This window comes from Scomber scombrus, chromosome 13, assembly GCF_963691925.1.
Source record: "Scomber scombrus chromosome 13, fScoSco1.1, whole genome shotgun sequence".
Lineage (NCBI taxonomy): Eukaryota > Metazoa > Chordata > Actinopteri > Scombriformes > Scombridae > Scomber > Scomber scombrus.
Window position 1 is genome coordinate 9,331,188 of NC_084982.1, and position 144,179 is coordinate 9,475,366.

Here is a 144,179-nt window from a genome sequence, read left to right on the forward strand (position 1 = left end):
AAAACACACTCAAGAGTTATGAGTAAGCAAGCACTGATGGACACGAGGAGACATTCAAGGAGGGGAGTGCCTCGCATGTTTTACTCTGAAAATAAGACAAGACAAAAGAAAAGAGACCAAAATAGTTTGGATTAGCTGACAAAGTAAAGCTCCTGAGCTTAAGGGTAGCTAGAAAAGTAACAACTGCCAGCACCATATTATGTCCATGCCATAGCTATCCATTACCTAGATCATTTTACTTAGTGGCTAGACCTAAGATGGGGCCTATGACACAAGCCTACACATGAAATACTTGACTCACTTCTGTATGCATGGAAAGTGCTTCAACAAACACTGTGGTGGCATCAATCGCAGCATCTTTACCTAAGCCAGTGAAGACGATGAGAATATTGATGTTTTGGTTTGGTTGAGCTCTACTTTCTAGAAGATACAATGATTGGTGGCTGAGAGATTGGCCTCCTCACATAGCAATGGAGACACCTGAATTGTATGGCAGCATTGAAGCAATTATCCACTGCCACTCCTCCAAATCCCGCCGCAGTTGTCAAGCCTGTCATCAACACTGGTGTTTGTGTGTGTTTGTGTGAAGCAGAGTCTGATCAGCCACCAAATCCGTCACTGTTGCACTTTTGTTGCTCTTTTCCCAACCAGCAACCCTTTGGTTTTGTGGCGGAGAGACCTCGTGTTGTTCCCCTTTGGCAGCTCGACCCCTCCCAGACCCTCCCTCCTTCACCTCCTTCCTCCCTCACCTCCTTCTCCCTCCCCTCTCCTCCCTCCCAGGCGTTGGGTAGAGAGGGAACAGCCAGTGCTCTCCAAACACAAGGACAGAAGCTGCCAGCAGGTAGTCATGGCAACAGCTTCTCTCTCACCCGCCACTTCCCCGCTCGGTAAAAGGGAGTGTGGAGAATTGCAGGGCCCCTCTCTCCTCTCTCCTCTCTCACGCAGCCCAAATTAGACGGGTCACAGTGTTTTTCTGGCACCCGTTTAAATAATCATAGAGATGGATATGCGTAGAGAGGGAAGAGGAGGAAGAAAGAGAGGTGAGGCGGGGGCACGCCAAGGAACTAGAATGGGGGTGTTAATCAAAAAGACACAGATTGCTGCACAACAAATGATTTTTTTGTCCAGACATAAGACTGTGGTGGGTGGAGACAAGGATGCTTGAGATATTTGCAAGCCACGGAGCAGAACTTATCTCGCTAATGCAAGTGCAGGAGGGAAGGCTCAAGTCGTAATAATTTCAATTGCAGCATCTCAGTGAGAGGATGTGAATATCTGGCAGACAAATCAATTCCTTGTTCTAAGCTCACTGTTAATGTGATTTTGAAGGTTCATTTCCAGATCCATCTCTGTAAGTTGTAGTATAGTGTCTGAAACATCGGCACAAAGTACACGAACAGCAGTGCTTATCCAGACCTCTTCAACTCTCATACGTTGCTGCTGGCAGATATATACTGCCTACAGCAGGGGTCTTGCACACTTTTTATGGCACACATGTTTTCACACACTTCTTCAGCAGACTGATGTAAAGCGCTGTCCTTCTGTGTAGGTATCAAGAGGTGATGATATTAAGAACAAGAAATTATATGATGGAAAACCCTGAAATGTTTTCTTTTCATGAGCTGCTGCCACAGACCCGCTCTGGCTTAATAGCACGCTGGCTTTTTAAAATAATTCAACCCTGCTTATTTTCTACTTGATTTACTCTGTGCAAGCCTTCCCTCATCAGGCCAGGGTTTTGATATTAAGCCAAAATAAACGAGTTTCCCATTTCAGCAATATGTTGAGCCTGTACCAGCAGTAAAAAGAAAACTTTAGAATATGGCCACAGGATTACATCACAGTGAAACAATGTCTATTTTTACCCTGGCTAAAGTTTTTCTTACTTTCAGGAATTTCCAAAACAGGAGAAATCTAAAAGATTGAGCACAGTTCTACAGAAATTGAATCAAACTGTAGTCATAAGAGTAAGGTCAAAACAGGGGCTAAATATTGTCCAGGGGTATTTGGAATTCCAATCTATGGGGGGTTAGGAGTCGTTGTAAAGGTAACTAGTTCCAGGTTTCTGTCTGAGCAGAGGGATTTTTTGTTGAAAACGCTGTAATACACCTACACAGATATTGGAATTGTAATAACAATAATCTAACTTTGAATATAATTGCATTGGTTGCGAGGGGGTTAAATTACTGTTTAGTTTGGTCCTTTACAATATGTAAAACTATTAAACTTTCATCAAATGCTCTCTCTCTTTAACACTGTTAGTTTGTTTTATGGTTTCATCAAGAAGATTGTTCGTTAATAATTAACAAGGACATGCAAAAATGCAGGAGTGAACCCATTACATCATTACAAGTTGTTACAAGATGTTTTCATCCAGTGGACAATATGTTTGCATTAGCCATTCAGACAGCTGAATGTGTAGTGAATCTGTCCAAGTTGAATGGTGTGAAACGTGGCAATGTGTTTCACAACAGGGAGGCGAGGATTGTATTAAAGACACTGAATGAGAGGTTAGGGTTAGGGTTAGGGGTTGGGTTATGGGTTAGGTTCAGGTGCTGCTATCACTTCAGGATTAAACAAAATCATGTCTGCTGTGTGTCTGGTTGTGTGTGTGTGTGTGTGTGTGTGTGTGTGTGTGTGTGTGTGTGTGTGTGTGTGTGTGTGTGTGTGTGTGTGTGTGTGTGTGTGTGTGTGCGAATGTGTGCACACTCACAAGCTTGCTTGACTTCCCCACATTGATACCAGATGGCCCTTCCCATCATGGCCAATGGAGGAATTCAGCTGGCAGGACCCCTTCTTGTTCATGGTCAATGTGTGTGTGTGTGTGTGTGTGTGTGTGTGTGTGTGTGTGTGTGTGTGTGTGTGTGTGTGTGTGTGTGTGTGTGTGTGTGTGTGTGTGTGTGTGTGTCCCTCCCTGTGCCCCTCCTCTCCCACCACACACTGACCTATTTGTATTCTGGGCAGAGCAGATGAGGCTCCAGGCCCGCTGCCCTGCTCCCCTCTAGCCTGTCCCCTGGGAGGGCATCTGTGGGTCTGCACTGGGCAGATAGGGCAGACCCATCATGGCAGCACTTTAAAGACCACCTCACTGGTCCATTGAGAGGGGATGTGTTTGGATTTAGGTGTGTGGGCCTCTGAGATGTCTCTCCTACCATTTCTTTGTCTCAAGCTGTGTTGTTTCTTTTTCCAACCACAATTGTGGTGACAAAAGAAACCTTTTGACTCCAGTATGAATCTGAAAACTCGTGGTCAAGTGGTAGCTCCCTCCTATCAAGAAATCATTATAATAATTATTGGTACAGTATGGTAACTCATCTATGGTAACTCTGATCTTTCTTGCGATAAAGGATGATTAAAAAATGAGCTGGTAATTAAAAGCCAGTGAGAGTTTCTGAGACTCTCCAGTTCACACTAGTTAGTCACCAAGAGGGGGCACGTCTCCATCTTCTCTGTGGTCAGCCCATGTGTGTGTGTGTGTGTGTGCGTGCGTGTGTGTGTGTTTCAATTCAAACTTAGATGGGCTTATTTGAAATCAACCAAGCATCTCTGATAGACCACTATGTTCACCCCCACCTGCCTCTCCATATCCATTCACCACACCAAACATTATTTGTTGATTTGGAGTTGCACACATACACTCAGAAACACACCCACTGCGCCACAAACTGTGTATATTCCTAAGTATACGAATTCACAAACAAGCGTGCTGGCTTACACACACACACATACACACACACACACATACAAATACACACACACACACATACACACACACACACACACACACACACACACACACACACACACACACACACACACACACACACGTCTGAGAGCCATAAAGGAATGCAGAGCAGTATAATCACAGCATCATCAGCTCTGTCCTCTGAGAGAGCGGGCCAATAATGCCCCTCTAATTGAATAACTTATCCACAGCTATTTCCCAGGGGGCCGAGCTGCAAGGCACAGTCTCCCAGAGAGGGGGGGCAGATGGCGCTGAACAGAGCAGATCAGCATCCTCCAAGTACCACAATGAAAGGTGGAGTTAGACAAACACACATAATCACTCACTATACTGTAGTCATGTATTCTCACCTCAAAGGCAGCAACTTCTTTCTTTCCTTTTAATTTCATATTTCTAACAACTGACAAATACATATAAATTGCCACACATAAAGGATATGCATGCACTTCAAATCAGAACTTTTGTACCTGATAAAGCGCTGAAACTCTTATTTCTATTTAAGCACAGGTCGGTAGCTCGGTCTTTGTTTCTTTTTTTCTCTCCGCGTTGTTGAATCTCTCTGTGTATGTCGATGTGAGCCGGGCTCCTCTCTTATGTGAGGCTGAAAAGCCCACTATATCCCCAAGCCTGAGGGTGAGGATAATTCCCCTTAAGACCCCCACAAAATTCTGGCTCCTTGTTCAGCCACCCTTGGGTTCTCTACAGGGGGTAACTATACATTCTGTTTCCTTTTCTCCCACCAGACATCATACGCCCTGGGAGAGAACACACACACACACACAATTTCTTGCTGTGTTTCAATCATTGCATCCCCTTTGACAGACAAAGAAAACTGTATCTCCAAACCAGTGGGGTATGTATTGTCTGATCACACAACCCTGCTTTCACTACAGTATGTACAGTGAAGCTGAGCTTTCAGGAACAATGCCACATACCAGCACCTCTGACTGAACAGAGATCTTGGGTCTGATGATTCAGTTGTTTCTTTTCTTTTTTTCTTTCTAGCTAACTAGCTGAACTCCTCTGTGGTGAGCTGTACCTTATCAGTACACATTATATCTACCCAGGTCGATACCTTTGTGCCCACAAGCATAGTTGAAGTCAATGGAATTTTTATTAGGAACAATAATGGGGGGTTGGGGGGGGTGGGAGGGGGACCATGAGGTGGAGAAAGAGGGAAAGCGAGGTGTAGGGAGAGGTAGTACATTGATTTACCCTTCATAGTTCGTTGCACTACATTTACCCAGCAGAGTGCTCAAATTAGTGCCCTCCAGCTCTCTCCCAATTAGTTTCCACAGAGACGAGGTGTAAAGCCAGTCACTGGCCTCATTACCTCTCCTCTCTCCTCTCTCTCCCCCTCTCCTTTTCTCTCTCTCTCTATCTCTCTCTGTGTAAACCAGCCTCCAACTATCACTCTGTTTTTTAGTTCCCCTCTCTCTCGCCACTTCAGCCTCTCTCATCTCATCCACTTTTTTTTTTTTTTTTCCATTTCAGTCCTCCCCAGCCTTTATTTGTGCTCTCTCTGTCTCTCCATTTCAACATTTGTGTATTTCCCCTCTGTTTAAAGTGTGCAGCAGACAGAGGAGAGTACATTCATCTCTCCGGGAACATGTAGTGGGGTGGGCTGCCAGAGACTCAACTACCTGATGAAGAATAGATGATGTTTCTCTTTTGTTGCAGCACAGTCAAGGATAGTGTGAGAAGCCTCCCATGATACAAGGACTAATCATTTTAGCAATCCTTTTAATCATATTCAGACCTTGACTTGCAGATGCATTAACTATGTGTAATGTGTGTTCAACAATGAAGCGTGTGAATGGTATCATAAAGTTTACCATCTGTGTTGGTCACGGCATCTCTATCCTTAATAGTGCAATCCTCTGTCATCCAATTACAGTTACAGTAGTAGTTATGCTCTGACAGTGTCTTACTCATCAATCAATCATCAATCAAACAGTACACTCTTTACTGTGAGTTTACTTTTGATTTTGAATATCTACAGGTGGCCATGTGTTGGTACAAATTTGACTGATTTCACATTTGTCTGGAAATATACACTCAGCAAGCACTTTATTAGGAACACCTGTGCAATTATTATACATTTGCTTACCTATACATTTCTTAGTTTTTGTTGATATTGTCATAAAGGTGATAATTCTACTTTATGTTTATTATTGAAGTCAAAGTGAGTGCATTAAGTGTGCATTGAATTGAAAAGTGTTCCCATAGTTTACCACCTTGGGCTGGACAAAATATAAGCTTTGTAAAAGTAGAATTTATGGTGGAGCTGTTGTATTGGATGCATTACATTGCTTCCTAGTGAAGTGCTCAGTGAGTGTAGGTAGCACTAAAGCATAAAATAAAATGACTTGTGGCTGCTTCTGTATGTTTATGTAGAGGTTCCTGTGTCAAAATGTAGGTTTATTACATTTATCATGTCAGTTTATGATGTGCTTTGTCTGAAATCACTCCCAAGTTCACCCTTTTACCACTGCCTCTATAATATACACCCAATAGTTCACTCTTGAGCAGCAAATGGAGATTTTAGACACATATGACTCATCTGACATGTATGCATTCACAGTATAGTCATTTTTGTATCTACCAAGTGTGACATGCATCGTGCAATTGTAAGCACAAAGTAGTGCTGTGGCAGTAGGACATGCCATGGACTTTTCAAGGCACTATTGTTCATACATCTCATACATCGAGTAAAATGACAGAGGGTTAATTAGGTGTACTATATATTAAATAGGGTGTTATTTTGGACAGAGCCACACAAGGGCATAGGTTTGGTTTTAACTTTGATAGGGACATTTTTTGCCAAGATACATTTATCTTATGAATAACTTTCATGTCTTAATGACACATATGTACTAATGACTATGCTCCTGATCCACTCATTGAACAGGGGAGCGATGGGATTTAATAGCAAGCATTTCGCACATTAATTTCAAAGATGAATATTTGGATTAATTACAGAACATTCTTATTAACTGAGCTCAGCTGTTACTGACACTTTGGTGTCTTAATTTTCTTTAGGTAAAATGTTTTTACCCACACTAATAAAGTTCTTTAATTAAATGACATGTCTGATCAACAATCACAGATTAGCCAGCAACACCTAATTTGAAATTTGAAATATGTTTCATATGTTTCATATGTTTCATATTGTTCATATTTTTCATATTTTTCATTCATTGTACATCACTGAAATGTTTTTAGCCACATTAACAGCATGGCTCTGGGGATGGCACTCACTGTCTGACAGTCCAATACTTTGATCAAGGCTGGATGGATTACGACGAAATCTGTTCATGTAACCTCAAGATGAATTTTAATATCATGAGCTGGCTCAGGGTTCAGACAAAGACTGAGGGAGAACACAAAAAAGGTCGGAAGTCAGAAATTAAATAATTCATCAACTGAAAACAACAAACAAGTCAATGAGGTGTGAAAAAATGTGTGAAATCAGTTATTGTACATGTGTGCATGGGTAAAGGGAGAAGTATGCATAAATATGTAAGATGCCGAAAGAAATGAGAAAACAAACAAACATAACAGACCATGTGGGAGCTGAGAGAGAGAAGCAGACTTTAAATCTTTAAAGGCTTTCCAAACCTGCAGCCCAGGTGAACCTCCTCCCACTCATGGCCTCCACTCTGCTGGCTACCTCCTTTAAGGGGTGGAGACAACACAGGCGGGCCAAGCAGAGTAGAGGGGTTGTTAGATCTGTGATCTCTTGACTTAACACTATGGTAAACTTTTTACTTGCTAAACATCGGCATGGTAACGTTGTCAGTGTGAGCATGCTAGTATAGCCTCATAGATCTGCTAGCGTGGCCAAAAATGTTTGTTTTTTTATATGTTATGAAGAAACACAATTATTTTGTACAAGGTGAAAATGAAACTAAGACAGGATATCCAGTGCTTAAAAATGCTAGCTGCTTTGCGCAATTTGCATTTTGACTTCCCGTTTAGCAATCCATTGTGACAGACATCAATTAGACAATTCGACATCTGACATGACATATCTAAAATTATTTCACATATTGATTAAAGGATTGTTTGACAGATCACCAACCAAGCAAGACACAGGTGTTCAGAATCTGAATCCCTGAGACATTCTACTGTATTAGTTGAGAATAGAGAATAACAACATTTTAAATGAAAATATAGCAAGTTATTTCTGTCTAAAATTAGAATACATTTTCTCACAAATACTTTGTTATGAGCACTATTGGGTAATATATCCTTGGCCTTGGAACAGACAAATTTTGCCTGCATAAAAGCAAACACCTATCACTTCCCTACCACCCCCCCAGCTCTTACTCCTCCCTCCCTCCCTCCCTCCCTCCCTCCCTCCCTCCCTCCCTCCCTCCCTCCCCCCATGCAGAAACCCAGAGAGAATCTGGGTGAGGTGTCAGGCCAATGTACTGCCTGCAAACAAAAGCCGCCCTGTCCACCCCAGACCCAGATGTTCCTTATTGATCCCCCTGTGGATTTGGCTGAATGTAACCGCTCCAAAATGTTTCTCTCTCTGTGTGTGTGTGTGTGTGTGTGTGTGTGTGTGTGTGTGTGTGTGTGTGTGTGTGTGTGTGTGTGTGTGTGTGTGTGTGTGTGTGTGTGTGTGTGTGAGTGACTGTCTTACATGCTCACACTGTGTGCAAATGTGTTACTCTGTGCTTATGTGTATGATCATGAATGTCAAGTCTAAGTTGGAAGTGCTTTTTCCCCTGTGAAAGTTACACTGCAGCAACCTCCAGTTTGGGACCACTACCCCCCTAGTTGTCTTTCTCTTACTGCACCTCTCTCTCCCTCCTGTCCTCAACAGCCCCTCTTGGCTGTTTCTGGTTAATAATGTAGCATGCCTCACTGTCTGATGTTGCATTGGGTTGCTGTGGCACCACAGAGAGGCTGTCTACCTTTCTGGGAGACGCTTCAACTGGTTGCCAAGGAGTTGGTTTCAGGGTGGGAGGCGAGGGAGGAGGGGGAGTGTAAAGTAGAGGTCTGGCAGAGGCAGAGCAAGAGAAAATGGCAAAGACAAAGAGAGTGAGAGGAAACAGACCAGGAGTGGGAGCAGGAGAAAGAGTAAAAGAGAGAAAGCATATGAGCTCTGGGGGGGTGAGGGGGGGCCAGACTGAGCAAGACAAGCCAGCCCAGTCCTTGCTCATACTCAACTATTACTCATCACACTGTGCACGATTCAAAATCGTGTTCATAAACATAAAAAACCAGATAAGCAAGACAGGTGGAATACAAATGATGGCAGGTTTTGTACAAGAAACAATCACAGGAATATGGTGATGTGTGTCTTATGTCTTTTAAGTGGAGTTGTTAGACTCGAGGTGTGGATTACACAGACACCACACCATGCACCATTCAAAATCACGTTCATAATCATAAAAAAACAGACAAGCAAGACAGGTGGAATATGTATGATGGCTGGTCTAGCATAAGAGACAATCATAGAAATGTGGTGACGTTTGTCTTGTGTCTTTTGTGTGGAGTTGTCAGGCTCAGTGTGTGGATTACACAGACAATATCAAAAATTTGACCGCACTAATCGGGTAGGTTATAATGTTGCTTGAATTCCCAAAAGAGATATTCAGGTTTACAAGTTTAACTTTCTTTATAAATTCTCATGTTTTCATATCAGAAAAGCAATACCATGTTGTGCTAAAATGTGTAGTTGTAGACTGAATTCTGGGTGGAACATGTCATTCACAGCGCATATTTATGTCATTACAAGCATAGACATGATTCCCGGAGGAATTGATGGTTTGAGGTGTTTGTTTCAATGTTTCAGTTAAAGGTATTTCCCCACAACCACAAGGTTTATGGCCATGTACACATAAATTCACATATACAGATGCACCATAACTGTTTGATATGTATGTAAAAGCTGACTCTGACGCCTTCAAGCCCAAGCACAATATTTTTGCGGTAGTTAATCTAATTCAGTAGCAAGGGTAATGCAGGCAGAGTTGTGTCAGAGATGTCTCTTTTTTACCAGCGAGCTGCTCCTACATCAATGAGATTGTCTTTATCTGCCTGCTTGCAGCTTGGGCTCAGATTCTGCCCTCTATATACGGGCGCTGGGTCGTGGGAGGCATGTGGGCGAAGGTGCGTGGCATCCGGCCTACTGCACAGCCTGGAGAGAAATACTAACACTTCATATTCACTGTGACTTCAACACCGCCACAGTTGAGGCTCTCACATTTGAATAGAGATTTTCAGTGAATGAGTCACAGGTTTGAAAGATATTCCATGGGACATGGTCTTCTAATCTAGCTGCGGTGTGAAATGAAAAGAGTAAAATGAAAAAGCGATTGCAGGGATCCATGTTGCGTTGTCAGCCACACAAGAGAACGGTGTACGTTGGGTGTCATCAATCTTAATATAAAAATTTATTTTTTCAAAAGCCTTGCCACAAAGTGCTCCTCCTCAGACCCCAGGAATGCCTTGTGTTTGACTCAGGATATTCCCCGCTGTACCACATTCCACTGTTGTTCCGTTATTCTGGACCGGGTCCCTGCCTCTTCCTGCCAAAACGCTCCCATAAACACACATCCAACCCTGAAGTCTTCACTCTGCAGGGGGCATTCCAGAAGTGTTAGTTTTCTGAGCCTTCCTCCATATTCACACACACATACACACACACACACACACACACACACACACACACACACACACACACACACACACACACACACACACACACACACACACACATACTGTACAGTTCATGCAGACACACTGTGCTGTTACCCTTGCCCTAAAAATACAAAAAAAAAACTCACTTGTGCTTTCAAGACTATAACAGACACGCAACAGGAGTCCTATTCTATTGTAACTCAATTGTGTTTTCTTTTACACTTTTCAATCAATACCTAATACTGTCATTGCTTAATACTCACTATTCCTGTTCTGGAATACAAGTATCACAATCGGTGAGTCCATGTTCTTGTTAGTCTTCTATTGGTCAGAAAACTGACCAATAGAAGACTCCGCTAACATCACATTTACCAACAGCTGCTGCTTCACCTCTTACTTGACTTCATAAATTAAGCATGTTTCTTTGACTCAGTTCAATTTCAGACTCAGAACTTTTATTGAGAACATTTGTGAGACTTTTTTGAGCTATTGTATCGAAACTTTTCTTCACTTCAAGGGACTGCCTCATGTTTCTTGGCTGTTTTACTTTGTCAACTCCCATTACCCATCAGGTAATAGGAGGTGCCCCAGCACTTGTTGCTTGGCTCTGTGAGTAGTAAACATCAGTCCAGGCCACAGGAATGGTTTTACTGCTTAAATATTGTTTACATGCTTTTATATTTTCTTTTGATGCTAGTGTTGATGTGTTATGCAGTAATTAGGGACTTTTTTTGAGTGACAGGCAAACCTCCTTGTTCCAGTTTAAGTTGGGAAATAGTACAGCAATTCTGCAAAATTCTTGCTGCACAAATATTTTTACCCATACACCATCTTAGCATTTTCTCCCTCAAATCTGTACAGAAGCAGGAGTACATATGGTGGTCAGTGTGTGTGTGTTCAGACAAACTCTTGAAATGTTCCTAAGTGAACTCCACACATCAATTATTCAGTTCGATCACCTAGCCTCCTCGCTGTCTCCATCTTAACCTTCCTTCGTGCTGTAGAAGGAACCTGCCGCACACAGGCAGGCGTAGTCAGGGATGGGGGGGGTGGGGGGGTAGCCCTGTAAGATAGCCTGACTGGAGCCAGAAGAGGGCTGGAAGAGGAGTATTCATTAAAGTTGCCCCAAGAGCACAGGCAGAGGAGAGGATAACAAGACCCAAGGGTGGCTAGTGTGGGCCCTCACTCCTCAAAAACCATAAATGTATTCCCCTTCATCCAGACTAATCCAGTCTACTGTGTCAGCAAAAATATACACACACACATACACACCTTTGCTGGAACACGGACTCCTCACTTTTTGTTTTAGCTCATACTTTGTCACAGCTTGAAATATGGAATACAGAATATTTTGCTAGTTTTGGCCACGTCTGAGAGGTGATGATACAGTAACATTTTATTGCAACAATTTTACTGAGAATCTATGGGGAAATCGCAACAGTGACATACATTGGATTTCACAGGAAACGCTTTAAAAAGTTCACAAAGTCACTCTAAAGAGCAACCAACACCAGCTGAAAATCTTGTTTTTGGTGACCTCTGGTGATTTGACATATCACCTCCCTGCAGTGATATCAGTACACTGTGATGTCCACTGTTAGGGGCATTGTAAGCGTTACAAGTGCACACACCCAGCCATACTATCCTCAGACATGAAACAATTTTCAAATTTTCAAAACAGGGTAGTGAAATGTTGCCTTTCAGTTTGCTTATAAGCAATGTTTAAATTTTTCATTGTGATCAAGTTTTTACATGAACCTACTTCCTGTTTAATCTGTACTACTTAATCCCAGTACTTTCCGACTTTTTGTGTGACAACAGAGTTTCACAATGCAGCAGAAGTTTACGACATTTACGACATGCGTGTTCGCTTTCATGTTTGCTTTCAGATAAGTGGTTTAGATTATTTGGTTAAAATTGGGATTTGTTTAAAACCTGTCTGACTCTCTAAACACTTGTTCACATGCTCTAATGGACGTTGTGTAGCTGTGGCCAAATATGTCGCTACATCCCCATGTCCATGCAATAAAATCCAGTCTCTAAATTATCATCATAAACAATAGTAATGATTGGTATAGCTTTTAAGTTAGTTAAGTCATTTTAGCTGACTGCAACACCACAGGACAAGGCAATCAAAAATTGTTATGTGAAAAAATACAGCTGGCAATACACTCAACATGCTCAAAAGATGTCGAATCTTTAGTGGGGTTTTTTATCCAGCTGTTGACTATAGCCTGTCCAATAACACTTACCTCCATGTATCGAGCAGAGGTGGAAAAAGAAGCATTTAAAAGAGCCATAACTAACTGAATGACTCCTGAGGGAGGCTGCTCTGACTGACGTATGTGTCTCTTGGGTCTTGGAGCTCTAACTGCGCAAGACTGTTGTTCTCCCTTGTCTGCCTGCCTGGCCTGTTGGGCCCCATACCACGGCTTTCCAGAAAGACCCCCAAGCGATGCTACATTCAGCCAGGCTGGGCAGTAAGCTGAAATTAAAGCTGTTTCACTGCGGTAAGTTAAATAGTTGGACAGTGAGAGCATGGGGTGGCCCCGAGTCAAGGCTAAGGCTGTCTGGGCTAGAGAGTGGAAATCTGAAAAAAGGCTAAGGTTTGGGGAGGGGACGGGAGGGGAACATGCAAAATAAAGGATTAGAGGAAACTCACAAAAAGTGACCTGGTTAGAAGGTTTCAGCAATTTTGATGAAGGAAAGCTAAGACATGGATGTGGTTGTATTCTGTAGTACTGGAAATCTATGAAGTGTACTGTCACTGCTCTTTAGCTTGCTGAAATAGCAACACAGTGGGAAGGAATGCATTACATAACATGATAAGATATTTACTGAACAGGACATACACAGAGGCAGTTTTAGCATGTTCAGTGGTCAAATAAAGGTGAATGGGGAAGAAAGACTTAAAGATATTTGTCCATGTTTCACAAATTAAATACCTTTACTCATTCATTCTGCAGCTGCAATATAAAAACACATCAGTCACAATCAGCCAAAATATGTCGTATTTGCTTAATTTTTTTTCCAATAGCTCTATCATTAGTTGGTAGTAATACAACTGAAAATGCTGATCATGTGGTTGTCTGGGGGCCTGTGGCTGCACTTCAGCAACAGAGTTGAAGTGTTTATTGAATTATATAACTGTTTGGCATAAATCTGGGCTAAGGAGCAGGGGTGGATCGACACGGTCCTTCTACCCCCCATGACTTGCTGGGTTTGACCACAAGTCCGGCCCACATTCTTCAGCCTCTGGTCACAGAGATTTCAGGAGATCTGTGTGCTTTTCAGACTGGAGTTCGATACAGAATGGATCAAACCACACCGATCTTGTCAGCAGCAAGTTTCCTGATAGATGATTTCATCCCTCGTCCCTGGTCTGTCATCCAGAACACACACATTGAAAGTATCATGCATGATCATAATCATAATATTGCCTTTGCTTTTATTTTCTATTTTTATGCATTTTGGATGCTGTACAATAGAAACATTTTCCCTAATGTTTCCAGGCTACAGTGAATTGGCCATACATAATGACTGGAATGGAGGAGAGTAAATTCCTACGCCAAGTTCCTTTAAATCCACAGGGGTTCATGCAGCATATGGATCAGTCTTCCAAGAGGAACAGGAGCCAAGACATCTGTGTGACTATCAGGGACTGATCCCTTCTACCAGAACACTGGGAATAGGAAAACCAGGATTATCTGGTCACATTGCATATCATGGGCATAGATTCTCTGCACAACAAGCCCTGCCTCTCTGCTATGAAGTGCTCTGTGTCAAATTCATAATGCAATTTGAATAATACATTCCAATTAGCATGTGCTGTTAGATGTGCACACATATTTGTGAGGTGGAACTCTTTTGTGGACAAGCATTTATAATCTGAAATTCTGTCACAAAGATCGGCAAAGGAAACACAGAGAGAGAATGTGTCTCTCCCCTACACTAATCTACGGTTTTCATTATCCACTATCCACTGTGTTCCTGTTCAGTGGGGTCTCTGTGCCCAGTTAAGAGTCCCACTAGCCTGAGGGTAAAGGGATGGGGATGGGGATGACGGGAGAGCAGGGCTTAACTATTTCACTGCATTATGGTTTACACTTGCAATAATGCTGTAAAAGTAGAAGATTATTTCATCACCACATGATTATGATATCCACCATGCTTGTAATTTGACTCTGTAGGCTGAGTAAATGAAAAAATCTTTTGCAATGGTGCATGGATTTAAACTATGACATCAAACTAGTACTGTACTATAGATATATTTCAGTGGATGTGTAGGTTTAATTTGTATGCAGATCAAACCTCCACCATTTTTCTGTGCAGAATGTCTGCTATATAGTGTGAAGTACATGAGGTAAGTCTGTGTTTGCACACGCAGGGGCGTACAGGAATGGAGGCTTGTATCCTGACATATATGACCTCCTGTGTCCGAAAATGTTGCCTCCACCCAACCACACCCCCCTGGTACACACACACACTCACATGCACGCACACCGCACACACAAACACACACACACGTATTCCACCCTAGACAGGCCAGGTTGCCAGAGCTACACAAACTCCCACCCATTAGCGGCAGGATTCCAGGATAACCATGGCAACCAGTCTCTCACCCCCGGGGAGACGAGCAGTAGAACTGAAAGGCTCCATTCAATTTCCACATCCCAGTACAGCACACACAAAAGGACACACATGCACACTTTTTCACACACTAACACACACTCACTGACAAGCACACACACGCGTAGATTCACACAGACACACACACACAGACATGGACACGTCCAACGCAACCCACTTGCTCTAACAGCCTCGCAGTCACTCCAGCCCTCCCTGCCTGCCTCCACTGGGGTGAGTGGGAGCTTGTTAGAGAGGCCGCACACTACATCCTCTCACCCACGATCCTCGACTGCACATACACAGCACACCAGTGAAACATTAATTACACCTCACTCATTGTGATTAGACACCCTTCAAGAGGAAGTCGACAGACTCTTTATTGTATGTACAAAAATGATCTTTCTCCCACCCCAGAGGCATCTTATCAACGACAAAGCACTCTATTGGGTCATATCATCTGACTAAAGAATGCATTCACAGTGACTTTATGGCATGTGCATCCTTGTCTACCACTGGTGTCATATCCGAGGCAGATACAGAGAGGTGAGATGGGTATCCTGTAGAGTCATTTTCACCTCGACAGCATCTCTTCTGTGCACAGACGATACACTTAAAGTATGAGAGAATTAATGTAACATCCAGACAGGAGGAAATATTGGTATACGATAAGAGAAGTTCCGTTACAGTATCAATTCAGAGGCTAATAATGATGTAGTTATTATCGCTGCTGAAACCCCCATCTCACTTGAGCGAGCGCAGCATGTTCCCCAAGCCTCCTCAGTCTCAAACAGCAGAATGTACTTGCTGGGTTTAAGCAAGAGGACAGGGAAAAGGTTAATGATGCACAGTGGGAAATCAACCTCTAAGTATCACAGATAGTATCACAGGAAATGGAATAGAGAGGTGGAGAAGAGAACGGATAGAAATGGGCTATGTGAGAAGAAGCAGATGATGAGATCCTGTGAGAAAAATGAAGGAAGGCGATGAGGAGGTATGGGGAGAGAGAAAAATTCATGACTGACAAACAGACCTCAGAAGTGCAGGGTGTTGATTATCCCCTTTTCACATTAGACCCCATATAGGCCATTTAGATGTGAGCCCAGCTTGAATCAATTTGGAAATGATCTATTCAAGAAAATCTTGAGTCACAAGTGCACAGCACTCAGCTTTTTTGCCAACACAACACAGTTTGTTTTTGGGTTTTTTGGTGGCAGATAGAGGGGAGGTGAAGATGTGCCAGGGTGCAGCGTCTTTCTTAGATAGATGGACAAGCGGGAGGACTGGCAAAAATTAGGTCAGTGCATATTATAAAAGGGTGTGGTGTTGTTTTGGAAACAATGGAGGAGAGAGGGAGGGAGTGAGTGAATGAGTGAGGGAGGGAGATCTGGAACAAGGGAGGGATGGAGGAAGAGTGGAGTCAGGCTGGCACTAATGACGGGTGCACCCAGGGCCACACAAGTACAGCTGTCTCCCCTCCCAACTTCAGCAATGTCAGATCAGCATAATAAAACCCAGTGTGTTGGTGTGTGCTCACAGGAACAGCTGGGTGGCTTGACAAAAAAAAAAGAAAGAGGAAAAAAAGTAAGTAAGTAAAGTAAACAAGAGAGAAGAGAACTGTGAATCACCGATCATCTGTACCTCAAGCTTATAGAGTTTTTGAACAAACTCCAGATGGTTAAGAAAGAAGCTTGTAGTTATGGACACTTAAATCTCTGGTTGCGGCCTCTTCTCGGACAAATCACTTTGTATCATCGAGTTTCCAGAGGCTGACATCAGAGTGTCCAGAGCACACTGAGTCATACATATGAAGGCTCTGCCCACCACCTCGTCTTTGTGTGTGTGTGCCCTTGTGGCCTTGTGAAAAGGATGCACGTACACACATTGCATGATGTAATAAGAACTTCTCCAACCTCACCTCACACCCAGTGAGTCCCTTATCGCTGATCTCATACACCCAAAGTCATACAGGGCTTAACCCTGATCACACAAACAGACAAAAACTGCTAAACGACTCTCTGGACTGGGCTTGATCTTTACATATTGTTTGCACTTGTATTGGATGGACCTACTTGTAGGAGGATATCTGCCTGTCTGACTCACTCCTTGTCTGTCTGACCACCCCCTCCTTCTGGCCTGCCAGCACTCTCATTGTGTCTCTCAGCATCTCTTTCTCCTCATCTCTTGCCTGTGTTTATCTTAATCATTGCTAAGGTGATGTGGGCCAGGCAGAGCCAGTGGATAATGTGATTAGAAAGGGCTCAAGCGCAAACTCTCTGCTCTGATCATTCCAATCGCCTGGGATTTCAGTCACATTTGTCTAGGATCTCCAGGTGGAAAATGGCCCCAATAATATTGTCAGACTTGTTACTTACAGTGTGTGAGCCTCACCTCTGTTTAACCTTGTTTTTAAACATGTCAGTTTATGTGCACCAGCTCTGCCCAAGATGTCAGACATGCAGTATATAGCCAATAGGGAATAAGTGCATGTGTGTGTAGATACATGTATATTTCCTTGTGTGCGCTTGCGTGTTTGTGTGTGTGTGTGTGTGTGTGTGTGTGTGTCTGAGGATACTGCATGTGTTTTTCAGGTCTCCAGAGGCTCCACAGATGAATGAAGCACTGGATCAGGTGAGCCGGCATGATACTCCCCAGCATGTGCTGCAGCTGGCCCCGGGGGATTGTGGATACTGTGTTTGCCAGACCTTTGGGGTGTGGGGGGGTGGGGGGGTTCGGAGGAGGAAGAGTGGCTTTCGTCAGGAAAAAGATGAAGAGGATTTTCGACATGACAGGCGTGTCATTAATCACAAGATTCTCCAGGCAGTGTTCCTGGATTTACCTGTTCTCGATGGAAGGGACCAAAGCAATGGACCGGACTAGTCATGGGAATAGAAATAGTGTGTGTATGTGTGTTTTAGTTCTGTGTTTCTTCTGTGGCTTCATTACTGCCATATTCTCTGTTCCTTCTGTGATTGTTGGCTCTGGCCTTGTACCATCAGCCCCTCTGGCACATACATCCATGACAGGTACAGAGAGAGAAAAGCACTCGCAGGAAGCAAATCTGTCACCGCACTAACTAAAACATGTCAGTGGTAGTGCTGTGTGTCTAGGTACACGAGTGTGTGAGCCTGCGCAGTGTGGATAGCTGATTGGAATCCAAGGTTGCTGTACTGAGGAGTTTATTTCTTAGAAAGAGCTGGAACAGCCGACGTATCTAGAAAATACAGGGTAAGGGGGGAAAGATGTGGAGAGGAATCAAGGCATAGCTAAACTATGAGACGCAGTGAAATGTGTCTGTGTGTGTTCCTGGCCTCAGGGGAGCCAAATTCTCTCTCTGGACTAGACTAAGCCCACCTGAGTCTCTCACCCACCCCTCCAGCTGTTTCCCCCAGCACTTCCAAGCCTTCCCCCACTTCCACGGTTATCTCCATCCTCCCAAATCCATCTGCAACTTCGAGCTGGGTGCCACTTACAGGAGCCAATTTATGGCTGCAGTTTATTTCTGCAGTTGTGTAATGTTTGTTTTTGCCTGCGAACCGCATTATTGATTGGAATTGCAGATAACCATACTGCAAAGTAAAAGTTGAGCTGCTGGTGCTGCATAGATATTCTGTGACCTGTAATACTTTGTACTGTGTACTACTGAAATGACTCCAGTTTTTAGACTGCGCCACAAGCGGAGCAGCATGAATTCCCATATAAGGCAGGAGGACCCTTTCTAACCTCCTCCTCCTCCACTCTCTTCTTCCCCTTCACTCCTTCATTGCAACTAGCTCACACTGTCAACTCACTTCTTCCCTTTCTGCTGGTGTAATGCCCTTAAGACACATACACGCATATATGCAAATACCTTACAGTGGGCTGCCTGATAACAACAGTCCTGTGTCAAACACCAGTGGTTCTCCGAGTTTGAGTCATTCCCCGAAATACCTGTCTGAACATCTGCATTGCTGTATTTTCTTCTGTATGTTCCCTGATACAGTAAATATTGTACCAACGCTTAAGATCAAGCCTCACAATTCCAATGGGAGGATGAGGAGAGCGGGAAACAGAGTGGGAGGTAGAGATGATTGAGGGATGAAGATAGTGAAGACGGAGAAGGGGAAAAAAACACAAACAAAGCTGATAAGACCCTCGGCAGAGGAAGTGTCGTTCTCAGCCAATCCCCAGTGGACTCCCAGTGTCCCACTCTTCCCCCTGCTGCAGGATGTGTTCTCGTGTGGGAATACGCAAGGAATGTGGCCCCTTTTGTTTAGCGTGTGATAGGGCTCCTGGTTGGCGGTCATTTGTGTGTCTTATGTGTGACGAGCTCCAGGCTTGGCAGAGGCTGATCAGAGCTGCACTCAACAGTCCTTTCTGGGTAAGACCCTCCCAGGAAAACAATGGTCTTATGGCTGCTATCTCTCAAAACCCCTCCTTGGCTGATGGAGCTCTTGCTGGATTCTCAGTATGATTTATATCCAGACTACAGAGCCAACAAAAGGCCAAGGAGGCATTTGTATCAAAGCGTTTTCATCAAACCCTTAGCGATATACGACAGGGATGTCTTGATTTTATTCAATGAATCAGAACTGCACTTTTCCTTGCATTTCCTACATCTGAAGTCAAAATTCAGCTCAATATCTAAATCATTCACTATATTTTTTGCAAATTCAGGGATGTACTCTAGGTTGAATGTTTCAGATACTTTGCAAAGAGAATTTCACAGTTTTTTCCCCCACTGGAGACCTGTATATCTCTTTGCCCCAGGCATTCACAAAAGTACAACTCTTGAAAGGCCTTTAAATAGAGTCTGTCGAAACTGTTCGAAGCCTACCTTGGCCTTTTATGCAATAATACATCTGCACACAGAGACCCTTCTACCTTGAGGCTATGTCCTACACTTGGAATGCTAAATTATAGAACAGTAAAGCGAAATGATTTCTTTATGAGATCTTACTGGGCAGGAAAGACAATCGGACATGAGTGGACAGAAAACAAGGCAAGGTGAGGTTTATTGAAGAATCTGTGACAGTTTCTTAGCTCTGTGTAGCCCTCATGTTGACAGAAAAAACTGTTTATTACATGTATTTCCTTAAAACACAGTGATGCAAGAATTATTTAGTAGTCAGCACCCGATGTAAAATAAACACCCTCTGCTCACAATGAGGATGTGGTTCACATAAGATATTGACAAAATGGTCTTCTATCTCCGATTAATGGAGAATAAAGGCCATCTTAAACATTTGGCACAAATTAATAAGATGAGAATGATATATTGTGTGTGTGTGTTTTGACAGCCAATATTTGGTATCCTTTCAAGTTGTTGTCTTAGTGCAAACAGAGGTGTAGTTACAAACAGGTTATCAGGTCGAACATTCTTCATTCATGTTTCATTCATTCATTTTTGAAAACAAACAACCAACTTTGGTTCAATGGTCAATTTCTATGAACACTGTAGATAAGCAAAATACAAGCAAAAAGAAGCAGGAAAGCTCTGTAGGACTGTGTGGTGCAAACTTGTACAATGTCACCTCCATTACCTCAAGATTTTATCCTGAAATTTATCAGGCTGGATTTATCAACTCATCAAACATTATGTGAATTAGCTGCTGTAGGCAAGTGCACTGGGTACATGCAAATACACAGAAACATCTTGCTTGGTTTAACAAAGGATATGTCTGCTCGGACTAGTTTAATAAAAACTTTACACTGAAACAGAAATGAATGTGTCAACACAACCTATCACCAAGGACAGCAAGACTGATAGACGCAGTATGTAAGTACTTTTTTCATGACAGACATCACCTTGGTTCTAATATGAGGGTCTTTTGTGAAAGCAGAGTCCAGAACTGCTTTCCTTTCAATCAGAACTGGAATTGGTGAGTCAGACATGGAGGTGGGATTTGAACAAAACAGAGGAGAACCAGGGACAATCTTTAAACTCATTTGAACTGACTGCCTATACAGTCATCCAGTTCACTGCACAGCTTGTGTTTGTGTGTGTACGTACAGTGCATTCAGAAAGTATTCCAACCCCTCCACTTTTTCACATTTGGTTATGTTGCAGCCCTATGCTGAAATCCACCCCCCCCCCCCATGAATCTAAACTCAGTACCTCATAGCAACAAAGCAAAAACAGAATTTTAGAATGTTTTGCAAATTAATTAAAAGGGGAAAAAAAGAAATATCTCATTGACATCAGTATTTTGACTGAAATTTAGCTCATGTCATCTCTGAGATGTTTCTACACCTTGATTAGTGTCCACCTGAGGTACATTTAATTGATTAGACCTGATTTAAAAAGGCACAGACCTGTCCATATAATGTCTCACAGCTGACGATGCATATCAGAGCAAAAACCATGAGCCATGAGGTTGAATGAACTCCCTACAGAGCTCAGAGACAGGATTGTGTCGAAACAGATCCTGGGAAGCCTACAAAAATGTTCTGCTGCATTGAAGGTTCCCAAGAGCACAGTGGTCTCCATAATTCTTAAATTGGAAGAAGTTTGGAACAATCTGGACACTTCTTAGAGCTGAGCAATACGGGGAGAATAAGAGGCTTGGTAAGAGAGGTGGCGAAGAACTCAGTGGTCTCTCTGGCTAAGCCCCAGAGATCCTGTGTGAAGATGGGAGAAACCTCCAGAAGGAAAACCATCACGCAACACTGATCTGAAAACGGCTGACCATCGACTGTCCCCATCCGAAAATCTCCAAATCCATGTGTGCAAAGCTTGTCGCATCACACCAAAGAAGACTTGAGGCTGTAACCGCTGCCAAAGGTGCTTCAACTAAGTACTAAGTAAAGGGTTTGTATACTTATGTCAATGAGATATTTCACTTTCCTTTTTGATACATTTGCAAAAAAAATTTTTCACTGTGTCATTATGGGGTACTAAATGTTAATAAGAGGGGGGGGGGGGAATTGAAATGATTTTAACATAAGACTGAGACATAAAATGTTAAAAGAAAAAAATTGAAAGGGTTGACAGGGTATACTTTCTGAATGAAACTGTATGTGTATTACCACAAATCAAGACAGATTTAGCTTCACTCAAAGAGGAAACTGAAGTGTCTTTTAAGTTCTAACAGTGTTTCCTTTGCACGGTCTGCACAGAGTGAAACACTCACGGTTCACTGCAAACATAAAAATTGACTGACAGCAATGCAGCTGCAGATATGTCATGTGTATGTTGTCATGAAATCTGGAGCCATACAACCCTAGCTGCTCATAGTCCCACTTTCAGGAACTACAGGATGAGGAAAGAATTCTACTTTTGTCAAACCTCAGCATTACAGATTAGGTTGACAAAAACAGAAGCATGTGATATACATTCAGATTGCTGCTCCATCTTCATCTTTTGGGGAGCATGAGCTCTGCCTTTGTATCACGGTGCTAAAACGAGGCGACACCACGGTCAGTCACACAGGAAACCGAGAAGGCAGACGACCTCACATCCTGCTTGAGCTTTGGAAGAAACACTTCCTCCTTCAAAGCAGCAGCGAGTGCAAGCACTAAAGATCTTTCACATGAAGGCAGTGGTGCGGCGCTGAGACATGTTCAGCAAGACACTATACTGTATGCTGAAAGTCTAACATGGCAGACGTCTCTGTTCTGACAAACAATGCTATCACAATGATCTTTGGAGGGAGGTTACATTCACAAAATCTTCAAGTGAATTAAAAGGAAATTACAAAGCGATGTGATTAGCCTGAGGCCAAGTTTCCATCACAGACACAGTTCATCGACAATAAAAAGGTATCAACTCAAGAATTGGTACACTGGTAATGGCTATAAGTTGACCCTGAGGTCCAAAGGATGGTTTGCCAACTGGCATCTTCTGTTCACTGCTAATGTGGTGCTACTGAGGGAGGTTGTAAATACATCAAGGCAGTGCTCAAAAAGATTTGAAGCGGCGGACACATTTCACATGTGTCACTTTTAAAAATTCCCCTGTGATTACCAAAAGAGCTGAAAAAGGAAGGATGTTGTGCATCTTGATCTCACCTTCAAACTGGCAGTCTAACAGATGAGACAGAGCAGTGGCTTTGATGTCTGGTGCTAATATACATGAAACCATCCTCCCACCACTCCATCATCTGCTGACAAACATCACGTAGATATTTCCCATACAGTCTGCAAGTCCAGACATCACACATTTACAAAACCCTGCCACTTTTGTGCAGCAGTACAACAATAGCAGCCTCTCACTAAGACAGACCGCATTTGCTCACTTCAGTCTCTGCCTGTGCGGCTGCCCAGAGCAGCCAGCCCCCTTGGTTGCCATCAGGGCTTCTTGGCTGCAGTTTTGGCTTTCCCGTTGGGTCCTGTTTTGATCTGGGTCATCTCCACATCTGTCAGGGCGTCAGGGGGAAGGCACGAGCGCATGCGTTCAATGGTCTTCTGGTAAGCTGCCCTCTCTTGCTCCAGAGAGCGAATCATGTGCTTCATTTTGCTCTCCCGAGAAAGGAAGTTCTCCACGCTTGTCTCCAGCGTCTGAATCTTCTGCCGTGCAGCCTGGAGGACGCAGATATCTTACTTCAGTATAAACAGCCCATGATAAAGAGACATTTTGACAGAAGGCATTCAAAAAACGACAAACTAGAAGTCAACACTTGTATGACTTTGTGTTGAGATCCTTATGCTAAATCTTGCGCAGTTAACTGTGATTGTAGTTCATACAGAATCTGTGTCTTGTGTAAATTGCTTTATTAAACGTTGTGGTAACTGTGATCCAAAACAAAGAGTCCTCTAAATTTTTCTTTGTCACATTATAGACGAGAGCAGCTCAATACTTCTTTGATCTTCAATAATGTAAAGGACCACCAGTTAAGACTTTACCTGTCTTGCTGTGTGTATGTTCACATAGTACTGAGCAAAATGATAAAGAATGTGGAGAACATGCAGCTTTTCAATCCCTTTGTTTCTCTATCGCTGCCATTGTTTTTAAAGTTATGTTTCAGTGCCATCTACAGGTAGTCTGATGCATTACCAATGGGAACTACTGTAGTGTGGGTGTCACTCAACAATACGACACAGCCCTTTACCAGACTGTCAAAGGAGAGGATTATAAACGGACTAATTATTGAAATGCTTCCCACAGTGACACTTGCACCTTCATTAGAAAATCTCTCAAGGTCCCACACAATTATAACGATGAACATTTATGCAAATAACAAACTAATGACTTGCTTTTGTTTCCCACAATCGCTCCCACTGATGTGAATGAAAGGTTATAAATACAAAATTGGCCTTGTTGCAGAATAAAATCTAAGTGTGATTCTTTACCTGAAGTTTTTCCAACAGGTCCATATTCTGTTTCTTCAACTGTGCGTTTGTCTTCTCTAGTTTATCCAGCCGGTCAGAGTCATCAGGCAGAGGCCCAGCATCTAGCATCTCATCCTGCAGGACATGGTACTCCACTTCGTACGCATGCAGCTGCTTGGAGATGTCCATCTCCATTACCTGGCAACCCACAGAATACAGAGACATATCATCAATCAACAAGTTACTGTAGTATATTTAGATATGCATGTTCCAGCAGCTAACAGTAGCTCCTACCAAATTAGAGAATAGATAAGTCTGGTGATATCATATGTCATATTGTCCTAAAATGTTCTGCTGCCATTAATACTCACTAGCGCACCACATTTGCTGCACAAAAAGTGGTTGTTTTAGTGTGTTTAGGGAAATTATGTAGCTTTTTTTAACAATGAAAGCATTTATTGGTCACCAGTTTTTATATTCAGCAGGGGTAAATGGGCTTGTGGGGAGCCACAGACACCACAAAAAATGTTTTATTATTGTGGCTAAACACATATTGCAACAGCTCTTCTGCCAGGAGGTACAGTAATATAGAATAGCAAGCAAATATCCCCACATATGAAATCAAAATGGCATTATTAGAGTTGTTGATTTTGCCTTTCCCGACCAGGCCGATGTGGACTAACTGACAGCCACAGTAGAGCCTTGACCAAGTTAGCTTAGTCTTACAAGAAGAATATGTGTCTTGTCTCACATTATTACAAAATACCTACGAACACATTTGTAACCATCACAAATAGAGAAGCCTTTAAAATTACATTTACATGCTTCATTCTCCTTGATTATCTGGAGACCTGGAAGTGTATTTCATATCATTTTCCACTCTGTACCTTTGACATGGTCTGCTCCATCTGTGTCTGACTAAGGTTGGGAAGTGTAGTTTTAAGATAGTCCACAATGCTCTCAAAGGTGTCACACTCCACTATCTCTCCCTCATGGCTGCTCAGCAGACAGAGGGCCACTTTGAAGATTACTTCAGTCCCCTGGACAAATATAAAGTCTGGCAAAAGAAAAGAAAAGAAAACACATGCACAGCTATGAGAACACAAATGCTTTACACACTTTTAAGCTGTAGTCATTAGGAGACCATTCAAAAGTTTTTAAAATAGTATTGCACAAGACAAACAAATGGCATTTATTGTTTAAATATACCAAAGATACGCGACACAAAGCTGAGGGGGAACTGAGAGGCGAAGAGAGTGAGGAACCACGGTGCAGCATAGAGGCTCGGGCAGATCTCGTGTTCCTCGAAGTGATTGTACAACTCTCGGTGGTAGTCGTGTAACAGCCTAGAGAGCTGGTACATCTGAACCTAATAACAGAAAGTATGTACAACACACATACACAAACAGATATACACACACAGGTCAAAACATGTAGTTGTAAAAGAGAAAACTGGCACATCTGGATTTGTCCCAAAACAATCTAACTATTATAGTTGGCAAATGATCCTTTACCCACGCAGCCAGTTACTTAAATACTAAACAGTGACATTTTAGAGACTCGCTCAGACATGCATCATGTCCAAGTATTTGATGAGCTGTGCTAACTCTTAACAGCCCCAACAATATATTACAATCATCTGACAAGCGCTAGAGTGAAATGCAGAGCAGGCTGAAAAGAGAAGCAGAAGTTAGCTCATGCTAAAATTAGGCTGTTATCACTCTTACAATTTCCTGATGGTTACAAAGAAAACAAGTAATACCTTTACCTCCTCGTACTGAAACGCTGCAAAGGGAAAACAGTACAGATTCCTCCCGTCTTTGTAAACTTTTCATAACAGAACTGCAATGTAGAAAGGCCCAGCGGGCTGCTGCTTGGCTAAATTGTTACCTGCTGTAGATTAAACATTACCACACATGCTGATGCTACAGCCCCAATGAGGTCAGCTGATATTTAACTGGAGCTAACAGAATGAGCACACAGGTGTGGTTTGAATAAGAGGTGGAGACACTTGACTACTGTTTGCAACTGTTTGCTGTTCCTAACCTGACCCACATAAGGCCATACTGAAGTATCCACAGTGGTGCCTGTTACTTACAGCACTTCTGATACAGTAGATTCAATACTTTAAAGATAACATTTAAATTTAAAGCTACTATTTGTATATTTTTTATGTGGTAATAGCCCTTTCAAATGATTCTGGCATAATGTCCCTATTCGGGCACAAACCTTGTATGTCCAAAACTGTACCTTGGATGAGCAAGATTTAGTCACAAGCTCTTTTTAATACTTTTAATTGCTTTTCATTTGTAAAACCCACAGACAGACGTAAAGGGTGACCAATAGCATTGATTCATAAAACCCAAATATGGAAATACAAGGTTTCTGCCCGACAACAAAAATCTATTTTTTTAAGAATGAGGCAATCTTGGTGAATAATGGTTTTAATGGGGCTCTGTAGATATTGCGTAAACAAACAAAAGTTGTTTACATAAGCGTTTTACTCACCACAATGCATTCTGTATGTATCCTACGGGTCTAACAAAAGCGTGGAAAGCATTTCTTTCTTCATAAAACATTCATAAAGCCTTTTTTTTTTTTATTATAAATCCTGCATTGTTTACATCTATGTTTACTAGCCTGCAGTCTTCTGCTTCTCTGCCTTTATGCACGCCCACCCTCATTTCAGTGCACAAGACAAACAAATGGAGACCCCATGTAAAAAAAATACCCTGCTCCATTTCACTACCGAGGTCAGAAACCCCACAGGGAGCCTTAATGTTCAGAGCATTATCTTTCTTGCTGTATCACATGTAAAGTGATATCAGTCTGCCATAACCTGCAACTGAATGGAGCTCGTACAAAAATGAGATCCCTCATAAAGTGAAAATATGTTGTAGTGTATGTTGTCGTGATCCATCGACTAACCTGCAGGGAGACCATGTCTGGTCTGTACTGGCGTCTGATGCCGAGGTCATACATGAAGAACTTCAGCATGTCAAAGGCCTGATCTTCGCTCATGTGGAGCAGCAGCACGCCAGCCACAAAGCTGATACCCTGGCAGTAGCCGACCTGCGTGCACAAAATCAGAGCGAACACATTATGAAACGCAAATCTGATGATGATGACCATCGCTATGGCTTTGCAGCTGTGCGTTACGGAGACAGGAAATGTATCAGGAAACAGCTTTAAGAGTACCTCTGTATCCAGCAGAGAGTAGGCTTTCAGGAGGTTGTAGAGGGAAAGCTGCCCGGCGCCCAGCTGAGCTGAGAAGTACTGGTGGGTGGGGAAGGTCCGGCCTGAGTGGGAGATTTACATCGGAATATTTACTAAATGTTCAAAGCTTCTGCGAAATTTCAACCTAACTAGAAAAAGGTGAAGAGACGTTGACAGAAGGAAGTTTCAACATCTTCTATTCTATACTTATTAACTAATTTATAAAATCAAACAGTCAACTTTGCTCTCTGTGACTTGGATGAAAGTGTGCCCACCTAGATCCACCAGAATAGCATGCTGCTGTGCGGTGAGCTGCTTGAGCAGATCTTGGTAGGGGGTGTCCGGGGCGTGCTGGCGGGGGGGCAATCTGTGACACAGCCGGTGCTGATGGGAAAGCAGCAACCAGACCTCCCCACGCCTGCTTTTGGGAATACCTGCATAGAAAGAGCAAGAGAACAAGAGCTCACTCTAAACACCACACACATATATGGCTACATGAACATGATATACATGAGCATATATTCTCTACAGCTTTGTCTCACTCTCTTAAAACATAATAGCACACATACACACACACAAACATACTCTCTCTCACCTTGGCAGAGTGCACGGTACATCTCCTCCTGGTCTTGTGGGACTGTCGTTCTGCCTGGGGCTGTCAGTTTTCTCTCCCACAATGCCTGCGCATCTTTGGAGCACTGGCCCACTTCCTGGTAGTTCAGCTTCATCTTGCGAATGTGCAGCTCATCTCGGCTCGCTGCAACACAAACGACGGAATAAAAAGAGATTAGAGAACGCATTCAATCTTAAAGACTTTTTTTTTTTATGTGTGTGTGGTATCGTTTTTTACATGTCAATTACGATTCTCTGGTGCGCCAGAAAATCGAGACCAGAGGCAAGCACAAGAGAGCTGTACTTAGGAAGAATACAAAAGCCCTTCTGTTTTCACTGTTGTAAAACAGAACGTAACCGATCAAAAGATGTCAGATTTCAGAGCAAGTGTGTATATCATCCCTTATGCCTTTTTGTCACCAGTTACCATGGAAAGCCTACCGCATAAACACAAGACACAATAACCACATTTAACACCATAGATCCATTATGCCGGAGGCCTGGAGAGGCTAAATCAAGACAGCAGGGAGAGGTAGAAACACAGGACAAAAGAAACACAAACACCATAAAGTATGACCCCCCCCCCCCCCAAGCATGCAAACAAAAAGAAGCTGAATTGAATGAATATAATAACCAACATCCCAAATCATGCAAAACATCCTCCTTTAGCCCAGGTGCTCCTTTTGTTGTACTTACCTTCTATTGAAAATAGTTATTCACTGTTAGGTCCTCAGACCAGCATTGGCGTCATAATAACAAACAAAGGGAAAGAAATGTGTTGGTGGTCTGAATAGAAGATATAAAAGATACACATAGCAAGTGCATCCTGAGGCTATAGCCCAAATGAAAAAAAGGTCCCCTAGTTTTATACACCATTTCCTCCTTATCCCTGGAAGCTAGACATTAATGCTGACTCTGTTATGCTACTTACTGTTTAAAAAAAAAATGTTTGCAGGTGTACAGAATTGTTTGTACCGTAATCATTTCCACTAATCTTATAATGGATCATAACAGTTCACGCAACTTTGAGTAAACAGCTGGATGTCAGTGCAAGTAAAATGAGGTTTGTGTGCATGCATAAAAAAGACTCACATTATAGGCTTTGGAATTGATCATTTATAGAGTGCTGTTTTGTTTCGTGCCCCTATCTATTTTTGATTATAAAAGTAACTCATTAACTATTCCACCTGACCTCAACTTCCTCTTCTCTGCCACATTCCTCATCAGTTAACTTCCTGGTAGGAGACAAGTGGTAGTGAGGAAGGAGAGGAAAGGATGCACCATAAATAACCCCAGCCAGTAGAGGGCGATATATTTCCAAAAGTTAAAAAAAATTCCTGTTATTTTACTGAACTCTGAACTTACATAGCTATTATTGATGGCTTTTCATGAAAAAAGTATTAGTTCTGGGCACTTTAACCTACTGAGTGTCTGCTTGAGTGTGTCTGTGTGTGTGCTGATCTGTTTATGAACATGCAACACCCTGCTCTAAATATAGCTGTGCTCCAGAATCTCAAACCAAGACGGCAACATTTGACTTCTCAAAATAAACAGAAACAGCAGCTTAAAGACTCTTTGGCATCTAACCATGCTGACAAAGCCTCAGTGAGGAACAAGACTATAAATGTTACGGTGTGTAGTGACGGCAGAGTATGAAACTTTCATGATACTTGAGAAAAAAAAGAAGCCACTGTAATAAATATTTTCAACGGCAGACTAACATTAACAATAAGACCCAGTGTTCTGAGGACAACAGCCTCATGACAACTTATAAATATCACCAGCGTCTGCAGACAAACAAATACACGTAACACTGAAAGTCACTGAGAGATCTAGCTGCAACAAGAGTACGGACATAGAGTTCTTCAAATGACTAATTCATGTGACCAAAGGAGGGATATGTTCTACAGCAATTATCATAGTTTACAAAGCAATTAGTAACTGCCACTCACCCTCCAGCCTCTGGTTCTCCTTTTCCATGCGCAGCAGGAGGATCTGCTGACGGATGGCATTTTTCCAGAGCGCCCGGTACTCAGTCGCCGTCCTCTTGGGCCTCTCCCCAGACAGGTGGTCACCTGTCCTGGGCAGCAGATGCCCCAACACATCCAGACTTGCACGAGGAGAGAGAGGCAACAGCTCCCGGACATCAGAGTGCTCTAAAACATTAACGGAAAGCACTTTTTAACTTATACAATTCAAGCCATGCTTATCACTCCTTTTCGTATTAACAATGAATCTGTAGAGTAAGTATGAAGTGTAGTGAGAGGAGTGGCTCACAGTGATGAACTCACAGAGAATTATCACTTGACTGTGCAGCTGTGCAGTCATAAACAGAGCTTTTTAGCCTCTTTTAGCTTTGTTTTTTGGCTCTACAGCGTATTTATTATTTTTGGTTCACTCTCTCTTCTCTTATTAACCTGCTTTCCAGCACCAAGAGACAATTGTTTTCAGCAACAAAACGGTAATAAATCCACTGTAACGTGACACAAAACAGTAGAAGGACAAAGTAAGTGACTAATGATTGAAAAAAGTTGACCTTCTAACAGCTGAAGAGCCACATTTATCAGGTGTTGTTATAGAGCAAAGTCAAAACAAAAGGAGAGTGATGTTGAGCTTAGATTCATCATATGGCCAGAGACATATCTTTAAACAAATGTGATGTGGCTTCAAGTGTGCTAAATGTCTAATAAATAGTTTTCTAATAAAGTAACTATAACAGCTTTATAGGCCAATAAGGCTGGTTTTAGATAAGGTCAAAACTGTATCATTGTATGCTACTGTAAAGTAAGACAATTGTAAAAACTGTATTTGTGATTGATGCATAAAGGCATGTGCTTTACAAAAATGGTTAGGCAATAGTGTTGTTGTTACTATTTACATTCTGAAATCACTGCACTGCACCACTGTATATAATTAGCTTGCTACATAGTTTTAAATCCCTAAACTACACTGAGAGAGACTATGCAAAAAGAAAGAAAACTTGCCTTGAGAACAAGTAGGAGGATAAAGCTCCTTTATCAGTGTTTATCTGACAAGCATGAAGATTTCACATTCCTTGAACTTACTGCAAGTCCCATGTACAGTATGCATCATGCATTTTGAAAATCATACGTTTTAGAGTAGTAACTGACCACGAGAAGCAAGTGTTCCCCCCGTCTTGTTCTCATATTGTATGCACTTGTGGATTATTCAGAGCTGATTCATTGTGCATCATGTTGTGCCTTGCGTGAACTGTCAGAGTGATTGTGTTACCAGACCTGGGTGCTGCATGGATGCAGAAGGCTTGTTCATGGGCGAAGCGACCCTCAGGAAGATCTTCTGTCTCCAGGAGACCCTGCGTGGGGTTGGGGGTAGACCTCCACTCACAGAGTCACTGCTGCAGGTAGACAGTGTCCTTTTCCTGCCTTCCCCATTGCTACAAAAGAAGACCACAGCGTCACAGACACCCGATAAATGAGTCAAGTGTCATGTTACACCAACACGCTTTCAGCACCCTTTCACACACATATCCTTCAGTACTTCCGCACATGCATCAATCCTCTCCACTCAGGAACAACACAGGAAACCTTATACAAGCTTATATAACAACAGACTCTCTGAGTTGATGAAAAACAGTCAAGATGAATCATAAACATACTGTCGATAAAAAGATGTGCCAGCCATTAAATTTCCATGTTAATGAAGCAGAAGAGAATGTGCCAATCAGCCAAGGCGAGTGCATGTTTGTTCATTCTCTGGAGAATAAAAAACAAAACAAAACAAAACAAAAAAAACACTTTTCCGAGTAGAGAAAAAGACTTGATTACAGAGCTGCCAGAGCACCAAAAAAATAATGTTCACTGCCCCAAGCCAGACAGTGTAGCAAAGTTGGCAGGTGCTGAGCCGAGTCCTAATGGTTAGATTTTAATGGTGCAATTACAACACCACAATGCTGTGTTTGGTCATATGTGTAAAAAAAACCCACTGAGGCTCTATGAAGCGCACCCGCTATTTTTGGTAATAAACAGTATTTGTACAGTATGTGAAAGAGGGTGAAATGGAGAGCAGAGTGAAGATCAGATCCATCGTTCACCTTTTACATTCATAATGATGCACCATGCAATTAGCGACTCTGTAGCTTATTAGTGCAATAGCATAGCAACACTGTTTTGCAGGTTTGCTTGTTTTACTTAAGTGATGAGTGAGGTATAACATCATAATGTAGCCATCTGAAATGTTACAGTAGATGAACCATAAGCAATGTTCCTTGTTCTTTGTCTATCACTTTCTGTTATTCATAGATTTATATTACATTGGTACATTTGAATGAATGGATTGCAGTTTATGAGCACCAGTGAAATGAGATATTATACATTCATTATAGTAAGTAATGGGGAGCAGTTGATAGATATCACAGCAGGAGCAAACGCCTTTCTGCCCATGTGTTACTGAGATGATGGTTTAGTACTTAGAGCTGTTCTGCACATTTAACATAGCTTCTTCAACGGATTAAAATTCTTCACTCAACATATAGCCTCTTACTGTATTATGCTCATTATAAAAATAAAAAAACTCACAGAAAAGGCAGTGGAGTAAAGTTCTCTCACATTGCAAACAGATAATGCAAACTAAGCTGTAAACATGTTGACATATTCGTATTTAAATACCCAGCAGGTCAAGGCTTTTTCAACACGTCGTCCTCTAAACCCACTCTTGCTCATCATCAGGAGCAACGAGTGCTGAAAAAGCTTTTCTTGCTCCTCTCGCTGCTGCATTATCAATACAAGCACTTAGAGGATTGGACTGCTGTCAGAGAAGAAAAAAAACATCCTATGGAAATGAAATTTTACAACGGTCTGCTCCACTGGATCTCCTTCATAATGGAAATGTTAACCTTTAGTTTCTGCCATAAAGACACCTATGTGTTGTCAATGCAGTGCTGCCAGAGAGAATCTAGAGTCTCTCAGTCACTCCGTGGTATTTTGTTTTATTGATCATACTATATTAGCCCATTAATTAATGCAACTCAACATTAACAGAAACCTTTTAAAATAAATATATCCCTGAGTTGAATCAGTGTCATGCTTAGTGTAATAGTACAATTCCAACTTTTTCAGTGCCGAGTACAGATCCGATGCCAGTATAATGAAGCCCCTTTCGCAAACGCAGTCTACTCCTGAAATGTTCAGGAACATCTCCTGCGTGGGGTCATGTGTGGAAAGCAGTGGGGACGCTTTCGCATGGAGCAAGCAAACCAATCACAAGACTCCACTGATGATGTATTTGAATCCATAACTTGTTTACAGTTGCCTTGCCAATGTATGCTGAATATGAAATACACTAAAAGAATATTATTACCGGACGAAAACAGCTCGTTGCCCGCCAAGTTCCTGAAAATAATAAGAGACGTATTCTACCACATACAGTATATGTAGATCAAGCCTTGCCCCATGTTCATCTTCTTCAGTTGACCTCTCCGTAAGTGTTGCGCTGTCCGTTGCCCTATCTACTCCAGCATTGCCATGGCATATGTGAAAAGGCGCAACATGTTCCTGAATAAACCTGCATGTGAGAACGGTAAAAATCACTAGCAGTGCCTGAGTGGTTATTCCAGTAATTTGACGGGAACTATGTGTGAAAGAGGCTTTAATAAGCTGTAAGCGTCACTGTGCGGATGAGACTGGGATCATTCTTTAACATGTAAGGCAAAATTAGGCTCGACATAAATGTTGCTTTTCTAATTTTTGTAAAACAAACCGCAACAAATAAACACATAGGTATACACTTACTGAATTGTTATTTATTCACCAATACCCAAGCCAGCTATCAGACCGATATCTGATACCAGTATTGGTGCCATGCAGTTAATAAAGGCTATAAATGTTAGGTTAAATGTAGTTCTGCCATGCCAAAAAAGCTTCATATCCATCATGCAAACACAACAAGAGAGGGGTGTATCAGCGTCCCCTTCTACTTCTGAGCGAAACAGGAAGAGGGCAGGTCCAGCTGCACAGACGATGAAAACGGGAAAAATAGAAAATTGCTGGAAAGTATTCTAACTTGTAAAAAGTTGTTGTTGATAGACAGGAAAAAGCTGGGTGTTAAAAAGGTTTGGACAGCCAACACGTATATGGCTACTGACACCCAGCAAAACACTGACTCCCTCCCACCCCGCTCATCCACTTTGTCTCGTCCCTGGAAACTGTTTGGGTCTAAGCAGGGGGGGTTCAGCTGCGCAACCCCTCTCACCTCTTGAGGCTCCCACTGTCTGCCAGGGAGCTCAGGGAACCCAGTGAGCCCTGGTAAAAGGTTTTCAGGAAACTTGGGGCAGAGAAGGAGGAGGGGAGGCTGAAGGAGGACTCGCTCTCCGAAACACTGCGCGTTCTCGAGACAGCCACAGGACTTGGCGAGCCAAACATGAAATGCCCACAAAATAAAAAAAAAATAAACACATTACACAAAAGAAAGGGCTGCCGGTCGGTGCACAAAGGATCTCATGAGGGATCAAAACAGTGGCAGGAAACTTGTGATGCTATTGTTCAAGGATAGTAGGATTGGAGGTTGGTGAGATTTAGGACTGATCAAAGTGCTGCAAATAGATTACATTGTCTGTGTGCGCGTCAAAAGGTCAGCTAAATATTTAGTTAGTGTAAAACCGATTACAAGAAAAGCAACAGGTTATGATTGTCTTAGCAATGTTAGCTTTAGCCGTATCTAAAACAAACAAGTTTTCTCCTATGAACACATGTCAGTATAATTCACTCTGCACAAAACATCTTCTACTGCAAGTTTCCTATAAAAAAAAAGTGCATTGATCACTCCTTGCAACCTCATATTCAGAGATTAATATGTGAAGTGTGTGTTGAGTTACCTGCTCCCCAGCAGTTCTGGGTTAACAGACTGTTGTCTGCGCAGAGGAGCCTGTTTGGCAGGCTGACCCTCGAAGGAGATGCGTTTCTTCACAGGTGGATGGCTGAAGGTGTGAGCACGCCGACGGAACTGTGGGCCAGCTTCCGGGTCGTCGTCACTAAAAGCGGGAGGGGAACTTGGAGGGGAGTGATTGGGAGATTCCTCATCCTGCTGAGTAAGAGAGAGAGTAAGATGTCAGTGCACAAGTAATTCTTTTCATTTTTTTAAGGTATTTTCAAGTACGGTTGTTTTTTATGCTTTACTGATTGTACAACTAACAGTGACAGTAGGTTGAAACAGGGACAGAATGGTGACTAATGACAAGCTGAACACATGATACAGTAACTAAATCTCTGAAAATATTGTGTACAGCTACACAGGTCAATAACCTGGGTCCAAGCAGGCAAAATTCAAAGTGTATTAATCACACTAAATGTCACTGGAGTCAAACCACAAACAGCTTGTAATTCCATATTCCAGAGAATATGCACAGGCCAAAGCCAAATAAAACACCAGCTCAGTTACTCAAGTTACAGGTCTGCACTCACCTAGCCAATGCAACCCCACAGCAGGACTCAGTCCAGGTTTAACTTTCCACTCAACACTTTTAGACTCAGTGCTGCCTCATGCCTGGCGGTAGAGTACAACTCCCTCATCCATTGTATTCTAATGGACAGTGTCCTGTGACTCACGGTATCACACACAATTGGCGGGGAGGACCTCAGTGGACGCACTCCACATGAAAACCCTCCAATCTCCTGCTTTCATGCTTTTAGAGACCTCCCTCGCCAAGATCTGACATGACGGGAAATGCAGCAATAGTTGTGCAGCCTTTTTTGATGCGCATAGAGAAAAATCACTGAAGTAGTATCACGATCTCAAACAATTCAATTTGATGAATCACTCAAACTGCTTAACACATGTTAATATTGTTAGATACTGATGCCAGCAAATTGGTTTAATTATGATTTGTACATTTAGGAAATGCTGATAAGATGAAGTGGCTCAGATCAGACACTTGTGCGGTATGTTGTTTGGTTTAACGAGACTAAGAAGAGGAAGCCTGGACAGGCCTGGCTCAGCAAAGGCACATACTGGACATCCTGACTTGGATTTCCTGCTTGCCAGGACATCTGCGGCATCCTGAAACAATCCCCAGATGTCTACTTAATCACTCACACAGGGCAAACAACTTTTTGCCCTGTATGTACTACGACCATCAGAAATGTAACAAAGAGGAGCATAAATGAGCGACACTAAACACACAAGATTCTCCTTATACACATATACCCACATGTAACTATGTCACTTAATTCTGAGTATGATAACAACATGATGACATCTTTATGTTAAACATGGTTTTTGCTTATAGTATAAAAGTCACATCATGACTTGCTCTTTAAAAGTAGATCACTGAGACTATGACTAATTGATTTGATTTTTCTTATCTGCAGCAGACAGTGTTGATGGATTTTATGAAAAGTGGGAGACATAGCAGCTTATAAAAATCCTCACACACCCCACTTGGAGCAGCCTCTTGGCAGTTCATATTCCCATTAATCTGACATGACATGAATGCAACGCACCAGGCAAAGTAAAAGTCATGTGACAGCCAGAAACATCCAGGGCCATGGGAGGGTCTACTTCGTGTGTGTTTAATAATATAATAACTTGCACATTTCTGCTTTAACTCCATCATGACTGATGAGGAGTCAGAGGGACTTAATCACACATTCTCCCCACATTCTGCACAGCAGTGACACAGCAGAGCCAATAACCCCATATGGTTCACTGACTGCTCTGAAAACACACTTCCTGCTGTATTTTACTGTACCATCTTTGGCTGCTGCAGTGTCACCATTTAACTATATGGGAATAATGCACATGTGAGACGAGCACTGTTATCCGCCTGGATCTACCAACACTGACATTTTCATCTAAAAGCCAATGCCAGTTTATCACATGCTTTTAAAAGCCACTAAGTAAGAAGTGAGAACTCAGATCCTCCAGAGTGGAGCTCTGGGAATTCTCATGTCTCGTGTCAGTCCACATGGACACTTACTCTTTCAAAACTGCTCATGCTTCCCATGCTTCCTAAGCGGCCCCGCATCCGGCTGGCCCCCTGGTGACAGAAGAAACAAGAAAATATGAAACAAACAGATTTTTTAAAAAGGGACAATTTTACACAAACCTTTTTCAAAACTGTAACTACTGCCTTTGACAAAACGAGCACTTGGTATTATAGTAAAACCTCAGCAAGCAATAAAAAAACATAACTATAAACGGTAAGATGTTAAAAAATGACATATTTCCTGACTTGATAACATTTACATTGTGATTGTTCAGCTAAGTCTCTGAGACGATAACAGATGGCAGAGGTCTCAGATTGCCTGCATCCTTTTACCAAGGAATTATTCTGCTGTCTCACTGGCAGATATGGGTCAATCCAAATCCCCTGGATGATAATGACACAGAAACAGCAACTGATACAAAGGAACTGGAGAGACACATAAAGGTACGCAGCACAGTGGCTTTATTCTGTCTGCTAAGGAAAAATATGAGACAGAGATAGGAATAAACTTACACAATGAGAAAAATCTGGAATAATAACAGGAAATTTAATTCCAAAATGGAGCTGGGGCAGGAAAAAAAATGTGTTGAGAAAAAAAAAAAAGCCTTTCTGCTCAGACCCACCCTTGCAAAGATGTTCTCCAGAGAGCTGGTGAGGGAGGTGCGAGCTTTATTCTTGAGAATATCAAGTTTGAAGCGACTGCTGGTGGCTGCACCGTCTGCTGGTGCTGGGCTGGTGGCTGCATTCTGTCAGACGACAACAATAAACACACAAATGATGACAAATCATCACAGAAATAATAGATCAAATGTAACTGCATTGACTTCCATTGTAAAATAGATCTGTGTACTCTTACAGTAGCAAACCACGTGTCCAAGATGGCTAAGATGGGTCCACAGCTGTTTGGAGCTTTAATAATATTAGAATTGTTTTTGGGGTCTAGCCATCTGAATGACAATATTTAACATACAATCCCTCAGGCTAGATCATGCTTGAGTAATAATCCCCCACCCATTCATATTTCAAATGCTGTTTTGCTCCCCAGCAAGCAAGAAATGTAACAATAATTGAATTTATAACCAGAATTTGAAACTATGTGTGCTGCTGTGCAAAGCATGAGGTTAGGTATGTTCCAGGAGCAATATTAATATTTCCCCCACACCAGTGATGAATTTTACATTTGAGATTACAGCAGAGAGCTGAGCATTTATTATTGATAGATTCTTAAACAGATTTGTTGTTTCTGATTTGTTGTACACACTATATAACCTTACCATGACTCAGAAAAGCTCAATCACCAAGACAAAAAAACAGCATGACTGGATATTTCTTTTTGGAACTCAGGGACTCAAATCGTCTTGTTTTGGAGTTAATAACTATATCATCATCAGTATTTTAAAAACTCATTCTTTTACATAGCCTCGTCTATTTAAAACTGCTGCTTTATCAACAAAAGAACGTACCAAACCTTAGGATAGGAAGTCTTTTATAGTCTAAATTGACTTTTTAAAATTAAGTTAAAGTGATCGTTTTCATGAAATTAAACCCCATTTTTTTATGGTCTGGTAGGAGTATTATCCTATTATCACAACTTTTGCAGTTAATTGGGACCACTATAGCATTGCATTGACATTTCCATCGTCTACAAGGTTCAGTCTACCTGAGGGACCTCTCCAATGTGGAGGTGGGACTTCTGTTTGGTTTCACACAGCTGTCTAAGATGGAGAATCACCAGCTCATTCTCTTCTTGGTCTGAAGCTGGTTTCAATTTCTGTAGACATGGACACACAAATACTCAAATCACAAGATGGAAAAAAAACACTGCTTTGATGCAGGTGCAGCATCATCAAAAATAAACTCTTTCTATACATTTCTCATCAAATACTGTTAACGTGTTACTAATTTTCCATGGGAAAAAGCATGCTTTTTCTGAGTGGAGCCAAACCTCACCTGAACTCGCTCAAAAGTCTCCACCTGCTCATTGTCAGTCAGCTGGGAGAGATATTTTTGGATGGCTAGCTTTGCTCTGGGTGGGTAGAGACCTGGAAACAAGTGAGGAAACAAGTAATGCGCTTTTATCTCGCTTTAACTCTGAGAAACAGCCCGTGCATCAATATATTCATGAGTCAAGCCGGAGAGAAATACTGGATGCGTGTCTGAGTTCACATGGCACACCTTCAATCCGCTCGCAGAGCTTGTGCAGGTCATGCATAGGGCATGCTTCACATAGCTGGATCGGGGTCTTGTTGCTTTGTAAGGCTGCTGCTGTAGTGAAGGCCTGCTTCAGGGTCAGCATCACCTCATCCACCTGACACATTAAGTCAAACATGGGGTCAGGACAGGCGTGCACACAAGTACACACACACACACACAAACAGACAATATGGAGGCGTTTGTAGAGTTATAAGCAAAAGCTGAAATAATTGTCTTTAGTATCTTCTACATGACTCACCAAAGACTCACTGGCACATTGGAAAACGAAGCACACATACTGATTGGAACCAGACTCTGATGGGTCCCGACAGATGAATCCAAAATGGTCAGTCTGCTTGATACCCTTAATCCAGACAAAGGAAACCAGAATCAATCACAGCAGGTACAGGCAATACCTTTAGATCTTTGTATTCAGTCCAGCAATACAAATGATTCAACTCAATTCAAAACACAATACAGGACATAGAAGAGAACGCATTACTACGATACTGACGACGACGTGATTTGCCACTTAATTAAAGATAGAACATAAAAAGCCTGCTGTACTATAAAGATGGGCACTAATGCATTGGATATCTAGAAAATAACACTGCAAACATCCGTCTGAGCTTAATCTCTGGCTAGACCTGCACCCAAGACATGAGAGAGGGGCTTTTAGTGAAAACACAGAAAGTAAAAATAAACCAACCTGACAGCAAGATGAGATATCTTTGAAGTTCTTCTCCAGCACCACTGTTTTACTGTCTGGGCTTATGAGGTTTATTTCAAAACGCCCAACCTGTGAAACACAAGAGTATTTGGTCAAATACATTCATGCAAGAACATACGCATATACATAAAAGTGTTACTTTATGTAGATCATGGACATCACTTAAGACAAAGAAGATCTCACTGTTAAGTATCTCACGACAAGGACTTTGACTATTCTGAGGTTTGTTTGATGAGAGACATAAACACACGAGCACAGGCTCAAAATCAAGGTCAACAAGTCTGCACAAACGATTTTTCCCATAATTGACTGCTATGTTGAGTATCGTATTGAGCGTTGTGCTCCAGTTGTTAAAATTAGCGCCATGAGGAAATGGGCATGGCGTGTGAAGAATGGCAGCTGGCTCACTGTACAGTCTGTGCATGCTTTACATAAAGCAGCGGCCTTTTGTTTTCACAGGAGTAACACCGCAGTCACAAATTCTAGGAGTTACAGTCTCTTTAACTGAAGCAGTAACATGGGCTGAGCTAGTCTAGCGCATTATAACCGCCAGGCATGTGCACATAAAAATGATTTGCGGTAGGGGAGAACCTCAGACGTTAGACTAAATGTAGAAGCGGTTTCGGTGACAAACAGCACTGGAGAAAGCTAGCGTTTGCTTTTCTGGTGTGACAGATAAAAAAAGTGGTTAAAGCCAAATTATGATTTGTTGGTAGTGAGTGACTTAAAAAAACATCCATACATTTTGTTGACAAAAGGGAGCGTACTTAGAGCTCTGCCCATAAATCTAACATCAACTATAATTTTGGAGTAAATCAAATATCAACATATCACTACAACTGCACATAATATGTTCTCCATCAATACTGTAATCACACATAGCACTCATTCCTTTTGAGTCTGCTGCAAATGTCTGTAATTCAAATACAATTGATCCCTCAGTCTTGGAAAAGCACTTAAGTGTGTCCTAAGCTGCAGGTCTTAATGAGAGAGCACTGCTGTCATGATAACGATCCTCAGTGCTCTACCAACGGACTGAGTGCCCACAGTCAGCTGGACTCCAAGATAAGAGACCTCTGAGCTACTAGACTCAAACTGAAACTAGGACAGCAGCAGAAGTACAGTCCATTTCACAGAAAAGTGGAACTGCCCTTTTTTTTCTCTTTTCTCCTCTACCTGGAAGAGCATGGTGCGGTTCTTGTCTGTATCAGATGGCTGGACGTTGTTTGGCGCACTAGAGTGTCTGCGGCGTGTGGGAGCCATCATGACACCTTCCCCAGGCTTCCTCTGAAGACTACCCGCCAGGCTGCTGCAGCGGGTACGAAACTCCTGCGGCTCCTCAAATCCAGAATCCTCCAGGATGCACTCTGGGAACGTTCCTCTCAAGCTGCTCTGACTGGCACTGCTGGAGAGGTCTTTACCTGCAGGACATACAGCAAAGACATGCTCCACTGTTTATTTAAATTAACGTACCTGGGGCTTATTGAATTCTTTTATAGCTTTAGCTGTTATTCTGATCGGTGCATGACCAGACAAACAGGTTTCACAGTTTTATCTTGACCACATCATATTAAACATCAAAGTTCAACTGTGTTTTAAACACTGCCTACAGGCACATGCTGGAACAGCTTTGATCCTTTGTTCTTACTGTAGCTGTGCGTACAGTACATGCATCATTTCAATATATCAGTTCATCCTAATCCTATATCTGCAACTGGCTCCTACCTCCACCTCCGCTCAGGTCCTCCACTCCAGGGCTTTCCGGGTCTTCTAAACTCTCACTCAGAACAGAGGAGAGTGGATCGCTGTCTCCTCCAACGATGAACTCCACAGAGGCATTTTCTGTGGACCCCCGCTGGCCGTTGAGCAGGCGCAGGCGCTTACGCTCGATCTCATGCTGGCGAAACTTATCGATACAGTCATCGATGAGGGTGGACGAAGCCTTTTTATGCCCGACAGTCACCTGGAAGTGTATTATTTCTTTTATATCAACAGCATTATTTCACACACAGAGTCTAATAAACATTTCCTATCTGAGACACGCAACCGCTCATTACTACCTTGCCACAATAAAGCACTTCAAACTTCTGGGAGTTGTAGAAGGCCTCGTCAGCTTCCTGTTTAGGCTTGGTGTCTTCCTTTAGGGCGGATTTGGACGCTTGGCGAATACTGCTGATCACCTCAGGAACCTACAAGAAAGGGATAATAACAAAGTGCTTTGTTATTAAGAAAGGAGAAAGGGAAGTGAACTGGAAACAAACAGTAGAAGATGTTTTCTCTGCAGCTCTGAACTGAACAACATGAGACTAACATAACTCAATGTAAGTGAGATAGAATAAATGCCATCAATAATAGGGCCTGACAGATACTGGACTTTTGGTGTCGATGATTTTAGGGAGTAAAACATCCGATATATCCAATAATCATGTACAGTACCAGTCAAATGTTTGGACACACGTTCTCATTCAAATGAATGGGAAAGTGTGTCCAAATTTTTGACTGGTACTGTATATACAGAAAATATACATAAACGCGCTAATCGCAATAGCAATAACCTAATTACGGTACCTAGAATGACACAGATTGTGACTTTATTCAAGTTTTTATAATACTATAATATACTATGATGATCAAAATACGCCATATATAATATCAAAAATCAAATTTTCATCTTAAATAAATAATAACCCATAAAATGATAAAGGCTCAAATAAAATAAGTTCAAGGCTTTTTTTTTTTTTAAAAGGGGTTCATGTTTGAACTAACAAAGGCTGGTCAACAACAGATAAACTAAATACTACAGTACAATGATAACCACAAGTAAGCCAGGAGCACAGGAAAACCCAGGCTCTATAGGACAGAAGACAAAACAGAGTGCAGGAGGAAATCAGAAACTCAAAAGGTCACCGAGCCTGTTTCTGCTCCACTGTGTTAGAGACCTGCACCTTGTTCAACACCTGCAGGAGCAGCCGGTGCAGGAAATATGTTTTGATAACGTCCGCGAAACTAACCAAATAGTACAAGTCAAGACACAAAAGTAAATCTTGAGCAATACTTGAGAATGTGAAGTCGATCCATTCCTCAGTCTTGAGACACTTCTGAACTTAGAGAGCACTCGGTGATTGCAGCATCAATACTTTTTGGCAGACACAACAAGACTGACGGCCTCTGAGTTCCAGTTCTCTAAACTGTAAGAGCGCCTAGAACCAGAGCGGCCACCAAGGTCAGCCAAAAAAATAACAATGAGCGCAAAAACAAACAGTGGCTCCGCACACTGCACACATCTCCTATCGCAACTGAAGTTGTGTGTACTGACTGTTGAGCAAATATATTTATAATGCAGAGAAAGGAAAGTTATGTAACAGAAAGACATCAGTGTTACTTCAGGGGTGTGACCAAAAGAACAACCGGATAGAAATGGGAAAGGAATGATTGTGTATAAAGCCTATCCCTGCTTTTCATAAATGCTGCTTCACCTATGAGACACACATCAGATACTTTCTTTGATGTCTGCCATGTTGCTACCGTGAACACATGAGCTATTTTAAAGTCCCATTTTCCAAGTGCCTGCCTTCCCCTGGGTTGAGCTGTGCGTGGCTGGTGACAGAGATCTGTATTGAGATGAGAAAGAGGGCAGGTGGTGTATGTGTGTGTGTGTGTGTGTGTGTGTGTGTGTGTGTGTGTGTGTGTGTGTGTGTGTGTGTGTGTGTGTGTGTGTGTGTGTGGTTGGTCGTACATACACAGCCATGTCTTCAAAACTCTCATCTGTGAAATTATTGATTGTTAGCCAGTTTATTCTCCAAAAATCCTTATAGAATCACCAACCAAAGGGATAAAACATGTTTCCATAATTTACCAAGAGCGAGAAAAACAAACAGCACATAAAATCAAACTGGCCTCCGTTGCACAAGGGAAAAAAAGCAGTTCTTCGTTGGCAGAGGCAGTGTTGACACTAGAAGGTCGAGGTAATTCAGAGAGCTCAGTGTCTGAGAATTCCAGCTATACCGTCTCCTCTGTCGTGCAATTAGGCTGATTTCTTACACCACTTTGACACTGAGGGGAAAAAATGACAACATTGTCTTAACATTTAAAGGAGCTGCTGGATTATACATGAGTAAGATGACGCCACAGCACCATTTGATCTGATTAATTATTTGTAGTCAACCTTATACAAAGCCAGTAACGGTGCTCATTCCTTGGGTGGAGACAGGCACAGACAGGCAGTGCTGTTAGGGAACAGAAGGAAACCATGTGGTTTTCACTGGTAATCTATTCAAACATATCCACCCACTCCAGTTGTTCTTCTAGCTGTTTTTCTTATATATCTGACCTTCACCCATCACGGCCAGCGCTCAATCAGACAATATCAGTGACACCAGTTGTGATTCAAAGCCTGTCTACATAAACACCTGCAGCTGAGTGCAGCTTTAGAGCTTAGGAGAAAACAAACACAGGGATTGTGCCCTCTGAGCTGGTAGAGTCCTGAGCACTGGCCCATGTCATGTCAAACCTTCCTACAATAGGCCCTTATATCTGATCAAACAGTAGATGGCACATAGTTCAGTTGTCCTTATCGGCATCATTAAGGCAAACCACTGGGAAACAGTGAGGGCCCCACACACTCGCCCACAGCATCCGTGATTAGGTCTAATTAGACTTCTTTTAGAGACACGCAGGTTATCATTGTGTCAATACAAGATAAGGATGGAACACACACTACTAGGGCATGGGAGATAATTCTCTATTTCAATACATGCAAGATTGCATACTCCAAAGATAAAAGTGATGATAGGATGTTGTTTGCAAAGTTACTCAAAATAAATTAGACAATAAACACAGTAAAAAGAAAAGTAATGGCTTATGAAATGTAACCATGTGGTCGAATTCTATAGCTTAATAAAGTCCTGAGGAAATGACATTTCAAGAGTATCCAACTTTCACATTATGATGTATTTTCGAGGGAAACAGTACAGACATGCGGGATATGTCGGGAGGAATTTGATTTGAATGGTGAAAAGTGGGCGCGTCATAATGGAACTTAGCTAAGCGCTGCTAAAAGTTGAAGATTGATTGATGGAAGGAAGTCATGATATTATTGGTTAAAACTGGTTGGTTCAAGCCCATGTACGCACGCGCCATATTTTGCTTTACAGGAAGAAAAATAACTCATTAAAAATAAACATCAGAAAAATTCGCACTTTGACAAACATCAGCGTGTTAAGAACGACCTAAAATGACAGCAACCATTTTTGGAAAAAAATTATTTCGCCTGTACTTTGATATTTTTAAGTTTAGCTGATGTCTCATCCGCTATCATGAGGGCTGTGGGCTTTATGACCTATACTGCAGCTAGTCGCCAGGGGGCGATCAAGATGTTTTGGCTTCACTTTTGGGATCTTTATATACAGTTAATAGATTGGATTTTGGAATACAAAGTTTGTTTGTTTGTTTTTTTTGCATATTGTTAAATAGGTGCACAATATAAATGGGGATGTGCTCTTAAAGGGCTAAACAAGGCATTTTTTAAATTTCATCTCAACTTTAGCATAACTTCAACCATAAACTGGACAAATTCTGTTGCTTCAGAGTACGTGTCTGTATCTCAGCTGGAGGAACAATTTTCAAAAGGATTGTTCCTTAAGAGCACTTTACTGTCTGTAGCTGCACCTCACTACAGTTGTGATGTCGTCCCAGTGCTTTTCCATCTGCCTGAGGACAAACTAGGCACCGCAGTTTGACAAAGTTCATGTCCAAACTCAAAACAAAGCAAGACAAGTCATGTTACCTTAACACTGAGCAGGACTATAAGTGAAAGTCACAATGTGCAGGGTGGTATTGAAAGAAAGTGGTTAGACTTCCTTTCCTTCTCAGGCTTACATACACTTACTTACAGTACACACTAGACAAAGTTGTACATCTTTCTTATTACATTACAATACAATGTCAGATGATGACCAATTATATTTCAGCTTTAAAATGTTCAAGAACTAAGTCAATTTTTTTATGAATGCACTGTTAAAAAGGAGGCACTTAATCATCTCTCGTGACAACTAGGTAAGAACATACTGTCTTAGTTTCAAGTTTTGCAAGACATGTGATCGTGTTAACAGATAGTGATTTGGCCAGCTCACCTGTCCTGCCTGGCAAACCAGTGCTATAGCTCAGGTGTGACTCAACACGCATAGACACTTTACAGTAGCAGAGTTTTCGAAAATGTCTCCAGTTTGTGTGTCTAATAATACTCCATAACATTGTGGGGAATGCCAAATGTTTTTAAATAAGACTAGTATAAACCTGACAAGCAGACAATAATAACTTTTTATCCCTAACTGGGACTTTAACAGCCCAGTCAAGCATGTCACTCTTGTCCCAACTTGGCTCATGACTGTGTCCTACAGGTCACTGAATGATGAACAGGACCCACTAGACAGCTGAGGGTCATTGAGTGATTCCACTGTGGTCCAGTTCCAAGTCAGAGCAGAGGTGGAAAATACACAGGCCTACAGTTTGTATTATGCAGGCTCCCGTTGTTTATTGCAGGCTTGATGATGGCACAATGTACTTGAGTCAGTGGTAAATTTGGGCCTGCTGTCTTGAGGACATAAATACGTTTCCCAAACTGGGAGCTGGGTGAAAGGTTATAATTAAACTCTAAACACAGTGTTTGTTTAACTTGTATTTACTGTAACTCAGCCATTGATATATTAGTCTGTCAAAATATTCTCTATTGTCTGTTGTAATAAATGCAAGATTGGCTACAATTTACATATAGCTTAACACAGCTGGATCAATATATTTTACAATATACATGTATAAGGATTGAAGTTGTATTTCAAGTTGAAGAAGTCTAACTAGATTTTAGTCTCCAACCATTTAAACAAAGGAACACACACAATGAGGCATCCCACATTTATGCATATCTGCACTATCTGTGTTAGCATTTCTTGTTGAACTTCTTTCTCCTCCCATGCATGCACCATCTAATGGGCTGCACGTGAGCAGACTAAGCCTCTTGCTCTGCAAGACACCATCAGCGCCACTTCAATTTATCATATTGATAGCATCTATTGATATGATATGAAAGGTCTGAGGTCTCACGCTTTACACACTGTTCCCCCTGTCACATCTGCAGCTAAGATTTAAGCAGATTTGAAAGCATGAATGTGCCCATGAAAATAAAGCAACTATCCTATCTTCAAACTCATTTAGGACCAAGAGAGAATGCCTATAAACAGGAAATACTTTACACATAATCAAATCATTAGCACTGACTGCAGCGGGGTGTTACACACAGCACAAGTACTGTATACTGGTAGAGTGAGCCATACATTCCACATGGTCCACCTTGCACATGTTGCTAGCTGCTGGCTGCCAAACCAGTTTCTGTTGCGTAATAATGCTGAGTGAGGTATGTTCAGGCTGCCTCTCTGACTGTTGCAAACACTTCCATGATCCCAGCAGAGGCCAGACACCTCGAAAGTGCATCTGCCTCAAACTTGTTGCTTCTTCTGCTCTCAGCTTTCAACAGCAGACAAACAGCCCGCTCAAGTCGGGCCTTGCGCGTAACACAGGAAACATGATACCATGCATGCACGTTTGAGATGAACGCAAAACGTGGGCATAAGTGCATATGTGTTTGTGAGCAATGTGTGCGAGGGGTTTCCTGGTTCAACAGGGACAAGGGAATAACATCAACAACTCTAAAATGCTACAGCTTGCCTTACAGGATGTGAACACTCACTTTTGCCACATGGTTGCATGATTCATGTACAGTATAAACACAAAAAATATGGATTAAGCACTCACTCTTTTTCACTACCGCAAAATTGACACGCAAGCAAACACACACATATCAGTTCCACTGGGGTGAGCTCTTGAGCACAGTGTCTTAGGCATACAGTATGACCACTGCATGTCAGCTGAGACCAAAAAGCATGACTGCACATTGATTTTCAAACACTGACTCCAACCTTCCTGATTTTTTTTGTTTTGTTAACATTTCAGGTTATTACTCAAGAGTGGCATGCTGATCAGCATGTAAATGTGCTGACTCGATATTGTCACATCACAGGCACCAGAGATGTCTGATCTCCTAAAGAGGGAAACATAGAGATGGATTAACTTTGCCAAAAATCCAGGGTGCTCTGTTTATCATCCCCTCCGACCAGTGGCCTAAATACATAATACCAAAGCAAACATGTTTTGGACCATTCGCTAATCTACTGTGTAAGATTAAATGACATAGTTGTCACCTCAAGGAGATTTCAGTTTACGGTTTGCTGGACGTTTCTTTGTTTTGTATTCAGGCAAGGCAAATTTATTTATGAGATGCATTTCAGCAAGAAAGGAATTCACAGTGATTTAGCTACAAAAAACATTAAATGCATCAAGACCGAGTAAAAAAGAAACACACCATAAAAAGGACATTTAAATACAATCAAAAACAGTCATAAGAGAGCTATGAGAATAAAGTAAACCTAAAGCTAAAATCAGTTTATTAAAAATGTAGATGTGTGGGCCTCACTGTAAAGCCTGACATCATAGTAGATTTATAGTTAAGGACCCTGGGGACTTTTAACTTGAACCACCATCATATGCAAACGTTATAATAAAAGACTGATATTGTTTTCACTGGATTTTTGAGCATATGAGGTCAATGCAAGCTCACTTTGGGTTTTACTAATGTCTCTACTGTAGCAATATTCCTGAAATAACATTATTGTTTTTGGAGTGGATTACACTGATGCCTATTTTATAGCCTGCTGGTTGTATTTTCTCAGTCTATTGTTCTTTACACATCTGTAAGGTGTGCATCTCTGTTGCCTCTCTGGGTCATGTCATGTTTGGGGGTAGGCTATTTGAGATGCTTGACAGTCCTACCTGGTTGGGGTCATTAGCCTTAAAGACGTGACAGGACATCTCAGACTCGGGGTTGTCTGGCTGGCCCTTCAGGAGATAGGCAAAATAGGTGAGGTCATTGCTGTTGTGCAGGAAACGAGAGATGAGCTGTGCTTTGTGCTCGAATATGAAGACGGAGCAGTTGTTGCTGTTGGAGGGGACGCATCGGACGAAGGGGGCGTTGAGGACCAGCTGAACTTCTCTCGGTTGCACCGCGGGGCCACAGTCGCCCTTCTCGCTTCTCCTCCGGATCTCAGCCACCAGCCACGGCAGCATGGGTAACGTGGTCCTCCTGTCCAGCGAGGACCAACCGATGTAAGTCAGCGCGAACCTCCTGTCTGACTTCGGAGGGCTGATCTCCCTCTCGGACTGACACTCCATGTCGACACACTTTGGACAAGGAGCTCTTTGACAGGCAGCAATGGGAGACTAATAAAAGACCACTTTTTAAAAAATAAAAAATAAATGATGCCGATGCTCCAACCAAGGACAGGCGCAGTGTCGTTGTGGCTACTTTGCAACAGTTTCCATGTCCAGTGAAAGTTCATACAGTGCAACGAGAGCGATTAATATACATGCACAACATGCATTGGTCAGCTCTAACAGTCCATGGCATCCAGATCTCTCAAAAAAACATCTACTCATAAAGCATGGGCAGTGAGTCAAACGCTAAACAGTCCTGTACTGTACTGTCCCAACCAACCTTGCTTGCTAAAACGTGGCTTTGGGATGGCTCCTGTGTAAACACAAGTCGCCCAGATTTCTTTGACGTGCTTCTTGAGCGTAGAACAGGGCGGCGCATTAATACAGTCCCGGCCCTTAAAAGCCAGTCTATAGCTGCCGCGATCGCGTCTTCATTCCCGGAGATTTTTAGAGAGTACATCCATTAATGCTTGTTTATCGCTTTTTAGTGCAGCCTCCCTCCGACTATGATCCTTTCTTCCAAAGCGTCTTGGAGGCGGAGCGGCCGTGTGCCCAACCATCCCATGTGCTGCTGGAGGAGTGGGCTGGGCAGAGCGACTCTGTGTGAAACGTGACAGGACAAGGCTCCACCTTTCCAACTCGTCTGCGTAATAACTGGAAAGCTTCTTCCATGGTATTGTGCAAAGTGTTTGGGGGCACCTATGTCAGGAGTTCCCCCAGGCATACATACCTGCAAACTACCTACAGCAGAAGTCGTGAGGACCTGGCGTTTCCAAATTGTCAACAAAATAAATCATATGCAATTAGTTTAAAATAAGCTCTTCATGTGGCAGTGTGAGTGTATAAAGTAGGTGTGCTGAATCATAGTTTTGGGTGGCTTGGGTCACATCTGATATGCTTTGTGCACTAGAGGAGTTCCCACATACCAAATGCCATAATTCCAAGAAGTCAACCACTGCTAAAAATAGTAATTGTGCCATATAGGCCTCCAACCTCGAAGTAGGAGTCACTGCTGCTGTTGCTTCTGGAGTCCTCATGTTTCCATTCTACAGGATAAACCACCAAATAGACACACCATTTGATAAAATCATGTTTTGTTTTTTTCTTTGATATCATATTGAATTATCACTGGGTGAAAACAGAAATCAGTGACATCTATGGTTTTCATAGGCAATCATGCATCTCATGTTACTGTGGACCCACTGGTCTACCCACTAAAATGCTTAGAGTACTTGACCTTGGGAACAGAGGGTTATAAAATTACACAAAAGTAGGGAAGGTTCATTTCTGTATGGATTCTACATTAACAGAGTAATTTACAGAGTAATTCAATAGAAAACAGTGAAACTCATTTACCAGATTAAATCAGTGAATAACTGTTAACTTACACTTACAACACACCTAAACTCTGAAGTGGGGATCAAATAACCAAGCTATGAAGATTTACATTTAATATTTCTTTTATGCATCTCTGTTGCATGACATTCAGGTAAATATGGACCAAAGTAAAATAAAGGCACCGGCATACAAACATATAGTATTCATAACACAAACAGCATTGAGTCTTCATAATGTAGACTTCATAAGGAAGCATGAAGTATAAAGCAGTTAATGTGGTTAATTTAACTTCATATACATTCATAGTAAACACATTTTATTTCAAAGTAGATATGAAATCTAGCCACAAACTGAGACTATATTGTAAACAGGAAGAACATTTTACAGTAAGCTAGTTGCAATTTCTTACTATTGATTAAATTACATGATAACATGTTTGCGTTCACTGTTAAAAAATATATTTTCTTTCTGTACTATATAAAAGTACACATTTAAAGGCTGGAGGTCCTATAAGGAAAACATGTAGGAGCTCGTGATCAAAACAGAAGTGCAGAGCCAGCAACTGACAACTGGAGTCATTTGTATCCACATTGTGATACAGCCAGCAGACAAACAGCTTGGTTGAGCTGTTCTTCCTTTGGCTTTGAGCAATAGCGAGAGGAGTGCTTGCAACTGTCATACAGTCTCCATAACAGCTGCCATCTCCTTGACCTGCTTGTGAAAGTTCTGCAAAGAACAAACAAATAACATGAAAATCCAGCAAGTAATAAATTATGACTAATGCACTAAATTATACTACATTCACATAAAAACACATACAGACCTGAAACTGAGGAATGGTCATCTCAAAACACCTCTGACTGATCTGTCCAGAGGGCTCAGCAATCTTCAGCATTAGAGACACAAAAGGGGAGTTGAGAGACCGACAAGTGTCAGAGCTCATTGCCAGGCCGAGTTTCCACTGCATGTCCACTAACTAGGCAGCAAAACAACAATTTCAGTCTCGTCAGTGTACTTGGAGATGGCCAAATTATGTGTTCATGCTGACAGAAATGATGAGTGAGGCTGCCTTACTGCATTACGTGGACATACCTGGCCTATGCTGAGCATATCCTGCATCTCTTGTTGAGCATGGACTAATGCACCATGTTCACTCCACAACTTGTGCACCACCTGAAGGGAAGCTTTGGGCCACTTGTTACTGCCTTCTTCCAGCTTCGACACGAGTTCATCCCCAGAGAGGTTGCTCTTCCCAGCTGACCTGGCAATACAAATCTCTGCTATCATTACACTTGTCAGCACAACAATGTTCTTCTTTATGTATGATTTGGCCTTTTGACAGTCTGAGTAAGGAGATATCAAATAGTTAAAAAAAATTTAAAAAAGACACTTCAGAGACAAAAAAAAAATGGATGAAAGATACCTGAATGTTAACAAGAGAAATCTGATCATGCCCTGTTGTGCTTCATGGTCAAGTGTGACGCCAGCTCTCTGAAGTCTCTGCCCAGGACAAAATAAAAACAAGTCATGAAAGAGGAACTTGATGGGTTGCTGTAAGTTACCAAAATTCCAATGAAATACTGACTCACATCATGAATTTTAGCTGAATCTACTCCTCCGGTCTGCCCTTGAAGATAAGTCAGAATGTGCTGACACTGTGGAGATTATAAGATTAGTTATCAGAACTACAGTATTGCGTCTAGGCCAACAGCTTCACATCCTGTGCAAACTGTGGCAGCTAAAAGCCCTATGATGAACATTATGATAATGTATTTACATTCAGGATAGTTCTCACAATATCTTCATCATGCAGTAAATCTTCAAAGTAGTGTGATTGTTCCAGTTTTCTTATGCTTACTTTGTTGTTTCATGCTGTTCCCATGACAAACAAATATCTGATTCAACAACACTAAGTTTGACTTCTGTGGTGCTTTTTAACTAGATACGTTTATATGATCTGCTTTTCATAAAGGCCTAGCTTGTAAATATGACTTATTTTTTTGTTTTTGGATTGTTTGGTGGAAAAAAACAAAACAACATCTTAAGATAAAATATACTCACTGATTCAGTAAACAGATCTGAAGAAAGCCTGGAGATGCTGTCCACAACTCTGTTGACACCTAAAATACAGAAGCGATGCAATCCATTAATAATAGGCTTCTATATCCTTCCCTGGACTCATGATCACGTTACAGGTCTTAAGATGCTTACTTTGTCACAATGTCATGTGAGTCTGACTATGGGAATCATGGTATACACCGCAGACTGTACACCACTTAGTCCGATCTATAAAGAGCATGCAGGCAGACCCGATTTGAGTTCATATCATTTGTAATATATTTACAATCGATTTTCAAAGCTTGAAACTATTACAAATACTAGTAAATATCAGTCTAACGCTATCAATCTCTTCTGACTAGAAAATAAATCTCTGCAGAGATCATTGAGAATGTCCAGACTGCTCCATATAGGGTCCCTATTAGCCCGATAATTAATATTCCAATCAAGTGGGTAGCTATTCATAGTAGTATACGAATAAATCCGATGACACCAATGCAGAGAAACTCTCAGTCTTTCGTTGTTACTTTGTTTTACCTTACCAACTCAACCAGTCATCCATTACTTGTGTGTATACGCTGACAACTAAACACTCCTACTACATGAAGTTAGCCATGCAGCTAGTTTGTAGTCCTGGCTAGCTGCTGTGTCAAGCTAAGGCTAACGAGGATGTTACCGTATAATGTCCCGGAAACTGAGCATTGTGCGGTGCAATAAAAAGCCACACTTATCCTTAGACAAGGTATTTGCAGTGTAAGTATAGCACTTTTTAAACAAAGGCGCTGTAGTGCAAGTTAAAACCCTACCATGAGATTCCTCTGCTGCTGCTGCTGGCATCTTGTTCCTCCGTCAGAATGCAGGTTTGATGGAGAAATCCGGCTGAGCAGCGCCCCCAACCGACGGCTGTACGTCAATACACGTCTTCTTTCTTTGAAGTTTATTGGAGTTTGACAAACACAGTGAATTGGCTCATTACTGCCATTAAATGGTATGGAGTATTTACAATGTTGTTTTTTGTTTGTTTGTTTGTTTGTTTGTTTGTTTGTTTTTTTTTTTTTTGGGGGGGGGGGGGGGGGTTGACTCAGACTAAGATACTGGAATAAAATTCAACAACACCCGTTTCTTGATTTATTTTGTGGAATATCCCATATCCATTAGATCAAAATGTACATCTATTTAGGTTATGAATCAGATGCCTTCTTCCTGCCTCTGTTTCTACTTGCCTGTAGTAGTCACATCTGCCTGTATTGTGTTTATCTATGTTGAATGGTGTACGGTTTAGCTTAGGATGTCCAAATCTAAGTCATCTCATCTCTCCTTTTTCTTGTTGCATAATTCATATCTCACACTATCCTTTGAACTCTATAAAACCATCATCCTTTTTTCTCTTCCTCCCATTGCTTTTACCACCTATCCTTCAATCTCTGCTTAATAATGCTTTTTATTTCTGTCCCAATCAATGTGGTTATTTTAGGGGGGGTCTCCTTTGCAACCTTATTCGCCATTTAATTTTCTTAGATACCATTAAGTGGTCAGTGACTCACTCAGCCAAATGAATCCGTCTGCAGTCAGCAAGACACCAATTAGTTACTCTCCTTCCGTCTTCAATGTGTATGACCTTTGAGGGCATTCTGGCTTTCATCTGTTTCTGGCTGTGGCATTCTTGTTTTATTTCATGTGATCAAATCTTTTTTTAATTAGCTAGTATGAAGAAAGATACTTTGAAGTAAAATGAGTTATTAGTAATCCGTTTTCTGCGCTGATCCAACATTTAAATCTGCAGATTTTTTTTTCTTTGCTTGTAATTTGATAGACAATATTCATTTAAGATAAAATAAGCACACACAAAATACATAAAAACAACCTTACCTTGAGGTAATTTTAAATGTTTGGCATGTGGCCACTAAAATGCAAGGTTCAAAGTGGAGCAGAGAGAGCAAATATTAATTTGCAAAGACATTAACCATTAATAATGCCCCAACAATTACCACTTCAACACATAAACAAATACATAAATGAGTGGTAAGGTGCTTAACCTCAACTTCACCAAATATCTTTCAACAGCAAAGGCAAAAACATAACATACATAGAACATAAAATATAATCTATTTAATCAGATAATTTATCTGCTTCAAATTTAACATGATTGATTGGGTGAAAGGGTTCTGTCATTGTTTGTTTGAGGCTGGATGTATGGCAAAAGAAAAGTTGTGCATGTCCCAGAATAAAATGTAAGAGTTGTATGTTCGTTGTACAGAGCACCATGAGTTCAAACCAGGGGATTAGCTTCTTGCACTTTTGCCTGTTATTTGGTTGCCCCGGGTGGGCTCAAACCACTAACCTTTTGGTTAACTACACAACACTCTAACCTATTGCACAACAGAAACATCTTTGGCCTGTATTGAGTTTGTATGCCCCTATATTTTGAATCCCCAATCAGGTGCATTACTGAAAAATACTAAAAGGGCTATAATGGCAGAAATGGGAACTCACTATGCCCCTGGGCGATCTCAAACCACCAACCAATTGTTTAACAACACAACGTGCTAATGTATTGCGCCATGCAAGCATCTCTGGCCTGTATTGAGTTGGTGTGCCCTGTATTTTTAATCTCCAGTCATGTTCATATGACTGTTCAGATGGAGCAACAAGTCTGATTTCTTAAAGAGGCCAGATAAATTATCCATTATGTTTATTATCAACGAAATTTTTGGATTCGAATCTGATATATTTTTGAAGAAAAATCTGGCAGTCTGGATTATTACATTCAGTATTTATGTAATATTATATATCATATTAAATGCATGTCATGAACTGTGCAGTGCCAATAGTGGTGTTGATTGTATGCCAATAGACATAAAATTATGCCCCGCCGGGGTAGGGCAACATTTTAAAATTTTATGTGAATCCTTTTCATATTCACATACATTTTTTAATGAATTTAGCAAATCAAAATTATGTCTCTAAAGCTGCTGCCAGTTGGGGGTCCTCATGGTGTGATTGAAAACAGATATTTGTGTGTGTGCGTCTGTGTGTGTGTGTGTGTGTGTGTGTGTGTGTGTGTGTGTGTGTGTGTGTGTGTGTGTGTGTGTGTGTGTGTGTGTGTGTGTGTGTGTGTGTGTGTGTGTGTGTGTGTGTGAGAGAGAGAGAGAGAGAGAGAGAGAGAGAGAGAGAGAGAGAGAGAGAGAGAGAGAGAGAGAGAGAGAGAGAGAGAGAGAGAGAGAGAGAGAGAGAGAGGGAGAGAGAGAGATGGGTGGTGGTCGGGGTCCCCTTTTAGAAGTATTTGTTAAAGCATGTGATTGGAGACTGCATATAAATAGATCAGGCCAGCTCAATACAGGCCAGTGTCTCCATGGCACAATAGGTAGCGTGTTGTGTTTTTAAACAAATGCTGGTGGTACAAGCCCAGCCAGCATCATAGAGAGTTACAGTTTCTGCCATATTGCCCTTTTTGAAGTTTCTGGTAATGCCTGTGATTGAGGATTAAAAATATACAGTACCAGTCAAAAGTCTGGACACACTTTCCCATTTACATCAATGAGAAAGTGTGTACAAACTTTTGACTGGTACTGTAGGTCACACCAAGTTCATTTCGTTGTTAAACACATAGTTGGTGGTTCAAGCCCAGCCAGGGTAGCATTAAGGTCCAATTTCTGCTCAAAATTAAAAAAGTATTAAGAAATTAACACTCCAGTATGACATGGGACATCATGCATTATCACAGTCACTTTTATTCATTTTTACTAAGGCATTTATTTCTTATTGACCTATGAAAATGGTACAGTGACATTGTAGACCACTTATTGTTGTTATTATTATTATTATTATTATTATTATTATTATTATTATTATTAGATAAATAATAATAATGTATTATTATTATTTGCTACGGTTCTACATGCTCAGTATTTAAAAAGTCTCAAGAATAAATACTCCATTATGGGGACGTCTCAGAGTATCTCAATCAAAACTTTCATTCATTTATACGGTTGCATTTTGTCAATTAACAAAATTCACTAAAATCCCCCAGAATGTGTCTCTAAAACACGCCCATGACCCTGGAATAGTCCACTGTTAGGCTGCTGGTGTATTGTGTTGTATTAAAATACTTGGCAGAAAAATAATTATGTCGCAACTATCTGGAGCATTAACATGCTATTTTTAACTGAGCAATATATATGTATGATGTGTCTGTTAGTAATGTAAATAGCTGGATGTGGTGTGCTATTTTATGTTAAAGAAGCAAACACCCCTACGTATTACCTAAACGTTGAGCTCACTTTCCAGACGCGGAAGCAACTCGCAGCTGTCAAACCTCAAACAGATTTCGTGAAAATCACTCTCAGCTCCACGTTGAAAGAAAAACAACTATCTGACTTGACCTCAACATGGACTGTCCACGCTGGTTGCCTCTGGAATCAAATCCAGAAGTAAGTATTGTTGGTTTTTACTCAAACCCGTCTCTTTTTTACCGAAGTCATTCATTCCCCAACATGTGAGGGCTAGCTAGCTGAAGTTAGCAGTGAGAACAAAAGCTGAGACCGGTGTGGCGGCTTTCATCACCTTTAACATATTTGACTAATATATTTCTTTGTGTCTTTTCATTTCAGGTGATGACAAAGGTGAGTATTTCCTTTTGGATTGAGTTTAACACATTATTATGCGACTAAGCAATGTGCAGAGGCCTAACCAGCAGCGATGCTACATCCAGTGTGTCATTAAATAATAAACAGCCGGCTGGTCAACATAATTAAAATAAACGAGGCAGTGGAGGGTTTGACAAACAACACAATATGGAGGTAGTAGTGTGCTGAAAGTGTGGCCTAATGAGCCGAATACATTAAGCAAATTTCACGTTTATTTTACACATTTCATGTTGCTGCTAATGACATTTCCTCCATCTGTCTGACACTGTAGCCTCTTATCTGCAATGAAGACCTCCAAACTATAAAAGCTTACCTAATGTAACTGTAGATTACCAGATTCATTGCTGTCCCATCTAAGCATTGTCAATACATTGGATGTTAAAACTGTCTCAGTCTATAAACAAGACCGGTGTATCTGTTGAATGTCACCCTAGAGGAGAGACAGTGGATCATTTAGTAATGCGTAATTGTGCAGGCCCATAGAAGTTATATTAAAGAGTATTCAATTGGCACACTTGCAATTAATTATTTCCAACCAATTGTTAATTTAACCTTTGAGTCAATACACAGCATCTAAGCATGTAAAATGTTCTTCAGGTAAATATACAGTTCCACATACACAAAATAAAGTTTTCAATGATAAATTTAAAAAAAAATCTGCTTTAATTGGTCATTTCTTTTCATTAAATTCCTCTAGAAACAATGAAGGCATTATGGACCTGAGAAAAAAAGTGTTATAGATCATTTTGTTTTGTTATGAGTATGTTATATATCCTGGTGAATAGTCACGTTTCTCAGTGAAAAAGAATAGGTATCGGAGAGTAACTGAATTACATTTACTGTTCAGTTGTAGTTTTTTATGTCACATGCAAACCTTCTAGGCTTTCTAGGGTGAGGAAGGACTCAGTGTTTTCTGAGGGTAATCAGGAACTAACTATTACATACTGTTCGAATAGTTGTATGTGTTTGCATGCATAAAATGTACTCTCCGCTTTTGTGTAGTTCGTAAATTGTCTGGGTATGAAACCTACCTGGCAATTTGGAGATGTGTATGGACTGGATCCAGAGCTGCTCAGCATGGTACCAAGACCTGTGTGTGCAGTGCTTCTCCTCTTTCCCGTGACCGAGAAGGTACTTATTATTCTTTTCATCTTCTTTAGCGCAAAATCATGAATCGGTCTATGCAACATGGTGCATGATTCAACTTCAGAAGTCTTTACATGTTGTACATGCACATAACCATTAGATAAACAGTGTTGCTCTATTTTTGTCTTACTTTTGTCCAGTATGAAGCATTTAAGCAAGAGGAGGAAGAGAAACTCAAGGGTCAGCAACAGGTCTCTCCTGACATCTATTTCATTAAGCAAACTATTGGAAACGCCTGTGGAACAATAGGATTAATTCATGCAGTGGCCAACAACCAGTCACACCTGGAATTTGGTGAGTAGTAAATCTGCTTGCGCCATGTACATTATGTGATGGTAGACATGGGAAGGATTCCCTTTTTATGCCTTGAGAGTGATAGATTAAGACAGTTATATGATTGCAGAGTAAGAATACTGCTTTTCTACATGTTTATGCTTGATAAAGTCCTTATTGATCTTTTACTCGCAAAGCTTAGTGTGTTAAGTGTGTTAAGTGTTATTTTTCACTTCACTTGGTTCACTGTGTCCACCTCTCTGCTACTTTCCACTATGAGAGCAGAGCTAAGGACAGAGAGGAGAGGCTGCTTCTAGACCTTGAGTTAAAATACATACAGTAAATAACATAAAAGAACTGACCTTAAAAATACCACGGGTTCTTCAAAGTTTAGGACAGGTTCCAATTCAGAACCATGTTTCGGGGGGCAGTAACACATGATATTTTTTTATTTTTACATTTTGAAAACTAACTATTAGTAGTGTTGATAGGATGGAATCACAGCTGCAAACATTCACTGCTCATTTTACTCAGGTTAAACAGATTGTATAACTTACATTTTACACCAGGAAGAAATTACATTCATTATAATCATTATAACACATAATCTCACATCACAATATGTACTTGACATGTTATCCAGCTCTATGTGCAATCATATTTTTTTCTAACAAATTTATATAAATTATATATTTTGTGCTTTGTTCTTCAGAGTCTGATTCTCCTCTGAAGAAGTTTATTGAACAAACCGTTAAAATGACCCCAGAGGAAAGGGCCACCTTCCTGGAAAAAGACGAGGTAGGAAAAAAAAAAGAGCAAAATTTTACTCAAGGATGGGGTGATACAATTGGTCAGATAGACACATGAACAGAGGCAAAAAAGAATTAAAGTGACATAAACTTCATCAGTATCTTGTTGGCATCTTTTTTTAAAACTCCTTTCTGTTTCAGAGTATACGTGTTACACATGAATCCAGCGCACAGGAGGGACAGAGTGAGGTTTGTATTGAGTTTTGGATAATCTGTGTCTCTGAGGTTGCTTCTGACAGAGATTACACCACAAGTCACACAACTGAATGCCATGTATTGAACTATGTTTTTTGTCTTTTTTTTAGGCCCCAAGCTTAGACGAGAAAGTGAATCTTCATTTTATAGCGTTTGTGAACGTCGGAGGACAGTTATATGAACTGGGTGAGATAACCATTACTTATATAGACTTGTACTTATTTACATTATTTATATAGAAAATATAGATTTGTCACTGACAGCAATTCCTTCATGTCTATATTTAGTGGTAATAGAATTAAAACACCTTTGTATAGTAAATATTAAAACCTATGAATTGTGTTTCACGTTTCCAGATGGCCGGAAGCCTTTCCCTGTTGTCCACGGAAAAACCTCAGAAGACACCTTCCTTGAGGTGAGACATCCATGGGTGTAGCAGCCATTATGTACACTTTTAAAAGTATTAGTTTAGCCTGTCACACACACTTTTACCATGTTGATAATCAGTGCATCAATCTATCCACTCAATGCTGTTTTCAGTGAGCTATGCCAGTGCTTCATTATCAAATCCATTCCGCTTGCTTATTTAGAGAATACCCAAATCAATGAAACTCCACTGCACATTTTCATTGGACCTTTATTGCATGCCCCTCTCCCTCCCGAAAGATTGTCCCACTCAGATTGGATGGAGACTTCATAGGATAAAACAGACATGTTACCATAGAAATAACTTTTAAAGCTGAACTGCAATTTTATAATTTTTCTGCTTTGTTCGATTGCACTGCAGGATGCGGTAGAGGTTTGTAAGATCTTCATGGCTCGGGACCCGCAGGAAGTCCGCTTCACAATCATCGCTCTCTCCAAAGATTCATATTGAGGACCCTTGTGACCAGTGAAAACAAAGAACACATTACTGCCAAACATTCTCAAGTGCTGAATTTATTGGATTTCTTTTTTTTTCAAAACAGTTTAGCAAATGATTCAGAGAAGAAGAAAACAAATAATGTCAGGGATATCTAACTTCTGGTATAAATTAGTTGTTGTGAGTTGGAAGAAATTCTAGGGGAATTGGAGTGCTGCTGTGCTATTAATATAAGCTAGTGTTGAGATCAGAATATTCCCACTGCTGGAAAATCTCAGTAACTGTACACAGATATCAGTTGTACTACCTTGATACTACACTAACATTTGTTTACATGGTGGGTTTGGCTTTCAATTAAGAAAGAAATGTAACACATTTTCATGTCACTGAGGGAACTCAACTTCCTTTTTTAGAATGGGTTTAAATGATACCTACGTAGTGATTTGTTTTGAGCACATGGTCAAAACCAGCTGAAGAAACATGTTTTGCAAGGCTTTAATTTCAGTCATAGCTTTGAAAACAGACAGGCCTAATGCTGATGTGTGCAGTAATGGTGTTATGAAAAGCTTATCAATAAAGCATGTCTCCTATAAGTGAGGCTAAATGAAAACTGCAAGTCAGACTGTATATCCTTGTGGAAGGTGCCTACATTTTTGTAATAAGAATTAGAAAATATGTCAAATAAAAGGCAAATTTATTAAGCATTTCTCTTGTGGATCTTCTATGTGACCTAAACTTGGTTATTTTAAAATATGCAATATTTTGGCACACAGTTATAGAGTCTGTAGCTAAAGGAAATATTTAAAAATCAGGAGAGGTTTAAGTGTGAAACAGACCTCTCCACATAGGATGCAAAAATCTGTTGATTTGGATAATTCATGAACCTGCTGTCATAGTTGCAAAACTTAATGATCCTAATTTTACTTGATTCCAGAGGAAACTTTCATTATGATGCTTCTACATAAATTCGTACAGAAAATGATTTTAAAAAGGGCAATATTAGAAGTATCTTTACTTCTTGTTTCTCAAATTCTTAAAAAGTTTGTATTAACTTGTCTATTGTATATGTAAAGTAAGCCATATCTACTCTTGTTTTTTTTTGTTTTTTTTTAAAAAGACTGGATTATTATTCATAAAGCTGTATTACTATATGGCCTGTAAAGGTGGGGGAACCCCAAAGCACCTTTTAGCTTATTTTTCATTTTCAAGCTAATTCCCTCATGAAGGTTTACAGGGACTGCACATCAGAGTTAATTCTTGTGTATGTTAAGTCAAAGCCAAACATTTGTGTCCTGCACTAGAGACAGACTGCTCATGAGGCTACTCTGGTCAAAGTGGTGCAAATGTTAACCACCTTATATCTTGCTGACTAGTTAGATCTATAACAGTGCATCACATTTTATATGTTTTGTCAGTAACATCTAAATCTACAAAGCAACAAGTTACTGCATTTGTCAAGTAAATGTAGAGGAACAACAGTATTTCCCTTTGATATGTAGTGAAGTAGAAGTATCTTTTAATGAAAATAGTCAAGTGAGGTATAAGTATCTAAAAAATTGCCTACCTAAGCGAATGTACTTTTCACCAGTGTTTTGCACCACAGGACAGTTTTTCACACTCTGCAACGCACCTTAAATGAAAAGTAAACAAATACATAAATAGATTGTAAAAATATATACAGAAATAAATGGACAAATTAATGTGAAAATATATGAAAATGCTTATAATTATTCTTTTATATTTTATTGGTGTTTCCATATTTATTCATTCCATTATTTATAACTCTTATTCATATTTCCACCTTTATTTTCCTATATATATATTTTACATATATCATATATCATTCTTATTCTTATTTTTATTATTAGTAGTATTAGTATTATATTTCATTTGATTTTTTATTTTATTTTATGGCACCCTTATGACTCCATGTCTAACTACCGCTGGGTGGCGTTGCAGGAAGAGGTATGTTTGAAAAGAAGCGGACTGAACTCCTGTAAATTGAAGCATTGTCCAGAGAGTCGAACATTTCAGATATTTGTTATGAAGGCCCGCTTGGTGCACATCAGTTCACAGGCAATGAGGAGCAGTAGTGTGAGAGCTGAGCATTTGTTGCTGGTTATGAATCGGTGTAAAATTACTGTATTACTGTAAGGGGAGCAGTGAACTCCTGATGAATAATCCTTCACAAAAGCTTCTGTTCACCTGAAAGCCGCTCGGAGGCCAGTGGACGGTCCCCGGACCCCGCTTTGGGAACCCTTCCACCTCCTTCAACCACGACCTCCAGCTCCTTAAACTTTGTGAAAGAGTACCAGTCCCTGCGTAGGTGAGCACAGGTCGACTTTAAAGACTCGTTTGTATGTGGAGTGAGAAAATAAGAAACCGATAGAGAGCGCAGGTGTGACGGGTGAAAGAACAGGTAAGCAGCAGCAGCAGCATGATGCGAGGGGAATCCGTCACACACCTTACATCCATGCTGTGATGAGGTGGTGGAAATAAGGAACAATAGGAGACATATTTCACCAATGAGCAGTGTTTTATACGTTTCTGCTTGACCAGTCTTGAGTGCGTTCACTGTGTGTGCTTGTTTGGATTGGCCCACATTGATGTCACTGGAGTTTAATTGCGGCCCACCGGTGCAGCTCAGATCGCGCTTTGGATCATTTGTGATGGAGTGGCGTCAGCAGTCCACTGTCAGCTGCGACGAAGCCTTCTCAGAGGCGCAGAGGTGGATTGAGGTGAGTGCCAACATTAACTATCTAAGCACGTTTATCTCATTTGTTAACATTTTTGTTCCTGGGTGTTATTTTTATTCAATGAAAATGTGAGGCTTTTAATTAATGTCTTGCATTGCACCTTCTACTATTCCTTTTTAACAGTCTTATTCTATTTTAGCTTATTTATTTTACATTTCCAGTTTAACACTTTTAATTGCATTTAAATACATTTTTGTATTGCCTTGCTCTGCTTTTACATTCTGTCTTGAAGCCTTGTATGTTTTTAAGTAAAGCACCTCGAATTGTCTTGTTGATTAAATGTGCTGTAGCCTTTAAGTAAACTTGCCTTGCTTTATTTCCTAATTGCTTATGCCTAAAAGTATAGAAAATGGCCATTATTGCTTCCAAACGTTGTTTTTTGTGATCTAGACAATGATATATTCAAAATGTACTCGTTTGTAATAAGGAAACGGGAGAATATAAATTATACTTAAGTTATACAAAACTGACCATAAAAGATTAAGAAGTGAGTCGTTTTTTAAAAGATATACAATTATACTGTAAAACACTTTTTAATGAGTCAGACCCCATCATTGTATCTGGTGATTCATGTTGTTTTTCTGACTTCATGTGAATGAAAATGTGCACATTCTTACATTTTCCCATTGGAAATAGGTCAGTTTCAAAATATCATTGGCCTGGTTACAAAAGCAAAGTTTGGAGAGAATAATATCCATTTTCTATACTTACTCTAGACATAAGCTATTATGAAATAACACAATCTACCCAGGAACAAAAGTGTGTTTTCACTTCCTGACTTCAGCACTGGAGAAAAAAAGGTAAAATAAACTTGGCGACTGCTGGTGATCATCATGTGGCAATTCAAAAATGTAGTGGGGTTTTGTTTTGTTGTTGTTTTGGGGAACTTTGTTTAATTCATCCCTATGGTATTAAGCTGAATTTACATTAACATGACTTATATAAGCCTATACATGAGTAAAGCTAAGTTTTACTTACATATATCCCTGACTGAGAAGTACAGTATGCTGCTTAAGTTTATGGCTATAAACTGATCAGCTGCCTCATTGCCCCGAAGGTATAAATGCATGGAGGCATGTCACCTTTGACCTCATGCCTCAGGGAATTGGTGAGATAGAATCAATGTTTTCTTTTAGGCACTAGAAGTCACTTGGCTTTCACCAAGCACTAGTCATGCCCCTATCTTCTCCATCTTCTCATCAGAATACAGCTACATCGCTCTGCTCTAATTCATCATCATTGTTTGCTTGCTGCTTAGTTTATCTGATCTTGCCTAGACTGCAATACTCCAATTACAAACAGGTGGTGAGAAAAATCAGCAGACCAATTTATATGAATTTATTTCCATCTTCATAGCTATTGTGCCACACACTTACTCTACAAGCACAGAGCAACACAGATGCATGCACTTATTGGGGTTTTGGCTAGTACTGTATATGGTGCTTGCTATTAAAAGTTACACCATTAACTCATACATAGAATATTGGGAATATTATTTTAAGTATCAGTAATGAATGAAAATCAGCTAGTGCTTTCAATAACAGTGCCTTTTCATTTCTAAAATGTCAAATGATCTAAGAAGTTTCCATGTAGCCTGCAGCCAGATTCTCATTCTTTCTTTTCTCTTTACAAGCGGGTGACATTATGTTCCCTCATCTCCCAAATTCTCTTCCCAGCAGGGTGGCATGGAGCTGGTGCACGGCTGTAACTAAACAAATATTGTTCTAATTTCATGAGGGGTGAATCTGAATGCTTTCGATGTGACATCAGTGTCTCTCACACTTGCACACTGGCCCATTGTAGTGGCTTAGCTCGTTGACTGTGGTGGGGCATGATCTCAGGCAGGGGCAGGAAGATTAGAGGGGGTGAGCCTGAAACTGAACAATTTGGATAGGTAAAGATTATAATTAACAGTATAGGTATGAGAGGTTTGGTGTTGGAAAATGCAATGGCATGTTCTGGCATGGGGCAAACTGTTTCCCTTCAAAGAGAAAGTTTTGTGGCTGTTGGATTCTGCCACTGAATGATTAACAAGCTGCTTGGCTTCACAGCACTTTAAACAGAGGCATGTGTGCATGGCAAAGTTGGTGGTGTTGTTAAAAACTAGACTAAATGGTCTGGAGCCTGTCACATGGACACATTCCTGCATTAGCTGCCATGGCTGTGAACATGAGCCCCCTCAGAGCTGGCCGGCTGTCAGCACAGGGTGCTACGTCTTAGAGCCACAGAGCCTGGCAGAATAATAGAGGTCCTTGTTAAGTAATAGAAGGGCTTCAAGTGTAACTGTTATGACAATCAAGAGCAAGTGTTTAATGCAACTTACAGGTCAAGATTATGCACACAGTAGTCTCTGATGAATAAGGACAAGGTTAGTTAGAAGATCTAATGAAGGTTTATTGGTTAGATTTTGATATATCTGTGTCTTACTGCTACTCTGCTGATGTGTTAACAACTGTAGGTTGTCATATTAATATCTGACAGGCACACTGTAGGTAACGTTATAAAAACATGCCTTTTTTTCTGTCACTTCTTTTGTTTGGATTGCGATGAGCATGAATTTTCTCTTTCAAAGAGGCTCCAGTTAATAAGGTGTTACCAGAATACTTAGAATACCTCTTTAAGCCGATTTTAGATAGAGTTTCACTACAGAAATTGATCTGGTTGAAGGTTGAAGGTAACAACACAGGGCCTAATCTGTATAATATTTCAGCTCTAGTTTTTATTTTATTCCCCTGTGTTTGTGCCTGTCTGGTGAAAAAGGTCCATATTGTCCTCCTGGTGTACTATGGAACAAAGGTAATATAATGCTGTGGATTTCTTTATTGCTTATGCTGTTTTTGCTGTCATGTAAGTGAACCAAATCCAAGCATACTTATGGTTTTGGTTTATATTGTTTAGGAGACAATGTAACATGACTCTGCATTTTTGGCAATGTACATGCTTTAAAGGTGTGGTGTGTAGAATTGAGTTGCATTTAGTGAAACATAATTGGCAGAAACTGAATATAACATTCCAATATTATCTTTCAATTAGTGTATAATCACCTGAAAATAAGAAACATTGTCTTTTTGTTACCTTAGAATGAGCCCTTTTTGTCTACAGAGGGAGCAGGTCCTCTTCCACAGAGACTGCCATCTTTCTACGGTAGCCCAGAACAGACAAACTGGACACTGGCTCTTGCAAGGGCCCTTCTCATTTTTTGCATGTTTCGCAGCCACCATAGGTTCTCCTACATGCTTGGAGGGGGTTTAATTCAGTTGGTTGCAATCTGCAACCTCACCACTAGATGTCACTCAATCTTACACACTGGTCCTTCAACGTTACTAAAGATTATTTTCATTATCAATTAATCAGCTGATTATTTTCTCGAAATAGACTTATCATTCTTGTCCAGAAAATGTCAAGAAAACAATGACACCTTCATATTGTTTATGCCTGACCTACAGTCCAAAACCCAAATATTCAATGTACAATAAATATATAATAGAGAAAAGCAGTGTTTAATGGAATTAAATTCATCTCCATTGCGGAGCTGCATAGTGGCAGAAATCTCTGTGGTGAATATCTCCAACGAAAACTATTTGTATGGCCATCAGTGTTAAGTGTTAGATATGTTTTTTGTTATTTGGGTCAATAAAATAAAAATTAAAAAATGCGATCAGAATTTAATTTTTTGATATTTCTTTCCATAACCTTTGTTTTTACATAACTCTTCCATTCAGTAATTTGTGGTATTCTTGCCGCCAACACTCATGAATGGCCTTCCGTGACCTGTGCTGCTGTGTTGTTTTTCATACAAGGAGCCATGTATCTGATCATTAGTCATCTCAATGTAGTAGCATCGTGTTCTTTTGACTGTTTTGATGGAGAGCAATTAGAAACTAGGACGCCTGCATTCAGATGTACTCACGTGAAGCAGGACCTCTCACATGAAGCCATTCGCATGCAGTTACATGTTGATGTACTTCTGATAGGCCAATGGTGTTGATACTATAGGGATTTTTTTTCTTAACGCAGACCCCTGAAATATTTGGATAATGTCCCAGTTTCCCTCTGATTGGCCAGCATGCCCCTGTCCTCTGCAGAAAGAACAAAGAATTTTTGGAACAATCGGTGGGGGGAGATGACTGCATCCACACAAACCTTGAATACTGATTTGCCTCAATGCCTTGCATGAATAAACAATAGCTGTGGCCACGGACCCAGAGACTCCTCCACTTCTCAGATTATTTGTGCTCTACCAAGACACCATTATTGGTACCTTGCAACAATAACAACTAATTCTACACGTTTACTAGGGCACCATAGAAAACCAGTTTCTATCTTTTAAAAGGGCTGATGGGAGAAAGTCATCATGAGTTCACGTTCAACACGTTCAGCTGCACATTCTTGAGGGGAGCTGGGGTGGGTTTGCAGGAAGGCAAGCTGTTTTTGAAATCCTTGCTCCTGCCTTAAATCTCCCTGTTGAATCAGAGCAGCAGTATGTTGTTGCAGATTAAAGTTATTATCCCTCATGGTGGGTTCAGCAGAGAGAGAGGGCACAGTAGGGCTGGATCTAAGGGGGGTTAATACCTCTAATGATGACAATAGAAAGAAGAAAAGTACGTTGTAAAAGACAGCTTAGTGCTAGTGCCAGAGTGGGTCCTGCCTTCTGCGCCAGAGCTTGGAGATAATATCTTAATTAACCCATTCACAATTCTTTAGACAAGAACATGTGAGGAAAACAAACATCAATGTTACAAGGGCCATGGAAAAACTGAGTTACAATCATTGTCCTGTTCCTTTTCCACCTGTATTGTTTGTTTGCCTGTGAATCCCAGCTGCTGCCCCCATTTACTAAGAACAGCAGGGGTCAGGATTTCATATGCCAACCGCAGCGCCTGACTGATTATACACTGTACTGTAGAGTTTGTTTGTGCTATGTGTCTGTTAAGATTCTCAGTCATCCAGGTTACAATTATCCAAGGAGAGTTGAATTGAGGGCAGTTTGACTTGGATGAAGATACTTGAAGATGTTTCAGGGTGGATGAGAGTCAAAACATCTTCAGGTATCTTCAACCAAGTCCAGTTTCCATCGATTCAAACTTCCCTGGAAATGCCCCATGTGGGAATATGTGGGTGCATCTGTGTGTTTTCAGCATTGCATGTGTGAGCCCCTGTTTTGTATTGTCTGTGTCTGGATATGATTGTATTTTTATCAAGAATGGAGAAGTAGACCAAGATTGCAATATGATATGTAAACACTTCCTGACAATAGCTTGATCACATTATGCAAACACAGAGAGACAAAACTCACATTCATCAATTATAACATGGTCTAATTCTATTGGAATGATGGGTATTTGAAGGCATCTCAAGTTACCCAGGGTGTGTTCTGAGGTGTAACACAGCTTTGTTTGGAAGTAATGATAGTGTCTTCCAGTAAGTCTGTCTAATTGCTCTGCTGTCTCCTGCCCTTTACTTTGCTATGCCAGTAATTGTCCCATCTTGTGTGTTTTTCCCTGAAAGGAAAAGGACAAAAGCGCTGACTTGTTGTTGACTAGGTTGATGCAACCCGTTTGACTTGTTTTGCTTTGTGTGTGAATGTGTGTGTGCATATATGTGTGCTTTTGTCAATGCCAGCTGTCCTATTTCACTTTACTATTACGATATATGTAGTCATCTGCCCTATTGTTGATGTAAATTCATCAATTCCCATCCAAACCTCAATACTAAACATAATATGTGAGCTTAGTGGAGCTACATCAAATGTTTTTATATTTCTTAACAATGTCTGCTGCATATCCTCCATAAATAAACTATAATAAAACGACTGAAATAAAATAACCCCCCACCTTCTGCAGCAGCTATAATAGAACTCACTCTGTCACTAAATATGACTTAGTGTGGTTGCCACTGTAATCATAAGCTCTGCCAAGGTGGTTCAGTTTCAGCCCTGTTTGTTTGTTTGTCTTTTCAGGGGTGATTTAACAGGAAATCCTGAAAACTGATTTCAAATATGTTGGAAGCTCAGGGCATCAGGCCGAGGACCAAGTGATTAGTGTTTGGTGTGGATCCAGATCCAGGATGTTTAAGACTCCTAAGCATTTTTTTTTACATTTTACATGCTACTTACTTGTGAATTCCTGCGTTGCCCCACCATTCATGTGCATGTTTTCATGCATGAATGTATTTTGATGTATATTGATGCACATCCATATTTTCTTCAAATAGCCAAATACAGTGGATCATGCTGCCTTAGTAGAATTATACACTATTTCAATGCTTTCTAGTTGAATTGTTTTATGTTGGATTGAATAGCCCGGGTACCAACTGGTCAAGTAGTTGAAGGTGGAAACATTCCAACAAACAGAACAGGAAGCTCTGTTAAGGAGTGGCCATGGACATGCATTTTATATCCCATAACAAACAAAGAAAGTGAACATGAAAACATAAAAAACATAATAGTATTGCATTTAAAAGGGAAAACAATATATGAAATGGTACACATTTTGCACAAAATAGATGGGTGCTATGTTTTAAATTAAAGATGTTTTGTTTCTTTGTATTTTTTTTGTTTCTTTGTATTTTTGCATGTGTGTATGCATGCAGTGTGTGTATGTTTGCCTGCATAATGGGTCTTGGTGTTCCTGCAGTAGTGGTTTGAGATCATGGGAAAGGCATGAGGCTATAACACAGCGCTGTGTTCCTCCAGCGCTCCAGATGCTCCCATAGCCCTGCGGCTTGGGCAGCCTGGCTCCAGCACAGTTTTAGCACAGTTCTCCTGTTTACCAGAAGCTTTTAGTGTTAAAGTGAGAAAAACCGAGCCACTCGAGAGCACCCGAGGAATACCTGAGGAACTGTGCTCAACACTTTCCCAGAGACACTGTAGGAACTCAGGAGGAAATACCTCAGACTTCCTCTCCCACTGTTCTCAACATCCTACCTTTCTTCTCCAACTACCCCACCCCACACGCACATACCCATGCCTCCTCTCCTCACCCAACCCCTCTCGCTGTTTTGCTCACTGTTTTTGTATCCTTTTTTTCCAGGCAGTAACCAAGAAAAGATTTGGGAGTAACGACTTTCGATCAGCACTGGAGAATGGCGTTCTGCTGTGTGAGTAAGTACTCTGCTTTTCCCACCTCACCTCCCACCTCTTTTAAGCCCCTCATTCACATCTCTCACAACTCTCTCCTCTCCTCCAGGTCTGCACCCCGACGTAAGTGTTACTGATATTTCCCAGGCAGACCCCCTGCCGGGTCACTGTTTGTTTGTCAGCCACATAAAGTGAGTCTGTGTTTCAAGACAGCACAACAGAGGTTGTATTGTAGTCATTTGATGTTTCCAATGTCACATTTGCCCTCTGTGGTTTTGTTTGAGAATCTGAAGTGTAATCTATTTCAAGAGGAGTTGCACTGTTTGTTGGACAGATGTTACAGATCTGTGGATGGGCAGATCTGTGGATGGGCAGAGTGCCATCCTCACTTTAATGAGAGCTGTGAGAGGCTGTGTAGTGAATGGAAAACTTCCAGCTTAAACCACACTTGAGAGCCAGGACACCCTGCTTTCTCATTAGCCTGGGTGCATCAAGAGTTTTGATGAGTTGGAGGAAGAAATCTATTCACCATTGAATCTAACTAAGAGTTGTGGAATTGTGGCTTTTCTGAGATGAGGGATGCATGTGTGTGTATGTGAGGGTTTGCATCATGTCCCTTCATGCATGTGTATGTGGGCATAGTAGTTAGATGGACACAGCAGTGTGATTTGCACGAATCAGCAGGATGCTGTAATTACCAGCAGTCCAAGCAGACTCATCCAAACATCTATTGGCATCAGTTCAAAAAAGAAGCCCCTCATTCTGCTGATTGGAGCCTGACTCCACTGTTTGCTCGCTCTCAGAGAACAAGAGAGACGTTTTCACTCAGAGGGCTGTCCATGTTTTCTCAGCGTGAGGAAAAGGAAGACAGAGATTAAATCACTTTCACGTAGAAACTCAGCCTCCTTCCCATTGTGTTATGGTTATCACAACTGCTTGGAGAGGAATGTTTAGTGTGGGTAACACACATGATTATATCCTCCTTAGCTTACAACGTGTTATCTGGTGAAATCATAACAGCTTTCTATTGTTTCACTTCTGCATGACAGACTTAGACCCAAATTCCATTTGCATTCTGCCTTCACATGTGCTTTCAGCCAATGCAAAGTCTAATACACCCTGGCCCACCCACTCATGCCTGCCTGCTGAGAGAGCAGAAGATACATTGCGCCCACCTTAACAAGTCGTTTAGGCTCATGCTGAGCTTTCAATTTGTTTTTGTCTCAAAACAAAAAAGGGTGACATATTTGCACTCATGTTTTTACTTTGTTAGATTTTTTATGCAAAACATATGATCAACTAAAAAAATGTTTCATTATTGTAATATACTGTAAATAAATTGTAAATGCAGCTTACACATTTATTATGGATTTGTGTATCAGCAATAGCAGTCCAGTAATATGCAATTTATAATGCAGTAATTTAACATTACGAAAGGAGCCATCCTAGATATCCATACTGATACTTGAAGTAAATGTTTTTGCTAATACTTACATTTTTAATGCACTTTTACCTGTAAAAAGTATTTTTTTTTATTTTACACTGCAGTATCACTACTTTTACTTTAAGACTCTGTTTTGAATTACTGGTGTCTGGCATGGTTTTTTTCCCCACAAAAAATGTTTCTTCAAATGACATGTACTCCTTTTCCCTCAACTGAAAAATCCAGAAAGCATGAATATGCAAATATTTTTCATTTCAAAAATGTAACTTTTGGATGCAAGATGTCTCAGTGTATGAGCACTGGAAGCTTCAACTTTCCACATCACACTTGTGATTTTTCCATATCACAAATATTTTGGAGCCAGTCGTGGTCCAGTTTGCAACTTAGCAAACTGGACCACGACTGGCTCCAAAATATTTGTAATGTAACAAATCATGCTCACAGGTATATATCTTAACAAAGATTTAAGGTGAGCACAGAATAACTTTCTTTCTTCAGCAGATGAAAGTGAATGGGCTTCAAGTGTCAAACTGTACAAGCATCATTCTGCACAATGAAGCTTAAACATCCAACTGTAGAAACAGGAATGGTTGTATTGCTTTTTCTTTAATATTGTGGTTTTTTTAATGCTCTTAGACTTAAGAATAATTTCAAAACCCTTTAGATTATAATGTATTATTTCCAATCTAAAACCATTACTTTCTTTTAGAGCCATATTTAGTGATGAAGGTTTGTATGGGGTTGTGTCAGTAGTTGAGGTTATGTTTTAGGAGCCGAGGGCCCATCGTGTTTACATCGTGGTGCAGCACTGGCCATTTACTAAAGTGAAGCCAGGTGGTCACCATTAAACAAAGTCGTAAACACACAACACCAAGACTTTGCCACGGTTTTTGTTCATTCCTTGCTATTTAGACCAGTCTAGCCAATGACCAAGTGCTTTAACTTACTGTCTCCCTTCCCTTGATGTTCTCTGTCTCTCTTTTGCTCATAGTCTGATCAACAAGATCAAGCCTGGAATTGTCAAGAGGGTTAACAGGCTTCCCACACCTATTGCTGGACTGGTAAGTCTTTTTTCATTCAGCCTAAATATAAGCCATACTGTAGGACTTACTGTTTTCTTCTTTACATTTATAACACGTGATGTCAGCAGCTCATGCTAATTGTCTTCACACCCACTTGGTCATTACCTTTTTTGGTCACGTTCAGGTTATGTCTGTCGTAAAGAGTGCGTGATAAGATGTCAGAGGAAGCAGAGTGAGGTGTGGCATTTGAGCCAGCTGGTGACAGGTCTGAGGCACAGTTTCCAATAAGAGAGGAGTGTTTGCCTCAATGACTTGTCGCTCCTCATATCCATCCACGCTAATAAGTTCAGTGAACGTGGAGCTGCTTGAAAGGCCACTAGCTGCATTTGATTGCACCCTAAATATGATGTCTACCCTGCTTAAGGCTGTGTTCAATCAAAAACTTCAAACAAGACAAGAAGTCTTTGAGTGAATGGAGGTCAGAGGGGCCAGAGATTGCTTTATGCAGTAACTGGTTATTGAGTCAGTGTTTCTCAATATTTTGTTCAGAGGCTCCTTGAGAATGCACCTTTTCAGGTCTGGCACTGTCTTCAAATTTCAGCAGCTTGTGGAAGAGGTCTTTTGGGCCACAGTGGCTCAGCTGAAATAAATGTTTTGGGAGTGTCTGCATACAAGTGTTCGGGAAGTAGAGGGTTGAAAACCCTACCTTAAACCCATCCCTCACAAAGCTCTCTTGTGGGAGTAATTGAGTCCAGCTGCCCAGAAGAATTATAGAGAACCCCAACTCTAACCCATAGAGTCTGAGTGTGTGACAGTGGGCTCAATGTGTTTGGCTAGACAATGACAAGTTAGCAGTAGAAGAAACAGACTAGCATTCAGACTAGATGTTATCAGTAAATATAGTGTTTGCCATACCAAACATTGTACCATTGTATCTGTGTTTTGACTTCAATCAGATTGCCTTCCACTTTGTTTTGGACTGTTTCATGCAACTAGCTGGGCACCTGCTGAGGTAATGAGGTGAAGTTACTCCTCTATCAGTAGCGCTGCTGTGGTATTTCCGAGACTTGGACACAAACCTGAAACCACCTGATCATAAATTCTCCAGTAAATATGAGAGCTCCTAGTTGGCCCACAGTTATCAGTTGCTGCCCACCACATGGAGAAAAGTGGAGAGCTCTCCAAACAAACATTACTCACTCTCACTGTGCTGTGAGAATAGCTTCTTTCTCAAAGTAGTCAAGTACTGTTCTTAAGATTCCTCTATCGCTCATCTCTACAAATAGAAACCCTTCTGTTCTTTAAGCATTAAATGTGTATGTTTTGGCATTTTTCTCCTCATGGTGAAGATTGTTGCATAAGGTTTATCTTAATGTAGGCTATTCATCTCCACTGAGTGTTGTAAGAGAAGAGGTGACTAGAAGACTTTAGCTTTTCTAATATGCTCAAGACATTTGGAAGTAAAATACAGAGAATGGACAGAGAACAAGAGGAATGTTGTTGGTGCCTTGTCTGTTTGCTTGAAATGCAGATACGACTTTCATCGTTGCGGAATAAAAGGCTCCTTCCAAACACGCCTCATTAACGCTCAAATATGAAAATGCTCTGCCATTATGGTTACAACTGTTGTTTTAGTTTTGCTATCAGACATTTCAGCACTCTAAATTGATACCAGGCTCCAGCTAAGGCGGAATAAAAAACCCATAGAGGGAAAATGGGGGGGGGGGTTGAGAAAGATCTGGTTTGTGAAATATTTAGCAACATTGGCTCCAGACCCAGGCCTATTCTTTGGTTTTACTTGTGTCCAAGGAAATGTTTCCTATGTCAGCACACTTCTCTGCCTGTTGGTGAGCACTCAGGGTACTGTGGGTTTGGGTCATGGCACCCTGGTTCAGGCCCGCTTCTGCTTTCACCACTGCTAGTGGTTGTGGGGTGGGGCAGCAGCGGGGGCACACTGGGCTGAGGCCAGAGGGAGTCAAAGATGACTGCACAGTAAATACGCTGTAATTAGCATGGTGCTGGATGTTCCCACACACACTAACTCCTTGGTGAATTGAGGTAGCTGTAGGAGGAGATAAACATACTTTTGTAATGGCCCCTAGGGTGTCTTTACTTATCTAAATGTCTGTGTAACCATCTGTGCAATGACAGGCATTTGACCATGTTGTGTTACTGTGTTTGTCTTGTATGGGTGCAAGTTATGACTGGAACTGACTGTAGAGTACCGGAGGGTCTTTTATTGGGCCCGTTTCAGGAGAGACAACATTTCAAATATCCTGTCTCCTCTCGGTTTATTGTCACAGGATTTGAAAAAGTGTAGCCTGATATTTTAACCATAGCTTTGCACTGCCAGAGGTCAGCTGACGGTAATTGCAGAGTGTGCCCATCTAAAACAAATACTACTGTGAAAGAAAAAGAATGACCACAATGTGAACAGCATAGCTGAAAGTCATGTTATAACAAATCAGACACCTTATGAGTCCCATCTTTTAGTTTCTTGGTGTGAAGCGCTTAAATCAGGGGGTCCTCAAATCGGCGTGAGAGGATTAGAGGCTGCTGGATGGATACAGCATATTTAGTGGGATTATGTGCAGGCACAAGTCAGAATAACATTCCTTTAACATCATTATCTCTGCATGTTCTGGGACTGACTGGCTGTCGGGTTGCTTTTGTGTGTCGGTAATGCTCTTTGAGGTTAAGTGACATTCATACATACCTAAGAGACGTTAAGTATACTTTTATATTTGTACACACTCATATACATTCATTACATTGAGAACAGTGGCTCAACATGAGCTTTTGATTCACGATCTACATTACAGCAATAAAGGATGGGTTCACATTTTTTCAAACCTTTCTGAAAACAATAGCCAGGTGCCCAAATGAACACTGAGACAATGTGTTTCTTGCCACAATCATTCCTCCTGTTCATACTGGCCATTAAGAGACTTTATAATGTACTTTAAATGTAGGTGACAAGGGACAAAATCCACAAACTTCCTGCTGTTCAGAAATGTATTTAAAAGCTCATTTGAAGATAACATTAGGCATCTAAAGTAATACATTAAAATGAATGTCTTTCAGTTAAAGTCATAACAAAAGAGGACTGAATTTTTTCTCCTGTCGCTTACATTGTAAGTGCATTTGTAGGAGAATCTAATGGTCTGAACAGGAGGAATGATTACAGTGAGCCAAACCTGTTTCATATGAGCTTCACTTGAGCACCTTATTGTTGTTCCTGTCCTTTACTTGTATTTTATGGCCTAGATGCTGTCAGAATCTAGATACGATACCAAACAGGTGACTTACTTTTACTTCAAAGTTACTGCTGTCAGTGCTGTCTTGTCAGTCAACATCCAGAGGTGACAGAAGCCAGGCATTATGTCATGTATCCTTTTGTTGCCTCTAACTGTACAGTGTGTTCGCAAACAAGGTCATAAATTAAAGTGTCACTTAAAAATTCTCATGTAAATTCTGTTACATGAGAGAGAGAGGAATGTCTTACACATGAGATAAAGCTTACTATTCGAAACCTTATACTCCTATGTATACATCTGGAAAATGTCATTATCATATCTATTACAAAGACAAAGTAGGACAGGAAAAATCTCTACTATGGTACAATGAATTACCACTGACCACAGTGCGTCCACATGAAGGACGGGGGCCTTTGGTCCTTGACCTGCAGGGGCCCACAGTGACCTGTAGGACCCGACAAAGTGTTGTTAAGGGACAAGCAAAGCTGTTAGCAAGGGGTGCCTGCACTGAGAGGTCAGCTTTCTGTCCTACCATTTGCTAATAAGCATGTTTGCCATTTAAATATAGAACTAGCAATCCCATAATTATTCCTGCCCATGTTGAAACCATGTGTTATTACATGAAACCCTCTTAAGCAGCACTGCCTCAATGGGAAGTGCAGACTTACAAACAAGACACTTGGGATCACAAATGGAAACGTCATACCCACAGAAACGAAGTGGTACTTTTGTGGTTAGGATTTGTTTGAAATGCATGAGATGTGTGTATATTTATAGAGAAATGTATTTTCACTGCCTTGCATCACACTGACGCATCTGCGCATACACATAAACTTTATGCAATATAAAATGATTGACAGACTATAGGAGGAGAAACCGTCATTCCACTCCCATGTCCTCTTGATTTGCTTCAGGGAAATATTTGTTAGTTTCTGTCACCCAACCTCATGTTTCATAGCAACCAAATGTCTCCAAAATACGCCACCGCCCCACAGATTCCACAGGTATTCTCGAGTTGAAGGGCTTGGCAGAGAAGGGAGGGGACAGTTTCAGGGTGTGAGGAGAAGGGCAACGCAGCAGGCAGTGTGCTCCTGTGTGTGTCAGCTTTGCACTCGCATGGCCGGTTGGTTGGGTGGGACTTGTGCAAAGCTCTGATGTCATCCTTCCTGGTTTTGGCTTTTGTCTCCACCCTAACCCGGCCCACAGGTAGCTCTGCTGCTGTCACTCAGTTCCTGTCACGCAGCCTCTTCCCCCTGCATGTGTGTTTGTGTGTGTTCTGCTCTGGGCCACTTCTTATTTGCTACACACATGCTCCTCCCCGTCCGTCTCTGCTCTCTGGTGATATGAACTTTGGAAGCTATGAGTTGTAGTCTGTGTCCCTGCCAGAGAATTCTTGAGTGATTATTCTTTGCCTCTGAAGGTGGACAACCCTCATCCCTGCTTTGTTCTTTGTCCAGGACAACCTTAACGTCTTCCTCAAGGCCTGCGGGAAGCTCGGACTAAAGGAAGCCCAGCTCTTTCACCCAGGAGACCTTCAGGACCTATCCACTAGAGTTACAGTCAAGTAAGTTCGAATCTTATGAGCATTGTAAAATCTTAGGACTGCTCTAACATTTTGATACCCATCCTTGTCATTCATAGAGTTCCCCTGTAAACCGTAGACCAGCTTGTGTGTGTCTCTTCCAAAATTGAGCCAATTCTCATTTATGACTCCTTTTAATATGCACAATAAGGATGAACCTTTGATTGTAACTTTACACTATTACACTAAACTAAGTATTTCAGAGCACATGTTCCTTCATGTGAGGCATGATTCGAGTTAACTGCAGAGGTGTTAAAAAGTGTCAGCGCTATTTTCAGTGTCCATGTATTCTTGTATTGGTAAGCACCTGTTGAAGCGCTGCATTATGTTTACGTTTCTTTAAAATATGATGGAAGAAATTATTGATGAAACCACACAAGGCAGTGGATCAAATAAGGTGCTCATCAGCGTATTTGGAGTTCTGATCTGATTACAAAATGAAATGAAATCCACTTCCTTCTTGTTTAAGTATAGCAAAACCCCAGTAAAACAAAGAGTAGTAAAAACACTTGATAACAGTCAGGTGCAAGTTGTAGATAAAGAAGGGTTTTTCTGATCATTTGAAGCGGTTCACCTAAGGTTTTGAAAAAGTTGGTGAGCAGGACCACAATTTCCTGATGCTGCCTCAGTGTTTATTATTTTTAAGTTTTAGACAGTTGGTCTTCTGTCAGTTGCTTGCTGGGCAGAGATGCACGTGGTATGTTGAACAACCTGTTCAGGTTTGACACAGGTGTGCCTTCAGGAGGGAGCGAGGTGAGGTGAGGCACAGCTCACAGCACAGCATGTTCACAGTGACACATTCTGCTGTGCTAGCACGAAGAAAAGTGCCTCAGCAGCAACCTGCAGATTGTTAAAATAGAAGTAGGAATGCACTCAATAGTAAATACGTCATTTCAGGTGGCGAAATAATGCAAGTGTTTACCACTTTGTGTTGTCACTTAGTTGTGTATTTAAGCTCCGTTTGGATGTTCCTTGGAGATGTTGCCACAAGCACAAACATTTTTCCCACGATCCACCCAAGACTCCGTCAGTCATTCTTTATTAACACTGACAACAATGTTGAAACCACAGTTACCACGAAGACACATATAGCTACAGATGTGCTATCTGTACACTGGAGTATGAAGTCTAAATAAACAAATCTGCTTGTGTATTATCGAGCCTCTCCCCACAGCAAAAGATATTCTGTCCTAAGATACAGCAATATCAGTCGCCCAATGTTTGAGTCAGTGTCATAAATACAGTCACAATTTCTTTATGGACCATATTACCCCTGCATTATCAGTTATTTCCCCCCTGACATAATTATTTCCCATTGTGCTGAAAATACTTATTTCAAAATGAGATGCACAATGCAGAACAATTGTACCCAACTTAATGTATTTAAACTTGACATTTCACTAAAACTAACTCCTATATTATCAACTGGACCTTGTATATTAAAAAATGGCATTTTCAACGCAACATTCACTGCATTTTGAAACCAAACATTTTTTGCATGTGATCTCTTTAAATGTGCAGTTGGAGTATAGCTCAGCTTTTTGCCACCATGTCTGCCTGTGTGGGGGTTAGGACGGGGAGGGGGAAGAGCACACTATCCTATTTTTAGGACCCTTGGGGTCACTTTTACAAGCAGGACTGATTGGAATGGTATCAGGACTCAGAAGAAGAGCTTTTAATAGTGTGTTGTCCCCTTACACTGCATTCTCCGCTGTATGTTCGTCAGAGTACACCTGTGTTTGTGTTTATGTGTGTGCTTGTGTGCATGCACGTGAAAGTTTGAGTGCAGTTGGCAGTTGAGATTGTGGTTTTATCACTATCTGTAGCTGGTATGTGGAACAATAATTTAAACAGACATTTGTCAGCTGTCAATAATTTATATGAGCTTTTAAAAAAAATGCTAAAATGATGTTGCTCAAACAGAGAGAGAGAGGAATGGATGGCACACAGAGAGTTACGTGAGAAGATCATCCCAAACAAGGCTACAGACAAGCAGCCAATGGATTTATTTCACACTAAGCCATGCAAATGAGCCAGAGAGAGAGCGAGAAAGAGAGAGGGAGAGAGAGAAAGTTGTCTCTATCAGCTGTCTTTGCCCCTGGTGTGCGTCCAACCTCCACTCCCTTAAACCCAGTCTGACAGGTGCTATGTTCAGCTTCCCTGTTCTCTGTTTTAACAGCACTATCTTTGTGGTCCTTATAAAGCAAACGCCTGTCTTTTGTGTATGCCCTCTGTTTCTTTGTTTTTTTTCTGTGTTTCAATGGTTTAATGTATTTTATCAGTATCATTTTATTCAGTTTTAATCTTATGATTAAGGTGCAACACATAAAGCATATGTCAAATAGAGCTGAAATGATTCATCTATTGAAAGGAGATTAACCAGAAACTATTTGGTAACCAGTTAATCATTTAAGTAAGGCAAACATGCCAAATAAAGTAATTGGTTTCAGCCTCTCAAATTTAAATATTTGCTGGTTTTTTTTTGTTTTTTTATAGTTTTCTGTGACATTAAACTAAATATTTTGGGGTTTTGGACTGTGGTTGGACAAAACTGGCAATTTGAAAATGGAAACGTGGACTTTTGCTAATGGCCTTTTTTTCTTTTTTTCCTTTTTTTCTTTTTCTTTTTTACTGCTTTTTATGGACCAAATAGGAATCATTAAATGGAGAAAATTATTAACCAATAAATTGATAATGAAAGTAATTGCACCCCTAAAAGCTGATTTAACACTATTGTACTGAAAACAGTGATCTTTTGCTGACTCATGATTGTGGGGTCTTGTTGACCTACACCTGCATTGGAAATGGTAAATTTCACACATTGATACTTTGTGCTTGAAATCTATAAAAAAAATATTTACAGGGCCAGTATCTTTCTTTAGGCGGGAAGTTGGTGTCAGAGTTGGCTGATGCAGCGTCTGCCGAGAACAGTTTAATATTATGCTAGTCTGTGTTGTCATGACACCCATAAAAGATTATTGAATATGTTTTAACCTTTGAGCTGTGCAGTTGTTGTAGTATTGGCCTCAGCACCATCTGGAGTGTTATTGCCTTATGTTGTGAAACCTGCTTTCTGATAAAAGCTGTTATCTGTTACAAATATATTCAGTATCAAAATTGTCATATAATATGACAAACTGTTGTAACAGAGATACAGACTGATAAGAGGAGACGTGTAGGTGTTGTTCTCGAAGATTTCCCCACATGTCAGTGGTGCTCCAGACACATAGAGATGTAATACTGACCAATTCATCATTGGAGATTATGATTCACTGGTTACTTTAGACCAACTCTGTCAGTTTATAACAGCTGCCCAGGAAATGAGGACATTAGAGTGTCGCAAATGAATCATGGCAACTAAATTTGCTCTATATAACTTCACCCACTTCCTGTAGACCCTTGGCTAGCATTTGGAAATTCAGCAGCATGAAGTCCAAGTCTGAGCTGTCATAAAGGAAAAGGCCAGAATAAGCCGGGTTTTCCCTAATGACACTAAAAACGTCAGCCGATTACTTTACACTTGACCTGTACGATATTTTAACAAGTGCCATTTGTCACAGAGCTAACTCTTAAACAGGACATCTGGCTTTAAAGGTGGAAATTACACTCATTATAACATTATACACTGCTGGTTTACTGTAGTTGCTGAGGAATACTCATACTTATTCATCTTATTTCCCTGTGTAAGATGCATCAGACTGCATACTCCCTTACACCTACTTTCTATCATATTTGAATTTAAGAGAAATTTAGCCTATCGGGATGGATTGATAAAGATATTGGAGAACAAGCTCCGAGTCCAGCTTTTCTCCATGACCTCAAGTTAGCCTTCTGACAGCATAAACCCCCCGCTGAGAGGGGTCCAAAGTCTCACTTGTCGCCACCGTTTGATTAAGCAAATTATTGACAAGGGTTGACTGCTCGCCAAGCCAAAAAGAAACTGTGTAAGGTAGGTACTTCAAAATTCATTGTCCTTTGAAGAATGTGAATGACCGTTTCTGAGCAATAGATAAAGAGGAGTGGCCGTGTGGTGAAATTGTATGATTTAGATTATGCAATAAGCATCTCTGGCTGTTGATCAAACCAAATGTTTGAACTGCCTGAAGGAATGCATTGTTTTTTCAGACAAATTTGAACTGACTATACAGCCTGTTATCAGAATTTATTCAACAGCTACATAAAGTACATGATTCTGTCACACTGTAGCGCATGCCATGTGTTTACTGTTCTTCTATCAGTTTTAAACTCACTTTGACAAGTCTGAATATACATACGTAAATGCAAAAGAGGCAATCAACTTGCCGCTTTGTGTTAGTATTTCGGGTGCGGTTCACTTAGCTGGGAGTGCACGCTCTGGTTTCATGGTTTAATATGTGGTACGGCCGTCACTTTTGTTGCAGTGTTGTGTGAACTGTGTGCAGATTGTGAAGCAGAGCGAGTGATGATGTTGAACGGCCAATAAAGTTTCTACACCCATAGACCCGTCCTTGGCTGTAAATGGCCAATACAAGGGTCATATTTGTGCTGTGTAGTTAAGCGGAGAGAGAAATGCCAGCCTCACCCTGTTCCCTCGTTCACAGAGGCTGCAGTGTGTCTGATAAGTATGACACAATGATGCCCGACACTGTCTCACCCACAGCTGACTCCTCTGTTCAAACTCCCCTCCTGTCTGCCGTTGAGGTCTGGGTGTGTATTTGAATCTGACGTATTTTATTACTTTGAAAGAACACAGAAGAAAGATGTTGCATGTGATGGTGTTGAATGTGGCAGAGCAAGTTATCTTCATTGAAGAGGTATGCTTTCGATCATACACACACACCCATTCATTCAGAGTTGTGGTTTGTTTGTCTTTTTAATTTTCATCTTAAAGACACAGAGGTGGCTTGATCTTGTTACAAACCGCACACAGAGTGAAACATCAGGATGGACAGCATCATTGACTTGTAGATTTTGTTTGTCTTGCTGTAGATCTAGCATCATTGACTTGAAGATTTTGTTTGTCTTGCTGTAGATCTGAATGCGTGTCTCTCTCGTGCCTAGGGGCCACAGAGAAACTGATTGACTGACTCGGAAAGATCATTTACTTTGGCTTATGATAAGAAGTTATTTGTCTAGCATTTGGATAGTGGCTTATGTTTCCTCAGTTATTTGAGTTTCTTTTTGTCTGTGGTTTGTATTGGCAGAGCACACTCCTTCAAGTCAAATGAAATTCATTTTAGGTTGGGCACAAAAGTTTCATGCAATCCCATCTCACTATGATGAGATGGAGTATAATATATAACTATAAATTAGACCAGATAGATTAACATTATCGTATGAATTAGAAACCTAACTGTAATTTTTTTTTATTATTAGTGTATAATTTGTAAAAGCTGTTGTCTGTTAGAAGAAGAAGGATGTCACTAGCTGGTGGGGGATTGATTGAGGTTACCCTTGACCTCGGCAAGAGTGTGGTGGTGTGAAAGTCAGAGTAAGCATGCAGAGGTTGAGGCTTATGGCTTAAAAAATGACTGGCTTGTGGAAGTAATGAGAACATCCTGTTTCTTTATCAAGCTAGAGGGTTTCCTGTCCGAGCTCTACTGAGCTACTGTGTAGCATAAGTGCATTGTCTGTGATGGGTTTGCAATTTGAAGGACCCTCAAGTGTTCTGTTTCACTTTCTAAACAAGCACTAAACAAGCATTTTACCCATAAGATAAGAAACAAGCTTAAGACAGGCAGGAACATTTAACAAGACAGAAAGACTACATTTTAGTTTGATGACACCTGTTTGATACATCTGCTAATGTATTGAATTTCTAGTTAAATGTAAGTATATTGTGGTGTTCAGTACTTGAATATTGGACACAAATGGCTTCTTTGTCCCCTCAGCACATTAAATATCTAAAAACCCACCATATTTTAACTGATAATAGTACTTCCCAGAAGCTATTCTTCACCAGTGGTCTGTGTGCAGACTCCTTTGATGTTTTGTTGGTGATTGTGTTCAATCATATGAACACTCAGCTGATTCTAGCAGGTTACAGCAAAGTCCTGAGGCTTTGGAGGTCTGAAAACATCCCTTTTTATCATCTCTTCTGTGAAGCAATTGCCACTTTTCATAAAAGAGAGTTACAAGAAGCCTTGTGGTGGTACTTTGGTATACAGCTTCTTTTTTATTCTGGACCAGGTTACTGCTGCTATAATCTTAGACTTTGAGACTGCGTTCCAAGCCACACAACATAGAGCTTATTTTTTCGCCCACACCTCTTTTATTGGGCTTGTAAATTTGCAATGTGCCCAATTGATTAAACGTCCATTTCAGATTTTTAAATACAGGCAAATTCAAATGTTGAAAACATCCTGGTGTGAGATGACGCATACTGGTCAGAGTTGATCTGCTTCACATACATTTAAATGCTTTATTGGCAACTTAGTACTATAATTTCTCCCAATTAACTAGCAGCCATGATTTTTTTTTTTAAAGAGATGGAAATTATGTCTTTGTTTCTTCCACTTGAACTGAGCAACCTAAAGGAATATGAACATATTTAATTAACAGGCATTTACTGGCGTATGTGCATCACATTCTCAGCAGGTGCACTTGTTTCATTGCATGCTAGGAAAGGGCTGTAAGAAAACCCAAGTGCTCATGGGTAGAGAGGCATGTGGGGCTATTGTATTTCACATCATAGCAGGAATGTGTAGCATGCACACAGGGATGTGAAGGAGACTGTAAATCTTACCATGTCTACTGTTATGGTTATGTACTGTAGCTCTCCATCACTGTTTATAGGCCCCTGTAAATAGATACTACAGTCAACTTAGGTGATAGGCACGCAATGTACATAACAGAAAGGTTGTATTCAGCTTGCAGATGGAGACTGTGAGTTTTTCTTGGTTTCACAGGAATGAGCCGACATTCTTCCTGGAAAGGGATTTACTGACTGCCAAGTTAACTGTCAAAACCCCCAAAATATGACTGAAAGTCAGTCAGTATAACCTAGGAAGCTGTTTGGAGCTTTGTTGCTCTAACAGTAAAGCCTTGTTTGGTGTTCAGATGTTAAATTAGCAGTTATTAGTTTAAACGTTATTTGAAACAAGAACCACTTTTGTGCCCCAAAATGTTTTTACTGTTGTCTGATTGTGTATTTACTGCAAAAATAGGCACACACACAACAGTTGAACTAAATAACTAAATAATTTATTTATTTATTTTTTCAGAAACGTGTGTTTGTTTTTCTCTCAGCCTTTGTGTTTTGTGTGAGGGTGAGTGAAGGGCTGGCAGTAGCCTGGATTGTGCTCTCAGTTTCCAGCTCTTTCACTGCCGAACACAGACACCCAACAACCATGCCCTACGTTCTTTTATTGTCATTTTCTCTCTCACACACACCCGTCTCTTTTCTGCTCTCTCCCTCACAGGCATCAAGAGACCAATAGGAGGCTGAAAAATGTGAGTGGAAAAAATATAAGTTCTGTTTCGTTTGAGAACTTGATTTGCCGGCTTGTCAAACAACAATAATACAACTTAAAGAAAGAAAAAAACCTGTTCCGGTATCACTGGAGAACAGAATCCCTTCATTTTATAGCTTGACTATTCCTTAAATATTTGTGTTGTCATTATATTTTATGTTTAGGTTAACTTTCAAATGTAGAACTACTATGTATGTGATGGTAAAAATGTTGCTTTATTGCTTGCACTCAGATTTTCTTTTTAAGTATTTTGGGGACATTTTAGCCTTTATACTTGCAATAGAAAGGTGGCAGGAAATGAAGCGAGAGAGATTTGTCTTACAAAATCTTAAATCTAGTTTTTAGACTTGATTTACTTACACATCTACAAAACAAATTGAATCTAAGGTGTATTATATTAACGTAAAAACAAGACATAAAAAGATGGACAAAACATATAACAGAACATGTATTTACCCTAACATTAAGCACTTACTAAATGTGACATATATTCAAAGCTAGAGGAATGAAATGAAGAGATTTAAGTATTTAATTGGCTCTTTTGGAGGGATGTTAGATGTGCTATAAAATCACAGATTTTGATGTTGATTGTCAGATGCAAGTGAAAACATCCCCTGCAAACACTGCATCTCTCATCACAGTTTCATCACATTTTATCATTATCCACTTTTCTTTCCTGCATGTGACAATAATCAACTTTTTTAATTTGGATGAAAGCCAAACAGTTGACATATCTAGTGGAACCATATCGTGTAATAGAAAGTGGCATTTGCTGATGTAGTCATGATTGTCTGCTTTAGTCCAGCGTATTTACCTGTCCAGCCTAATCATGCACACACAAACAGCAGCAGAGTATTCTGGATGAGCCTGGAAACAAGAGCATAGCAGTGGGTGATATGACCCTGTGTCAGAGTAGGGCTACAACTATCATAACAGTCACCTGCTTTAGCACTGCACTGTACATTAGTCACTAAGGGTAAGTGTGCAGCTCCATTCTGATGCATCCTGTCTGGAAATAATGCTTGATTTCCACATATAGCCACATATAATTTGTGTAATAAGCTGTTTGCTTTTCCACAGGTGTTGATCACCATTTACTGGCTTGGTAGAAGGGCTCACTGTGAACGTTTCTATGATGGACCTTACTTGAATTTCAAGGCATTCGAGGGATTATTGGGCACAGCGCTATACAAGGTAAACCTCTCTAAGGGTACACTTGGAGCTGTCTTATCTATGATGCCATGAAACAAAAGTCAAAACAGAAAAAGCATGAATGAGATCCTCTTTTACGGCCGCTGCGCATTACATTTCTGTATCCTCCCTGGTATGCGGACTATGTGCAGAAAAGTGACTGCAATAGGCCGTGGGCTCAAGATTGCTGCCCACTAAAACCAAAGCTGTGTTAAGTCATAAATGACCTGATCCCTTGACTCAGCTATTTTAATCTTGTTTACAGCATGACAAACAGTTCACATAGTTTGCATGTGGAAATAACTGCGCCTTTCCTTGAAGAAGACTGTTTTTCCCCTTGCTCAGGCCCGTGTTGAATTTGGCACTTTGCTTTCAAACCGATTTATAGGTTGTAGTGGTGTGTGAGGCCTTTATAATTCAACTGACTACAGGGATTTTCAGTAATAACAGTTAGTTACAGCACACCTTGTACATTTAGCTATGATAATCCAAGTTCAGTGGCGCAGGGTTAGGCTGGGTTTAGTTTGTGGACTTGTATTGTCTGGTAGGATTCAGTGGATTACAGATCTAAAAACCTTTTTCCTTTTATAGTGGCTGACAAGTTTTTGCTTGCTGGCAACCACGCCGGTTAAAGTGGTTCTAGGGCTTGCTTATGTGTTTATGTGCAATGGCATTCTTTTCATGAGGTAAACACAGTCATCAAGGCTGCATGGATCATGGCGCTGTTTGTTTTGACAGTGATGGCAGTGAATAGGACACAAAGAGCTTTTTCATTTTAATTTCAGCATGAATTGCCCCTTATAGACAGTATAGGAGAATATGTTTATAGCAACTGAGTCTGCAAGAATGACAGGCCAGACAGTCCAGACTTCACACTCTACATGGGAGATCTGTCATGCAACCACACACGCAGTGGAGCTAAATATTGTAACTGGCACCCTATTATCTGACTCTGTGTGTGTTTGTGTGTGTATGAAAGGCTCTGCAGGAATCGTCCAGTCAGAAAGGCAGCAACGTCAGAGACAGTGGTTTTGGAGATAGCTGGTACTCAGAGCGAGAGGAACTCAATCAACTGAGGGGAGGAGGAGGAGGCGGACACAGGAGAGACGACTCCCTGGACAGCTTGGACTCTCTGGGTTCCCAACCCCACAGCATCTCATCTGACACCACTCTTAAAGGCAGCAGCGAGGGTAGGAGATGACAATCAGACACATTTGTACATCAAACAAAACCAACTTCCTTTTTTCTTTTTTACCCTGCTAAAGCAGTATCTATGATGTTTAAGAGCCAATACCAAGTGTTTTCTTATTTTTCATTTGTTTTTTGTGTTAATGGGGATTACCTCTAAATCCTACCAATAGTGTTCAGACTATATCAAACTGTTTCATGAAAATGTATGTTCAAGTTCATCTGTCTAGAACTTCACATATTTTTGAACAAGGAAGCTATGCTGCATCAGAGCAAGAAAACTGACTCCAATGTGTGAAAACAAATACCTATTGCCATCTAGTGGTTTGCTTTTGAAAGGGAATATTTTGAGTGTAAGTGTGCCCAAGTCTCAAAGGAGGGAGAGACATATCAACACCAAAGCCCGCCTGTAATCTTGTATCATGTCAAAAATGTAGTATGCTTGAGAGGGCAATGCTGGTCAGTACTCCCCTCGACCCCACAACCCCCTAGAGGGAACAGTGAGACATTCTACAGCCGTCCACACTGGCTTGTAAATGAGGAGGCCTCCACCCCCTGCATCCCTCTTTTACTCCTCCAAACTCACACCAGAACACACAACACACTCGTTCTCTTCACACTTTCTCTATTCTCACTTCATTTGGCCTTTTTGCTACTTCCTTCATTACCCTTATCAGACCCCTGTCCTTTGCTTTTTTTTTCTCCCACACTATTCTCCATTTTTTGTCCTCCCTTCTCTCCTGTCCTATCATCTTCCATGCTCCAGGTTGTTACAGTGACACTGAGGCAGACTCTGTCTTCAGGATGGACAAAGACAAGGACTCACTCAGTTACCGCCGGTCTGCAGTCGTCACACCCAAAGTCAGCGCCCAGTTTAACCAGTTCCTGCCCACTAAAGACAAAGCCTCAGGCTATGTTCCTGCTCCACTAAGGAAGAAACGGGCTGAGCGAAATGAGGACAACCGGCGCAGCTGGGCCAACCCCATGTACACAGAGGAGGACGGTACACTCACAAGGTACTGTTACAATACACACAGCAGCTCAGACATTGATCTATTTAAAGATGCTGTTTTTCAACTCACCTAACAAATGAAGTGAAATGTCATTATTCCATATCTCTTAAAAGTGATGCTACAAAAAGTGATCCATAAGTGCTGGGGTTACACCATAATACTTGGTTTGTGCGTCAAACATCTGAAGTCTACCTTGTGGCTATTTTTAACACTCTTTTTCCATTGCTGTTGTATTTGTGGTGCTGTTGTGATGTCTGCGAATGGTCAATGCTGGTGTGTACTGGTGTTGTGTTTCATTCTGCTGTGTTGTGGATTGATGACCTCAGCGACACAAGGCCTTCCTCTGACTGCTATGGCAACAGTCAAGGATCCGAGAGTGCGGCTCATCTACAGTGGGCCTATGAGTATGAAAGTGGCAGCGACTCAGACGCAGACCGACCAGACCCTGATCTTGTTCTGGATGACCTGGCCAGCAGACGTTTCCACAGCCCCTCCCCAGCACCCCCCACCAACTTCGCCATACCCATCAGTCCTGTGGCGGGGGGAAGTGCAGCTGGGGGGCAAAGGGGCCCCTGGCCTAAGGTCAATATGACCCCCAATGTTGCCCCTCAACAGAAGGTGACCTTCCTCAGGTCAGAGAACATGAAGCAACAGTGTGACTTTGATGTGCCTGCCTGATGAGAGCGCAAACTAGACCGCTTCTCTTACCCTCAGTTTGCATGGTTAATTGTAACCATGAGCACCATCTTTGGTCATAGTGTGCTGCCGCTAACAGAGCTCAGAGGTCTTGCATTTGCTACAGTTTGTTGGTTGCTCTTTGAATTGTTTTGTATTTCATCTGCAGCACGTCTTTATTTGCCTCTTCTGATTTGAATGAGTTTGGAGGAGTGATCTGAGTTGGCAACCTGACTCTTCAAATTAGTTTTTGCCTCCTTTAAGGTTTGGTTTTTGGCTTGCATTGGTTTGCTTATACTTGCATCATCCCATTCGAGAGCTGTTGCACTCAAGGAACATGCTCCTTTTTTTGCGTGACTGGTGTGCTGTACTTTCTGAAAAATGCATTTGACATGTGTGATTGGCTGTCTCTCTTGAGCAGCAGCGACATGAACAGTGGGGAAATGCAGCCTGCCCAGAAGGGCTCCGTGAAGGTGGACCACCGCCGAGCTGTGTCAACTGACAGCCTGTTCAGGGAGATATACGGTGACTCTGAGGAGGAGGATGATGAGGTAGGCTATGCTGACCCCATCCAGGATGATCTCTACGCCCGCAAGATGGGCATCAAACCCGAGCCTGCTGGGAATGAAACTTATAACAAGTTCTTACCCAAGTTCTGGACACCTGAAGAAGACATTCACATACAGAAGATCAGACTGGGCTCTCAGAAGAGACCATGGTACAAAAGGATGCAGGGCCTCAGGTGTGTAAGGGCATTGAAATCCAAATGAAACACATAATTTATGTTTAACAGAGAAGCAATCACGTAGATTGAATTTATTCCCTGCTTCTTGCACAATCTTTCCTCACTTTTCTATCTGCCACACTTGATTTTGCTTTCCTTGAATATTATGCATGCCACTTTATGCTTTCGGGTCATAAGATCCCAAATCTGGTGTTCTATCGTTCACTGCATTTTTGTACACTGTCAACTTCTCCCACTTACATTTCTTTCTCTTTTCCTACCATTGCCTCCTACTATTCCCCTTCTTCACCCTCTCTCTACTTCTGTCCCCTTTCTCACCATCCACCCTGCTGTCCTCGGCTGTAGCCAAAAGAAGTCGGGCTCTTCATCAGACGATTCAGACTGTGACATCAGTCCTTGGCTCTCCTCTGCCCCCTCTCCCTCCGGCCCCTCTCCCTCTCACTCCCACACACACGAGGCCTCAGCTCACACCACCGTTGTTGTGGGAAAAAGGTCGATACAGCTGCATGACTATGATGATGCAGGAATGTTGTAGAGCATCCAAAATTTATAAGAGAAATTTAATTGGCTTCTGTCAAGGCAGAATATCTGATGAGATGCTTTCTATTATACTAATGATAAAACACACTTCTGCAGTTGCCATAACATGCTTCATAAAGCAGTTTGCTTGCACTGACCTTAGTGGAAAATAGGCTGTCTCAGCATATTCTATTTTTATTGCCGCCTATTCTAAGTGAAGACTTTATCTTTTTTTATAGCAACTAGTTGCTATATATTGCAGTTTTATTTCATAGCAGTGAATTAGTAAAATCTGGATTTGATCAACTTCTGTTTGAATCAAATATGACTAATATGGCTGCTTGTTGTATCTCTTCCTCCTGTTCTTTCTCTTTGATCCAGTTCACATGCATGCACTCATCACCTTTCTGTCCTTTTCTCTCCTTTTGCCGGCTCTGCAGTCCTCTTATCCAACCACTCACTTCCCCACAACTCCCCAAGATACAGCCCCCCCTGTTAGAGACACCCCCTCTGGTGTTTGCCCCAGTGGACCCTACCTCCGGTCCCAAACTTGTCAAAGGTGAGAGGTGGGCCCTCCGTGGGCGCCAAGACCCCCGGGAGCCCCCAGACACCTTTGATTATGACAGCATTATTCCCGACCTGGAGAATGATGACATGTTTACCAGGCGCACCCTGGCCTTCCAGTCCAACATGGACATGGCTATGATGAAGACTCAGCTGTCTCCTAAACGTCGTCTCTACACGTCTGAGCCAGAACTCAATATCATCACCCAACGACATGGCCACGACAGCACTGAGGAGAGCGAGTACCCAGATATCGAGCAGGACGATGTGGTCTATCGTAAGGAGAAAAGTCAGCAGGCTCAGCAACAGCGGCCCCTCTCAGGTGCCCCTGACAACTACCATCCTATGCCCATCCCAGAGCCCTGGGCTCTGCCTCCTGACCTCAAAGCCAGACTCCTGTGCCCTCCATGTCCTCTGACACAGGAAGCAGCAGAAAATAAACAGAATGAGGTTGAAAAGGAGATGCGTCCAAAAACGGATGACATGCTGGTCCGGAAGCTTGGAGTTTGTTCTGATCATAACCAGGGATCAGCCAATCAGATGACTCCATCGGTGCCATCTTCATGTAGCGAAGGTGACCTGCAGAGGTGGCAGGCTATCAGGGAAGCCAGTCAGCTAAGATATAAGAAAAGGCTCATGGTGGAGAGGCTAGCTGCTCTGAAGTTGTAGAAACAGATTGCTGTGACAGTGTCTGTTAGCTTCTCCTCACTCTGTAGACTTTTTTTGTCTCTCATTTTTTCTGTGCCATTTCAATCTTGAAATATTCTGTGCCTGATGCTGAAGTTGTGTAGACTGCATGTTTACCCAGCTTGAGAAAATTTCCCCTGATGGCCACAACAGTCACAGATATAAGTTTTATTTTATTAAGCCTACTGAATTCATTGCTACAACAACTCTGAACTTTTGCTTGTTTTAAATGTTTGTTTCACTGAAATGAAAGGTCCAATCAATTCATAGGGCCATTTAATATGGTTTTCTGTACAATGGTGAAATGGTATATTTTACCATAACACAATATATATAAATTTAGACTGAAACACCAGATTGTACTTTAAACCATGTTGTTGTGTATTTTGATGTGTGATTTGTGAACAAAAGAGCATCAATCCTCCAACATCACTCACCAAATTATTTGTTACATCATGAGAACTGTTTAACAGACAGTTAAATTCAAATTCTGCATTTTACATTTGCTCTTTATTTTCCCATCAGACTGAGTTTGCCTGTGAATGGAAAAAATATTCAAACTAAATAAAGAAAATAAGAGACTTTGTTATCTTGTGATGGAATGCACTTAATTGGCCATCTGTCTGCCTTTCCCTGCACCTACAATGATATGGATCTGACCAGAGTATAATGTTGTTTTTCAAAGTAAAAAATAATTTCACATATGAAGCTCAAAGTGCAGCAGTATGAATGTGTGCAAAGGTCCAACCCTGAGTAATAACTAAACATACCACGCTGACAGTACCAAGCAATGCAATTAAATGTTGAGGCGACATGAAAGCCTATAGAAATTCCCCATAGCTCTGAAAGAAGATGCGACCGGTGTGGACTCCATAGTAACTCAAACACAAATCTGTACTGCAAAGTTTGCACATGAACAGTCACACACAATCATGCACAAAGCAGCCATTTAACCTGAGTCAAGGCCATCTGGATTTACTTCACTTCCATATGTAAAACCATGTTGCCACTGACATAATCCTGGGGTCTCCAGAAAGGCAGCATTATTTAGAAAAAGATACAAGCACACTTCACCAGACAACTTTCAGGCCAAAGAAAGGTGATACTCTGCTGTAAGCCTTCTGTATACACACCCTAAATTCTATCCTCTTCAGGGATAACCAGCAGAATTAACTTGGGTTTAGATGTATTTGAAGTTCACCACCTGGAGATGAGCAGGTCGCAGTCACTAATCAGCCTCAGGCTGTTAAGTAGGACCACTCTCAGGCTCACTATTCAACGCCAATCTGCAGAAATGTGACTTTGTTGTCTGTGGTTCTCTCTGGTTTCCTAGACAGCGGCAAATGCAAGAGAGTATCGACGGGTGAGTTGATACGGGCTCCCAGGAATGTGGCACGTTTGCGTTTGCTCTGGCCTCTTACCGTCGCTCTCCCGCTGCCCTCCTGCTTTTGTGCTGCTGTTCTCACTCTCTAGCTGCTAAATGCTGACACACAACATGGTGTATTGTATGGCACAGGGCCAAGTTCAGGGTGAGGGAGGGCTGTGTTCATTGCTTCACAAAGCTCTATTGACAAAGCAACAAAGTGAAAAGATTCATACAATGGCAATACGCTGGGTCATCTACCTTAACTGCAGCGTGTCCCAGTGAGAGTTATGACTGAGCAATAAGTACACTACATGCTACTGATAGCAATATGAGACAGTGTAAATCTTTACAGGTAAGTAAGAAAACAAGAGTGCATTTTTCCAAAGGCTGTGAGCTTTGAATAACTTTTTCTTTTTGCATGACAGGGCAGGCTGTGATATATGTTACTAACCCACTATGCTTCAATAGCCCCGCAGTTTTGTTGTTTTTTTGTGGTTGACTAGTGTGCTGTGTTTGCAAACTAACACTTGGTCACAGGTTAAATGTTTCATATCAGTTTTGTTATCAGCATCAGTGTCAAATATATGGGTGGATGATACAAGTTGGAATATATTTTGATATTTTGAACATTGGATGGTGGGTTTTTTTCTACAGCTTATTTGACACACTGGTGAGACACAGTGCATGCATACTTAGAGTGGTATTCATTTTTTAACCTTTCCAACTTTTTTTGTTTTTTAACCATAAAGCTTCGGCGAGGATGTAAAAACTGAACGTCCCCTCGACCTCTAAGTTGATGATGCCCCCTGGTCTCTTCAAAAAAGTTTTCTCCTATTTACTCTTTCTCTCCACAGGAGCAAATCGACCAGCGATATCCAAGCTCAACCCTCCGTCATCCGTCAGTTTCAAACCGAAGAGCTGCAGCGGTATCGTGAGCAGGTCAAGCAGACCGACGATCAATGGCAAGACGTGAGTATAACTGATATGTGTACTGCACAGGAACGCTGGAGGATATCTGTTTGTTTCCCACCAATCTTGTCATATAATTCAAGGCACACCGATGGCATAAAAGTTATGTTCTAAAGGGAACATAATTCCCCGGCACAGATAAGGTTGATGTGAAAGGTGAGGACATGATCTACGGGATCTGTGGTATTAGAGTGGCAATCAGGAGGGCAGGTGGTGTGATGCAGTCTGTTGCCATGGGGTGAAAAGAAAGCTGTTTAGATAGAAGCCAGTGACAGACGCAGACACTGGTGCAGCACTGCCCTCTGGCTATGGATTGTCCTAATTTCTAAATCAAAAGTGTTTGTGGCAGAAAGTACCACATACTGTAAATACTAATAATAGAGTTATTGTGGAATGACGTTGTGATGTAATCTAAGACAGAGACCCCGATGAAAATAACTGAACTGAATTCATATAAAATGTAACTTTGGTGCAACTTATTTCTGCAAGTGATGCTCCCATTTTAAACACCATTGGTCCCTCACATATACACATTCCTGTGTAGGACAATCAAAAAAAGAAAACATTTTTCACATACAGCATACATCAGTGGCTGTGACGGTGTCAGCAGTCTGATTGGTGTCATGGTAAAATAATGGAGTCTTGAAGCAGCATTTAGGTCACTCAGTCCCCATACACAGGGGAGGTGAGCCGGGAGGAGCCTAAAGCACACAAATAGAACACCTTCAAATGTAGCCCTTTCTCTTTTTTTGTGTTTCTCCTTCTCAACTTCGCTTCTGTCTACCGAATAGTTATCCAAGCAACGCAACCGAGCAGTTTTATCCAGATGTTACTTGAATTCGTATGAAATGATGAACAAGGTGATCCGATTTTGCTTTCATTGCAGGACCTGAGCAAGTGGAAGAACCGACGCAAGAGTGTCAACTCTGATATAGTGAAGAAGAAAGAGGAAAGGGAGAAGATAGAGCAGATAACGTACAGCGGCAACAAAAGGTCTAAGACCTTCAAGGAAATGCAAGAGGAGAGGTAAGGAAAAATGCACCTGATGTCTTGATGAAGTTCAGATAAAGTAAATGGCACTGACTATTAAATTTAATACCTTACAATTTCCAATCTTATGTGTAATCTTGGACTTGACTAAAACAAGAAACACTGAATTTGTTCCTCTTTTACATAATTTTTTACCCTCGGAAGGGGATCCTTTGCTTTTCATGACAAGGTAATAAAATAAAATGTGCGCATGAAAAGTTTTGTGGTATTAAACACAGAGACTACAGGATTACAGGAGTGAATGAGAAGACTCTCTGTAATTGTGCCTTTAGTCAGTGTGAAAGTGTAATCGCATCATGACTTACAACCTGCTTCTCCTTTTTGCCCCACCTCTCTTTACCCTCCCCTTTCCAACCTGTGCTCTTCTTTCTACTCTCCTCTCTGTCACTCATACCTCCCCTCATTTTCATCTTTGGAACCAACCCTATGTACTCCCCCCTTCATCTCCCCAAATTGCATCCCTTTCCATTGCTGTTTTTCATTTCACCCATCACTGTCCACATTTTTCCCCATTTACCTCTTTATCTCTTTCTCCTTCTCCTTCTCCTTCTCCTTCTCTGTTGGGTCTACAGAGAAAGTAAAGGACTGAACAGCATTGGCAGTCGTCTTGGATCTCTCTCATACAACGACGACGAAGACGTATTTGATAGACCTGTCATCGCCCCTCGTACCCGAACCCTTCCTGCCAGGAGCTACACTATTGACACTACAAGCTATTCCTCTTACCGCCCTGAGCCTTCTCTGAAAGAGGACAAACCCCGTGCTGCCTCCCCATCTACCGACAGAGCCGCTAGCCCCCCTCCCATCGCACGTAAAGCTGACATTGTGAACAGTTCTGTCAGCAGTGACACCAGGACCACCAACACTCCCACCAGCCGCAGCTCTCTCCACAAGCCGCAGGCTCCGTCAGCTGCACCCTCCTTGCAGAGGAGTCCAGACTCAGAACCCACCAGCACAGCCAAGACAGAGGAGACCTCAACCATAGCCTCTCGTCACTTTCTACAAAAGGTGCCAGAGCCAAGGCGCCCATTATCAGGCGCACATACTGAGGCAGTGACCCCCTCCTCTGGTTCCCTGTACATACAACAACCACAGCACAGCTCAATGGAACCCAAGCCTCCCGGGGTGTCTCGGGTTTCTGCCTCCCTCCCCAGGAGCTACCAGAGACCGGATAGCTCACGTCTAACCTCAGTTGTCACGCCAAGGCCCTTCGGGACCCAGACCGCTCGCATCACCTCATATCCCCGGGTCTTTACAGTGAGTACTAGGTTGTTCTACACCTAAATACAAACTACACCTGTGCACAGCATTGGGCTGAAGGACAGGAGAGGGCAGGAGGATTGTTTGTTTGACAGTTAGAAATCCTTGCCTCATTGGTCAGGTACAGTTGAATTTGTTTTGAGTACATCAGAGTTTCTCAAGAGTCTGATCTGATTACTGCATGAATAATGGATGAAGCTAGTGGTTTTTATAATGCTAACTCAACTAGCAAGGCTGCTATTTTCAGCCTTCTTCACATTCATTACAGTTGTAGTAAAGGGAAAGTACATTGTGTTTAAATATTTTAGGGGAGTCATCTACGGGTTTCTTCAGTGAGTTAATGATGTATCAAAGGGAGACTAAAACGGATGACAACACATTCATCAATTGATTCATACTTATTCTAAGGTCTTTTAAAGAATAAAATAGATTTTCATTTTAATGTTATTCAAGTTCATTTATGACTCATTATTTGCATTCTTTTCCGGATAGATGGATGACTCTCACAAGCGTGTCAACGGTGGTGTGGATGTTTCAAAGAAGACATCTGTGCCGAACCGCTATCACCAGTTCATGACCTCTGAGGACGAGGCTCCCTCCCAGTCCAGCTCGACCCAGAGCAGCTCAGATGAGGAAGAGCAAGAAGAGACCACAGCAAAAAGTGTCACCTCAACCCAGAGCGTCTCGCCTGTCCCACCTCAGGTCAAGAGTGACGCTCCAGTCAGTCCTGATCCATCCAAAGATACCAACCAGGTACTCAAATGACCTACTGTTGACAAAAACAGATCAGCTTTTTTTCTATTGGCAGCATTGAAGACTTTGAAATACAATACATGCATCCGAACAGTCGAGTAATATACTGTTACTTTAGCTATGTACTCAGTGAGCCCTAATGGATTAATTAAAAATGAATTATTTTTCTTATAATGCAAAAGTTGATAAAAAATAATACAATTCAGCACAGCAAAAAAGTTTAGCAAGTTGACATTTAATCAACAGCCATGAATGATTAATACAAGATTTCTTGCCAAAAAACAAGCCTGCCAACACACAGACACAACCTGACATGCTGACTCCTCTACAGAGCGATGGAAAGTCATCACTATGTTTGTACATTAAACTCTGTTTTGAGTGTATGTAAGGAGCTGTTGTTCAACTCTGCTCACCTTGTGTTGGTGTTTGGTTTCTAGGAGAGCTACTGTGAGATGCGGATCAGCCTAAACCAGAAGCCCAACAGCAGCAGAGACTTTGGCTTTCAGACAAACTGGGACTCAACTGGAGCTCGCGTCACATCCATCCATCCAGGTAACAACAGAGACATTTCGGAGATATGCCTTCAAAAGGGGGATTTTGATTGTATAGGTAGTGTTTTATTCATCCTCTGAATTTGTAATGTGTGCAGGTTAGCAAAACTGGCAACCTTAAATGCTAATATTCCCAGATGTGAAGCCCAGTGGAAGAAGAACAAACAGGCAATGGTCAAAAGATGACTGATTTGTGTACAGATACAGTACATTAGTAATATTGGAAATCAGCACTCAGGCTCTGAAATATTTTACAGTCAGACACTGCTGGTTAGTTGTTAGTAGGTTTTCCAGTCCATCGCAGAGGCAGTGCCAGACCTATGTAGGGCGGCATCTATCTGGGTCAGATCTGCTGGGCCTGAGCCTCTCTATCTACTGAGATTTCCCCACCTCCTTATTTCAGTATGCCATGTATTATAATAACTTATAATACTGGTAGCACACACACACTACACATCAAGACATGTAATCTAGTGTTGTTACAGCAGTTTCAGCTTACAGCGTGCTTTGTTCACTATAGTCTTTGTAAGTACATTCTATTGTGTCAACTTTGTCAAATCATCCATCCAAGTTGAGATAGAACAGGTTGGTTGGAAAAAACTGTCTTGGACTCTAAATAGCTTTTAGTATCGATCAGTATTTGTCAAGCAAAATACATCATAAGTATATGCATACAGTTCCATCTTAAATGACACTAATTACAAACGACTGATTTTATTAAAAAAACAGAAATGTCCATCTCAAAGAGTTTAAAGTGTAACTCCACTTATTTACACATCAAAGTCTGTTTATAGATTTTAAGTAATACTATCTATGTAATGTAATTATAATTGTATGTAATAATATGTAATGACCCTTAAGGCACTTTATCGGTATATGGGGCTGAAGATCTCTTCAGCCACTTTTCATCTCTGAGGCTAGCAACTTGAGGCTACATTAGCCGCTACTAGGATAACACACCCAAGGCTGGACAGTCAGCTGAATCTAGTCAAGTAGCTATAGTCAAGTATGTGTTGTTGGCAATGAAGGTGCCAGGTTTTGATCAGTTTTAAGAATGCATAGAATATAATGAAGACAATTATCCTGGTTCTGCTGCATTGATTTTGATCTCTTTTTATTTCCAATGTTATAGGAGTGCAATGCTAAGTTGTAATAGTGTTTAAAAAAAGTTTTTTCTTTTGAGTTGCAGTAATTTGATACATTGATAAGTCTCAAAAACTTCTCAGAGACCCTGAAAAACATGTTAGGCAAAAAAACATAAATGTATCAGAAGATTATTGTTCTTTAAATAGTAATGAATTGTTTCTTTGCTACTTGAGGAATATGATACTGGTGTGAACACTGTAATTAGGCATTTCCTTATAAATCAATTTCTGTGAAAGTATAATGAAATGTTTAATGGAAGAAGTCACAGCAATGGCGGAATCAGACAACTTCTCTGCAGTTAATGTCCCGTCCTCTGTCTCATACAGGCAGCTCGGCCGAGATGTGCCAGCTTCAGGCCGGGGATGAGGTGCTGACATTGAATGGGCACCAGGTGGCAGAAATGAGCTACACAGACTGGAAGGATGGCATGGACGAGGCTCTACAGGAGGGCAGTCTGGTCATGGATATACGCCGTCATGGCAAGAACAGTGAGTCATCTGGACAGTGTGTGCATGTGTGGGTGTGACTTAAGTCACTTTCAGGGACACACACCAGACTTGAGAACAGTTGATTGGGGATGGGTTGTTCAACTGGGGACAAAAGCCATGTCCTCAGTTGGTAAAACACTCATTTTTGAGTCAGTGTTTAAGGTTATGGTTAGGGTAAGTCTCCAGGAAATTAATGTAAGTCTATATAAACACCCCAAAAGTGACTTAAGTAAACCTGTGTGTGCGTGTGTTTCTGTTTGCGTGAGAGCATGATATTGAAAGGGCATCAGAGACTTTAAGGGTTTCATTCCTGGAATGACAGTGCTACTTACGCTGTTTGCATTGCTAAACAGTTTTGACACTTTAAATTGGTCCGTAAACTATTGTGAAATCATCCATGAATGATCTCATGACAGCTACTGGGTTTCTCTTCTGAAGAGGAGAGCCTGTTATTGTGTTGACTTCAGTGGCGTTTATGTCTACTTTTTTTATGTGTGCATTTTTTCTGTTTCCTCTTCTACCATATTCTTTTATCCCTCTTTTTCCCCTAATTTCTACTAGTTGTTTCTTCTTTTTCGTCCTTTTCTGTCTCGTCAGCATTCATTTCTATCCATGTGGTATTTTTCTTGTGGAGGAACTAACACAGGTCCTACGTCCTCTGAACGCAATTTTGCTGTTTTCACAGTGTTAGTATAACAGGCTTGTTTCAACCACATCAGCGTCACCTTACAAAAATAATAAACCACCCAGCATAGCTGACTTGATCTAACATGCAGTACTTGTTAAAATAGTTTAGTGGAGACCTGGGGTTGTGAGCCTGTTAGAAACACTGTGTGGGTTTGTGGAAGCTTTGATAGGCTATATGGCTGAGGAAGGTGGTTTCTCTGTCACCCCCTGCTGCTCTCTATTATAACATCATAACAACAACCTTGCCCCCTGCTTTATAGTTTTCTTTATGTAAATAGGCAATTCTATGTCAAATGTTGGGTTTCACATATACAATATGGTTGCATAAACACATTCACAGAAAACATGTGGTTAAATGTGCAAACATGCATCCTATGTTTTGCCATTGCATTGTCTGCGTGCAGACTGGGACAGAGATCAACCTTCCCTGCCATATAAAAGCCATAAGACCATCAATCTGACCAGTACGGATCATCCAATACTTCTAGGTTCCCCTGACACAAATACTGTCAACTCCAGCCTGGATTTCACCTCACGCATTTCCACAGAAGTGCCACCATCCAAAGAGACCCCCGCCCCTCCAGTTATCGTAAGTGACCCAGAATAAACTCAGATTGATTCAGGTTTAATCAGTTTTTATTTCTGTATTATTCCTGATTATTCCTTTCTAATGAGCACACACCCTGTCGTGTCTCCTTGCAGGATGTGGCTTCAAACGGGGTTAATGGTGGTTTCCGTGAGTCGGTGACCATGAGGAACAAAGGTAAAGAGCAGAGCCCACAATCAAGAAAGGTTTTGAAATTGATCTTGATCACTATTTCAGTACTTAATACCAGTAGGTAGTGTCATTTTCTTGATTGAAACATGGATAATATGGATGGACATTTACTGTGTTACATAACACAATGATGTAATGAAACCATCACCTGCAACATGTGATTATAATAGAGCTTATGTAGTGTATGTGAAATTCATGGCAATATGTTAGTAGTATAAGGTGGTATCTCCCCTGGTAAAACATGTTTTCTCCTCAGCTGTGCCTCACTGTATCCTGTTCTCATCTCTCATATAGAATCAGAACCCATATCTTTGAAAAACTTAAAACGGAGGTCAGAGTTTTTTGAACAAGGTAAAAAGAACTGATCAAAGCCGGGTGGGGGCTCTAAATAATAATGCTGGCGTCTGTGTAATTTGGTGGCTGGGTTCTCTGTGCTTTTGTCTCACTGAATTCCTCAGATTTCCAAGGAATTTTTGTGCATGTTTTGTGCAGGCTTTTCCTTTATTTTATTTTCCTTTATTATTATTTATTTATTTATTTATTTATTTATTTATTTATTTTTGATGATCTTGTCTGGCAGCAGAGCCTAATCCTTTTGCTGTGCCCCTTCCTCCTTCAGGTGGCTCAGGGTCCAGTGTCAGTGCGCTGGTCTACCTTTGTGGTAAACAGGGTTGAGTGTGCAGTGATGTCTTCACCTTTGCCTTGTACAACCAGAAAAACTAACATGCTGTTCAAACAAGATTTTAGTGACATTATTGTTCAGCTTTGGAGCACATTAAGGAATTCTGCCTTACAAAACTAAATGGCAGTAACAGTGAAGCTGAGAAAAAAGTTCTGAAGATTGAAGGTGTAACAGCTTGCACTCTATGTTTGAACAATCTAAGCTAGGCTAGTTAGCATTAAGCAGGAGTAGTTTATCTTTTTACTTTTTTCTTTACCATGATTTGATTTAGCTACTGCTCCGTCATTCATGCGGTAAAACAAACTCAATTATTAAGATATTGGGTAGGCTAACTGTTACTGCCTGCCCACCAGCAAGCCTTTAGTAGCTAAGGTGCAGTCAGTACCTAGTTTTTGTAGTTCCTGAAAATTGTATTTTTTTTAAACACATTCAGTATCTGCAGTATAATCATCATTATATGGTAAAACACATGTCAGAAAGTCATACTTGGTTTTGCATTTGCATTTTGGCTTTGTAGGGCAGAATTTACTTCCAAACCAAACATCTGTGTGCTTTGGAGGCTTCTTATTTCAAACCACTCTAAGAAAAATGGGGGGAAAATGTTCAAAAGAAACATTTTGAGCTCCAAAAGTTGAACAGCATGTCAGAAACTACGCTGGCATACCAACCACAAATACAAATCATTCAATTGTGTTGTGTTTGTGGCATTTTTGATGTCCAGATTTAACACATGGTTACCTTCACTTTGCTGCGCATGATGTTAAAAGCATTGTCGTTGCTCTTCTGACTGCATGTATTGAAGTGTCTGTTAGCCTTTCAGACTTGCTGTGCTGTATTTGTGTGCATCTTATGCATGCTGCTGATGTGTGTTTTTCTTTATAGTTTATTTTATCTTGCTGTGCTCATAATGTGTTTATTGATTTTCCTATTCAGAACTACTGGGCTGACTTCCAATGTAAATGCCTACTAGTGGGTGATCTTGAATTGAGAGAATCAATAAGTACTAATGGGTGAAATTTGACCTTTGTTGAAAACCTCATTTAGTGTTATGGTTTTAAATGTCACATTCAGTGATGAATTGGTACTTGACTTAATAATCAAGTTGAAACCTTAATAAGCCTGTCAACGTTGTGTTGATATGTTTTATTGCCTAAAGGTTGACTCGTATTTGTGTTCCATTGCTTTGCCTTTGCATGCCAGCAGTATTGACTGGATGATTTTCTTTCTTTTCAAGGAGGATCAGAGTCTGCAGTACCAGATGTAAGTAGTAGCAGTGCATAAAAGCAGTTTTTGTCTCTTTAATGTTTGCTCTTCTAGCATGCCAACATTTTTGAAAGCAGCTGTGACTGTTATTACAGAGGATCTCGCTTATTTGGTAGCTCACTTTAGAGGCAGGTTCACTCAAGAATCAAACAGTAAATGGTGTTGTTTGTTGTATGAATGGTAAAGCACTCAGACAAATTTGTGATTTTGGGTTAGATTGACATGACTTAACTTGACAACACCACATTGTCAGTAAGAATGTCATACAGGGGACACTACTTACAAATATAGTATAAAAGTAACATTCATTCTGAAACAAACAGATAAAGCTTTTTGTTTTTGTTTTGTTTGTTTGGCTCATCAGCAGCTAACTGCTGTTGCTTCAAGTAAGACTGTATGTGAAGGCATGTGCATTCATGTTGCATGTCGTCTTCTCTGTCTTTAGATACCTGTTCCGTCAATCACTCCTGCTTCCAGCCGCTGGTCCTGGGACCCAGAGGAGGAGCGAAAAAGACAAGAGAAATGGCAGAAGGAGCAGGAGCGCCTCTTACAGGTACATTAAGTTGTATTCATTAAGGTACAAGGCTTTCTTAGCATTTACATTCAGTCTCCTGTTTATTAGGAACAACTAGTTAAAACGAATATAGTCTAAAATACTGTTGAGAATTTAATGAGGTGAAATGTCCCCTCAAGATCCATGTTATACCTATCCTGGAGGTTTGGCTCAAATCTTCTTCAGCAGATTGAGTTTTTCCAGTTCACTGAATTGCAGTACTAGGTGGATGATGATGTATTTATGCTCAGCGGATGGTGGACATTATCAAAAGCTCCAGAACAGCAATAAAAGGACTTTGTGGTGATTGGTATGTCAACTGCTGTTTCTAAGGTCAAGATTGATCTTTTTTCAACTTCAGCTCTCTAAAACAGTTTCAACAACAATTATAAAAGGAAAAAAAATCTATGAAGGTAAGATTCATTGTAGGACTGTGGTATTATACTGTATTTATTTTGGCTAAGTGACCTAACAAACTGGTGACTGAGTCTGCAGTTTATTAAAAAAATGGAAATATCAAATGAAGCAACCCAACAATCCATTTGTTCCCCATTCTGGAAATCTGTTCCCTGATGCTGCACACAGTGCTCAAGTGACAGGGTAGGATGTCCTCACATACAGTAGAAACTGCTTCTTATAGGCAGCGCTCAGACAGCTTAAATGTAAAGCATCTATCGAGTGTCCAGCTTAAACATGGTAGAATTCTGTCAAACATTTTTCTAAAGGTCTATTTCTGGATTGAGATGAAAGGTGTACAAAGAACAGTGCTGATGTAGCTTGTTACTCCTCCAGCCTTATTCCCTGTTGGATAAACGGCCTGATTTCATGACGTGCCAGGGAGACTTCCTGCCCAGGGCAAGCTTCTCTAGGTGTGAGGATGGTTAGATAACATGTAGGCGAGCTTTGAGTTGAAATTATGTGAAAATGATACAGCTATGCATGTGTATGTTTTTTCTTGGGTTGTTTGTTTGTTTTTGGGGAGGGGGGTGACTGTGTATATTTTAATGGGATGACCTCTGACCTCTCTATCTACTTTTTCAACCAGGAAAAATATAAGCGTGACCAAGAGAAACTGCAGGAGGAGTGGATCAAGGCCCAGCAGGACATTACCAAGAATGTAGACCAACAAGAGGTAAGGAAATTCATTTCTTTCAGCTGGAGAATATTAAAAGGGGACAATACGTTCTGACTCATCGCACTAAAATATGTAAATGTGTCCACAAAGCTTTGATAGTGTTGTTAATTGAGATTGCTGTAATTATGCAGCTATTATGTGGCCAGGCATGTGTACTTCTGGCTTTTAAAACACAGGCTCATGTCACATAAAGCACTGAGGGAAAGCGAGAGCAGAAGTCTGTCTGGTCATGTGATTATCCACACAAGACACACAACAAGTCCGGATATACTTTCTGTAAAGGCAAAAGTCTTTCCAGCACATAGTTTTTCAACAGAAACTCCCCACACAGAAATTTCAAAACTGTTGTTGCAGTTCTCCTTTCCTCACCTTCCTTTTCTCATGCAGCCACAGAGCCTGGAGGTGGACAACTATAGCACCAGCCCACTCTCGCCCCTCTCCCCTGTCAGCCAGCCCACTCCTCCTCCGTGGGAAGAAAAAGAGAGAAAGAGGAAGGAGGAGCAGGAGCGCCAAAGGGAGGCAGAGGAGAAGAGGAATAGGGAGGAGCAGGAGTTCCAGCGTCTCCAGGAGGAGAGGAAGAAGAAAGAAAGGCAGGAGGAGGAGGAGAGGAAGAGGAGGGAGGAGGAAGAGCTGAGATGGCAGAGGAGGAGAGAGGAGGAGAGGGAGAAGGAGAGGCAGAGGGAGAGGGAGAAGGAGAGGGAGGAGGAGAGGAGGCGGCAGGAAGCTGCAGAGCAACAGCGCAGAGAGCAGGAGAGAGCCTACGAGCAACAGCAGTGGTCAGTGGAGACAGTGTTCCTCTTGTAAAACCTTACTCACATGTCTTCCTCATCTGTCCCTCATGCAAATGTAAAACATAACATGCTTTACTGTCTGTGCATTAACACAACTCCAACTAACATGTTTGCATGTGCTTTGTCCTCCACCTCTGTGCTGTAACCCTCTCTCTCTGCACATTACCCTTCATCAAAGGGCTCGTGGCTCCAATGACTTTGCCAGTGTCAAGCCTGAACTGTCCTTTGCAGACAGGTTAGTACAGGAGAGAGTGTGTGTTTGTCAAAGTGCAGCTGCAGTCATACTCCAAAGAAAATGCTTCTCGTCATAACGCTTATCAGCTAATAACTACAAACCTGTTCCTCAATACTTTCATGCAATACATTTTCCTCATCAACAATTTTCATGAGTGATAATCTAAACATATATTCCTTACAATGATTACAATGTTTCATAGTATTTCATAATATTAAAATAATGATAATAATAAAGTGAAATAGGTTGTCTAAAAACAACATTTTTCAGCCCCAAGTTCACCTTTTCTGAGTTTGTTATGCCAATCTGTGTATCAGGGGTTATCTATGCAACACCAGAATTGCACCAAAGTGTCTCACAATAAATATCCCTGCAAAATCAAGAGCACAAACAAGAACTCTTTGTCACCGATGCATAACCTCTGAAACAGGAAATCTTGTTTTCATTTTTGTCATTTTTTATACACATTTTCCAGCACTGGCACATCTTTGCTGTGTAGTCCCTTTATATAGCTGGTCATGAAATTGGAAGTCCTCCAGCAAGTGGGTTAGGTCTCTAGCTTAGATGGTGATTGTTCTGCAATCAGCACTTTCTTAATATAACTATAAATAACAGGGATTCTCTATGCAGTGATTGGTGTATCAAAATGCCTTTCACTTGAATATTTTGGTTTGATTGTCAAAAAAAAAGTAAAAAAAAGTTTACCTTCTATAAAATGAGTTACTTTAAGGGTCCATTGTGTTGGATTTAGTGGCATCTAGCAGTGAGGTTGCGGATTGCAACCCCGTCCCTCACTTACATGTGTTTTGTTCATTTGACAGGGCAAAGTCCAAATCAACTCCCCAGCTGGATGAAGTGCCTCAGAGGAAAGGTCAGTTTAAGTGTTATTACAGGTCACCTGTAATTAAGACATAGCATAGTGTTGTGAACGCAACAATGATAAAGTATCAGACCAGAAATATTAGGCCATGTCTATATCCTAAAGTTATGTCAGCACTGGCCTGTGTTTGTTTTCATACTGCTTGTTTTGTTTTTTGTTTTTTATAAATGACGCCCATGTGTGCATGCACATATATTCGGCCTGCATACTACTGTAGGTGGGTACATGCAGCGGGGGGGCATGGCTCACTGGCTGCTGGAAGAGCAGTATAGGAGCACACATGACACACACGCCCGGAGTCAGAGAGCTGCATCAGAGCTTGAGATGGAGAGGAGAAACATCCTCAATGCCATGAAATACAGAGAGCCAGAGAGAGGTGGGGTCTGCCCATGATGCGCCGCCACTTCGTTCAATCAGTCAATCGGCTGTCATTATGAGCACTTTGATCAACTGATTAGTCAATTATGACATTCATCAAATCAAAACTTGCAGCTGTTTGATTAACAGCTGACCAGCCAAATGCTGAATCAATCAGTCAGCTGACCAGAAAATTACATGCAGCAAAAAAATGAATTGATTGCAGTGTGATTTCTTTCAGGTTGCATCTGATAGAACTTTTTTTCAATTCAAACAATTTTCTAATCACAGGCTACAGCAGATCCATCTGATTGTCAGTCTTAATTGAACCCGACTTGTGAAACACCGTCTCCAGTCTCGATCCACTTGTGACATCCCAGACGCTTTTCATTTCACCCTGCATGTTTCATCATCTTTATCTCTCCTCTTTGACTGTAGTGACAAGCAGTGGAGTGGGTGAGATGAAGGGTCAGCAGTCCGCGTCACAGTCCGAGCTAGAGCGTCAGCAGATCCTAAACGAGATGAAGAAGAAGACTCCGCTGCTGACGGACAGCAGCTGGATCCGCCAGCGCTCCGTCAACACCGCCACCAACACGGAGTCCAACGTGCCACACATGCGCAGGTACACACACTTCCCAATGTACATACTGTAAGAGGCATCACTCAAAAGGACAAACTCACACAGTGGGCAAACTTGCATCTCTGTTGTATGGTGATGGTGCAGGGCTCACTAACGTAATGGTGGTTGGCTTAAGAGACTCACTAATATCTTGTGACTTTAATCTGGCTAGCAGTCTGCCTTTGCCTCAACAAATGTAGTTGTATCATTAGTGGATATTTCTTAATACAAAAACTGCCATAACTGATACAGCTGGTAGCCAGACGGTTTAAATGCCTCAACTAACAGGCTAACATGGCTGTGGCGTGGGTTGGCTTTGCAGAGGCGAGTCTCTTGACAACTTGGACGCCTCCTCCAACTCCTGGCGGTCATCATGGACACCCAGGAGCAACTCTCATATCCCAAACTACACTCGGCCTCAATCTGCCCTCTCCGGCAGTACTTCCTCTTTTGGTGGCGGGTTAGGGGCTCGGCCTGGCTCCTCCACTCTGCCCTCCTCCTACTCTATGGGCTCCCTCCGAGGCAGGGCAGGATCCCCCTGGTCCCAGCAGTCACCTTCCCTTTCACCCACTTCTCTGTCACCCACCACCTCTCCAGAGCCCACATCTGAGGCTGGTGCCCCTCAGCGGAGCAGGTAAAATTAACAGCACTGCTTTACATGCCAAACAAGCTGCCCCTAACATCTCACTGGTATACTGGGTTGAAGACTTGTTGTCTGGGTGGTGTTTACCACAACACCCACTGTAACTCTGGATTGGGAGTGGTAATGCTTTTTTTTCACTTGTTATTCTTTGGAATAACCTTTATTATGCTGTTATATGATATTTATGTTCTATGTGATTTTCTCCATCCATTCACCCTTCACTCCAGACCAAACAGGTCACACTTTTTTAAAACTTTTACACTTTTACACACTGTTATACTTTCATACAGATTCCCCGGTTAATTTCACTGTCACATACAGCAATGTTTTGAGTTTGTGTGTGTGTTGTAGTTCATGTGTTGTGGAGTCTCAGCCCCAAACACATATTTTTCCAGTTGTTCATTATGGGTTTTTTTTTTCATTTTAACATTATAAGTCATTGTTGCCTGACTTTTTTTCTTTTCAGACATAAAATAACTTCACTAAAACCGGTTTTAAAAAACAATTGTGTGACACTGATTTTATGGAGCTAGAAGTTTGTCATTTCAGCAGTAGACAACCAATAATTATATTTTAAAAATTAAATAGTTTTACAATAATTGGCCCACATCCAAAGCAAATACAAAGCCAATATTGTCCAAGTTTTCAGGGGAAAAAAGCATTCAGCCTGATCCTAGTGTATTCCAGTGTGAACATATGTTTGTGTGTTTGTGTGTTTGCATTCATACATTCATCATGCATGTGTGTTTGGCTCTAAAATCACAGCTGTGCATTCTGTAATCCAGGTCAGTGAGTGGCAAGAAAATCTGTACATTCTGTGACAGCCCGCTGGGAAAGGGAGCAGCCATGATCATCGAGTCCCTTGGGCTCTGTTATCATTTGGGCTGTTTTAAGGTGAGAGTTCAGCTCCTGTCGGCCATGGAGTACAACGGCAGCACACCTCAGCCAATCCTCAACAAACTAACTTGATCATTCCAGACTCTTTTTCTTTTATTACTAACCTGGTGAATAAGATTGCATTTTAAGGTCCTGATGCCTTTACAGCTGAGCAAACTAGATTGTTTGTGATACCAACAAGATCTCTATTTGTGCCAAACTAATCAACCCCTTTCCTTGTTTCTTTCTGCTATCCTTAATTCTGGCTGTTGATTCACTTGGTTGGTCTTCACTTGAGGGTGGTGTCCTGCATCTGAACAGTGATCGTTCCCCTTATACCCAGTTTTTGTCTGTGTCCTCTCTTCATTTTTCTGTTTTTATGAATACAGTCAATGGCCTTCATCTGTTTATCCTTATTTCTCCTATCGTGGACTTGGGTATTTTTGGTTAAGTTTTGACAGGCTGAGTAGCTCTTTAACTTTTCCCTGTCTTAAACCATTCAGTGTATTGACTGCAAGTCTGACCTCGGAGGATCAGAAGCCGGGGCTGAAGTCAGAATACGACACAAGCAGCTCTACTGTAACTCCTGCTACATGCGATTTAAAAGTGAGTTCTTGATCCAGCCGATTGACATGCGAATGTGTTGTGTTTTTTGTCTTTTCACTAATGTAATGTTGCCATATGTTTTCTTTTAGCTGCCCAGCCAACCTCTATGTGACATGACTGTACTCCAGCAGATTGATGAAGAGACTACTTGTGACAACAACCCATAAACATTGAAGTGAACATTGAAGCCATAGCAAATAGCTGGGATTCCAACCTTGAACATACTTCCATTTATGATTCTAAAAAACTTGCTGATCATTTTTCCTTTTTTTTACAGTGTGATTGAGAGGGTAAGCTTGCAAAGACGTTATTTCTTTAATGTGTTTTTATCATATTAAGTATTACAGTTGTACAAAGTGTAAGGGTTCTGCATGCACCAGAGTTTTTCAATGTTTTAGCCATGAAACTAGTCAAGCGTTTAATTGTCTACTATTAAAGAAACAGATATTTCCAATGACCTTCACTGAGGCAGATTTTAGAGATACTGGGAGAGGTTTTATGGTTTACCCCTCTTGTTCAAGCTTTTCTTGCTAGCCTTGTGTTATTAACATTTTTGTCAACCAATGTATTCTTATAACGTCTATGTGCCTTTTTGTTTGTAACAGGGAGAAGTAATTAAGATTATTAGTAGTCTTTCAAAATGTATATTTAAAAAAAATGGCTGCTTGGATATCACTTGTCTGGAGTTTTCGCTTATAGATGGAAGATTGTGCACATAAGCAGGTTTCCATGTGAAGAATATATCATGCTGATTGGAATTGCAGCAAACAGTAACATTTGTAAATAAAATGACTAAATGCTCATCTCGTATTTTTGTTTACTTTTTTTTCAACAGTGAAATTGCAATGATATTCCCATATATGATGCAAGGCATTTCCCGCCTCTGTAATCAGGAATCATTATACTCGTCACTCCTGTCGTTCTCTCTATTTCTCTGTAGTGCCACAGTCGTACTGAAAGGAATTTCAATGAGCTTTTGTGCAAAAGTTCAGAGGACCTGCCTGCTCTGTGTTCTCCAAAGCCAATTTGTCATGCATATTTCATTCAGTGTGCATGCATTGCATCTGATTACACTTTGATAAGCTATTTTCTAAATGTATTCTGTCATTCTAGCTGTTTCGTGAAATCATATCTGCATAAACATATATTGAATATTCATACACACTCTTGCCTGTTCATTTCGTAGCTCTCAAATGAATTTAAACAGCAAGGTACGAAATTGTCCTCATTTTCCACAAATGGAAATAAGCTCTATTGAAGTAATATATGGAAATAAGTCGGACCAAGCACAAATTGGCTTTGTATCTTGAGGTGAAGCACAAACAGTCCCTGGAGGCAGACATCTCAAATTCTTAGATTCCATTTTTAGATTTTTCTTGGCGCTCTCGTGGGAGAGAGATTTTAATCCTAATGCTTAAAAAACAAGCACGACCTGAATGGCGCCAAGCAGAGCTGAGTGGTTGAGAAATATAAAACCTTTCAGGATAAGTATCCCATCTTTTTCCTTCAAAGCCTAGGCCACAACCAGTCTTAAGGCTTTGACGTGGAGACTCGAATGGCATGTGTGTCTGTGTCTGTATCTATGTGCTGGGGCTTATAGGGAAACAGTACGCTTGACTGTTCTGAAGAAAAACGGTCTGTAAGAAGATGGAACACAGATGGAAAAGCTTAGATATGGCGGCTCTACCCTCCATCAAAAAATAATTCCTTACAGTTCACAGTCAGCTTCACTTTAATGCTCTCCCACTGGGAGAAAAGAAGTCTCGAAATCTTTGATTTCCAGTCAGGCCCATGTTAGGAACTTTTTACGTTACAATCAACACACAAGAGTGAGTCCAATAATAATGCTCCATTTCCACCCCACAGTTCTATTTTGAAGATTTTATCTTTTTTTCCCCCCAAGCTTGGCTGTAACTTTGGCTCGCCAGAAGGGGGCACTGTGGTCTAAGATTTAAGAAAGACAGCCTGAGATGATCTTTCAGCCGCAGCTTTTGTTTGTATTACTGAGCATGTTATTTAACATTATATACATTGTGAGTAATGGAGGTGCTGTGTGTTTGGAATTTAGCCACAGTAATACAGATTTTAAAACTTATAATGCCGTAATTTGTCATGAGATTTCATGGTTTCTTTTTTTTAATAAATTATAAGCAACACCAAATTTTGGCTTTGAACATTATCATTAGCTTGGCTGTCATGCTTGGACAGTCCTTGCATCCTTAATGAAATTTTATCTCTTAATAAAAGAACACATATTTGACTCTTGCATGACCTCCATGTAGTCCCTGTTTGCTTTAAAGACATCTAAGCACAGCCGCCTGCCATTTGCCATTTAGAAGGAATGCTTTTCATACTTAAGAGAAGCCACCAGGCATTAATTCACCTGCAGCCTGAACTGATGCTATAATTACTCATGTAATTGCTGACAGTGTCTCAGCGGACCTGTTGCCATGGCTTGCAGGCACCATGCATACAGCTTGAAGCTCTTACATTAAATTTTACATTAAAGAAAATGGACTTTAAGTAAACCTGTATATTCCCAGCACACCAGGATGAATCTCCAAGGCTACTTTTTCAGGCATGGTTGCATACATGTATTCTGAATTGTCAGGTGAGAACCTGTTACTGAGATCAAGGTGCAACAGTTTAGTCAATAACTGAATATGTGAATAGTTTTAATGTAGACATATAACATGATACAATCTTATAATGTATTCACGTAAGCTGTCCTTACTTTTAACTTACGACAACAAAGACTGGGCTGGATCTATGAAAAATCTGCAGCTATTGGAAACTATTAATGTTAATAGCTGAAGCTGAATGTGGTGTAAATGTAAATTATAGTAAATGTCCAATATCTTGCAAAGCCATACCGTAGTGGCTATTGAGAGGTGTATTGATTTTTGCCAAGCAGGATGTACAGGTAATCCATATACATGCCATATGGGCTCTCATGGTTCAATCTTTTTTTTGGATCATTAGTTTTGAGCAACACTTAAATCCTTAAATTGATACTTTACACTACTGATACCTCTACACTTTCTGGGAAAATATGTCTTTCTCCAATGGTAACCTGTTTATGTATGCAAGAACAGCATGGCACAAACATGATCAACATTGTCAGGATCAGTATTGGCATTTCTGCTGAAGCTGCCTGTAGTGAATATTCTACATAAAAGTCTTCAGTTACATGCAGTGGCTACTTTTCAGTGAAGCATCTTTGATGGGTGGCACAGGTGGCTATCAACTGTCGATTATCAACAGATAATCACCTCTCCTCCACAGACATAAAAATATTTTTTCAAACTTGTAGCCTGTTGAGATATATATCTGTGACCTTTTGTTCAATGAGGAAATGATCAGCCCAGATCCCTACTTGTTCTCATTACAAATGCTGACTCTAATCCCTGACTCACAAAAGGGCAAAACTCATTCAGAAGAGATTCAACCTTAGTGTGGAGGTGTTGGGGAAAAAACAGGATTAATTTGATGATTGGAAGCTGTCTAAAGTAAATATGACACGTTCACAAGATCAGGTCAGTTTTCTGTAAACGATCATTAAACATGACTCATCGTGAGCAATACTGTCATGTTCCTTTAGTTGTGTTATTTTTTTGACACAGGAGAACATTTTTCTCTTACATTTTCAAAAGCACTGTATCTGTTCAGGAAAACAGCCCAACAACCAAGAGAATTATTCATCCAGTTGCTGGTTTGAACCCTGGGAAAGGAAGTAAAAAAAGATGTTCTTTCTTCCTCTGTGTGCAAGACATGTTACAATCAGGAACAAGAACATCTGCAATTTCTCTCTGTAACCTTAAAGAGCTCTCAGATTTATTTTCATTCCTCCAGTTAGTGGATGTGGAGGGAAAAATATCACTGGCAACAAGATGCACTAGACTTGTTTTTTCAGTTGGTGGGGAAGAGAAAAAGAGAGTAGGAACTGTTACACAGATTTCAAATGATAAGACTGCACGGTCACAACTGGGGAACCCTGATATACTTGAGACTGCATTATGCCTAGGGTGACGGGGGACCAAGTTTTCTGTCTTCATATTAATTCTTCCTGCCCCAGTGCTATAGCTGAGAATGAGCTGGAATAATGATTCTCTGTTAAGCATTCCCCACTCTTTATCTGGTGTTGTTGTGTTTCAATCAGGAGAAGATGAACAGAGGAGAGCAATCATTTGTTGAGAGTCATGTTATTGTTAACTACGAGCCAAGCATTATGCACACGTTTTTAATATGGAGCAAAGAATTCAATCAGAACACTACCACACAGTAAGTTGCATCTGCTCCAGCATTATCTCGACAAGAAGACAGGTGCGTCAGATGTTGATGCAGTACATTTAGTTGCATGTTACTTACAGCCCAATTCAGTCATACAGAACAAAGTTGAACTTACTTTTTACACCAGCAGGCATGCTGGTAGACATCGAAAGCTGTATGAATCCACTGATGGGAACTGCAAAGCTTGTCTTTCTCAAACTGACAGGGACATCGTACTGATCCTCAGCACAGACTGGCACCACCTCATCTTTAACTCCCATTACTCCTGTCTCTGTACCCAACCCCTTGTCATCATTTGTCACCCAGGTTGGAAGTTAATTGGAATTTTATCAGAGGGAAACTTAAAAGAGGAGATTACACACTCTCAAATCTGCCCTTCATTTGATGTCAGGAGATTTATTTTGCCGTTTGCACTGCTCACATACAAAGACAGACTGGTGGCATAGATGTCCTGTTTGTACCTGCCACCCACAACCTCCAGCTCACCCATCAAACACCCGTCAGCTAATAGAGAAATGTCTCCTACTACTCACTACTTTATGTCTTTGTATAGTTGTCATTTTGGCTGTTTGCAACATTTACACCAAGTGTAGTAAAAACATATCAAATGACACAACCAAAAACCATATTACTACCATGCACCCCAACTATTTGACCTCACCACTAAAGCGTCTCTTCTTTTTTTCTTTTTTTTAATTAAATAAGTATGGGGTTATGGCTCAGCAAAGGGTTGTTATGTGTCGTAACATATGCTGTGTCTCATATCACATACTGTACTTCTGTTAGTACACTTCTGTGTAATACACTGTGTACACTATGTACTTAGTTGATAAGCTAGTTAGCAAGCTAGTATAGTATTCGCGTTATCGTTCACCGTACCAAATTATTAAAGACTGCTAAATTAACCCAAGAAATTGAATAATGGTTTATATATGACAACAGAATAGTGGTGCTTAGTGCAAAAAACCACATGTATAATTCATTTGTATTATGCAGCGTATTCACCGTAGTTACAATGTCCCCGGCTGCCATTTTCAGTTTTAAAGTGGTTCCTTCTCTTCCACTACGTAGCCAAGATGGCGACCGTTGAGGGTGAGAAGTGTCCATAGGTCCACACTCGACTTTTTGATGTTTTGAGTGCACCATCCGGGTACTCATAGTGCACTGCATTTATCCTCAGTGTGAATGCTCTTATGCGCTCAAAGTATTTAGTGTAAGTAGACAAGTACGAGATTTGAGACACAGCAAGAGTTTTGTTGGATTACTTCTGTATTAAAGTATGAGTTCCACAGTAGGGATTTTGGGAAATGCATTTATTCTTTTTCTTGTCAAGACATACATAAGAAGATCAATACCACTCTCACATCTATACACTGGCTATGAAGCTGCAGTCAGCCACTAGGTAGCATTGCTTAGCATAAAGAATGGATACGGGGGAAAACGGCTATGCTGTCCAAAGGTAACAAAATCAGCAAACTAACAACTAACCCGTTAAATATCTCATTTGTTTGGTCATAAACAGCTTTGTGTTTGGTCTGTACAAAAACCTAATTTTAAAGACACCATGATTTAAAGGAGGGGTTATGTGCCAGGCTATTTCTTGGATGAGAGCAGCCGCCAGACAACCAACAAGTGAGATATGATGTTGTAATTAACAATGTTGGCCAAGTTATGTCACTCTTACACCAAAATGAAGCATCGAGTTAGTTCATGCAGGACACGGAATATGCCCCAGCTCTAATCAGCTGACAGCCACTGATTGAATCAGAAAACCTTATCAGTCACTCACCAATCACAGCCATTCTCACAACAAGGTGGTCCCTTCAAATATGACTCCCAACTACACCAACCTTGCTACTTCAACACTGTTGCTCACTGTTGCTGCTGGCAAAGCTTGCCTCCACCACCCCAGCCTCCACCTTTCTGGTTTTTGGTCTCTTCATGGCTCAAGGGTCTTTTGGCAATTCATGTCTTGCTTTTGGCCGACTCAGAGCCAAGACTTTGATGTTAAACATTATTCTTTGCTCATGCAAATAGTGAGGTTCAATGACATGAACATTGTCAGGAACAAATTGGTGCACTCTCCAGCACCAAACAGGAAGCAGCAAACTGGGTAGATAGTAAACATGGCAGGGACTCTGGGGAGGCAGAGGAACATGAATAAGTCTCGGTTCTCTTGGACTTTAACATGTCCTCCCATTTGTATCACAATAGAGTGGAGACGTGTCCACATTCTTTTCTTTTTGGCTGGTTTTTCAGAACAAACCACTGCACAAACAATGGCAGCTGTGGCCAAAAGCTGCTTCTGTTTCTGCTTTATTGTTCAACAGTTTTTCCTCTTGTAAATTTCCACAAGAAAGATAGTGGGAAATAATCTCAAAAGGAATCTAGTTGTCATCTTGCGAATAGTGACCCATCTGTGACTAAAAAATCAGTGATTTAGAACATAGTCTTTAGATGTGAGAGGGTGTAAGACAAAATGTATTCACTTACACGCTACTCATTAAAATGAATTAAAATGACATTACTTTACTAGTTACTCAACAGCAAAAGTAATTAGTTATATCACTTGTATGACTCAGCCCAGCTCTGTCAAAGGTGTTTTTTGTAAGGAACTTCAAAGCCTCTACAACCACGTTAAGTGTAATGTGTTTTGCCCATGCAGAAAAGAAACAGTGGTTTAACAAGCAGTCAGTCTTCAGTTTGGAGGTATTAACTGACCATCAACTGCCAGCTTAACATTATCCCAAACCAGCTCAGAAGATACAACATACAGAGACAACTTTGGAGTTATCCAGAGTCAGAAACAAAGATGACAACAAGTCATCCTCCAAATTGTCAAAGTGTCACTAGGATGACTGTAATTGCTAAATTTCAAATTGCAATCTCACTCCACGTTACTGAAAAAGTATACAAATTACAACATTTTACAAAGTAACACTTGAGCTGGTAGGTAGATCTTTCCAGTCTGTATGCTAAGATAAACTAACAGGCTGCTGTCTGTAGCATCATATTAAGCTGACACACATATGAGAGAGGTGTCTGTATTCAAATAAAATACATATAATCAATGTTTGAATTTACACTACACAGTTAACAATATAGTCACGACATTACCAATGGAATTACATCAAGACCATACATATACAAAACATCAAATTAAAACAATTTAAATGGGTGGACAGGTAAGAAAACAACAACAACAACAACAACAACAACAATAACAACAATAATAACAACAACAACAACAGCAGCAGCAGCAACAACAACAACAACAATAAACAATTTAAGTTTACTGTATAGTCTAGCTGTGTGTACTAACATAATAGACCACATCTTAACCTATCTCCAACTCTCAAACAAATAAGCATGTTTCCCAAAATGTCAAACTGTTCTTTTAAAGTCCTTGCACACCCACACAGGTGTTTACATAATACTCTGACTAATACTGACTGATTAGACCTACAGTATAATCAGCATGAAGCTGGGTGGATATGCTTGGATGTACATGATGTCACAATATTTGATGAATAACACTGATAAAGGAGTATTTTGTCCTGCCCCAACAGGTGAGTACTAACTGGAGAACAGGGCCCTGTTTCAGGAAGCAAGTTTAACTAACTCTGAGTTAAAACCTTAACTCTAGGTTGACCAACTCTGAGCTGTCAAACTCAGAGTTTTCAGTTTCAGAACAAGTGTTAACAGTTAGTTCAATCAACTCTGAGTCAAAGTAACCCTGAGTGAAGCTCATTCATGAGGAGATACCAAGCCCTCATCAATGGAGCACAGATAACATGATTCACCATGGCAACAGGTGAAACAAAGGGCTCAGTCCTCCTACTTCTCCCCAGTGGAGTTAGAAATATTAATGAATGCATGCATGCAGATGATGAGTATATACTCAAGAAAAAAAGCAATACAGTAGCAGCAGCAAAAGAACATGAGCTGATGTGGCAGAAAATTACCAACCGAGTCAATGTGTGAGTATCAATGAAAAAAAAAAGAAGAAAGTTTTGTCTCGAGTGTTCCACTTATTCAACACTTATATTCTGTGTATGTGTTTGTGCGTGGCACATTTAATATTCATGCAGACCCCAACAGGTACAAAACGCAGGCCTACTTGGCAGCAACTGAATATGAAATATAAAAATATAGCTCAAACAAGTCAGGTATAATTTCATTACAAGCAATTGTGATGTTGTTTAGCCTGCCCTCATTAAACAGCATTCAGTGGCTTCATTCAACATGTGATATATTTCAGTAGTTAGTGAAATCTTCTAAGCAAAAAAGAGAGTCAAATTTTCAGCCATCCCAACACTGCCAGTAGCTATTTAATATTGTATATTTGAAAGCAACACCTAAATGCCTTTATACATACAACACTACCAAAGTGTAAACGTTTCAGTACAAGAGTCACATTTCTTTTTTCTTTTTTTTTAACATTTATGTTTGGGCACTTTCACCCTAATTTAACATTAGCTGGTATAAAGGTTGACAGAAAACAGGGAGAGAGAAAGAGGGGAAAGAATCGCAGGTCCTCGCTGGAATCGAACCAAGGACACTGTCATTATGAGGCATGCGCAGTAACCACTCCGCTATCAATAACTTTCAAATATTATGTGTCTGACAGCCTGACAGACGGTTGCCTTGGTAACATACTCAGCGTCACAGATTTACAGAGTTACATATAAAACTGCCATTGGCAAAGAAAAAAAACAAAGTGCAACACAAAGAACTTGTTCTGAACTGAGAGCATGTCCACGATGTGTCGTACAGACCATACGAGGGCTGAGAATATTGTTCAGATAAAATGATCGATTGTACATATAAATGGAAACATTCAAACAGAACATCATCAGAGAATGATAAAACATCCCAGAGGGGTCTGATCACCCTCTGACGGAGATTTCTGCTTCGTATTTGTGCTTCAATATTAACTGACTCTTTAAGAAATGTCTGACAGCTCCTTCAGTCTGCAGGCTTCAGTTAAAAAGGAGGAGAAACTCAGGGTTAGTTGAAGAAAACCTGCCAGCGAGCAGGTTAGGTTCACGGAGTATGTTGCCAGGGTAATTGACTCAGAATTAAGCTGAACTGGCTTTGTGAAACCGAAAAACCAGAGTTTCCCTCATCTCAGGGTTAACTAACTCAGAGTTTTCACTAAACCTGCTTTCTGAAACGGGCCCCAGGTCTCATCTGGCAACATAAGTGCAAACACATGTGTGGACTTCAGATGTGTAGAAGCTAAAATAAATCTAACGTGTTGATTGTCGTGATGTACGGTATAAGAATTAGTAACACACTTTATTCCAGTTATAGAGCAACTGAAGCATATGCTGTTGTTTGTTTTCCAAACCTTTAATGAAGGAAAAAAAGGAAATTGTTGCCCTAATGAATGAAGGGAAATTAAATGAAATGGACATTTTTGTGAATTAGATAATTTAATGCTAGATTGCAGGAAAAAGAAAAAATGTAGCCCTTTAATGATGCTATTGAGATGTGGTTATGTAACAAGATCACGTTCTGGTTGAAAAAATTTATATGCAGCTTTGAGAACTATCAAACCTCTGTGTCATATACACTGAGCAAGGGCAAATGATGTGGGAATGAGAGTATGTACTACTGTGCATGCGTGCGTGCGTGCGTGTGTGTGTGTGTCGGTTGAGGTATGCTGAGGATCAGAATTGACAAAAAAAAAAGCAGGGTTGTTAAATTAATTTCTGTCAGGATAGTGTCACACTCACTCTTTGCGCCAAAAGGGAGATGTGGAGAGTCTCTGTGACTGTGCATGAGTGCTGCTCATTCATCACTGGATGTTTTAATGCCAGGACCCAGCTTTATTCCACACTCACTGTCTGTCTCTCTCTTTGACTAACCATATAAGCTGAAGAGTATATGTCTATTTATTACTTTTACAATTTATATTGGGATACATACTTAAGATTATGTGCTTTGCAATCTGTTGAAATATTGCAAATAACTAGTGAATGTGCAGTCACATTAAATGCACAATCTGAGGTAAAACAAAAGAAACAAACACACAACAACAACAAAAACTCAGGCTCTTGTAAATGAACAGTTCATTTATGAATTTATCTACTTTGTTCTAATCCTTCCTTTTATTTGTCCTCTTTTTTGTGGAACTCCAACCACTTTAGGCAGAACAGTCTGTTATGCAGATTATGTAATGACTAATGTTGAGTTCAGTGTAACAGACTATTTTGTTGCCAGGTTTTGAAAGCCAGGATAATGCAGTAGGTCATGTTTTATGAGGTCGATTACCCTACTCGTTTCATACACATATAAAAATTATGACCACGCCTTAACACAAAGCCATACTCATTCACACAAGTATTGATCCAAACAGAACTTCTGCCCAAATATGCCCCTCGGGTTCTTTAAAATCTCAATTGCCATTGTGAATTATAAACCTTTTTTCAACAGCTTAGTCAGATCTCCTCTGAGGATCATCCCTACAGCTGCAGTCAATAAAAGAAAATGTAGTACAATGGATTTATATGCTGTTGAAGATAAGATAATTATGATTGTCTTTCTCCTTTATTATGTCTGAAGTGCTCTTAAACCAGAGTAACACAGTTCTACCAGGATGATCAAGTTGTTCCATGTCAGAGGCAGAAGTGCGTTTTTCGCTCTTTTTTATGTTCTGATTTGTGTGGAACTTTGCTTTGATGATGTGTAAAGACTAGACCGATGACACATCAGTTTGAAGCATATTTTTGTCTGTGCATCTTTTCAGAGCTGCAGATGTCACATACAAAAAGCAGCACTTTGTGTGCCTGACAGTGACTCTGCTGACTGACATACAGTAGATGAGTTATCTCCACCGTGTGTGTGTGTGTGTGTGTGTGTGTGTGTGTGTGTGTGTGTGTGTGTGTGTGTGTGTGTGTGTGTGTGTGTGTGTGTGTGTGTGTGTGTGTGTGTGTGTGTGTGTGTGTGTGTGTGTGTGTGTGCGTGCGTCTGTATATGTGTGTTTAGACACCAATATAAATTGTGTACTACAGAGTGTATCAGGATTTGGACATTTACAAAATACTGTAAATTGATGGTCTCAAAATATGTTTGAACATCATGGGAAACTGACTTCTATTAAGAAGCCTTAACTGAATTGTTGTTTTTCTGATGAGAATGTGCTAAACTCAATGTGTCATGTGAGTTTGTGATGTCTGATTTTGTTAGATTTTGAAATATCAAAAGGAGAGAAAGAAAATGTTGAACATATTGACAATGACTCAATTTGAATTCAATAGATAAAAGCAAAGATTCATCCCCATCTTATGCATAAGTCTGCATTGACTTGCTGAATTTACTTCTTGTAGCCTTGACTTTGTGTTTCCATGAAGAAACACAAGCCTGTGGAGTGATTAGACTCCTGAAAGGCGGCAGGCCAGTCAAGATGGGACTTTATTGTTGCCACAGCAGCAAGCGGGCGATATTTTATCTGAAAAGCATCACTAGAACATGAAGCTGTCAGTCCAGTCTTTTGTTTGTGGTCCATTCAACATCATTATCTCCCTTGCAGAGCTGTAATTACAGTATGGTGAATAGCTTTCCAGAACCCATCATTTCCTGCACTGTAAGCTTCTTGTTTTGTTCGCGCTACAACAGAGGAGCAGAGCTATTGTCAATATATCGAAATATTAATTTTCATGACGGCAACACTGTAGAGAAAGCTTTTGTACCTTCAGTGAACCGAGAATAAAAATGTACGTCAATGAGAACTCTTTGGATGAAATAGTCCAGACAGTGTCAAAGTACTGACCTCAGCTGCACTCATTGTGAATAGCAGTGTGTCGTACACCCATATAGGTTGATGTAAACCTCAACACTTTTATCTGAAACAACGTAGTCTTTAGATTTTCTACTGTCAGACAGAGTAATTTAATTTGGAGTTTAAGCCTGCAATTGAGGGAGTTCCAATTTCTAAGGCTTTGGCCCTGAAGTCCCAAGCGTACACAATGTTAATACAGCAGCTGCTATCTTCTTCATACTTGACTGCAGGCCCGGGGGGAATGAAGCTGGAGCTGGAACAGGGCACCCCTTAGGGATTGGTCCAGAGCCCTTGCTCCTAAATCACTGTTCAACAATTTGTTTGCTTTGGATGAATGCTCATCACTCCAAATTCACACTCTGAAGGCTCTTGGAGATAGGAAATAAAATTCCAATAACTTTCCCTCTCATATCTTTTTTAATTCTATACAAAACCTCCCTATCATTAAACTTGCCTTTACAATTTAAGCAAAGCTAAATAAAAGCCTTTCCACCGTAGGGGAAAAGGTCATTTCTGTGCTCTCTGTTGCATTTTATTAGTCTGTATGCCCTGTCTCACTTTTCCCTGAATCACAGTCTGTGCATATGCAAACCATACTCTGATGAATTCATGTCCCTGAGATCATGTTGTCTTGATTAAACACTGGTACAGACATAGGGCTGCAGCTATCAATTATTTTAGTAATCAAATATTCTACTGATTATTCCATTAATTAATCGAGTAATCGGATGCTATGCCAATGCTAACATTACCTCGTATTGTGTCTGTTCTGTGGACTGAATGCTTTCTGCTGAGATGCTGAAGCATTAATGTTATAAATTGTTGTAAGGTAGTTCAGTTTAACAGACACCGTTCAGAGATTATTTTATTTAAGCTTGAAATGATCCCAAACTTTGGACACTTTCTGTTATTTAAAGACAACTCAAAAGTCTGTACGCCAAAGAATTGATTTCATGCTGCTCTCGTTGAGTGTCTATGGTGGTCTATGGTTGCGCTATTGGTGGTAGGCAAAGTCAATGGCTACTGCTCCTCTTTGCCTGTGGGTGTCTGTCGTGCCTAATTAGTAGCCTAATGACCTTGTTGATTCCAGAAAACAACATTAGAGATGCAAGTAGACCAACTCTTGTGTGTAGTAGGTGGGGAAATGCCATCCAACAGGGCCATGGTCCCTAGCTTCAAAGCCATCTACAGGTCATCATTTCTAGACAAGACTATTTTGTTTGTTTGTGTGATCACACTGAGAAACAGGCAACTTTGATGAGGAAGTCCATAAAGGTGTCTGAGAAAGCTCTCCTATGCAATTACTTAGTAGCTGAACTCAGTCAAATCAAAAAAGCCACACACTGTGACAGAGACGTTAATATGCAAAGCCATTGTGAGCACGAAGCTTGGCTCAGATGCCATCAAAGAAATGGCCAAACTTCTCCTCTCAGATAACATGATTGCTAGAAGCACTGATGACATGTCTGCAAACATCAAAAGTATCGTTTTGGAGAAGATATGTTCCAATGGGAAATTTGCATTGCATCTTAATGAGTGGATGGCCATCAGTGAACATGCACAACTCTTGGCCAATCATTTGATTGGGTTAGGGACCCATACAGCTCAGCAGTAGTTTACAGAAAGGACATTCTTCTGGAAGCAAGAGCAACGAATTGAATTGAGACAAGACCACAGCTTAAAACTGAGCTATGTTGATCTTTGGCCAGTTTCTGGTTGACTGCTACCAAGGAGTTTCCAATTGTGGCAAACAGAACTATTTAAACATTTTTCCCATTTTCCACAACATATCTATGTGAGCTTGGATTTTCAAGCCTAACTGCTATGAAAAACTAAAAACAGAAAGACTGAGAGCAGTCACAGAATTACTCCATGTGTGCCTTTTTTTGTCAATTCCTGCCAGGATATCTGCTTTGTGTTCGTCTAAACTGGGCCAGGTTTTGCACTGAGAGAGTTAGGGTTAGTACTTATGATATGAGGTACAATGATAGGCTGCTATATTTAAATATGTAGCATTCTTTTTGGGTTTCTTTTTTTTTTTTAAAGGTGGAAAATCCCTGCTTTAGTCTGATAAACTTAACCACAAATTCCAGGGTTGGGAAACAAAGTGATACTCAGACCACCAGTTGCCCCCTAGCTGCTCCCCCTCCTTTATTGCCTGTTTGCAATCCAGACATTGCCTCTGTTCATCATTAACCCCGTAAGTGCCCCAAAGTTGTACACAAAGCAAAGAGAAAAGCTGAGCTTATTAGAGTGTTTGGCTTGTTAACTTGCTAATGGCCTGGGTGTTTGCTGTAGGTTATCATGAGAACATCACTTAGGTCCATTTGTCTCTAAACTCAATTTCATGCTCTCCTGAGCTGATACTTTATGTCCTTAGGAGGAAGAGATTTGAAGCGGTTTGATCAGGGTGGATCACGCCTTGGTCATGCACCCTTCATGTGCAAATACGGTGGGGAGAGAAAACACCAGTGGAAATACCACAGTCAGCCTGTGCAGACCTTAGATCCTCTAAAGTTTCGACACATAATGCTGCTGTTGTGCAAATTTTACTTCTTCCCCTTGTATCCTTAACAGTCTGACTGGATATAGTTTACCAGTGGCAGTAATTTAAAAAATATGTAACATTTATGCACATTACAGTGTGTACAGTTATACTAAAGTTATACAAATATGAATTTACAGATGTAAATCTGTCACATCTTACACCTTTGATCATTGTTTTATAGTTATTTAGAGATGGCTAAATCTAGTCTAATCTACAATTATGCATATGAAAGTTATAACACAAATATATATTTAACAACAAAAACTGAAAGCTTTAACAGATGTTAACATTAACACATTTTGCAAAAAACACAGTAAGTTGTAATGCAAATACAAAATTACTCACAAATATGATGACTGATGCATTTATGCATGTACAGCCCACATTGCATTCCCCTTCATACTACATTATTTGTCTCATATGTGACACATTCTCATATGTTTTTCACTGACACTCTGCACTTCAAGGGTTCTGATTTGCTGCTCATGATTAAATGTATCTATGGGGCTTCAAAACTAAATACCACCACATGAAATCTTTATAGTCTTCATAGCCTTTTCACTGTTGCCATGGTAACCGTAGATGCAATATTCCTGTCTGGGGTGCCTCTTTGATTTTCCATTTTTAGTGAGATATTAACAGGTTTTTCTGCCATATCCTCCCAGTCGCTCCACAATCTACAGCATATTTTCAAACTCAGCTTACATTTGACAAACAAAACATCTTCCAGCAACAACTGAATTCTTTTCTTGTGATATTAGTTTCTGTAGTGTGACATTCTCCAAGCTCTGTTCAAATTATTTTGGAGAATAATCCCCCTTTATAATTAACAACACCTCTATACCAGGCAGTTTTGATAACACCCACTTCTCATTGTAATACAAGCCACTTGAGGATGTTAGTCTGAGCATGTTCCTCCAAACCACTGATTGATTTCCAAGGGCTTTGTCTCTTTATGGCTCCATATGAATCACACTGGCTATTTCAGGCTTTCAGATCTCACTGGTGGCGGAAGTTATGTGGTGTTATATTTCCACAAAGCTTGCTTTTGTTGAATTTTAAGGGACAGGGTGGACATCTTGGGAAATATTTTTTTTGTTGTTTTATTGCCAAGAGTTAGATGAGAGGATCAGTTCCATTCATACTCATATATCTGCAGTGTTTCCCCCAGGTTGACTGCTTTGGGGTGACTGGTGGCTGTGGGCAGGAGTGACAATATTATATATTTGGGAGGAGCACACATTTCTCTTCTTTTTCACAGATTCAACAAACATGATATAATTGTGTTTTAAAGAAAGGTTTTAAATGTTCTAGTTGATTGTTTTTTTTTTTTACTGTTGGACACACCCAGGCTAGCTGATTTCCCATAATTCCAGTGAAGCTAACCAGCTGCTGACTTAGTGGGGATTCAGACCAAAAACAGCCATGCATTAAAAACACTGCAGGGCTGAGCTGGTGAAGATGTGCTCTTTAAGATAAGTGAGTCAATTAAATACAATCCAGGAAGTCCAGTTGGAGTAGCAGACCAATGCATTTAAAGGTTTATCACATGCCAAAACACTACACAATGGGCTTCATCCATGAACATTTTCGTATTCCTACCCTAAAATTCTTGACAAACTGCCTGAACTCGTTCGGAAATCACTCGTTTCAGCCCGATAAATGATTAACTCTTCATGAGTAGGTGCCCATTTGTGAGATTTGATCATTAGCATTACCTATGGCCCAAAAATTATATAAGGCTCCATGTTCAATTTGTGGGTGAGTTTCATTTACAAAAAAGTTTCCAAAGACAAAAAAGAAATTCACAGCTTCAAATCCTCCTTTCAGAAATCAGTACACAAACAGATAATAAATATATCAGTGTGAGAATTAGGGGACCCAAATCAATTAGAAAACTGAACTAGGGACCTGTAGAAAGACACAGATGCAGTTGCTGTAGTGAGAGGTGTTTCCAAAAACTACTGAAATGTAGAAGTTGCCAAAATATGCTAATAAAAGTCATAAAATACAATTTAAAAAAACCCTTTCAGTCAATTGGCAGCCATGATAATGACAAATGACAAATGACAAATGATAATGATAATGACAATGGTAAGTAGAATATTAACTTTGCATTAAGTTATACATTTGTTTTTTGTTAATTTCGTCACCATATTTAAACTCCAAATTAAGTAGACTATAGAAATCTGGCATTCAAATACCAAACTAATCCACAAGAAATGTGTGAATGCTGATTGGCTGACACATCACCACCTTTCTGGATTACCTCATGCTATTTTGCAGCAAAAGTTGTGCCCATTTCAACATTTTCGCCGAACAGCCTGGTGTTGTTTTTCCGGTACCCTCTGCTTTGGTACCCCAGCTGCATCGAAAGACCGCCATTGATATGAATGAGGGCACTGCATAGTGGAATTAATGGAACAAAAACATACACAAGTGTTTCCCAAAAAGTTTTCCTTTAAAACACTAAAAGATATGCAAAGTGCTTAAAGTCATGTATTTACAGTTTATAAATAGATTTACAGGTGCTGCTAAGCCAAGTAACGACAGTAAATTCCTTCCATCAGAAATGTGTTCATTTTTGAAGCAGAGCAACATTAAAGGTTGTTCAGTAGATAATGTATTGTTGTGTTTGTTTGTTGTTTCATCTCATGTCGTTCTTTTTTGTGCTGATTAATCCTCCCGTGCCCTTTAGTAATCTCTCCCAGCCAGCCTGATTTCCTGACTGAAGAGTGGCAGCTGTTGACCTCTAGTATGGAGATAGATTTAACTGATTTGAGAGGGTTGAATTTTTTTTTAATTGTAGGTCATGCCAAAGCAGCTATTTGCTTATTTACCAGCTGGAGCACAGATGCCATCGCCAGCAATTCTTCCGAAACACCACCCCTGGTCTTCCTGACAAACCCTCTCCAATCTAATAAGTAATCAATACCACTAATATGCTATCCCATCTGGCCTCATCCTGTCTACAGAATGTCTTGCATGGGTCAATGACTGCCAAGGTAGCAGGAGCTTAGCTGGCTTAGTGTGCAGGATGAGACAGAAGATCCACCCTGGGTGAAGTTGGTTACTTATCTTAAACTTATATGAACCTGGTGGGAGGCCAATAGGAAACCCTGCTGTCCTGCGCTTCGTTGGAGATCAGAGCTCAACTGGGGCATGAAGTTACAGACACATCTGTTCTCTGCTAAGTATAAAAAAAAGGGAATGAAATAAAGAACAGAATAGACCCTCTTTGACCCACAAGTGGGCTTTCTTTTACTCAGCTGTACCTGAAGCTGGCATGTTTTTCAGCCAACAAAAGGTTTTCTTCTTTCATCTTCAAAAAGGTTTTGCCACTGGAAAAACTGCATCAATATGAGAATGATTAATGTTAAAAACAGGCTATGTAAATCAATACACAATATGCTGTATATTATCAAATTTCACAATAGCTGCTGTTAGTCGCTTATGAGAGCGTCAATTGCTTACCTCATTTGCTGGCACTATTAAGCCATTACATAATTTCTTTATTATATAATTGTTCTTGTTCCCTAATGGCATTACTGGAGAGGGAGCCAAGCTGATAGCCAAGTACCAGTCAGGTCTGATTATACCTGTCATTTAAATCAGTATGAATATCCCATCATGATCCAATGAAGAAGTCGACTGCAGAACCCAAGATATCTTTGCACATTGCTGATAATCATGCCACTGCAGCAGGATTTGGTCCTGGATGAGTCACTGTAATGAATCTTAACCCACTTCTCCATTTCAAAGCCATATTTGCGATTTATCACTTCACCGTTCGCAATCAATAGTTCATGGCTGAATGTATGAAGGATCAAGAGTTTCCCTGTTTGAAACGATTTCCTGTTACTACCAAAGGGTACCTTGAGACATTCAAATAGAAGAAAAGTATTTTTTCCACTCCGTAATACAAAGACCCTTGTATTTGAAACTTGAAAAGACAAGATGACTTAAAGATTCTCTTAACACTTTAAAAAAGAAAAAAAGAAAAGAAATTACAGCAATGCTAAAAAAAAACAACCCAAAAAACCAAAACATGACCATGCCTGGAAGACATTTTCACAATAATATGAACCGAATAATTCTAGGTCATGCTGGGTCATTTAATATGACCTGAATAAAAGGGAAAAAAGGAAATGATGAACCAACATTGCTTGCAACACTCTAAAAGAATTGCACTTGGAAACAGAGGCCGGTAATTAGGTCCCTACAAATTCGATTGACTTCCACACCAACTGAAACAAGCATCAATTATAAGGGCTGAACTGCACTGTACATGGGTCAGTCCACGATAGAAGTGGATATTAATTTAGCTTGAATCACCAACTGTCTCCTCTAGTTGAGCTGTTGTCAACATTTAAATAGTGCCGAGACACAGACTGAGGACATATTCCTCCAGGAGCTTCATACTCATTCCAGCGCCAGACAAACAACAACAAAGGAGGTTGACCAGAGAGTGTTGCAACATCAAAGCAGGTTTGGCTGGCACACACTTCCCGTGGATACACACACACACACACACACACAGACAAACACACACACACACACACACACACACACACACACACACACACACACACACACACACACTCAACTGCAATATTATGAATGTTAAAATAATATGTGTGAGGAAACATCAAAAGAGAATCCTTACCCTGATCAGAGTTTACCTCTTTATAATTCAGTTTTCTAGATTTTTTAGTTTGGGTTATACATTTATTAAAGAAATAGCTCCTCATTTTAGGAAATATGCTCATATGTTTTGTTAACCGAGAAGATGCCACTCACACCTCTGTACAGTAACTATTGAGCTACAGCCAGGAGACAGTTGGCTTAGCATGTTAAAAAGGCAAGAAGGGAGAAACAGCAAGCCTAATTTTTTCAACCAAGCTAACTCACTGGGTTAATGTTAATGTTAGCTGATGAAATTTTCCATTTCAGCCAACAAAATCAAGGGACACTGACTTAAAATGGCTTCTTTTATAACAAAATATTGTCAACTTCTGGAATCAAATAGGGCCTACTGCAGTGTAGCAACAGTAATTTAGGAATAGTGGCTTAGAAATGGTTCCTTTTATGTGGCGCACTGAGTTTTTTTCTGAATGACTTGTCTTAAAGCAGTAGTTTTGACATTTAGGGAAATGATCTCATTAGCTCCCTTGCTGATCGTTAGATGACAAGATACCATTCTCATTCTGTACAATAAAATTGTATGATAGCTTGAACCAGCAGCCAGTTTGCTTAACTTAATATTGCCAGCTGCTGGCTCCAACTTGCCTGGCTCTTGTCTAAAGAAAACTAAATCTGCCTGTCAGCACCTCATTAAAATAATTCACACTTTATACCTTCTTTGTTTAATCCCTATAAAAAATGTAAAAACTTGATTTTACAGGTGCTATGTGCCAGACTATTTTGGAGACTCCATGAAGTTATTGGTCTCAGCTACAAAAATATTCTGGCACGTAAAAGAGAACATTTTCACAATTTGTTTTTTGCACAGATTTAAATAAGCAATATACAAGAAGTAAATAAGTGAATTTTAAGTGCAGGTGCTGCCTGGTTGGGGGATTTTTTTTTAAAACTTTTGGACATCTTTATTTAATCTCAACTGTCGGATGGATGCAGCTCCAAAACACCAAGGCCGACAATGGAAATGCACCAACAACCTAGATAAAACTAATGTGGTATAATACAGATGCCCTGCTTTAAATCCTGCCTTCACAAAGTTTATATTGTTCCATTTTTAATTCAGTTTGTTTAGAGGTGTCGATGTATTTTATGGTCATTTTAAAGGCTGTAATTTGTAGTGTTGTTAAACTGTGCAATGAGAGGAATTTCTAATATTGAGCCTAATTCATATGGTGTGAACAAAATATTAGAAACACCTCTTGGTATTTCTCAGTACAGTTCAACAGCACCATTAAATACAGTCTCCAAAATAACCATAAAATAAAGTAAAATTCCTGGACTGCATTGTTCTGCAATATCCCTGACAAGTCTATGATAAATATGTGAACAAATGAGAACGTCAATAAACCAAACCAGACCATGAAAAATACTGAACCCGTTCTCCCTTAGTAATGGCTCTGCAGAGAATTGTGGGTTTATGTGCCCAGGTTTTGCAATATCTGCCATTTCTGAAACTTGTGGCACTCAAAGCCTTTTAAAAAATCCCATTCGAAAAACCCAGTAAAAAGGCCTCTTTACCAAAACAATGTCCTGGTCCTACTCTAGATGATCCACATACCTCACTGTGGACAGTGGTTTACTGGACTATTTTCTTGGTAGCATACCTAAGAAATTGAATAAACCCAAAGTAGCTGTGTCAACTACTCAGAGGGAAGTGGAAAAATATGAGTTTTTTTATAATGTGGGTGAACTGACCAGCCACAGGCTTTCAGTCATTAGAAATTCACTTTAAGAATGCTGTCTTACACAAGAGCAAGTGATGTCTTGCCGAAAAAATATATTCAACCGTACAGCTATCATCATTTTAAAATGTAAGTGAATGTTTCCTCTGACTATAAGCAAGCTGATGATGCAAATAAATGACTACTAGATCCACATCAGCATTGTTCTCAGTTGTCAGAACAGCTCCCAGCAGCTAACGGACCTTTCTCTGTATCTGTTTGAATGTTGCAATCACACCTGCTGTATAAAGGGTTAACCACCATTAAATGGTGTAGCCAAGCAGAATACATGTTCAACAGATACAGAGCCTCAGTGTGTGTTGGTGAGATGGTCTCATCTCGTCTGTTACTGCTGGAGTTCACGGCTTTTTTATTAAGATTAATTAAAAGAGAACCAGTCCATAGACAGCACTGCCCTCACAGTTGTCCTGTCGACAACGCCTGGGTTGCAACGCTGGCCCGCGTTGATAAGATGAAGTGATAAGCTCGGAGGTATACGATTCCAGTGGATTAGACAATTTGAAACTGGTTCTCAACTGAAACCAGTTCTCAATTCCTAACCCTAGTTCTGGAGCCATTCGTGGTGACCTGGTCATGTGAGCGCCTGCAATCAAACCTGATTGGCATGAGGTTCACAATACGAATCATAATCCTCTGCTGCCCCAGCACAGTGCCAAGCCAGGGTTTGTCATTCAAACTGGTGGCCAGGGCTTTCAGCTAAAATTAGCCAGAAAGTTGGAAACTGTCCCACATGCACAAAATACAGAACCCCAGTTGACAACTCCTGTCCCAAAGAGACAGTGGCACATGGGGACAGATACAAGAACAAGTCACCTGCCTCAATGTTGCATTAGCTAACACAGTCATATCACCTCTGAAAAACGTCTATGGTCAGCATAGGGTCCTGGGGCTGTTGATGTCAGACAACATCCCACAGTGTGCTTGTATTGTCTTCAAATACTTTGCCAGAGAGTACGCATTCACTTACGTAACCAGCAGCTCAAGACAGCCACAAACCAATGGAGAGGCTGAGTGAGCTGCAGCCACCATCATGAGAGGCTTGTGGAAAGATGAAGGAGATCGAGCTAAAGCTCTGCTCCTTTACTGAGCCACTCCAATGGAGAACGGTTAATCTCCAGCACAGCTTCACATGGGGAGACAGCTAAGGACCACTCTGCCTCAAGTGCCCAAAGCATTGTCTCCACACTGGCCCAACATCAAGCAGTTCCAGAGTATGGACGTCCTTCGAGCCTCCCCAAAACCCAGTCAGCAACAGATTAACTATGCCCAACAATCGTTTTCTTAATAAATCGTTCAAGCACAACATGTTGTGGGTGTGGTCCTTGCTAGCGAAATTACAATTCATCCTCTCAGGATCATGTGTGTCTGTACCAAATTGCATGGCAATTCACCCAAAAGAGTGGTCTACACAAATGTCAACCTCACGATGGTTCCTCTATACCATCATTGATGGAAAGAGGAAAACTAAGGAGATCACCAAAGTTGGTAGGCTTCATCCACTGAGGACCATAAATGTCTGTACTTAATTGTATGTCATGTCATAAAAACACCAAGTAGTTGTTGAGATCTTTCAGTCTATGTGTGACTTACCATTGACCAAAGTACAATTCAGCCATAATTCCAAATATCTCTGTCAGGTCATCACTACCTCCCTGAAAAACCAAGCAGCTGGCATATTGTGGGTATTTTCTGCCACCTTGGCATCATGTGGCCTCTACATGTACGGAGTAATCTCCCCAAATGACCATGGTGTGGTTTAAATGTCACCTGTCTTTGTGTAATCTGTGCTTCACGGTTAAACTGGAATGTACTGAGTGGAACTCTTCAGACCACCTGTCGCACTGTCGTCATCAGCTACAACATGATCTGTGTGCATCAGTGTGAAACAATCATTTTTACAGCTTGGCAACGTCTTCATGGGACATATAAAGCTCATGCCACAGCTTCAAGATATTTGAGCATGCACTGAGCAAAAAAATCAGTACACAAAAAATTAAATAATTTAGTATGGTATCAGCACAGCAGCCCCTGAAATAAAGAGTGAAATCCAAACTGTTTTCACAGTCCTCTTACATCTTTCATTTCCCACCATCTCATCTAATCCACCACTTGAATTTGATCCAGTTAAATGAGGGAGACTCTGCCACATTACACTCAGCCCTCTTAACTTGCTGTCATTAGCAACAAGGTGTTTTTCATGTTAGCGCTCTTGTATGAGATTTCCTACTTTCTTCCTTGTTACATAATAATGGCATTAAAGCTATGACACGCTCTTAAATCTTCCACTTCGCACCATCTCATCTAATCCCCCACTTGAATTTGATCCAGTTGAAATGATGGAGATGCTGCTGCATCACACTCAGCTCTTAATTTACTGTCATAAGCATCAAGATCTTTTTCCTACATTCTTCCTTGTCACATAGTAATGGCATTAAAGCTATGACAGTCTGGTTTTCAATTAGGGTAAGAAAAGCTATGTATTTGTGACGACTTTAGTAACGCACTGACTACAGTGATCAATGTTTTAACAGCGGTTTATTGTAGTCATGCAGTTAACTGCTTTTCTGACCAGCCCTCTGACTGTCTGGCAGAGCAAGGCTTCTTTTCTGATGAATTGCGGGGGATCACAGGGAGAGACTTTAGTAAACAGCAGAAAGTACAATATAATAGTCAATACATAAGTGGTTTCTGACAGTGGACTGCTAAGCCTTCAGCATTAATGCCCAAGATTGATGCACAGTTAAAGGTTTCTCTGTGAGAGTCAGGTCAGTGATTTTTTTTTGGGAAAATAATAAGCACCACATAACCTGCTGTTTGACTCAGGAAACTATCTGAAGTAGTGGCACAGATTTCTTACAATCTTGCTAATAAATGTTCTTCCAACGGACTGCACACTTTGCAGGTGTATGGCTGGGGACCCAAGGGAGGGCAGTGTCAAATTTGGTGCAATTTGGATGTGCAATATATTTATTAATAAACATTGAATAAGCCAGCGATCATCAAGATGCTCCATTTCATACAGGGGCAGGACAGAACTTCAGGGCTCTGCTAACTGACCCCAGTATGTCAGGGAGAGATTAGAGACAAGATCTGACACGAGTCAGAGAAAAGTGTTCTGAAAAGAGAAAAGTAGACAGAGAAAAGCTTTTAAAATCAAGAGGAGCACTCTTTTCCCATGTATAGACAGAACGCATAGCATTGACAACATGTTCAGCAAATCCTTTCATAAGATACAATGCCAGTCTTATGCTTTAAGAAGACTAGCATTGTGAAGTTTACAAAGACTGAAATGAGTATTCCCTAATAACAGTATGCCAATTCCTCATATACATTGGGTCTCCGATTCCGCTCAAACTACTGATGCTCAGTGTCAGGCAAAGCTGTAGGAACAGTTGTCACAGCTTCTCGTGTATGTAAGGATATAGCTACGTTTAGTATCTGGAGTAGTTATAATAAACAAAAGTGATTTTTAAAAGAAGTGAGTCAATATTATAGTAAAACTGACATGTATCAATACAAATGAGCATGTATCAATACATGTATCAATACAAATGTGCATAAATTAGCTTTACTATCTACACTCACACAGAATATAGCGTAAGAGGCAGGGCCACGTTCATTTCTATGAAAGTTGCTCAGTTGCACATGAAGCCAAAAATGCCACTTCCAGAAAACCCACTCTATGGGCCAAATGTGCTCCTCTAGACTTTCTATATGTGATCAGACCCAATGGATCAATTTTCTGATAGTGACACAAGTCATTTTGCAGGGGTTGTGACACAGATGTGTTTTCACAGACTGATTTACAGACATCAATTTTACAATGTAAGTGTATGTGCGGAAAAAGATTTTTGGGCCAATAGTAATTACACGGTTTGGCTGCAATGTCAAATTGGCTTCAAAGCTTGGCGTTCTTCCTGTATCCAATGCTCTTTATACGTCAATGGTGAGCAGCAATAAAGAACCCCAGGCCCTACTGAGTTTACCGGGCTAATACTTCCACCTTGTGGGAATGTACATTTTTCTTGATGTCAACAAATCCCATGAAAAGACCAAAAGCTACAACGTGTTAGCCTATCTCTCAATACTTTTCAGCCTCTTTACTCTGTCTGTGGCTCTCAGCCAAAAGTACAAGTATATAGTTTCATATTTGAAAACCTCCAGTTATTTCCCAAAACAGCCAGGCATTGTAGTTAGTAACAAACGTTACTCCAACAGGAGAAAAGAGCATAGCAAATAGCATTTACTGGAGACTATATTCAGCTTTAACATTACACATTTTGTGCAATATTCAAGTATTCTTTAATTGATGGTTTTGGTCTTTGACAGTAGGAAAAAACATAATATTGCCAGCCTTATCCTTAATTTATAGATATATACTATATATATGTAAAGGACAGGTTGATTATTTGTGACAACTCTGTGAAATGTTCTTGAAAGCAATAGCAAAACATTACATCTATTGCCAGACTCTTCCACTGTACACTTAGCTAACAGAAGGAAACAGCACACAAAGTGCACTGGGAATTTCTTTTAATACGTTATTTTCCAGGTCGAATTTCTAGATATTCACAGGCTTATTCAGAGGATATTGGTGTAGAACTGAAAAGACTGAAATGGAAAATACATGCACACATTGTTTTGCAGGCTTGTAGAAGCAGTTATATGCCATCCAAATATATTTTTAAAAGTTGCTCTGTGGTCTGGTGTGTTGCTTTTCTAGCATCAAAATAACAGCACTGGTTCTTGCCAGAACATGCAGTTTAAGCTTTGCCTCAAGGATGAAGCTCCAGTGGTAGAACATTTGGATTTTCTATCAAACAGGAACTCTCCGCAACACACATGAGTTGATGTATTTACATTTTCGCAAAAGCGTGGCTTTGACAAAAATTTAAGGCAAATAAGAAGCCATTTCATCTTCATCTGTATCCTTGGTAACCAATATGAACCATATCATATATGTTAATTATCAGGACAAAGTCACACTGTGTACTCTTGCATCTATGTGATGTCTAAAAATTAAAAGTCTGTGGTGGAGGAAGCTATTTCGACCTAGTTATCTAATCAAGCTGTAACCCCTAAACAAATCCAGCAGAGGCGGACATCTGTCAGAAAAGAGTCAAGCAGATGTTATATGTTTGCAAAGCCAGTATTTGTATAGCTCTCCACATCACATCATCGCGTATCTGTGCTTGTCACTGAACATGGGAACAGTCATTGCAGTAATCAAACATAATACACCATGGACTTCCCGCACAACTCTTGCTTTATCTATTTTGGCTTTGATGAGTATGCTGCCTGTCCAGACTGTCAGCTTGATCCTCAGAGAGAATTGTTCTTTGTCTCTTGATATTATATTAAAATAATAAAGAGGAAAAAAAACATCCAAAAAAAAGAATAATGCACTTGTAGTATTTCCCTCTCAGCGGGTATTGATTTAATGTGTTACCTAATATCTGTAGGGGCTTCCATCAGTTCCTCTGGTGTTAGTCTTCTCCTACAAATAGAGGATTGTCAGACAGCCAGTGTGCAGATGAGCAATGCAGCAGAGCTCAAAGCAAGCTGGATGAAATCACCTGTGAAATGCTTTGTACAGAGTGTATTTTTCCACTGGTTCTTGCTTGGAATCTTATATGGCAGATGTAGACATTATTCCTTTTTATCTGAACACCACAGCCATTTCATGGTTGTATCAGTTTCTGACAGTGCTGTTTGCAATTTGTAGCTCATAGCCTCATACTCTGTTTCCTCATTTGTATCTGTTGTAGTGCGCATACAATATCTCAGCAAGGACACCTTTTTTTTAAAGAATCATACCGAATGCAAATTCTCAATGCTGTTGGAGGGAGTTTACAGAAAGAAAGTAATAAGATGTTCCTAATTGGCCTACCGCTGCACCCTTTCACTGTATATTATATGGTTTAATTAGTTTATTTAGAAATACAAGGAAGAATAGGCATTCAATATAAACAAAAGGGGGAAGATCACAGAGGAATTGTGCAGAAATATGAAGGACACAAGGGGCCTTTTTTTTGATAGTATTGAATTGTTCACTGGGTTGAACTTTATATCAGAAAACGCAGTTTGGATAGACTTCATTTGCACAAATACAAATATAATGTCCTCACAGTATTTTAAACAATTACTGTGGGGTTGCATTTATTTTAGACCGCAGGTAATCAGTCTGCTTCTGCTGGTTTTTGTGGAAAATTGTGTCCAATAGAAATGTGGAAACTCAAACAAAACTGGAAAATAGTTGTTCTAAATCACATATTAATGATATAGTTTAGACGGCTTTCTATGCACAAAATCCAAACTGGCTTACAATTAAAGGAATTTGGAAGACTTTGGAAATATAACATTACGAAAAATATTTAGGGATCTATGTCAACCTTTCCACATTACATCAGGGGATATTTAGTGTTTTTCAGAGGACTTCTACTGCATATAATCATCTCTAAATGGCTGTAAACAATATATTCTTTGATCTAAATTCATTGAGAAAGACTTTGCAGTGTAGTGTATAAGAGTGAGAGCTAAGTGGATAAAGTCTCCAGTGACAAGCTCATTCCAATGAATTAGATTTATATAAATAGCAATAACCTAGTCCATTGCAGATACATGTAGGACTTGTAGTTTTGTTGTGTAGTCATTATTCTGCTAGATTCTATCACTCTCAATGCAAAAATTGTCCTTGGTCAAAAGTGAAGCTTAAAAATACAGAACAAGAAAGCAAGGATCCACATATAAAATCCACATCAGTTAAACTGCAGGGCACAGACCGGAGTCCCTGCAGCACTGTGACTTCTGTTTAACAAGCCAGCTTTAATAGCTTAAGAGGAGACTGTTAAGGAAACATGAGACGTTATAGTTCATGTAAAAGCCTATAATTTGAACAAGTCCTGCCATGTTCTTTAATTGGACCCATAATACTTTTAAAAAGTACATTGGAGACAAGCTGTGAAAGACTACATTGGATTTTCTGAGCTGCGAAAAAAAAAGAAGCTATTTAATATGTACTGCCTTGCCTGGCAGCAGTCATTACAGTGTATTGTACTGTGTCAGTACATAGCTATTGCTGCAGAGCAGAGCAGTTATTCCCATAATTCCACTTGATTCTGCTTTACACTTCTGTCTAGAGCAATACATCAATGCAGTAATCAAGACTTTTCTAAACCCAGAAGTGAACATCTGTCTGGATACTTTCCCCTGTAGAATTATTATTTATGCCATAGCACCCTGTAATTCTGTTTCCTATACACGGGAAAGCTTCCTCCCACAACCAAGGCAGATGTGGAAAACCTGAAACCAGAGCAATGGCTACAAAAAACAAACTGAAATCCTGTCAATACCGCAGGGAAGGAAACCACATTTGTGCAGACATAACCCTGTCATTGTGTTCTGGTTCTCCTCCCACAGGGTGACTCATGCAACTTGTTAACAACCGCCAAGATTCAGCAAGAAAAAAGATGCACTTCTGACTTTATACTATATATTATATGACATTCTATACATATGGGAAAAGAAAAAGTTTGGAAAATGACCCATTGAAAACAATAACAATGAGTAAAAAACTTGAAGTGCTGAGCTTTCAGCCCCATTTGCTGATCTAGGAGATCTGAAAAGAGCAAAAACTGAAAAGGATCAAATATCATGAAAGAATAGTATCTGCAATCATGTATTGCCACACAGGAATTTAAACCACATAGGGCATCAAACTGATAACAAATACTTGCCTAAAAGGACATCTATTTTTCTACAAAAACCAAGAGAACGCAGAGAACATGCAAATGAAAGACCTCTAATGCGAGACGAGTGGCCCCGGTATATAAGGCAGCTTTTATAGAAGTGCATAGCATGTGTGGAAAGAGCATTTTCTATTTGATGACTGTAATTTTCAAAAGAACTCAGCTGCATGAAAGGTGGGAGGTTTAATGGCCACATGAATGGATCGAGCCGCATGTCAGCTCAGGTGATCAGGACGCATTAGTCAGGAGGCCGCTGATATCAAATGATGACTTTTGCAATTGAATAACAGCAGTCTGAAATAAAAGAAGTCTAAAATAAAAGCGCAACGCACATTTGAGACTCTCATAATAATCGATTTTCTATGCAATGCACTGTCAGAGACATCATTTGCCATATGTGGGATGTGCTCAGTCTGACGTTATTGGGGTTTTAACAATATCCACTTTACCTTCGGTGGCTGTGACATCATTTAAGGCTCAGATTTTTTCTTTCTCACATCTTGTTTGATAGCTTTGCATCCGCCTTGCATTTTGGGTTTAGGCTCCCTTGTGAACCAAATAGATAAACAATGATTAGTATTAACTGCTGAAGTATTACAGGTAATGTTACTACTCCTGTTATGGTTATAACAGAGAAAAAGCTCATTCAGGACTCTCATTTAAGAAATGATGAAGTCATTATCTTCAGTGTTGGCATTCATTTCCTTAGTAAGTGGAGGAGGAAGGTTTTTTTCACCTCCATACCTTCTGTCTTAGGGTATGAATAGAAACTGATCTTTACAGTTATTCTATGTTTACCCTGAAACTGAGGTCATACTGCATAAACACTTCATTCACTTTGTTCTACTTCAGATTACTATAATAAAGTCAATTATCCTGATCTGAATTATCCTCTGATCTGATTCACTGACAGTCACGTCAGTATCTTCTGACCTAAATCAGTTCAATTTTCCAGATGTCCCTTTGCACTTGCACTTACAATTATGTATCATAATCATGTTTGTTGTAATATAGCAACTAAATTACATTCTTTATAATGAAATATTCTATTATATACAAGTAACATACCCTTTCTTTTAAATTCCAGCCAGAGACCTTTGTTGCATGGCATACCCTCTCTCTCTCCCCTCCTTTCCTTTTTGTCTCAATAATCAGCTGTTCAGTTAAAAAATAAATCTAAACATGAGAGCATTTGTACAAATGTGAAGGATAACAGTGGGGGTAAAAAGGAATTAACAACTGTCCATCAAGATGTCAGCACACGTCCCTATGACCCTGTCTATATCTCTTAATTTCTGGTCTGTGCTCATATTAAAGGAACATAAAATGATTAAATGGCTTTGCTTTCTCTTTTTTAAAGATTTTTTTTGGCTTTTCTTGTAAGGACAGTAGAGGCAGAGAGGGCAATGACCTGCAGCATAGGTCCGTGGCCAGATTCGAACCAGGGATGCTGCTTTTATGTGGCATGCGCTTTAACCATTCAACTACCCAAACACACCAAAAATATGTTTTCTATTAAGACAGCTTCTATTCTCTCATCTCAAATGCCTTTCTTCACTGCTTCTTTTTATGGCAGATAAAATGCTGCACCTTGTATTGTAAAAGCTGATGCCGGTTAAAATGAAAGTAAATGAACAATATTTTTGATTGATCATCTAATAGTGCACTCACTGATGGATTTTCTTGTTGCTTCTGAGCTCCAATAACAGCACATAACACTGACTGATGTGTGTGCTCTGTTGGGAAGTCGAGTTTAAAATGCATTTCTGACTCAGAATTCAATTAGAATAATGAAGCCCATGGTCCAGAGTTACTGTTGTGATGTGCTAATGAAAGAGACTTTGATCTAAAATAAGTCAGGATGCTCAAAAGCATCCTGGACTCATGTGTGGAGTTTATACAGTCCTGATCTGCTGAAGTTCATGTCAGGGCGCTAGGCATGGAGCATGCACACATTAGAGGGGTAAAAGAAAAAACAAACAGATGGACAAATAGAGATAAACATATGAGAGAAGAAATAACAGCAAAATGGTTGATAATTTAATGTAATTTGTCCCTCGTGCTTCCTGTTTTCCTCTTGTCACTTTGTCTTACAGCACCTTTCTTCTGTTCTGTTATCTCATCATCACTCACACTGAAGAACCTGACAACCCATTTATTAAAGGTAACACTGTCATAAGAATGTCCAGTAACTGTAACTGTCAATAATATATCCATTATTCATATATCATCAATTCATATATACTATGTAATATGTCTGGGGTTGTTTTTTTGTTTTTTTTTAATTTTCTGATAAAACAATACACTTGGTATTCAGTATCAAGCTGAATCTTACTGTACTGTCTTACTGAACTGTTTCAAACAGCATGTCTGAACAAGAGGATTGATTAAGATTTAATTCTATCTCCAAGAAAGGTTTGCTCTCTATCTTTCTCGTGTTAATGTCAAACAGCCAACACAGATGCTGACCATAGAAAAACAGATGTACAGTCAGAATGATACATTTACAGCCAGATGTCTTGACTAATCACCAATCACATTCCTGCAACACTGAAAGCAGTTTAAATGAATGAGTCATTGCCCAAATTTAGAATATATATTTTTTAAATTACACTGAAGACCAGTCTTATTGGACTCTAATTTGTGATTCCTTATTTAATTCAGAGACTCTAAGCAGCTTCCATGTGGGGGCGTGTGTGATCTGAACTGGCAGAAATGTATCAGTTTCTACAGGTGCACAATGGGATTGCATGTGCATGTGCTGCAACAGCTGAAAGAAAGACAGCCTTTGCTGCACATGTTCGAGTGGGTTTCCTCCCACAGTCCAGAGACATGCAAGTGCTTGAGACACTTGCATACTGTGCTGTGTGTAAATGTGGGTGTGAGTTGGTGACTGTAGGCCAATATCTGAGGCAGTCCTGTGACGGACTGGTGAATGACACACGGTGTTTCCCTGCATTTGTACCAAATGAGGCAAACAACCACTGTCTACATTTACAAAAAACAACAACAACAAAAAAACATAAAGGAAATTTAGTGGCTCTTGAGCTATTGGGGATGATGTAGCTACACTTTGGTTTGGCATGATTTCATGTTCTCAAGAGGCAAAATCCATCGAAAATAGGATTGTTTGGACGCATTTCATGTAATGTCCTCTTGTGTTCACACTGATTATTTTTAATGTAGGTTGCTTCTTTTTTAAGAACATGACACATTTATTGACAGTAAATGGACATCCGGTTGCGAATGTACCTTCCTAATCTGCAATATTCATTTACACATATGAGTGTGACAATATCTTGGCAATCAATCTAGAGCTCCGGATGCATTTGAATCATCTTGCAGAAAAACATCTATTAATTAATTAATTATTTTATTATCTCAGTTACAGCAGCTTCTAGTTATTTGGTGTGTCGCCCAGCTGTATCATGTGTAGTATACCTGCATAGGCTGCCACAGGTCAGTCTGTCTCTGTAATCTGTTGCCTTTTTTGTGGTCTCTGCTCAAGGAAATCAACAATGAAGTTTAACCTTTGTTGAAATACTGAAACAAATGATAGGGCCATTTTAGGTCCTCAAATAAAGCTTTCCCAAATCTTCAAGCTTAACTCAAGATAAGTATCAGGCAGTTAAGCTAGTAGTTGGCAAGAAAACATCAATATAAAGTTGTAGTGCAAAACATGTGCACATAAAAGTTTACTGGATCTTTTTCTAGTCCATCGATATAGTTAATCAATTTTAAATGAACTTGTCACGGAGGCCTGTTCAAGCAATGACCCAGTCAAAGCAGGTTCTATGTGCTACCAAGTTGTTACCAATGTGCAAATAAAGTAAGCCGAATTGCTCCTCACATTTAAATAAGTCCATTATTTAGTAGCAAAAACGTTAGTTTGCAAGTCATTTTGAGTCATTCATGTGTGCACACTAACCCCTTAAGAAATCTCTCTCCCAAACATAATTTTCGTTCCTGTCCAAAGAGCATATATTCCAACTTTTTAAAGCCAAATTGAGCCCGACTGATTTATTTAGTGCATGAAACCCGAGGATGTTCCCCTTGGGAGAATGTCCCCAGACCCCTACAGAGGTTATGTCACTGCCTCTGCACTATGAGCACCTGATGTTGTATAATCCTGCCATGAATATAAGGCCAATTATTTCATGTCTGCTCTGAATGAAAAAACATAATCTAACTCTGGTTATACACTAAAGTTGTCAAATAATTGTGCTCTCACAGTAGGGGTGCACCAATCTACTCTCCATTTATCCACAGTCCCTGGCAGAGTGAACCCTCCAATTTGTGTGCAGCTGGACCCTTTCATTATATACACTTGAAATGATAATGACATCATGTGTGCACAGCTGCACTATTTGCATCCACATGACCTGCAGCTGAATTTGTGTGACAAAACGGATCCTCTCGCAATATTTACTTCTTGTGTGATTTAATAACAGGGCCGACGTTGGATAGGAAATAGATGCAAGGCCTTGAAGTGAATAAAAGAGTGAAGTCGGAGCCTAGAAAACTTCATGGTCAGGATTTGTGTAACAGTGAACACAATGAAAAAGTACAAACACATCAACACATAGCTGCCACATACATTTCCATTGTGTCCTTCTAGGTTAAAACACTGTGACAGATGTTGTTGAGCTGGCAGCTTCTGTGCCATGATGGGCTGAGGTGCCCGGGTAGAGCACATCTCTTTGAGGCTGACTCTTTGATTCCCCGCTGAGTAAGCTTTTAAAAGGTTGGAGGCAGGTGAATGCCAGGATTTTGTCACAATGAGGACGGTGCAGAAGTTAAGAAGATATGATGATTGGCAAAGGGCTGAGAATAACATGGTAGAAGATTTTTATTTCATCTGGACAGGTTTAACAAATACAACTCTACCAAGCAAGCACATACACTTACAATCATGTCAGTGACAGAACTGCTATGAGTGCCTATTAGATTATACAAAACTGGGCCAAACAGTGATCAAGCAAGCCTAGAAGTTACAATGACACTGAATACTAATCGCTGCTCGTCAGTTCTTGGATGCCGTTCAGTTCACACAGCACTGAGTCGGATATGGCTGAAATATTGACATGCACTTCTATGAGATGGGGACGATGGTGTTTTCCACACCACCTTTTGATGAGTCTGTCAACTCAAACTATGCTCTGCTCACTTTGAACAATCAAACTGCATAATCTGAAAAATACTGTTTGTGTAGATCATTTTTAGAATATGTTTTGGGGGTATTTTATGTTTCTGGTGGAAAGTGGCATTACTGTTATGTGGCTATCCTGCAATATTTTGCAGTCACTCTCCCTTTACAAATACTATTCAACACAGCAAAAATAATACTTTTTGAAGACATTCCCCCTCTAGATCTTCAGATGTCTACATCAACATTACATTATTAGTTTATTGTGAGTTATTCCCGGCAGAAGACATATTCGGTGTAGCTTGTCCAGATTTTGTCTTCGTTTGGATCATTGCTGGTGTAGGCACAGGTGCCTGTGGAGCTGCAGGCCACCATGTGGAAGCCCGACTCTGTCAGCTTGTCAAATGCTTGCTCTAGAAAATTATACTTCAGGATAGTATCGAAGATGTGTATCTCTCAGGGTGGGCGGTCCGGGTCTCTGCTCTCGTTTAGTGTGTCCCCAAACACTTCTTTGGCCAGGGACGTCTCCCGCTAAAAAAAAAAACCGTGATTCGCGCCACTCTTCTGAATTTGGCGTCGGTTTGGATGTCTCTGCCAATGGTGTACGAGCCGCGGTATCCTATCGTGATATAGCCCGACTTCCTGGAGTCAAGAGAGGGGGAGCGCATGGCCCCGCTGACTGACACTGTGACGTAAAGTCTCCATGGCGCCAGAGGAGCCGCA

At 40.6% G+C, this 144,179-nt stretch overlaps 5 protein-coding genes across 7 annotated transcripts; 2 read left to right on the plus strand and 3 right to left on the minus strand.

The window, feature by feature from the left end:
- Nucleotides 1-20,004: 20,004 nt before the first annotated feature.
- On the minus strand, nucleotides 20,005-49,266 carry tbc1d4 (TBC1 domain family, member 4). 2 transcript variants are annotated; one of them, XM_062431416.1, is made up of 24 exons: nucleotides 48,868-49,266; nucleotides 42,048-42,176; nucleotides 41,719-41,950; nucleotides 41,164-41,408; nucleotides 39,967-40,056; nucleotides 39,517-39,621; nucleotides 39,240-39,372; nucleotides 39,015-39,106; nucleotides 38,725-38,835; nucleotides 37,688-37,810; nucleotides 37,056-37,115; nucleotides 34,956-35,164; nucleotides 34,334-34,486; nucleotides 31,363-31,520; nucleotides 30,058-30,261; nucleotides 28,802-28,804; nucleotides 28,089-28,250; nucleotides 27,769-27,927; nucleotides 27,476-27,576; nucleotides 27,206-27,349; nucleotides 25,487-25,646; nucleotides 25,165-25,334; nucleotides 24,299-24,475; nucleotides 20,005-23,527 (listed from the first exon to the last, which is right to left on the minus strand). In XM_062431416.1, exons 1-24 carry the CDS (start codon nucleotides 49,264-49,266, stop codon nucleotides 23,297-23,299), a joined length of 3,750 nt encoding a protein of 1,249 aa, XP_062287400.1. In that variant the 3' UTR covers nucleotides 20,005-23,296. The 2 variants fall into 2 exon arrangements, with proteins under 2 accessions (XP_062287400.1, XP_062287401.1); XM_062431417.1 differs by lacking the exon at nucleotides 28,802-28,804 and having other exon boundaries at nucleotides 41,764-41,950.
- A 1,181-nt stretch (nucleotides 49,267-50,447) lies between these two features.
- commd6 (COMM domain containing 6) lies at nucleotides 50,448-53,564 on the minus strand. The gene is made up of 7 exons (XM_062431938.1): nucleotides 53,511-53,564; nucleotides 52,708-52,766; nucleotides 52,236-52,301; nucleotides 52,070-52,146; nucleotides 51,739-51,907; nucleotides 51,470-51,622; nucleotides 50,448-51,372 (listed from the first exon to the last, which is right to left on the minus strand). The coding sequence occupies exons 1-7, from the start codon at nucleotides 53,539-53,541 to the stop codon at nucleotides 51,322-51,324; spliced, it is 606 nt and encodes a 201-aa protein (XP_062287922.1). The 5' UTR covers nucleotides 53,542-53,564; the 3' UTR covers nucleotides 50,448-51,321.
- Nucleotides 53,565-56,935: 3,371 nt separating this feature from the next.
- uchl3 (ubiquitin carboxyl-terminal esterase L3 (ubiquitin thiolesterase)) lies at nucleotides 56,936-61,354 on the plus strand. 2 transcript variants are annotated; one of them, XM_062431630.1, is made up of 9 exons: nucleotides 56,936-57,134; nucleotides 57,315-57,326; nucleotides 58,353-58,481; nucleotides 58,637-58,790; nucleotides 59,482-59,567; nucleotides 59,720-59,767; nucleotides 59,884-59,959; nucleotides 60,130-60,188; nucleotides 60,561-61,354. In XM_062431630.1, exons 1-9 carry the CDS (start codon nucleotides 57,093-57,095, stop codon nucleotides 60,648-60,650), a joined length of 696 nt encoding a protein of 231 aa, XP_062287614.1. In that variant the 5' UTR covers nucleotides 56,936-57,092; the 3' UTR covers nucleotides 60,651-61,354. The 2 variants fall into 2 exon arrangements, with proteins under 2 accessions (XP_062287614.1, XP_062287615.1); XM_062431631.1 differs by lacking the exon at nucleotides 57,315-57,326 and having other exon boundaries at nucleotides 60,561-61,353.
- Nucleotides 61,355-63,129: 1,775 nt separating this feature from the next.
- lmo7a (LIM domain 7a) lies at nucleotides 63,130-110,557 on the plus strand. The gene is made up of 30 exons (XM_062432426.1): nucleotides 63,130-63,373; nucleotides 70,423-70,493; nucleotides 72,905-72,974; nucleotides 77,650-77,756; nucleotides 85,175-85,205; nucleotides 86,306-86,419; nucleotides 87,396-87,606; nucleotides 88,371-88,620; nucleotides 93,141-93,170; nucleotides 94,028-94,142; nucleotides 95,029-95,168; nucleotides 95,765-96,449; nucleotides 96,945-97,205; nucleotides 97,643-97,757; nucleotides 99,229-99,390; nucleotides 100,482-100,666; nucleotides 100,780-100,840; nucleotides 101,150-101,206; nucleotides 102,772-102,797; nucleotides 103,246-103,353; nucleotides 104,399-104,485; nucleotides 104,876-105,264; nucleotides 105,458-105,514; nucleotides 106,336-106,385; nucleotides 106,612-106,770; nucleotides 107,190-107,373; nucleotides 107,693-108,004; nucleotides 108,799-108,907; nucleotides 109,393-109,495; nucleotides 109,585-110,557. Exons 1-30 carry the CDS (start codon nucleotides 63,242-63,244, stop codon nucleotides 109,605-109,607), a joined length of 4,404 nt encoding a protein of 1,467 aa, XP_062288410.1. The 5' UTR covers nucleotides 63,130-63,241; the 3' UTR covers nucleotides 109,608-110,557.
- A 33,121-nt stretch (nucleotides 110,558-143,678) lies between these two features.
- LOC133993356 (BTB/POZ domain-containing protein KCTD12-like) lies at nucleotides 143,679-144,124 on the minus strand. The gene is given in 2 exon segments (XM_062432270.1): nucleotides 143,679-143,987; nucleotides 143,990-144,124. Coding segments are annotated over 2 exon segments (396 nt in total). The 3' UTR covers nucleotides 143,679-143,726.
- Between the last annotated feature and the right edge of the window lie 55 nt (nucleotides 144,125-144,179).

Excerpts from the sequence above, each read along its gene's own strand:
- tbc1d4 (XM_062431416.1), bottom strand. The coding sequence starts at position 49,266 with ATGGAGTGTCAGTCCGAGAGGGAGATCAGCCCTCCGAAGTCAGACAGG. Across the intron at positions 42,177-48,867 it reads AGGCTAATGACCCCAACCAG|GTTCCTGAGGTGATCAGCAG; the intron begins GTAGGACTGTCA and ends CCTTTCTTGTAG. Across the intron at positions 39,373-39,516 it reads AATGTGCCAGTGAGTCTTTG|GTGGATGAGGTGATGCTGAC; the intron begins GTGAGTCATGTA and ends TTAATGTGTCAG.
- commd6 (XM_062431938.1), bottom strand. The coding sequence starts at position 53,541 with ATGCCAGCAGCAGCAGCAGAGGAATCTCATG. Across the intron at positions 52,302-52,707 it reads CAGATCTGTTTACTGAATCA|TGTCAGCACATTCTGACTTA; the intron begins GTGAGTATATTT and ends TAATCTCCACAG. Across the intron at positions 51,373-51,469 it reads TGACCATTCCTCAGTTTCAG|AACTTTCACAAGCAGGTCAA; the intron begins GTCTGTATGTGT and ends TGTTCTTTGCAG.
- uchl3 (XM_062431630.1), top strand. The coding sequence starts at position 57,093 with ATGGACTGTCCACGCTGGTTGCCTCTGGAATCAAATCCAGAA. Across the intron at positions 59,768-59,883 it reads CACAGGAGGGACAGAGTGAG|GCCCCAAGCTTAGACGAGAA; the intron begins GTTTGTATTGAG and ends TCTTTTTTTTAG. Across the intron at positions 59,960-60,129 it reads AGGACAGTTATATGAACTGG|ATGGCCGGAAGCCTTTCCCT; the intron begins GTGAGATAACCA and ends TCACGTTTCCAG.
- lmo7a (XM_062432426.1), top strand. The coding sequence starts at position 63,242 with ATGTCACTGGAGTTTAATTGCGGCCCACCGGTGCAGCTCAGATCGCGC. Across the intron at positions 101,207-102,771 it reads GTCAGAGTTTTTTGAACAAG|GAGGATCAGAGTCTGCAGTA; the intron begins GTAAAAAGAACT and ends TTTCTTTTCAAG. Across the intron at positions 108,005-108,798 it reads GGTGCCCCTCAGCGGAGCAG|GTCAGTGAGTGGCAAGAAAA; the intron begins GTAAAATTAACA and ends TCTGTAATCCAG.